The sequence below is a fragment of the Rhinoderma darwinii genome, chromosome 2, assembly GCF_050947455.1.
Source record: "Rhinoderma darwinii isolate aRhiDar2 chromosome 2, aRhiDar2.hap1, whole genome shotgun sequence".
Lineage (NCBI taxonomy): Eukaryota > Metazoa > Chordata > Amphibia > Anura > Rhinodermatidae > Rhinoderma > Rhinoderma darwinii.
This window is the reverse complement of record NC_134688.1, coordinates 267534616-267678794: the sequence shown is the minus strand read 5'-3', so window position 1 is coordinate 267678794 and position 144179 is coordinate 267534616. Positions and strand designations below refer to the sequence as shown.

The 144179-nt window shown below is 41.6% G+C and overlaps 1 long non-coding RNA gene across 1 annotated transcript; it reads left to right on the top strand.

The window, feature by feature from the left end:
• The first annotated feature begins 25304 nt into the window (after positions 1-25304).
• LOC142741140 (uncharacterized) lies at positions 25305-101887 on the top strand. The gene is made up of 4 exons (XR_012881012.1): positions 25305-25382; positions 59579-59708; positions 61320-61359; positions 100752-101887. It is a non-coding gene; the product is annotated as an uncharacterized LOC142741140 (long non-coding RNA).
• Positions 101888-144179: the final 42292 nt, after the last annotated feature.

Below are 144179 nucleotides of genomic sequence, written 5' to 3'. Positions count from 1 at the left end.
GTTGGTTTCCTGGCCCAGCTGCAGCTTCTTGTACTACTTGCACCTGCTTCGTATTGACCCTGGCTTACTGACTACTCTTCTGCTCTGCGTTTGGCACCTCGTACACTCCTGGTTTGACTCGGCTTGTTCACTACTCTCCTGCTCTGCGTTTGGAACCTCGTACTCTCCTGGTTTGACTCGGCTCGTTCACTACTCTTGTTGCTCACGGTGTTGCCGTGGGCAACTGCCTCGTTTCCCTTTGTTCTGTGTTTCCTTGTCTGGTTGTCTGTCGTGCACTTACTGAGTGTAGGGACCGTCGCCCAGTTGTACCCCGTCGCCTAGGGTGGGTCGTTGCAAGTAGGCATGGACTGAGTGGCGGGTAGATTAGGGCTCACTTGTCTGTTTCCCTATCCCTGTCATTACAGTAATGAGCGTGATCCCACTCGAGAGCGATTGTGCTTTCTTAACCCGTTAAATGCCACGGTCAATAGAGAAATGGCTAGAAACAGGGGAGCGTCCCTCTGGAACATAGCAATGCCCCCCCCCCTCGCGGGGTTCCGTTAGTTGGCATGGCAACCAGAGGCCTGATGCCTCCAGCAGGGCTTCATAGCAGAATGTCAGTATAACAATATACTGCAATACATTAGTATTGCACTATATCATGCAATCGATCCAATGATCGCTGGTTCAAGTCCCCTAGGGGGACAAGTAAAAAAGTTACATACAGTAAAATAAAATAAAAATAACAGCTCTTTAATATGTGGCTGCCTCTTTTTCAAGGGACCAAAAGGTAATTGGACAATTATCTCAAAAGCTATCTAATGTGCTGCATGGGCTATTCCCTCATTAATCCATCATCAATTTAGCAGGTAAAAGGTCTGGAGTTGATTCTAGGTGTGGCATTTGCATTTGGATACTGTTGATGTGACCCAATACATGTCGTCAAAGGAGCTCTCAATGCAAGTGAAGCAGACCATTGTTAGGCTGTAAAAAAGTAAGAAATCCATCAGAGAGATAGCACAAATGTTAAGACTGGCTAAATCAACAGTTTGGTAGATTCATGAAAAAAAAGAGCGCACTGGTGATCTAGTGAACTCCAAAAGGCCTTGGACGTCCATGGAAGACAACAGTGGTGGATGATCGCAGAATCATTCCATGGTGGAGAAAAACGCCTTCAAAACATATAACCAAGTAAAAAACATTCTCCTGGAAGTAGGTGTATCAATATCTAAGTCTAGCATAAAGAGAAGACTTCATGAGAGCAAATACAGAGGGTTCACCACAAGATGCAAACCACAAAACAGCCTCAAAAATAGAAAGGCCAGATTAGACTTTGCCAAACAACATGTAAAGAAGCCAGCCGAATTCTGGAACAGCATTCTTTGGACAGATGAAACTAACATCAACCTGTACCAAAATGATGTAAGGAAGAAAGTATGGAGAAGGCTTGGAACGGCTCATGATCCAAAGCACACTACATCCTCTGTAAAACATGGTGGAGGCAGTGTGATGGCCAGGACCGGCCTTAGGATAGATGATGCCACGTGCGAACAGATCCGTCAGCGCCCCACCCCCATCATTAAAAAAAATGCCCCATACAAAAATTATAATGCCCCTTTAGTGCCCCCATACAGTATAATAATAATATTTAATAATATAATATATTACAACTCCTTCAAGGACACAGTATTTTGTCCTCTAATTTTGCCAAGAGTATTATGCCACCAGTAGTACCCCTACACAGTATAATGTCCGCTTAGTGGCCCCCACATAGTATAGTGCCCCCTGTAGATTTTGCTATACAGCCTCCCTGTAGACAGTGCCATAATCCCCCACCTCCTCCTTGTAGGTTGTGCCATACAGCCCCCCCACCTCCCCTGTGTAGACAGTGCCCCCAAACAAAAACAAAAATTGTACTCACCTAGGCCTCGCATCACCATAATATATGTGTTTCACTTTTTGAATTGAATTACTGAATTACATTAACTTTTTCATATTCTAATTCATTGAGAAAGACTGGTATATCCTTATCAGATATATATCGCTCTAACCCTGATGCCGGCTATAACATTTGATAGAATCTAACAGACTACCTTGTGCACGACATAGCCTACATTTTCATCAATGTCTCCCAATACTTTTGATCCTTCTTGGCGTGAGGATGGTTAGGCATCAGCATTACATTACAGCCACGGACTGACACGCTGGAGAATGCCCAAAACAAACAGGGCTGCTCCGGAGTGTAGGCCATGATCCTCAGTGGAGAATAAGGAGCAGGTTGCTCTGTTGCTGATCATTCATTAGCGTTACATCCACGGCCACGGACCGTCGGGATTACTCACCCCTCGACGGCCACAGCCTGTATCCTATGCTGTATTTGTTCCTGTGCCATCTCTAGTGTGGAGTCGCGTTGTGCTGTCTATTATGCCTGCTGTGCTACACCACGTCTGGTGTCCTTTGCCACGTTTTTCATCATCTGCTGCCAAGGTCCCGTCTGTGCTTAGCCGTTTCTACTGTCTGGACTATCACAGGTACCCTTGTGCTTGGAGTATATATATATATATATTCCAAGCACAAGGGTACCTGTGATAGTCCAGACAGTAGTAACAGTATATATATTGAATTGGTACACTGTTGTTTGGCCAGCTGCTATCCCGCTATGGCCCACACACCCACATATCGTGGCAGTATGCTCAGGCCATGGACCCCGCTGACCAACCCAAGACCATGACGATGTCACAAGCCATGCAGGCAGACATACGTTACCTTCGGTCATGACAGGACCAACTCCTCCTGGTGGTGAATTCCATTGCACATGGGCTGGATGCGCAAGCTGCTACACCTCCTGTCAATGCCAGTGCCGACGTCCGATTCTCGCTGCCAATACCTCCTCGCTACGACGGAGACGCGACGGCCTGCAGGGGATTTCTGAACCAGTGCCAAATCCACTTCAGCCTACATGCCAGAGCATTTCCTTCTGATGGTGCTAAGATCACATTCAGAATCTCTCTCCTTACTCGCAAGGCCCTGGCATGGGCAAATCCCATCTGGGAACGTAAAGGACCAGAGATCCGTGACTTGTAGTATTTCCTTCAAACTTTCCGCACAATATTTGAGGAACCTGGACGGGTCTCTTCAGCAGCTGCATCCTTGCTGATCCTGCGCCAAGGTGACACCTCTGTGGGCTAGTACGCCATTCAGTTCCGTACCCTAGCGGCAGAGCTGACCTGGAACAACGACGCCTTAGTAGCCACATTGTGGCAGGGGCTATCCTCTAATATCAAGGACGAGCTTGCCGCTCGAGATCTGCTTTCTACCCTAGATGACCTCATTCTTCTAGCTACCCGGAATGACATGAGGATTCAGGAACGATCACAAGAGGTTCGCCGGGCCAGAAGTTTTCCTAGGCTGGCTCCTACATTCAAGCAACCCCTATTACCCTTATCAGCTGTCCCACCTGAAGAGCCTATTCAAGCAGACCGCCTCAAATTGTCTGTCCAAGAGAAACAACGCAGACACACTTCGGGACTCTGTCTGTATTGCGGCCTCTGAGGCCATTTTGTGCATCTGTGCCCCAAAAAACAAAAAATGCCAGTGCCTAGGTTTGGTTGGAGAGACAACCATGGGTGGAACGGCGCTAAATAAAAGACTCTCTTCCATATTGTCCATTCCCGTGACCGTAGTGTCACACACCCACAGATCATGACAATTAGTCAGCAATAGATGAGCCCTCAGCCAATGGGGCGGGAGACAAAATAAGCAGTATGCCATGTGATTGGCTCAGGACAACCATGACCTCATCAGTGGGAGAGCTTTCTGCCTTTATAGCATGGAGCTTTTTACCGCTAACCGTGGCTCGCATCTATACCCACGCCACATACAATTATATGTTTAGTGCATTGAATATATATTCCTCTGGACCGTTAGAGTACTAGTTACATTGGCTCTGCAAAGCCCCTGACGATTCACTGCAGAGTAATATGAAGTGTAGAAAAGCGTGGGGCTAATAGATTGTAGATGGACACAGGGTGTGCTAGTGAAATAGCCTGAAATTCCTCACTAATAAACAAATATAGCTCCATTAGTTGTCCTGTTCCAGCTTGATGGCCATCAAGCAACTGAGATAGACAGCTGATTAGAGCCCATAGGAAAGGGGAAATTGCACTACACCGCGTTCCAAATTATTATGCAAATGTTATTTTTCGCTGATTTTCGTAAATTAGTCGATGCAAATGACAGTCAGTATAATCTTCAAGCCATCAACCGTTGGAGTATAATGCTAATTTTATTGAACAAATCTGCTAATGATAACAGATTTTTTTTAGAAGTAAAAAACTCAAAGTTTCAAATTATTATGCAAAACAGAGATCAAAACATTTTAACCCCTTCCCTCTTTAGCCACTATTGACCTTCCTGACCGAGCCTCATTTTTCAAATCAGACATGTTTCACTTTATGTGGTAATAACTCTGGAATGCTTTTACCTATCCAAGCGATTCTGAGATAGTTTTCTCGTGACACATTGGACTTTATGTTACTGGCAAAATTTGCTCGATATGTTCAGTATTTAATTGTGAAAAACACCAAAATTAGCATTTTTCTCAACTTAAATGTATCTGCTTGTAAGACAGGCAGTTATAACACACAAAATTGTTGCTAATTAACATTCCCCATATGTCTACATTAGATTGCCATCGTTTTTTGAACATCATTTTATTTTTCTAGGACGTTACAAGGCTTTGAACTTTAGCAGCAATTTCTGACATTTTCAAGAAAATGTCAAAAGGCTATTTTTACAAGGGCCAGTTCAGTTGTGAAGTGGCTTTTAGGTTCTTATATATTAGAAACCCCCAAAAAGTCACACCATTTTAAAAACTTCACCCCTCAAAGTATTCAAAACAGCATTTAGAAAATGTCTTAACCCTTGACTTTTCACAGGAATTAAAGCAAAGTAGAGGTGAAATTTACAAATTTCATATTTTTTTGCAGGAAATTAATTTTGAATCCAATTTTCTTTATAACACAGAAAGATTTACCAGAGAAATGCAACTCAATATTTATTGCCCAGGTTCTGCAGTTTTAGGAAATATCCCACATGTGGCCCTAGCGTGCTACTGGACTGAAGCACCGGCCTCAGAAGCAAAGGAGCACCTAGTGGATTTTGGGGCCTTATTTTTATTACAATATATTTTAGGCACCATGTCAGGTTTGAAGGGCTCTTGCGGTGCCAAAACAGTGGAAATCCCCCAAAAGTGACACCATTTGGGAAACTACACACCTCAAGGAAGTTATCTCGAGGTGTAGTGAGCATTTTTACCACACAGGTTTTTTACAGAAATTATTGGAATTAGGCCGTGAAAATTAATATCTACATTTTTTCAAAGAAAATGTAGGTTTAGCATTTTTTTTTCTCATTTCCACAAGGACTAAAGGAGAAAAAGCACCACCAAATTTGTAAAGCAATTTCTCCCGAGTAAAACAATACCCCACATGTGGTAATAAACGGCTGTTTGGACACACGGCAGGGCTTAGAAGGCATGGAGCACCATTTGGTTTTTGGAGTTCACATTTAGCAGGAATGGCTTGCGAAGGCCATGTCACATTTACAAAGCCCCTGAGGGGACAAAACAGTGGAAACCCACCACAAGTGACCCCATTTTGGAAACTACACCAAATGAGGAAATTATCTAGGGGTATAGTGAGCATTTTGACACCACAGGTTTTTTACAGAAATTATTGGAAGTAGGCCGTGAAAATAAATATCTACATTTTTTCAAAGAAAATGTAGGTTTAGCATTTTTTTTCCTCATTTCCACAAGGACTAAATGAGAAAAAGCACTACCAAATTTGTAAAGCAATTTCTCCCGAGTAAAACAATACCCCACATGTGGTAATAAACGGCTGTTTGTACACACGGCAGGGCTTAGAAGGGATGGAGCACCATTTGGTTTTTGGAGTTCACATTTAACAGGAATGGTTTGCGGAGGCCATGTCACATTTAAAAAGCCCCTGAGGGGAGAAAACAGTGGAATCCCGCCACAAGTGACCCCATTTTGGAAACTACACCCACTGATGAAATAATCTAGGGGTATAGTGAGCATTTTGACCACACAGGTTTTTTACAGAAATTATTGGAACTAGGCCGTGAAAATAAATATCTACATTTTTTCAAAGAAAATGTAGGTTTAGCTAATTTTTTCTCATTTCCACAAGGACTGAAGGAGAAAAAGCACTACCAAATTTGTAAAGTAATTTCTCCCGAGTAAAACAATACCCCACATGTGGTAATAAACGGCTGTTTGTACACACGGCAGGGCTTAGAAGGGATGGAGCACCATTTGGTTTTTGGAGTTCACATTTAACAGGAATGGTTTGCGGAGGCCATGTCACATTTAAAAAGCCCCTGAGGGGACAAAACAGTGGAAACCCGCCACAAGTGACCCCATTTTGGAAACTACACCCATTAATGAAATTATCTAGGGGTATAGTGAGCGTTTTGACCCCACAGGTTTTTTGCAGAAATTATTGGAATTAGGCCCGGAAAACAAAAATCTACATTTTTTCAAAGAAAATGTAGGTTTAGCATTTTTTCTCATTTCCACAAGGACTGAAGGAGAAAAAGCACCGCAAAATTTGTAAAGCAATTTCTCCCGAGTAAAACAATACCCCACATGTGGTATTAAACGGCTTTTGGACACACGGTAGGGCTTAGAAGGGATGGAGCACCATTTGGCTTTTGGAGTTCACATTTAGCAAGAATGGTTTGTGGAGGCCATGTCACATTTACAAAGCCCCTGAGGGGACAAAACAATGAAAACCCCCCACAAGTGACCCCATTTTGGAAACTTACACCCATTGAGGAAATTATCTAGGGTATAGTGAGCGTTTGACCACGCAGGTTTTTTGCACAAATTATTGGAAGTAGGCCCTGAAAATAAAAATCAACATTTTTTTCAAAGAAAATGTAGGTTTAGCTAATTTTTTCTCATTTCCACAAGGACTGAAGGAGAAAAAGCACCCCAAAATTTATAAAGCAATTTCTCCTGAGTAAAACAATACCCCACATGTGGTCATAAACGGCTGTTTGGACACATGGCGGGGCTTAGAAGTGAAAGAGCGCTATTTGGCTTTTGGAGATCACATTTAGAAGGAATGGTTTGCGGAAGCCATGTCACATTTGCAAAGCCCCTGAGGGGACAAAACAATGAAAATTCCCAAAAGTGATTCCATTTAGGAAACTACATCCCTTGAGGAATTCATCTAGGGGTGTAGTAAGCATTTAGACCCCATAGATGTTTCATAGAATTCATTAGAATTGGGCAGTGAAAATAAAAACAATCCTTTTTCTTCAATAAAACGTAGCTTTAGCGAAAAATTTTTCATTTTCTCAACAAATAAAGGAAAAAAAAGAACCCAACATTTGTAAAGCAATTTCTCCCGAGTACGGAAATACCCCATATGTGGTCAGAAACTGCTATTTGGGCACACGGCAGGGCTCAGAAGGGAAGGAGCGCCATTTGGAGTGCAGACTTTGCTGGATTGGTTTCTGGGCGCCTGTGGGACCAAAACAGTGGAAACCCCCCAGAAGTGACCTCATTTTGGAAACTACACCCCTCAATGCATTTACCTAGTGGTGTAGTGAGCATGTTAACCCCGCAGGTGTTTTGTAGAAATTAGTGTGCACTCCATGTTGCAGAGTGAAAATGGGATTTTTTTCCATAGATATACCAATATGTGTTGCCCGGCTTGTGCCACCATAACAAGACAGCCCTCTAATTATTATGCAATGTTTCCCAGTTTTAGAAACACCCTACATGTGGCCCTAATCTTTTGCCTGGACATACGACAGGGCTCAGGAGTGAGAGAGTACCATGCGAAATTGAGGCCTAATTTGGCGATTTACAAAGTATTGGTTCACAATTGCACAGGCTCTGATGTGAAATAATTAAAAAAAAACCTGAGAAGTGACCCCATTTGGAAACTGCAGCCCTCAAGGCATTTATTAAGGGGTGTAGTGAGAATTTCACCCCACAGGTCTTTTCCATAAATGAATGCGCTGCGGATGGTGCAAATTAAAAATGTATATTTTTCCCTAAATATGCCATTTCAGTGGCAAATATGTCATGCCCAGCTTATGCCACTGGAGACACACACACGCCAAAAATTGTTAAAAGCATTCTCCCGGGTATGACGGTGCCATATATGTGGAAGGAAACTGCTGTTTGGGCACACTGTAGGGTTCAGAGCGGAGGGAGCGCCATTTGGCTTTTGGAGAGCGGATTTTGCTTGGTAGTAGTTTTGTTTGAGTATTGCTGGTATTTTTGTTTATAATGTGGGGGTACATATAAGCTGGGCAGAGTACATCAAGGGCATAGTCAGGTGGTATAATAATGGGGTAAAAAAGCAATAAAATGATCCATAGATGTGTGTTACGATGTGAAGCAATCCTTTCTGCACAGGCCGAGGTCGCACTGATATATGGCGTCCTTTCTTATGCCCCTTTTGGTCCACACTCCGCACCTTTGCAGTTTGGGGAATTTTGCTGGGAAAGTGTTGTCCTGGTATAATACGGGCACCGGCGCTTCCAGCGGACATGTTTGGGCCCTCCCTTTCCTGGTTCCATAATTTTTGGTCCTTGATAAATCGCCTCTTCAAACAACTGCATATTTTATATTTCCTGACTTATTGGAGCCATAATTCATTTTATTTTTTCATAGACGTAGTGGTATGAGGGCTTTTTTTTGCAGGACGAGCTGTAGTTATTATTGGTACCATTTTGGGGTACATGCGACTTTTTGATCACCTTTTACCTTATTTTTGGGAGGCCAGGTAAACAAAAAAACGCAATTCTGGCATAGTTTTATTTAGTTTTTTTTATACCGCGTTCACCAAGTGTTATAAATTACATGTTAACTTTATTCTGCGGGCCAGTACGATTCTGGCGATACCTATTTTATAGGACTTTTTTATGTTTTGCAACTTTTTGCACAATAAAACTACTTTTGTAAAAATAATGTATTTTTTCTGTCGCCCGGTTGTGAGAACCATAACTTTTTAATTTTTTTGTCGACGCAGCTGTATGAGGGCTTGTTTTGTTGCGAGACGAGCTATAGTTTTTATAGGTACCATTTTTGGAATACGTGCGACTTTTTGATCATTTTTTTATTCCAATATTTATAGGTCAAAGTGACCAAAAAACAGAAACTCTGATATAGTTTTTTACGGGTTTTTTATGTGGTTCACCGCATGCAATAAATAATATAATATTTTGATACCTCAGGTCGTTACGGTCGTGGCGATACCAAATACGTATGTTTTTTGTTTTTTTTTCAATAATAAAAGGACTTGATAAAACGCAATCCCCCTTTTACTCTTATTTTATTACTTGCAACTTTTATTGTTTTCAAACTTTTATTTTTTTCACTTTTTTTTTACACTTTTTTTATACTTTTTTTTACACTTTTTCTCAAGTCTTACTAGGGGATTTGAAGGTCCAGCTGTCAGATTTATTTTTTTCTAATACATTGCACTACCTACGTAGTGCAATGTATTAGATCTGTCAGTTATTCACTGACAGCAAGCCGATTAGGCTTCGCCTCCCGGCCGGGCCTAATCGGCTTCCGTAATGGCAGAGCAGGAGACCATTGTGTCTCCTGTTGCCATAGCCGCAGTCGCCAGTCCCGACTGCTGTCAGGGCTGGCGATCTGCTAGTAACCGCTACGATGCAGCAATCACTTTCGATTGCTGCATCGAAGGAGTTAATGGCAGGGATCGGAGCTAGCTCCGGTTCCTGCCATTACAGGTGGATGTCAGCTGTAACATACAGCTGACTTCCACCGCTGATGACTCCGGATCAGCTCCTGACCCGGCGCCATCTTGCCGGTGGCTACGGAAGCCGATCAGGCTCCGCCGCCGGGCAGATCATGACCGGTTTCCGTGCTAGGCAGACAGCGAGGCCAGTATTAGGCCTCCGGTTGCCATTGCAGGCACCGGAACCCCGGCAATTTCATTGCTGGGGTTCCGATGAGCTGCAAACACCTTAAGTGCAGCGATCGTGTTTGAGCGCTGCACTTAAGGGGTTAATGGCGGGGATCGTAGCTAATTTCGGTCCCCGCCGTTACAGTCGGATGTCAGCTGTAAGATACAGCTGAGATCCGACGATGATGGAACCGGCTCAGCTTCTGAGCTGGTGCCAAACATTTGGCGTATGGGTATGGCAAAATGCAGGAAGTCAATGCTTTCCATGGCGTACCCATACAGCAAATGTCGGGAAGGGGTTAAAGGTTGTAAAGAGAACTAAAATGGTAATTTGTTGAATTTGCAGCATCAGGAGGTTTTTTATTTACAGAAATCAAAAGCTCTTTCAATAAAAAAAAAACTTAACAGACCAAGTTACATGTTAACATCGGACCCCTTCTTTGATATCACCTTTACAATTCTTGCATCCATTGAATTTGTGAGTATTTGGACAGTTTCTGCTTGAATATCTTTGCAGGATGTCAGAATAGCCTCCCAGAGCTTCTGTTTTGATGTGAACTGCCTCCCACCCTCATAGATATTTTGCTTGAGGATGCTCCAAAGGTTCTCAATAGGGTTGAGCTCAGGGGAACATGGAGGCCACATCATGAGTTTCTCTCCTTTTATGCCCATAGCAGCCAATGACACAGAGGTATTCTTTGCAGCATGAGATGGTGCATTGTCATGCATGAAGATAATTTTGCTACGGAAGGCACGGTTCTTCTTTTTGTACCACGGAAGAAAGTGGTCAGTCATAAACTCTACGTACTTTGCAGAGGTCATATTCACACCGTCGGGGACCCTAAAGTGGCCTACCAGCTCTCTCCCCATGATTCCAGCCCAAGACATGACTCCGCCACCTCCTTGCTGACGTCGCAGCCTTGTTGAGACATGGTGGCCATTCACCAACCATCCACTACTCCATCCATCTGAACCATCCAGGGTTGCACGGCACTCATCAGTAAACAACACGGTTTGAAAATTAGTCTTCATGTATTTATGAGCCCACTGCAACCGTTTCTGCTTGTGAGCATTGTTTAGGGGTGGCCGAATAATAGCTTTATGCACACTTGCAAACCTCTGGAGGATCCTACACCTTGAGGTTCGCGGGACTCCAGAGGCACCAGAGGCTTCAAATACCTGTTTGCTGCTTTGCAATGGCATTTTAGCAACTTCTCTCCTAATCCTATTAATTTGTCTGGCAGAAACCTTCCTCATTATGCCTTTATCTGAACGAACCCGTCTGTGCTCTGAATCAGCCACAAATCTTTTCACAGTACGATGATCACGCCTAAGTTTTCTTGAAACATCCAATGTTTTCATACCTTGTCCAAGGTATTGCACTATTTCACGCTTTTCGGCAGCAAAGAAATCTTTTTTCTTTCCCATATTGCTTGAAACCTGTGGCCTGCTTAATAACGTGGAACGTCCTTCTTAAGTAGTTTTCCTTTGATTGGGCACACCTGGCAAACTAATTATCACAGGTGTCTGAGATTGATTACAATGATCCAAAGAGCCCTGAGACACAATACCATCCATGAGTTTAATTGAAAAACTAATAATTAAATGTTTATGACACTTAAAACCAATGTGCATAATAATTTCGAACACGGTGTAGTAGGCATATAGGTGAGTGGAGTTACCGGTCTCCACTTTATATAATTACTAAAAATAATAATAAAAATAGAAACAATACAAAAAAAATATAAAAATAAAAATTATACAATTACAAACATCTGGTCTGTCCAAAACATTTTGGAAGATTGTGTCAATGCAATGTGCGAAAGTACAAGACTCACACATATATATTATTATATTTGTGTCACAATTGTTTAAGCTCTTTATTTTTAAATAGTTAAGGCTATCTTTTTGCAGTGTCAAATAAGCTTGTAACTACCAGAAAAGTAGGACAAAAGAGGAGACATGCACATCCAGATAATATCAAAAATAGCAAAAATATATTAACACCAAAAAGACAAACAAGTTAAAAATATTGTATACAAGGATACATACAGTGATGCTCAATAGGATACACCGTGAAGTATGTAAAGACCCCAAACCAAATCTGACCTGCCAGATTGTATCTGAAGCACTAGTAATAATTTACTTAATAGGATAAGAACATATCACAATGTGACACAGTACAATAAGGCACATACCCAAAGCAGCATATAAATCTAAGGCCAGTTTGTATGGCGCTTGCATAGAGTTGTGGTTGCCTCTCTGGACTCTGCGTGTGTGCCGTGGTCCAGCGGTGGTGTAGTGCAGAGGTGCCTTGACTTTCTGTGAAGGCTCTGACTTGCCTTCTTGCTCGGCGCCTGCACGGTGTAGTTGACAGCCTCTCTGTGCTCTGTGCTCGGTGCGTGCTGATCTATGCATTGGAATTCCCATTGCGTTCAATGGGAGCTGTTTCTAGGTGTATTACAAGCGTATTAAGTGCCAAAATATGTCTGCAATTTGACCCTGTGAACATACTCTAACTCTACAAACTACTGCTACTTATCTATGTACTGAATTTGGATTGTTTCCTGACCACGTCTCTACCTTATGAAACAAACTGATGCCACTTATCTGTGTATTGGATATGGACTGCTACAGTACTTGAAAACTCTTGCTATTATCACTCACCTTCCAGAATGTTTCAGCCTGGAGATGGGTCGTCATTCTGATTGCCATATTTGGAGTATGGATGGATTTTTTTTCTCCCTAATATTAGGCAATTCTTTAATGTAACATAGGTGTTTTTTTTTTGCTATTCTTTGGATCAACAGTGCAGGATTATAGCTTAAACTTAATGGACCTGTGTTTTTATGTCAGCCCTAACAACTACTGTATGTTACTATGTTGCATTTGACAGAGCACTCAGTGAGGAGTAGTTGACTTTTGCTGTGGTGCCCGATGACTTCTGTGTATATCCCTGATTGAAAATGTGCATATTTCTTCATTATTTCCTAATGTTGATTAAGCAAAATCTATCTTTAGCCACACATGTAAATTTTTATACCGTCAGGTTGCGTTCAATTCTGTTCTGCTTGAGGAAAAATTGTTTCCTAACCACTATAAATGTATAAACCACTTGTGCGAATAAAAATAAAAAGTTGGCAACTACAGAAATAACAGTGTGTGGGAGCTGAAACGAATGACCATCAGTTTGGTAACCTACACAACTATGGGTCATAAATAATTAACTAGGTGCACCTGAAGCTTTGTTTTTTTTCTTAATAAGAAATAAATCTTAAGAGGACTGTCAATGAAATGCATGATTTACATTCTTTGGGTGTAATGTTCCATTTGTTCAGTCAGGAAAGCCAGTAAGAGCACATTTTCACATGTCTAATTTAATTGGATTTTTTTTTCCACCAGAAGTTAGACCATTGCCCTAGATGAGATAAGGCTTCGACTTCTACCTTGACTCTAAATCAGGCATGTAACTCATGCATCCTGCCTAAGCATCAGACCATTCTCCCTTTTTATATATACATTAAATCACGATAACTATGTAGTCTGTTTTTCGTTATCTCTCCAAAACAAGGGTGGAGAAAATGGGACATGTAATGTCCGTAATTGCTAATTTCATACCGCTGCTTTGCTGGTACTCATCAACGTTATTGGCCAATAAACTAATATATTTCTTACTTAAACATGCTGTAATGATTTAGAAAACTCTAATCTAGAACAGACCATCATAAATCAAGAATAAAATGGTTTTTTTTAAGATCTCAGATGAAATATTTGTGCAAGGTGAAAAGGTACAACAGGCAATTTTGATCATTATTATTTTCAATCACTTTTGATTCTAACTTATGTGGTGTTATATCAGACATATTGTTATACAGTAAGTCAAGAGTTTTTAGACCCAGCAGCCTTAAAACAGCATAGATCTCTATTCTCCCCAAAGGCCGCTTTTACAAAGCTTGGCCCCATCTGAAGGAGGATATGTGTTTCTGGCATTGTCAGATTACATGTTCAAACAGGCATTGGGACTATCGTAAACCTCAGATGTTTGGTAAATCTTTGGCCCTCTGGAGGAGAGATTAGGGATGCGTGAACCAACAAAGACAAAATACAATTCCCCTTGCTCTGAGGATATTTACTCTGCTATGATTTCTACAATGTCCTTGTCCATTTGAAGGTTCATTGCGGAGAAATGTCAAGATAAGACACATTACTTCATTGACCACTAAAACAAATAGCTATTCATTCTACTACGAATAACAGTAGATGCTTATTCAGTTTTTAAGTCCACTTTAGTTGCTACAATTTACTATTGTGGCATTTTTAAAAGACATTACATATTTTGTGAAATTTCTAAATTTTATTTTAAATAAATGTCCCTCTAAAAGTTCATTTAAATATATTTTTTGTTTAATACTTTTAGTTTTAATACTAGCAATAGCTAGAGCAGTTATAGTTGAATGTTCCTTGGTACTATAATGTTAAATAAAAAGATCAAGCTAGAGAATGTGTATTGGCCGCTTGTTTTGACTACGTGTTTTGCCCCCTGCCTGCCCTGTACTCTGCCCGCATATTGGCTATGACTGTATGCTGCCTGTCCTAAACTCTGACTTGGTTACCGTTTACAATTAATCTTTGTCTGCCCTCACATTCGTTTATTTGACTATGTACCTTGCCCACGGTCTTGGTTCAGAGTTCCAGCATTTCCTGTCCTGCCTTGTCAGCTGATGCTAGCAGCGACTACTCCAGGGGTAATGACCTGGGAATCCTTTGCAGCGAAAATCAGAATCATGCCAAGGGGTTAAAGGGTGAATACTGTCGATTTACTTAGACTCCGACTTCTGTGTTTAGACCGAGCCAAGTGATTTCAACTCGGTGAGTCCACACCAGCTACGATGGTTAAATGACCATTTGCTCAGGCCATGGACCGCTAACATTCCCCTGCCTCATTTTTATGACCTGTGTCAGTAACTATCCAGACAACATGCCCGCATGGACCAATTATTTCAGTTGTTGCAAAAAGTTTCTTCTCATTTAAATGCTTTGTTACCTATAGACTGGGTCTGCATCTGCCGACTTTGTTCCATTATGATGGCAACACCAAGTCTTGCAGAGGGTTTTTGAACCAGGTCACTGACCATTTTGAGGTAATGGTACCTTTATTTGCTTTCCATAGGACCAAGATGGTCTACATCTGTCTACTTTTAGAAGAAGCTTTGGCCTGGGTATCACCGATGTAGGAATGTAACGACCCCATTATGTCAAATATACAGGCAATCCTTTCTACTTTTTAAAAAGTATTTGAAGAACCAGATTTGGTTTCATCTGAAAATCTTTCCTTGATATTCGGTTTCAGCAAAGGCAACGTGAAACCGACCATACCAGTCTAGTGCGTCAACCTTTCAGAAACCCCTGTTGGCTTCTGCTCCAGCTCACTCAGACAAACAAATGCAGGTGGAAAAACTTGAACTTTCTATGGAAGAACACCAAAGAAGTCATACAAATAATTTGTGTTCAGTCTGTGAAGGTAAGAACCATTATCTAAATGATTGTCCTGTGAAGCCGGGAAACTTCAGCGCCTAGGGCAAAAAGCAGAGGCTACCCTGGACAAATATTCTAGTCTCAAAAAATCACTGTGCCAGTCTTCTTGTCAACCACTGGAACCTACTTCCCTATCCAAGCATTTTAATTTCCAAATTTCTTGTTGTCAGTCTCACGTCACCCGATGTTGGATAATTGCGTTCCAGCTGGACAAACCAATTACTATTGCTTTCGTTGCTGGCAAATTACTGCCTGAATTAATCCGTTTCTAATGGCTAAGATGCCGCGGTCGCTATTGACTGTGGCATCTATGTGGTTAAATGGCAAGGATCAGAGCTATCTTCAACCCCCGCACCAGGACATACTGGAAAGTCCTGGTGCGTCATGGGGTTAAGGAAAATTTGGAATGGGGTTTGGCAAGAAGGTAAAACCCGTTCTTGTGTTTTTTTTCACTAAGGACTTCTCCCCAGCCAAGAAAAATTACAGCATCAGGGATCATGAAATTCTGGCTATCCAGTTAACCCTCAAAGAATAGAGACATTTGTTGTTCATCCCATTACCATCTTTACTGGCCATAAAAATGTACTCTACCTTCAGACAGCACAACACTTTAATTCTCGCTAGGCCGTGTTTGGCATTGTATTTCTCTCAATTTAATTTATTTCTCCATTACAGACCTGCAGACAAGAATGTAAAGGCTGACACCTTATCTCGTTCTTTTAAATTAGAAGAGGAGATTCCGGAACCACAATACATTATTAACCCGTGGTGCTTGTTGAAGATTGTAATATTCCTCTTGGAAGACTTTTGTACCTTCAAACCTTGGAGAACAAATTTTCCATTTGGGTCATTCCTCTAAAACTCTAGATCTGGGTCAAACTCTAGATCCCATTTTTCACCACTATTGGTGGCCCTCATTGTCCCTAGTTGTTAAAGATTTTCTGTCTTTCTGTGCACAAAACAAAAGTTCACATTTGAAAACTGCAGGCTTGCTTCTCCTGTGCCAATGCCTGACTCTCCTTGGACTCACATTTCCATAGATTTTAATATACTGACTTAACTACTTCCTCACGTTGTACGGTGATCTGGTTCCTTGTTGACAGGTTTTCGAAGATTGCACATTTTAAACCACTGCCTGGCCTACTTTTGTTACCCGTCTGGCTACTCTCTTTATTGAATATTTGACCTTTCTGGACTCCCCAAGCATATTGTGTACGACAGAGGTGTACAATTCACCTCTTAATTCCATGTAGAAATCTGCAAGCTGTTAGAAGTTTAGTTAGATTTTTCATCTGCCTACCATCCTCAAACGAATGGTCAAGTGGAATGCGTCAACCAAGTTTAGGAAAACTTTCTCAGGAATTTTGCGTCCCCTCTTCAGGACAATTAGACCAACATTCTTTCTTGGGCAGAGTTTGATTATGATAATAATACAGGTTAATCCACTCAGTCTTTTCCATTTTTTTGGTATATGGACAGCATCTCAGAATACCTCTTCCACTTCCTCTGAAGTGCCAGCAGCCAACATTTCTCATGCAGACCTCTTGGTCAATTGGCAGGAAGCCAACAATGTAATGGAATCACTAGTTGAGCAATTCCCCAGAGTGCATGTTATGGAATTGCTTTGTAAGGCAGCTGGAAACTGTCAGGAATAATATTGCAAATAATCCGCTGCCTCAAGTCCGTCACTACTCTGATCAGCAGAGTCTAAGGGTACTCTATGGTCTCACCAGAGCCCACTGCAAGGCATTGGATTTGGCTGCATAGAACCCAGGATGCATTAACAGAATACGGTGTTGGACAGGAGATGCAATGCAGGCAATACCAGAATGGAAAACCAGACAGCCAGAGGGTTAACAGCAAACAGAGTTCACAACCAGGAGAGAATGTAAGTCCAAATCAGAAAACAGAAGAATACCAAGAGCTGCAGAGGTCAAAACCAGCCGAGATCAGAATGTCCAAATCAGTGAGCAAAATAGTTATTCTAAAGACAGAGCCAAGGTCCACTTCCAAGAATCCAAATAATCAGATGATACGGGGTGTAACCAGGAGCTTGATCAGAAACTGCATACACAAAGTAATTCACAAGCAACAATGAAAGAACTGATCAGACTTAAATATGCCACCCTAGAATCTAATAGGATGAAAACAGGGAAATGAGATTGGCTATCAAGGAGATTCTTCCTGGAAACAAAGTTTGGCTATCATCTAAACACATTCGTCTGAAGACAACATATTTCAAGTTGGCGCCACAATTTTGGATCCCTATGTTGTTCAGAAACAGATTGACCCAGTTTCTTTCAATATTCGCCTTCCACAGTCATTGTGGATTCCCAATTTCCTTTTATATCTTGGTCCTCAATCATCTGGTTCTTAATCGTTTCTCCAAGTCTCCTTGTCCATTCATCTACTCTTCTGGTCCTGATGTGAAATTTGAGAATAATAGAATTCTAGATGTCAAGTAGTCCAGAAGAATACTTTTTTTTCTTATTGATTAAAATAATCCTGAGGAGAGAGTTTTGGGAACCATAGAAACATATCCAAGGTCCTTCTCTAAGAAATGTTATCAGTGATTTTCTCACAAACCTAAGAAGAGGGTGCTGTAATGGACACGTCCACAGCTGCTTTCTCCTGCCCTCGTCAGATGCTTACTCTCTGGTATCTTGCCCTCCTCCATCCTACTGTTCCTCTGCCCAGTCTTGGCTGACCACCCTCTTCTCTGCCAACCGCTCTGCTCCTCTACGCTGCCGTCTCCCTCCTCCTGGGACCTTTGGTGCTCCTAGTGCATGCTGACTTTTGGATCTTAAAGGGTAACTAAACGTTCAACAAACTTCTTAACCGCTTTGTTTCTGTTCGGCTTTTTCCCAGAAAGCCGATGTAGCGGAGTACGGGTTCAAAGACTTTGTGTTGAGTCTGTACACGGCTACACCAATTTCCTGAAAAAGCCGAACAGAAATGAAGCAGGTGAGCGCTCATACGACCGCTTCGTTTAAGCGACAGGTGGGGGTCTCAGACCCCCACCAATCAAAACATCTGACATGTCACTATGACATGTCAGAAGTTTTTTGAATATTTAGTTACCCTTTCAAGGGCCAGAGATCCTGTTCAATCACGCAGCTTCCTTGGATATTTAAGGTACCGTCCTTCATCGCTCTGGGCCTGAGTAATTAGGCTCTATAATATTTGTTTCTCATTTGATTCTGTCTAATAATTTATGCTAAGTGTGTATTTTGCCCGTTGTCTGCCCTGACATCTGCCTGTCTATTCTTTCCCTAGACTCTGCTTCTGGGTTTAAACCAAGTCAAGTCCGTTGCAACTCAGTGGGTCCCCACCAGCTACAACAAGTATGTGACAGCATGCCAGTGAGTGTTAACTGTCATGAAAATAATAAAGGACATTGACTTAAAGGGGAGGTCCACTTTCAAAACAAATTTTGTATTATTCCAATGCATCTTAAATGAAAAATGAAGCTAATTTTTTAATTAGAAATCTGACGTTTTGTGTACACAGCTTCTATGCAGATCTATATGTTTCCATTTTTACAGACTACAAACAAACCCTGTACTGTCTGATCCTGCAGTCATATTGGTATCAATCTGTCTAGTTCTTTCTGCTAACCTACCAAATGTATTAACAAATGTGTTATTATTTGAGCTTAATTCAAATTATCCTTCCACCATGTGTTGGAATATAAGTCAACAATTATACAGTATATAGTCGCTTTGGCACATTAACTATGTTAGTAGCTTGGCACATTAACTAGCATCAGGAGTTAGTCTCTATATGGTCATGCCTGCCACAGGCCTTAAATAATGCCTACTGTGGGTGATCTTGGAATCGGTGGTAAGTTAAGGGAAGTTCTGCATGGTAAAGAGTGACCAGATTTAAGACAAAATGCACATTTCCATATTTTCCTGGAGTTTCTCTTTATGTGAAATTAAATACAATGGTAATGACTGTACTACTGTATAAGGAGTGTGATTCTCATGCACTTCTGATCAAAAATGTGAATATGTATTTAAGTCAAGAAAATACAACATGACTGATTTAAGTCTGTTGTGCATTTAGGTAAGGTTGGGTTTAAATTTTAGACTAGGGTCATTGCACTATTGAATCTTGTAAAGACTCCATCCTTCTGCCCCTTTGCTGGTGCTCATTTGCAGTAATATGTTCTTATGGTCATGAATTCCAATACTTACTATTTGAACTCTTGAATTGTATTTGCATTTACTGATGTTATGCTTGATACTGTAATTGTGAAGTCATTAGTGTTTTTAAATGTCACACTTACCTTATTCTTTATTAAAAGGGTTATCCCATTAATCATTTTCATTTACCAAAAGTCATGAAATGCTGTTAATAGATGTTTTAACCCCTTAAGGACGCAGCCACTTTTGGACCATATGACAGCCTCATTTTTTAAATCTGACATGTGTCACTTTATGTGGTAATGCTTTTACCTATCCAAGCGATTCTGAGATTGTTTTCTCGTGACATATTGTACTTTATGTTAGTGAAAAAATTTGGTCGATAAATTCAATATTTATTTGTGAAAAACACCACAATTTAGAGAAAATTTGCAAAAATTAGCATTTTTCTAAATTCAAATGTATCTGAGTGTAAGACAGATAGTTATTCCACACAAAATAGTGACTACCGTATATATCGGCGTACAAGACGACTTTTTACACCCTTAAAAAAATGTCAAAAGTGTGGGGTCGTCTTATATGCCGGATATTGTCTACATATTGTCTACACACAGGTTGTGTGTTACCTTGTGAGCCTGCAGTCCGGTACACAGGCTCCCGGGATGCACGGAATCCGCCACGGATCTGAGGGAAGCCGGTATTAGCCGCCAGGGAACATCTCTGTAAGATCCTCTGGCCCGCCCTTTCCTCTCATTCCCTGCCTCTCAGATCTCGCGCGATGAAGCAGCCTATCTGCGCATGCGCGAGTTCAAAGAGACAGAGAGTCCTGGGTCCTGCCGCCGATGTCCATAGTGAAGCGCTCCTGCACGAAATGGTGAGTATATCTTAAATTCTATATTTTAAGGGTAAAAGTTGGGGGTCGTCTTATACGCCCAGTCGTCTTATACGCCGCCATATACGGTAGTTAACATTTCCCATATGTCTACTTTATGTTTGCATCATTTTTTGAACATCCTTTTATTTTTATAGGACGTTACAAGGCTTATAAGTTTAGCAGCAATTTCTAATATTTTCAAGAAAATTTGAAAAGGCTATTTTTTTAGGGAACAGTTCAGATCTGAAGTAGCTTTGAGGGCCTTATATATTAGGAACCCCCACAAACCACCCCATTTTAAAAACGGTACCCCTTAGAGTATTCAAAACAGCATTTAGAAAGTTTCTTAACCCTTTATGCGTGTCACAGGAATTAAAGCAAAGTGGAAGGGAAATTTGCAAATTTCATATTTTTTTTTAGAAATTCCAATTTAATCAATTTTTCCTGAATACCAAAGGATTTTACAAGAGAAACACAACTGAATATTTATTGCCATGATTCTGCAGTTTTTAGAAATATCCCACATGTGGCCCTTGTGCGCTACTGGACTGAAACAAAGGCCCCAGAAGCAAAGGAGCACCTAGTGCATTTTTCGGCCTTCCTTTTTTTAAATTATATTTCAGTCACCATGTCAGGTTAGAAGAGGTGACCCCATTTGGGAAACTACACCCCTAGAGGAATTCATCTAGGGGTGTAGTGAGCATTTTGACCACATAGGTATTTCATAGATTTCATTAGAATTGGGCAGTGAAAATGAAAAATTACATTATTTTTCAATAAGATGTAGCTTTACCTCAGAATTTTTATTTTTTTCAACAAATAAATGAGGAAAAGCACCCCAACATTTGTAAAGCAACTTCTCTAGAGTACGGAAATACCCTATATGTGGTAATAAACCACTGTATTAATACACATCAGGGCTCAGAAGGGAAGGCACGCCATTTAGCTTTTGGAGCGCTGATTTTGCTGGTTTGATTTCTCGGCACCATGTCGCATTTGTAAATCTCCTAAAGGTACCAGTACAGTGGAAACCCCCCAAAAGTGACTCCATTTGGGAAACTACACCCCTAGAGGAATTCAACTAGGGGTGTAGTGAGCATTTTGACCCCCCCAGGCAGGGGCGTAGCTAAAGGCTCATGGGCCCGGGTGCAAGAATTCAGCTTGGGCCCCCCTACCACTCCCCAACACCACTATCATCATCAGACCCCTGCGCGCGCCTATGCCCAGATGCCTTGCCCAACAGCCCCCATAGTATAATGCCCCCACACTGTATAATGCTCCCATAGCTGCCCCCACACAGTATAATGCCCCATAACGTATAATGCCCCCCCATAACAGCCCCATAACGTATAATGCTCCCCATATCAGCCCCCATACAGTATAATTCCCCCATATCAGCCCCCATGCAGTATAATGCCCCGCCTGCAATATCAGCCCCCATACAGTATAATGCCCCCATATGTGCATAATAGAAAAACAGCATAATTACTTACCTATCCCCGTTCCCACGTCGGGTGGAGGATCCTTCGCCTCCTCCGGTGTGTGCTATGAGTGACTCAGCGCAGGCAGGCGCGATGATGTTGCTCCCTCCCGCCAGCCTCCGTCGAGCCGCTCAGGGCACAGTGAATGCTGGATCAAGGCGATGTCAGCTCATTGCTCCAGGATTGAATGGAACCAGGACCTCGGTGAGTGACTCGCGACCCCCGGAGGTCTTCACACGAACCCCCAGGGGGACGCGACCCACAGTGTAGGGATGTCACGATACCAAAATTTGGACTTCGATACCGATACTTCGTTTACTTTGCCAACAGTAATAATATAAAAAAGTTCTTTCGTTTTCTAATGTGAGGCGCGAGGTGTGATGAATTTTGAATGTGCCTCACATTAATAGTAATTAACCCCATCATGTTTCTCAGTCATAATGGGTTAATATATAAGGTACATGATGGGGTTAATTACTATTAATGTGAGGCACAGGAAGGTTAAATTCATCATCGCACCTTGTGCCTCACAATTAGGCCCCATGCACACGACCGTAAATAACCCATTCACTTTCATTGAGTGCGGACACATTTCCGTAGCGCTACGAATAGGTGTCCGTGCCGTAGAAATGTTCCGAAAATGATGGAACATGCCCGTTCTTTTGCATTTTGCGGGCCTTGCTCCCATACTTTGTATGGGAGCACGGCCCGAAAATGCGGGTGGCAGTCGGCGGCCGGCCGTGCCCGCAATTGCGGGCCGTGATTGCGGGCACGGTCGTGTGCGTGGGGCCTAAGTGATAGAAAGCAGTTTTTTTATTTTATTTTATTTACAGCGTACACATCATAAATGATGCAAAAAAATTGTTGTGCAGGTTATTACGGCCGCGCCAATACCGATTATGTGTATATTTTATGTATTGAGACTTATTTTAATGTTGATTGTAAAAAAGGTGTATGTGTATTTTTTTTATTTAACATTATTTTGTTTTTACTTTATTTTTAAACTTTAATGTACTGGCCTATATCTATATGCCAGTACATTAGCATGTGTACGGATAGTACACAGGCAGTTGTTAGGACATACCTAAGTATGCCCTAACTACAGGAAATATGGTAGGACAGCCCTGGGGTCCTTCAATGGACCCTGGGCTGTCTGCCCATATATGGTATGTCCCTTAATCACGTCACAGGAATTCCCTGTGACACGATCCAAGGGTCATCCCCCCTTCCCATTTTCCCCTGAATGCTGCAGTCCGCTTTGATCTCAGCATTCAGGAGAATAGCGGCGGAGATGAGAGGCTACTCTGATCTCCGCCAGTGGGGCTGCGGCTGTGTAATACAGCCAATGCCCTGCTCCTGACACTAAGTGCGCGCGCGGTCAGCATGAGGTGATGCGGCCGGCGCTGCACTAATGAGCGGCGGTTCAGGCACTGAAGACAGAATATGGGGGTGTTTTGTAGCGCGCCCGCCATGTTCTGTCTTCAATGCCGCAGATCATTAGTGTAGCGCCGGCCGCATTGCATCATCCTGACGGCGCGCACATTTCAGGACTCAGGAGCGGGGCAGTGACTGTCTTACACAGCCGCAGTCCCGCTCTCAGGGTATGTTCACACGATGAGAGGCATTTACGTGTGAAAAGACAGACTGTTAACAGCTGCCTCGTTTCACACGTAAATGCTCCTCCTCGCATTTTGCGAGCCGTCTGAGACGCTCGTAAATCTTGAGCTGTGCTTCATTGAGTTCAATGAAGAACAGCTCAAATTACGTGGCAAAGAAGTGCCCTGCACTTCTTTGCCGAGGCAGTCCATTTACGCGTCGTCGTTTGACAGCTGTCAAACGACGACGCGTAAATTACAGGTCGTCTGCAGAATACGTCGGCAAACCCATTCAAATGAATGGGCAGATGTTTGCCGACGTATTGTAGCCCTATTTTCAGACCTAAAACGAGGCATAATACGCCTCGTTTACGTCTGAAAATAGGTCGTGTGAACCCAGCCTCATAGTCATGTGTTACTATACTGTATTGTGTTGTATTGTGCAGTTTGCGGTGGAGAGAGGAGGGGGGCTGTGATTTAACGGCCCCCCCTCTCCACCGCAAACAGCACAATACAACACAATACATTACAAGGCATCACAATACATTACAATACATTACATTACATTGCAACACAATACATTACATTACACTGCAGCTTACCTGGAGTCCTCCGCACCGACTCTTCCACTGCTCTGTCTGGAAGACATGTCACGTGACAACACGGTCACATGGTACACTAAGTGTACCATGTGACCGTAACCAGAAAGTGCCGGCTTCACGGCACAGAAGATTTATTTAGGAAACATGCTGTATGGCAACGGGGGCCCATGTTCCCCCCAGGCTTAGGGGCCCAGTCGCAACTGCGACCCCTATAGCTACGCCACTGCCCCCAGGTGTTTCATAGATTTCATTAGAATTGTGCAGTAAAAATAAAAATAAAAAATTTCCACTACGATGTAGCTTTAGGTCAAAATGTTTCATTTTCTCATCAAATAAAGGAGAAAAAGCACTGTAACATTTGCAAAGCAACTTCTCCAAAGTACGGCAATACCCCATATGTGGTAATAAACCACTGTATGAATACACATAAGGGCTCAGAAGGGAAGGAGCGCCATTTGGCGAGCAGATTTTGCTGGATTGGTTTTTCTGCACCATGTCGCATTTGCAAAGCCCCTTGGGTACCAGTACAGTGGAAACTACCCAAAAGTGACTCCATTTGGCAAACTACACCCATTGAGGAATTCATCTAGGGGGGTAGTGAGCATTTTGACCCCACAGGTGTCTCATAGATTTTATTACAAATGGGAAGTGAAAATGAAAAATTACATTATTTTCCAATAACACGTAGCATTAGTTCAAAATTTTTCATTTTCTCAAAAAATAAAAGAGAAAAAGCACCCCAACATTTGTAAAGCCACTTCTCCGGAGTACGGAAATACCCCACATGTGGTCATAAACTGCTATTTGGACACACAGCAAGGCTCTAAAGGGAAGGAGCGCCATTTAGTATTTGGAGTGCAGATTTTACAAGATTCGATTTTTGATACCATGGTGCATTGAGCTCAGTGGCGTAGCTGTAGGGGTCGCAGCGGTCGCAGTTGCGACCGGGCCCCTAAGCCTGAGGGGCCCACGGGCCCCCCTCGCCACACTTAGTGTCCGTATCATTGCTTCTTAGATAAAATCGATCTTTACACAGCGCAGGTGCAGCAGCGTGTGTACTCCCCCTCCCTTCTTGTGCTCTGAGGCACTGGATTGGAGGAGACAGGAGGAGGAGTCTAGATACACACACTGCCGCGCGCTGTGTAAGGAAAAAGCTCATGTCTCATCGCAGCTCGTTTCCCCCACATCCATGTGAGTTCTGGACAGGCGTTACTCATGCAGTTACATTGTCTTTAGTGTTTTTCCCTATACTGTTTGATCTTTGCTGTCTCTCTCTGTTCTTTCTATCCTGCAAATAGAGGACAGAACGGGAGGATTCAGCAGTGAGAGCAGCGCAGACAGAACACTGATAAGCGGTTACTGAGGGTCATAATTCATTACAGGACAGCTCAGCCTCCAGTTATCGGGAAGACACTGATAAGGGGGCTAGAGGTTACTATGGGTCATGAATGATTGCACATTACTGGAGGTCTGGAGCTGTGCTGTAATGTGAAGCACACAGCTCTGCTATGCCAGTGTCCATTGGAAACTATAAAAAATAAAGAGGCTGCTCCTAAAGGTTTATAAAGTTGTTTTTTTTGCCAGAATCATAAATTACCACCTATCCTTAGGATAAGTGATCATTTTGTTTTCGCTGGGACACCCACCAATCATGAGAACTGGGGTTCCAAACCCCCCCCCCCCATTCCTCCTCACTGTAAGCAGGACATTGAATGGAGCAGTGATCGTGCATGCACTCTACTTGCTCCATTCAAAGTCTATTTACGTCATTGTCATAGACCGTGAATGGTGCGGCGGGCGTATGCTCAACAGCCGCTCCATTCAAGCTCCTCTTTACTGCAGGGGTGCAGTGAGGAGGCTCAGAGGGTTTGGGACCCCTGGTCTCTCGATCGCCTCCAGCAATAAGAGAATGATCAAATATACTGTGGATAGGTAATAATTTATGATTCTGGGAAAACCATTTTAAATATGTTGCAATTAATAAAATTTATCAACTGCCCAGGTGGAATTTATCCTGTGTAGGAGGACATAGGGGGCAGCAATCCCTTTGGGGGGGGGGGGCAAAAAAGTTAAAAAGTTGGTATTGTGGCTGTATAAGGCACAAAGGAGGGTATTACTGTGGGGCACAAAAAAGGCATTATGATTTTGTGGTGGGGGCACTATTACTTTGTAGGGAACAAAAGGGGGCACTAGTACAGTTTGGGGCACAAATGGGGCCACTATTAAGGTGGAGGGGGCACTAAGAGGGCTATTGGGGCTAGCAGCATAATTTGTAGTTTGTGTGAAGAGACAAGTTGTGGCTGGAAGAAGTCATGCCGGTCTGGCCTGGATAGAGTAGAAAAGGGAAATCGGGATACAACTGTAGTGTATTAATTTTTCACTGTGTAGAGCTGGTATATGACCTTTATTTGGTGAATTCATTATTTAGGTATACTATCATACATAGAACTGCGCCGCTTTAAGCCTGCCGTGTTATAAAAGTTGTTTTATTCGTCTCTGATGTATATATTTTTGTTTTGAGGGGTTACTTTAGAGACCCAGTAATGCAGCTGAAAGTTAGAGAGAAGATGCGTAGGGGGGCCCAAACTGAAAGTTTGCACCTGGGCCCATGAGCCTTTAGCTACGCCCCTGATTGAGCTATAGTATCAGTACAGTGGTACTCCCGAAAAATTACCCCATTTTGGAAACTAGATTCCTCAAAGAATTGATCTAGGGGTGTAGTGAGCATTTTGACCGCACAAGTGTTTTGCAAAAGTGAGTAAACAATAGATGTTGCAGATTGAAAATTGCTGTTTTCCACAGATAGGCCATTTCAGTGCCCAATGTGTTGTGCCCAGCTTGTACCACCGTAGACACACATCCCATAAATTGTTAAGTGGGTTCTCCAGAATACAGTAATACCCCATATGTGGTCATAAATTGCCGTTTGGGTACACGGCCAGGCTCAGTTGGACCACCATTTGACTTTTGAAGCGCAGATTTTGCTTGGTGTTTTACCGGTATTTCATCTTATAATGTGGGAACATATGTAAGCTGGGCGGAGTACATCAGGGTATATGTAAGCTGGGCGGAGTACATCAGGGCATATGTAAGCTGGGCGGACTACATCAGGTCATAATAGGATCATTTATTAATGGGGTGAATGAATAATCCATGGATTGGTGTGGTACGCTTTGAACCAATCCTTTATACACAGGCCGGGTTTATTGGGTATTATACAAAATATCTGCGCTCCAGTATTGCCTTATATTTGACTTCTTCATTAGCCCTATAAGCCGCACAAGGCTCTAAAGTTTCCTCATCTCCGCTGCATCTACAGGGTCCACCTGTGGGGTCCAGCAAATGAAGATGTGGGGTATTTAGTGAAATTCTACTGGACCTAAAAATGAGTCTGGGCCGTCATTTTGCATCATTTTGCATCATTTTGCATCATTGTGTCTTGAGAGTCATAACGTGTTATTTTTCCGGTGACGGAGCTGTGTGAAGGCGCGTTTTTTGTGGAATGAGCTGTAATTTTTATTGGTTCCATTTTGGGGTACATGCAATTTTTTTATCACTATTTATTCAATTTTTTGGGAGATGAGGAAACCAAAAAACAGCCATTCTAGCATGTTTCTTTTTTTTTTTTTTTTTTTACAGTGTTCATCGTGCAGTATAAACAACATATTAACTTTATTCTGCGGGGCGATACGATTACAGCGACACCAAATTTATATAGTTTTTTTACGTTTCACTACGTTCCCACAATAAAAATACTCTTTTCTAAAAATCATGTTTTAGTGCCGCCATTTTCTGACAGCCATAACTTTTTTATTTTTTAGTTGATATCGCTGCGGGAGGGCTTGTTTTATGCGCGACGAACTGTAATTTCTACTGGTATCATGTTGCGTTACTTGCAACTTTTTGATCACTTTTTATTACATTTTTTTTGAGACAAGATGACCAAAAAATAAAATGCTGTCATTGTTTTTTATTAAAAAAATGTACGGTGTTCACCGTGCGGTAAAAATACTGTGATATTTTTATAGATCAGGCCGTTAGTTTTTTTTCATATTTTCATTTTTTTTCTAATAATAAAGGAGTTGATCAGGAAAACATGGCAAGTGTTGTTTTTATTAGTTAAAACTTAAATTTATTTATTTTTCTTTAACATTTTTTGTTTACTTTTTCCACATTTTTTATTACACTGACCTGGGGACTTGAAGATCTGGTCTTCTGATCCCGGTACGATACACTGCACTACTTATGTAGTGCAGTGTATCGTAACTGTTATTCTTCATTTGACAGTTAGCCTATTACGTCCTGCCTCGGGCAGGACCTAATAGGCTACCGTACCTTTGCAACCAGGAAGCCTAGTAACGGCTTCCGGGTTGCCATTACCATCGCCATCGCCTCCCTCTGTCAACCACTTCAATGCGGCGGACGTCATTGACAGCCGCATTGAAGGGGTTAAATGGCTGCGATCGGCGGCAACAGCCATCGCAGCCATTGCAGCGGGATGTCAGCTGTGTATAACAGCTGACAGCCGCTGAAGATAAAGCGCGCACAGCTCCTGTACACGCTTTATCTACAGGGTGTGACTGTATGCCCTATTGCGGGAACGCACTTTGAATTTGGACGAACAGTCACGCCCAAAAGCGGAAAGGGGTCAAAGTAATTAGCAGTGTTTCTAGCATAAAAAAATACCTTGTCTTCAAGTTTTGCTTCTATGTAACCACTTTGGTGCTGCTTCTAATCTGTGCTGCTGGGGAGGGCCTTTGAGCAGAATCAGTCTCCTCCCCTCTCGGAAAGATGTTCATATAGTCCTTTGTTTACTGCCCCTGCAGAAAGAGTCATCTATATTGCCATGCTACTGTAGAGGTTCTGCTCCTTCCCTGACAAGCAGGTAAGCTGTCGATAGGGCCCCCTTCAGCATCCCCTGTAGTGTTTCCTGTAGATAGTGCCCCCTGAGGCATTCCCTGTAAATTGTGCCCCCAGCGGCATTTCCTGTAGTGTACCCTGAGGCATGCACCCTATATTGTCCCCTGTAGTTAGTGTCCCCTATATAGTGCTCTATAGTTAGTGCCCTGTAGTTAGTGCCCTATATAGTCCCCTGTAGTTAGTGCCCCCTGTATAGTCCCTGTAGAAAGTGCCTACTATATAGTCCACTGAGTTAGTGCCCCTATAGAGTCCCCTGTAGTTTGTGCCACTATATAGTCTCCTGAGTTAGTGCCCCTATAGAGCTCCCTGTAGTTTGTGCCCCTATATATTCCCTGTAGTTAGTGTTAGTGGCCCCTATATAGTCCCCTGTAGTTAGTGCCCCCTATATAGTCCCCTGTAGTTAGTGCCTCTATATAGTTCCCTGTAGTTAGTGCCCCCTATATAATCCCTTGTAGTTAGTGCCCCCTATAGAGTTCCCTTAAGTTAGTGCTCCCTATATACTCCCCTGTAGTTAGTGTCCCCTATATAGTCCCCTATATAGTCCCCTGTAGTTAGTGTTAGTGCCCCTTATATAGTCCCCTGTAGTTAGTGTCAGTGCCCCCTATATAGTCCCCTGTATTTAGTGCCCCCTATATAATCCCCTGTAGATATTTCCCCTTATATAGTCCCCTGTAGTTAGTGTTAGTGCCCCTTATATAGTCCCCTGTAGTTAGTGTTAGTTCCCCCTTTATAGTCCCTTGTAGTTAGTGCCCCCTATATAGTCCCCTGTAGTTAGTACCCATATAGTCCCCTGTAGATAGTACCCCCTATATAGTCCCCTATAGTTAGTGCCCCTATAGAATTGTCTGGGGTTAGTGCCCCTATATAATCCCATGTAGCTAGTGTTAGTGCCCCCTATATGGTCCCCTGCAGTTAGTGTTCCCCCTATATAGCCACTGTAGATAGTACCCCTATATAGTCCCCTATAGTCAGTGCCCCTATAGAGTTGCCTGTAGTTAGTGTTAGTGCCCCTATATGGTCCCCTGTAGTTATTGCTCCCTATATAGTCCCCTGTAGTTAGTGTTAATGTCCTCTATATAGTCTCCTGTAATTAGTGCCCCCTATATAGTCCCCTGTACTTAGTGTTAGTGTCCCTTATAAAGTCCCCTGTAGTTAGTGTTAGTGCCTGCTATATAGTTCCCTTTAGTTAGTGCTCCTTATATAGTCCCTGTAGAAAATGACTACTATATAGTCCCCTGAGTTAGTGCCCCTATAGATTTCCCTGTAGTTTGTCCCCTATATAGTCACCTGTAGTTAGTGCCCCTACATAGTCCCCTGTAGTTAGTGCCCGCTATATAGTCCCCTGTAGTTAGTGCCCCTATATAGTCCCCTGTAGGTAATGCCCCTATATAATCCCCTATAGTTAGTGCCCTCTATAGAGTTGCCTGTAGTTAGTGCCCCTATATAATCCCCTGTACTTAGTGCCCCCTATATAGTCCCCTGTAGTTAGTGCCCCATATCCTCCCCTGTAGATAGTACCCCCTATATAGTCCACTATAGTTAGTGCCTCCTATAGAGTTGCCTTAGTTAGTCCCCCTATATAATCCCCTGTAGTTAGTGCCCCCTATATAGTCCCCTGTAGTTAGCATTAGTGCCCCCTATATGGTCCCCTGTAGTTAGTGCCCCCTATATTTTCCCCTGTAGTTAGTGCCCCTATATAGTCCCCTGTAGTTTGTTCCCCTATATAGCCCCCTGTAGATAGTGCCCCCTATATAGGCACCTATAGGTAGTGTCCCTATAGAGTTCCCTGTAGTTAGTGCCCCTATATAGTCCCCTGTAGTTAGTGTTAGTGCCACCTATATAGTCCCCTATAGTTAGTGCCCTATATAGTCCCCTGTAGTTAGTGTCCCCTATACGGTCCCCTGTAGTTAGTGTCAGCTATATAGTCCGCTGTAGTTAGTGCCCCAATATAGTGCCCTGTAGTTAGTGTCCCCTATAGATAAGGCCCCCAACACTGCACACAGTAAGAGAAAAAATAAATAAATTATATGCTTACCAGTCTCTTTCCTGTGCCGTCCTCCAGCGATGCCAGTCCTCCTCCAGTGGAACAACGCAGCGGTGCGATGACGAGCGGCGTGATGATGTCATCGCGCCGACTGCATCATCGTTAAAGCGCCGAACGGCAAGGCATCCTGTGCCTTGCCAGGGCAGCACTAGGCAACCAAATTGTATCCGTGTCCTAAGGACAAGGATACAGTTGCGGGCAGGGGACCAATTCCGGTTTCCCGCTTCACCGCGGTTCCGAGAACCGGCTGTAATTTTAACAACCCCTGCACATACTGATGCAAAATACTGACCAAAATATATATTAGTGAAAGTGGCCCAAGACTACTTTCACAAGGGCATATTTTGTCTGTTTGTAATAAGAGATAAAGATAAGTGCGATCCTTATAGCAAAGTGCCCCTTATCAGGGTTTTGTTGTTAGAAAAAGTGTGGTAAGATAGTTTCATATAATGTAACACACATCAAATAAAATTTTGGCTCGTTATTCAAGCAGAAAAAAAAAGTGTGCACACTGTTTTACAACTGGTTCACAGATTGTGAAAATAAATTTTTCACACACAATTGCTAAGGGCTTATCCACACGTAACGGATTTGCTGCAGAAAATGTCTGCAGCATTCCCGCTTGAACGAGCAGACTATACTCTGCGGAAAAACAAACCATTTCCGGTGTTTTTTACTGCAGAAAATAGTGCTGATTTTGCTGCGTTTTTTCAGGCCTGTGTATGGTGGTATATCCTCTGAAAAACGCAGGAATTCAGTCCACTTTCAACAGCAGCAATTGAAATGCTGCGGAACTAAAAATACGCACCGCAGGTGAATTTCTCGTCTGAAATTGTCTGCAGTGTGTGGATGACATTTGTTCATTCATACCCACTTTGATGCTACTGTATTCTGCTATGTATTTTCCGTCCGCAATTCCAGATGGAAAATACGCAGCAGATCCAAACCCTAAGGGCAAAGCCACACGTGGCGGAATTCCTCTTGAATTCCGCAGCGGACACTCCGCAGCGTTAATCCGCAGCGGAGCCGTTTCTCCATTGACTTCCACTTCTATTCAGCAGTGTTCGTTTAGACGATGCGTAAAATTCCGCTGCGGAGCATAGGCTGCGGAGCGGAATTTGGTGTCCGCAGCATGCTCTGTCTGTTGCGGACCAGTGGCGGACTGGTTGCGGACTCATGGCGGAATTTCTCCATTGACTTCAATGGAGATTCTAAATTCCGCAATGAAGTCCGCAGCTGTCATGCACATGTTATGTGTGCTGCGGATGCGTCTTACTTTTTTGACATGACATTTCTTCATTCTGGCTGGACCTATGTATTTCTAGGTCTACAGCCAGACTGAGGAAGTCAATGGGGCTTCCGTAATTATGGGAGCGTTGCTAGGAGACGTCAGTAAATAGTCACTGTCCAGGGTGCTGAAAGAGTTAAGCGATCGGCAGTAACTGTTTCTGCCCCCTGGACAGTGACTACCGATCCCAATATACAGCAACCTGTAAAAAAATAGAAGTTCATACTTACCGAGAACTCCCTGCTTCTGTCTCCAGTCCGGCTTCCCAGGATGACGTTTCAGTCTAAGTGACGACTGCAGCCAATCACAGGCTGCAGCGGTCACATGGACTGCCGCGTCATCCAGGGAGGTCGGGCTGGATGCCGAAAGAGGGACGCGTCACCAAGACAACGGCCGGTAAGTATGAAATTCGTTTACTTTCACTAGGGAAAGTGCTGTCCCTTCTCTCTATCCTGTACTGATAGAGAGAAGGGAAGCACTTTTCCCGCAGTCCGCAGCAGCTAGTCCGCATCAATTTACTGCACATTTTGGGCAGATCCGCCGCAGAATCTGCAACGCAGATTCTGTGCGGCATTGATGCGGACAGTTGCGGAGGAAAACCGCCACGTGGGGGCATGCCCTAAGGGATCATTCAGACGTGGCGGAATTGCTTTTGAATTCCGCTGCGAACAGTCCGCAGTGGAATTCTGCAGCAGCCATTTTTTACATGTCTTTCTATACATTTTTAGGAAAGTTAGTTCGGACGTTGCAGAAAATAACTGTGTGGAAATTAGGCTGCGGTGCAGAATTTTCCCTCCGCAGCATGCTCATGACGTTGCGGAGAAGCAGCGGAATTTCACTGCGTATTTCAGCCTTTGCAATGCAAAAACTGAAATCTGTGGCAAGTCCGCTGTGATATCTGCAACGTCTGAATTACCTGTCAAAAATGCAAATGTTGGTGCAGATTCGTTGCGTAATTGCCCCAAATCTGCACCAACATTTGCAGCGAAAAAATTCCGCCACGTCTGAACATGCCCTTAGTGTATATAGATAGTTTACTAAAGTGTAAAAGATATATATATATGTGTGTATAAATACAAAAAATGTCAGCCGCACAGCCAAAATAGTGATAGAAGGGAATTGTAAGCCCACCAGGGACACGACCAAGGTCACCCAAACGTATAAATCCAAAAAATCAGGCAGCAGTCCGGCAGTGTAGCAAAAAAAGTAGAAAGTGCTTCATTGATCCATCAATCAAGTGCAACGTTTCAGCTCTACAATAGAGCCTTTCTCAGGATATATCGCTGGAGTGCTGCCTGATTTTTGGGATTTATATATATATATATATATATATATATATATATATATATATATATATATATATATACATACAAATAAGTAAGTAAACAGATAAGACCTATAAAATTAGCTTATCTGGGAAGAGCCCGTTGTTTTAAAAAAAACAAAAAACACCCAGAAGTTTCAATGAGTAGCGCAGGGTTCCTGGACATGTCAGTTTAAGGGAAGCTCTGCTTTCTTTGTCTATCCAATGTTTCTTATTAGCCTGACGGTTTCTAGTTTCCCTATACACAACCCATGACAAATGCTTAGATTTTTTGAAGCTTAAAGCAACCTTACTTTAATCAGTATCCATTCTTGCGCATGCATGCTCTGAGCTCTTACTCTAATTCCCTCTGCACACGGCCGTGCCCGTAATCATGGTCCGTGATTACAGGCACGGCCGGCCTTGGACGGCCATGGACAGTCACCCGCAATTGCGGGTCGTGCTCCCTTTACAAAGTATGGGCACACAGTCCGTAAAATCAAAAAATGCTTACAACGATTATTTTACCATGGTACACTTTAGTTTAAAAAAGCAGCTTAATATATGAAAATAACTTGTGTGTTGATATTTACAAGATACCCCCAGTGATTCTACTTCTAACCAATTAGATGGATTTAAAACATAACAAGCATGGAGATGTCATGCTGATTAATCTTCCTAAAAATTGTGCCTTAGTAGTATTAATGAACCTATAACACATAAGTAAGAGACTTAACAGTGCTGATAATACATCAATTAATATACTGAATTGGCTGAATGTAGATATGGTCTATGCTAAGTTAAATTAAAAAAAATGTGCACAAGGCCCTGGAACCCGAAAGGTTACACCCTAGAGTTCTTAAAGAGCTTAGTTCAGTTATTTCTGTCCCCCTCTTCATAATATTCAGAGATTCTCTAGTGACTGGTATAGTGATAAGGGACTGGCGCAGTGAAAATGTGGTGCCTAGTTTCAAAAAGGGCTCTTAGTCTTCCCCGGGAAATTATAGACCAGTTTGCCTAACATCAATCGTGGAAAAAATGTTTGAGGGGTTATTGAGGGACTATATACAGGAGTATGTGACAAAAAAAATAGTATTATAAGTGACAGCCAGCACACTTTTACTAAGGGCAGAAGTTGTCAAACCAGCCTGATTTGTTTTTATCAAGAGCTGAGTAGAAGCCTAGACAGAGGGGCTTTGGATATAGTGTTTTTGGACTTTGCAAAGGACACTGTCCCTCATAGACATCAAATGGGTAAATTAAGGACTATAGGTTTAGAAAGTATAGCTTGTAATTGGATTGAGATTTGGCTCAAGGACCGTATCCAGAGAGTTGTGGTCAATGATTCCTACTCTGAATGGTCCCCGGTTATAAGTAGTGTACCCCAGGGTTCCGTGCTGGGACCACTATTATTCAACCTATTTATTAATGATATAGAGGAGCGGATTAATAGCACTATTTCTATTTTTGCAGATGACACCAAGCTATGTAGAATTGTTAGGTCTATAGAAGATGTTTGTAAATTGCAAGCTGATTTGGACGCACTTAGTATTTGGGCATCCACTTGGCAAATGAGGTTTAATGTAGATAAATGTAAAGTTATGCACCTGGGTACTGACAACCTGCATGCATCATATGCCCCAGGGGAAGCTACACTGGGGGAGTCACTTGTTGAGAAAGATCTGGGTGTACTTGTAGATCATAAACAAAATAACAGCATGCAATGTCAATCAGCTGCTTCTAAGGCCAGCAAGATATTGTCGTGTATTAAAAGAGGCATGGACTCACGGGACAGGGATATAATATTACCACTTTACAAAGCATTAGTGAGGCCTGATCTAGAATATGCAGTTCAGTTCTGGGCTCCAGTTCATAGAAAAGATTCCCTGGAGTGGGAAAAAATACAAAGAAGAGCAACAAAGCTAATAAGGGGCCTGCAGAATCTAAATTATGAGGAAAGAATAAAAGAATTAAACCTACTTAACCTTGAAAAGAGACAACTAAGGGGGGGGGGGGGCATGATTAACTTATTTTTTTGAATGCGCCATTCATATATTTATATATAGTGAAATCCTGTTCCTTGTAAAACCCCCTAAAAAAACAAGGGGGCACTCCCTCCTTCTGGAGAAAAAAAGGCCCAATCTGCAGAGAAGACAAGCCTTCTTTATAGTGAGAACAGTGAATTTATGGAATAGTCTACCGCAGGAGCTGGTCACAGCAGGGACAGTAGATGGCTTTAAAAAAGGCTTCGATAATTTCCTAGAATGAAAAAAATATCAGCTCCTATGTCAATGTGTAGAAATTTTGTTTCATTCCTTCCCTTTTTCGCATCACTTGGTTGAACTTGATGGACATGTGTCTTTCTTCAACTGTACTAACTATTTAACTATGCTTTTAAAATGTCCCTATATATTATGAATGACCTGGCTTAAATCTTATCTATAGATATGTTTCTTACAGAATTCTGCTTCTATACTGTTTCTCTTGTTTTCTTGTTGTCCCTAACAGAAAACATTGTTGCTCATAATTGGGCTTAACCCCTTAGTGACCATCCTATTTTAGGCCTTAATGTCCAAGCTATTTTTAAAGTTTTTCCATCGTCGCATTCCAAGAGCTATAACTGTTTTATTTTTGCGTCGACATAGCTTTGTAAGGTCTTGTTTTTTTGCGGGACAAGTTGTATTTTTTTAGTGTACATATAATTTATTGATTAACTTTTATGATTTTTTTTTTGGGGCATAATATAAAAATACCCAGCAATTTTGCCACTCTTTTTTTGCGTCTTTCATTTCCGTAGTTTAACGTGTGGCATAAATAAGATCATAACTTTATTCAGCGGGTCGTTACGATTGTGACGATACCAAATAGTTCTTATATAGTTTTCTTATGTTTTACTACTTTTACACAGTAAAAACACTTTTGCCATAGAAGACACTGGCACACTGCAATCTCATAGCAGGATGCCCGTGGGGTGAGAGAGGGAGCTCCCTCCCTCTCTCCAAAACCACTTAGATGCGGCGCTCGCTATTAAGAGCCACATCTAAGGGGTTAAACGGGTGAATTTTGATCCGCCCGCTCGAGCAGCGGTGCCCCAATTTCTCAGCTACCTCTGGTAGCTGAGAACAGGGAGTTTTAACTGCTCCCGGCGCCGCAGATTTATTCTGATGTAGTGCCATGAAAAGGCGTATGAATCATAATAAAGCCCGTTAGTGGCAGCCGTGAAAAGGTGTATTGGCGGTCACTAACAGGTTTAAATAAAAAGAAATATACAAAACGCAAAAAAACTATGTGCAAAGAAATACAAATGTTTCTTATTTTAGAGACCCTTTCTCTTTTAACCATTTCCCTACGCAGCAATTTTTTGATTTTTCACTCTTGTTTTTTCCTCCTCAACTTCCAAAAGCCATAACTTTTTTTGATTTTTCCATCAATATTGCCGTGTGAGGGCTTGTTTTTTTGTGGGACGAGTTGTAGATTTTTATGGCATAATTTAGGCTGGATTCACACGAGGATGTTCGGTCCGTAAAGGACGGAACGTATTTAAGCTGCAAGTCCCGGACCAAACACACCGCAGGGAGCCGGGCTCCTAGCATCATAATTATGTACGACGCTAGGAGTCCCTGCCTCTCCGTGGAACTACTGCGGCAGGGCTTCATAGGAGTACAAGCATGGCAAACCTGTGGGCCCCAGGCTGCCATGCCAATCAACGGCACCTCATGATCGCGTCACAGGGGGCCGTTGGAACGTTACAGGGAGCCGCCTCCTGTTTCTAGTCATTTTAATGCCGTTGTATTGTCTATGGCCGCGGACCGTCATCCCGCGGCCATGGACGAGCGAGTTCCCGGCGGCATCTCCCTCCTTGGAGACGCCGGCACTCATTTCTTGGTCCAGACACTGTCTCCCGCAGGGCGCATGCACGCACACATTTGCAGAATAGCCAAAATTAGCCCAGAATGCTTCTGGACTATAAAATGGGCTCTGCCCTCTCGATCCTTGCCTGAGCGTTGTTGTGTTATCTTAAGTTTGTCATTGCAAATGGTTTCCTAGTGTATTCCAGTTCCCAGTGTTACCCGTTCCTACTGCCTGTACCCTGTATCCCATGCTACCGTGCCTCTGTGCCTTCAAGAGTTGGAGTCGTGTTGTGCCCTCCGCTGCATCTATTGTGTCACACTCCACCGGGTGTCTGTCTTCTGTCAGAGACTCATCTTAGCCTGAATCCACCGCTACTGTCTACATTGCCTCAGGTACCCTTTTTGAACTATAGACATTGTATTATACCTGTTTGGCCAGCTGCTATCCGTCTACACGGTATGGCCCAGTGGGTCCAGACCCTGCGCCGTGACAGTATGCTGTTCAATCCAAGGGCATGTCACCTTCCTAAGCCATGCAAGCGGACCTGCAGGACCTGCGAACACGACAGGATCAACTCCTTGGGGCAGTAAACTCCATGGCACTACAGCGAGGGGCGCTAGCTGCTTCCTCCTCTGCTCCTGTTCCAGCTTCTCCGACTGATCCTCCTGCTACACCTCCTGTCAGCACCGGTTCTGATCCTCGGTTCTTGCTGCCACTACCAGCTCATTTCTACGGAGACGCAAGCGCGTGCAGGGGATTTCTCAACCAGTGTCATATCCACTTCACCTTGCACGCCAGAGCATTTCCCTCAGACGGCGCCAGGATCGCCTTCATTGTTTCTCTGCTTGCCGGCCCTGGCATGGGCAAACCCAATCTCGGAACGACAGCGACCTGAGACTTCCAGGGGTTCCTGCGGTTATTCCGCACTGTGTTTGAGGAGCCTGGACGTATTTAGTCGGTAGCTACTTCTCTACTGAACCTTCACCAGGGGGACACCTCCATGGGCGAGTACACCATCCTGTTCCGGACCCTGGCAGGAGAGCTGTCCTGGAACAACGAGGCGTTAGTAGCTTCCTTTTGGCATTGTCTGTCGTTCGAGATCAAGGACAAACTTGCTGCTTGTGATCTACCACCTACCTTGGACGATCTAATTTTACTTGCCACCCGGGTTGACATGAGGGTCAGAGAAAGATCCCAAGAGGTTCGTCGAGAGAGAAGGCTTCCTAGGTTGGCTCCCAACTTCTAGCTACCCCTCTTGTCCTCATCTGTTGCTCCACCTGTGGTCCCGATGCAAGTAGATCGGCTTAAACTATTTGTCCAAGAGAAACAGCACAGGCGCACTTCTGGACTCTGTCTATATTGTGGCCTCACTGGCCATGTCGTGCATCTGTGTCCCCAGAAGCCAAAAAACGCCAACGCCTAGGATTGGTTGGAGAGACAACCCTCGGCGACACAACATTTGACAGAGAATTCTCCTCCAAACTGTCCATCCATGTGACTATTGTCGCTGGCGAGAGGTCCCATCTGGTCTCTGCTTATCTGGACTCTGGCTCAGCAGCCAATTTTATATGCGGAGACCTTGTGGATCTTCTTCACTTGCCCACTACATGTCTGGAGAAGCCGTTGATCGTTGCTTCAGTAGATGGACTGCCGCTGCTCGACCCAATATTGTCTGTGACCAAACCGCTGAGGCTTCAAGTGGGGATCCTTCATTCTGAGCTCATCTCCCTGTTTTTCCTACCCAAGGCCGTCAACCCCGTGTTGCTGGGTTTGCCTTGGCTCCGTCTACATGCCCCAGTCCTGGATTGGAACTCCGGAGAGGTTCTCCAGTGGGGTCCCAAGTGCCTGAACCGCTATCTGGGGCATATCCATTCGCTTCAGCCTTCTCCGCATCAGTCATTGGCAGGGTTGCCCTCTAGCTACTCTTAGTTCTCGGATGTCTTCGACAAGAAGGAGGCGTTGCCACCACATCGAGCGTATGATTGTCCTATTGACTTGGTCCCTGATTCGTCTCCTCCTTGCGGTAGAGTATACCCTCTCTCCTTACCTGGAACCCAGTCGATGTCTATTAACCCCTTAAGGACATAGCCTGTTTTGGCCTTCAGGACACAGACGATTTTTTCAAATCTGGCAAGTGTTACTTTATGTGGTAATAACTTGGGAATGCTTTCACCTAGCCAAGCGTTTCTGAGAATGTTTTCTCATGACATATTGTACTTGATGTTAGTAAAAAAAAAATTGGTCGATAAATTCAGTATTTATTTGTGAAAAACACCAGAATTTAGAGAAAATTTGTAAAAATTTGCATTTTTCTTAATTTAAATGTTTTTGCTTGTAAGACAGATAGTAATACCACACAAAATAGTTACTATTTAACATCCCCCATATGTGTACTTTATGTTTGCATTGTTTTTTGAACGTCCTATTTTTCTAGGACGTTACAAGGCTTAGAACTTTAGCAGTAATTTCTCACATTTTCAAAAAAATTTCAAAAGGCGATTTTTACAGGGCCAGTTCAGTTTTGAAGTGGCTTTGAGGGCCTTATATATTAGAAAGTCCCCATAAATCACCCCATTTTAAAAAATGCACCCATCAAAGTATTCAAAACAGCATTCAAAAAGTTTTTTTTTAACCCTTTAGGCGTTTCACAGGAATTAAAGCAAAATAGATGTGAAATTTACTAATTTCATTTTTTTTTTTGCCACAATTAATTTGTAATAAAAACATTTAATACCACAGAAGGTTTTAGCCAAGAATTGCAACTCCATATTTATTACCCTGATTCTACAGTTTTTAGAAATATCCCACATATGGCCCTAGTGTCCTCTTGGACTGAAACACAGACCTCAGAAGCAAAGGAGCACCTAGTGGATTTTGGGGATTCCTTTTTTTAGAATATATTTTAGGCACCATGTCAGGTTTGAAGAGGTTTTGTGGTGTCAGAACAGTGGAAAGCCCCCAAAAGTGACCCCATTTTGGTAACTACACCCCTCAGGAAAATTATCGAAGGGTATAGTGAGCATTTTAACCCCACAGGTTTTTTGCTAAATTTATTGGAAATAGTCTGTAAAATTGAAAATCCACCTTTTTTCTGAAAAAACTTAGAATTTTTTAATTTTTACAAGGAATAAAGGAGAAAAAGAACCACAATGTTTGTAAAGCAATTTTTTTCCGATTACGACAATACTCCATATGTGGTAATAAACTGCTGTTTGGACCCACGGCAGGGCTCAGAAAGGAAACAGCACCATTTGGATTTTGGAGCACAGATTTTGCTGGAATGATTTTCAGTTCCATGTCGCGTTTGCAATGTCCTGGAGGGACCAAAACAGTGGAAACCCCTCCAAAAGTGACCCCATTTTGGAAACTACACCCCTCAATGAATTTTCCTAGGGGTATAGTTAGCATTTTGACCCCACAGGTTTTTTTGCAGACTTTTGTGGAATTCGACCATGAATGTGAAAATCCACCTTTTTTCTGAAAAAACTTAGAAATTTTTAATTTTTACTAGGAATAAAGGAGAAAAAGAACCACAATGTTTGTAAAGCAATTTTTTCCGATTACGACAATACTCCATATGTGGTAATAAACTGCTGTTTGGACCCACGGCAGGGCTCAGAAAGGAAACAGCACCATTTGGATTTTGGAGCACAGATTTTGCTGGAATGATTTTCAGTTCCATGTCGCGTTTGCAATGTCCTGGAGGGACCAAAACAGTGGAAACCCCTCCAAAAGTGACCCCATTTTGGAAACTACACCCCTCAATGAATTTTCCTAGGGGTATAGTTAGCATTTTGACCCCACAGGTTTTTTTGCAGACTTTTGTGGAATTCGACCATGAATATGAAAATCCACCTTTTTTCTGAAAAAACTTAGAAATTTTTAATTTTTACTAGGAATAAAGGAGAAAAAGAACCCCAAAATTTGTAAAGCAACTTCTCCCGATTACGGGAATACCTCATATGTGGCAATAAATTGCTGATTGGACCCACAACAGGGCTCAGAAGGGAAACAGTGCCATTTGGATTTTGGAGCACAGATTTTGCTGGAATAATTTTTGGTGCCATGTCGCGTTTGCAACGTCCTGGAGGTACCAAAACAGGTTTTCTTCTGACTTTAGTGGAATTAGGCCATGAAAATCTAAATTTTTCCCGATTACGGCAATACCCAATAAGTGGTCATAAACTGCTGCTTGGGACACAAGGCAGGGGTCAAAAGGGAAGGAGAACCATTTGGAGCTCAAATTTAGCTGGAATGGTTTTTGGGTGCCATGTCACATTTGCTAAGTGCCTGCGGGACCAAAACAGTAGGAACCCCCCAAAAGTGACCCCATTTTGGAAACTACACCCCTTAAGGAATCTATATAGGGGTATAGTAAGCATTTAGAACCCACTGGTCTTTTGCAAAATTTATTGGAATTAGGCCGTAAAAATGAATATCAGCGTTTTTTCCATTAAGAAGTTGAATTTTTTCATTTTCACAAGGGATAAAGAGGAAAAAGCAGGCAAACATTTATAAAGCAATTTCTCCCGAGTACGGCAATACCCCATATGTGGTAATAAACTGCTGTTTGGACACACGACAGGGCTTTTTACGTATCAATCCTCTCTTCCTCTGACGGAAGAGAGGTAAACGTATAGAAACGCTAGTGTGAAAGAAGCCTTACTTTAATAGTTTTTTAATACAGCTTCAGTTCTGCCCGTACTCTTCTTTTTAGTATCCCACTCGTGTGATCACTTATAAAAGGTGTTAGTTATGCTCTTTATTATCACTGAGGCCCCATGAACACGACCGTGCCCGTAATCACTGTCATCCGCATTTGCGGACCGTGCTCCCATTATAATGTATGGGAGCATGGCCCATAAAATAAAAAAATAGGACATCTCCTATTTTTTGTGGAAGGTTTCTACGGCCATAGAAATGAATGGGTCCGTAATTACAGACGAAATCTACGGTCATGTGCATGGGGCCTTACTCTTGATTTTGTAATGTGTCCGTAAAAATTTTGGTCTGTCCATGATTTTTAGCTCAGTTGTCCAGAAATTTCTGAAGTGGAGGTTGGCAACCCTGACTGCAAACCCGGCAACAGCGGCAAAGTCCACCTCCCAGCAACACCAGTGGGAACTGCAAAGCCCTTCTTGACGCACCCAGTCACATAGCGGCAGATCTGTGGCTTAAGCCTTGTTGGTGGGCAGTATGCCCAGATTAACTTTTGAGAAGCTTTTCCATAGCAAAGGCGTGTTTCTTTTAATTTTGCTATATGGGCCTTATCTAACTGTCCTCATTGCAGGATATGACTGGTGCACACCATACATACAGGGACACACATATATATATAGTCCAGGTCAAAAGTTTTGAGAATTGAAACAAATGTAGATTTTCACAAAGTTTGCTGCTTCAGTTTTTATAGTGACAATTTGCATTAACTCTAGATTATTATAAAGAGTGATCAGGTGAATTGCAATTAATTGCAAAGTCAGTCCTTGCCATAATAATTAATTTAATCACAAAAAAAAACATTTCCACTGCATTTCAGTCCTGTCACAAAGTGACCTGCTAACATAATTTCAGTGGTCTTCTCGTTAGCTCAAAAGAAAGTGTTAACGAGGATAAGGCAGCTGATATCACTCTGTCATGCTGATTGAATTATAAGAGTAGACTGGTTGTTTAAAAGGGGGATGGTGCTTGAAATCAGTCTTCTTCTGTTAACCATGGTTACCTCCAAGAAAACACGTGCAGTCATCATTGCTTTGCATTAAAAGTGCTTTACAGGCAAAGTCATTGCTGCTTGTAAGATTGCCCCTAAGTCAACCATTTATTGGATCATCAAGAACTTCAACAAGAGATGTTCAATTGTTGAGAAGAAGGCTTTAGGGTGCCCAAGTTAGTCCAGCAAGTGCCAGGACCGACTCCTAAAGAGGATTCAGCTACAGGATTGGTTCAACACCAGTGCAGAGCTTGCTCCGGAATGGCAGCAGGTAGGTGTCAGTGCATCTGCACACACAGTGAGGTGAGGGCTTTTGGATGCTGGCCTGGTGTCAAGAAGGGCAGCAAAGAAGCCACTTCTCTCCAAGACTGACATTCTGCAGGAAGTACAGGGATTGGACTGCAGAGGAATGGAGTAAAGCTATTCTCCCTGATGAGGCCCCCTTCAGACTGTTTGGGACATCTGGAAGAATGATTGTCCAGAGAAGAAAAGGTGAGCTCTAACATGAGTCCTGTGTCACGCAAACAGTAAAGCATCTTGAGACCATTCATATGTGGGGTTGCTTTTTATCCAAAAGAGTGGGCTCATTCTCAATTTTGCCTAAGAACACTTCCATGAATAAATAATGGTATCTAAACATCCTCCAAGAGCAACTTCTCCCAATGATCCAGGAGTTATCTGATGATAAACAATGCTTTTACAGCATGATGGAGCACCGTGTCTAAAGGAAAAAGTAATAACTAAGTGGCTTGGTGAACAAAACATTGACATTTTGTGTCCATGGCCAGGAAACTTCTCAGATCTCAATCCCATTGAGAACCTGTGGTCAATCCTCGAAAAGTGGGTGGGCAAACAAAAACACATAAATTGTGATAAAGATAAACTCCAAGCACTAATTAGACAAGAATGGGTTGCCATCAGTCAGGATTTGGCCTACAAGCTCATATCCATCATGCCAGGGCGAATTGGCAGTGCAGACAGATCACGCTGTGTCGTCACTCACTTCCTGCCCCAGGTCCTGCATCGTGTCGGACACATCGGCACCAGAGGCTACAGTTGATTCTGCAGCAGCATCAGCGTTTGCAGGTAAGTAGCTACATCGACTTACCTGCAAACGCCGATGCTGCTGCAGAATCAACTGTAGCCTCTGGTGCCGATGTGTCCTCGCTCGTCCGACATGATGCAGGACCTGGGGCAGGAAGTGAGTGACGACACAGCGTGATCTCTCGAGAACACGCTGTGTCTGCACTGCCAGAAGCTGGGCGTTCTGAAGAGAAGTGGATGATACTTCTCGTCAGAACGCCCAGCTAGTAAAAGTAGTAAACACGCCCCGATGTAACGAACACAATACACGACCAGTTGGACTTTTACTTTAAACACGCCCAGTTGGACTTTAGCAAGCCTCATTTGCATAAATACAAAAATGGTCATAACTTGGCCAAAAATGCTCGTTTTTTTAAAATAAAAACGTTACTCTTATCTACATTGCAGCGCCGATCTGCTGCAATAGCAGATAGGGGTTGCAAAATCTGGTGACAGAGCCTCTTTAACAAGTAACAATTAAAAAATGACACTATACATATATATATATATATATATATATATATATATATATATATATATATTATATATACATATTGTTCTGACCCTATAGGTGTATCAACACCTATAAATATTTACATATAAATTTGTTATATATTTATCATAAACCTTTGACCGATAATGTTTGTTTAAACACATATTTTCTCAACAAGACTACAAATATAGTGGTATTAAAACAATTTGACTGGAACCTAAAATACCATTATTATTATTACACCAATTTGACTCCATACGTCCTTGTGCTATAGTACTCCCCAGGTACATCTTTGCAACAACAATTATCTCCTTGCTTACATACACAAACTGCAGTCTAGACCACTGGACTCTGGAGCAGTTAAAATGTGTACCCTGAAGTGATGAAACACATTTCACTATCTGACAGTCTAACGGATGAATCTAGGTTATGCCAGGAGAATACTAGTTAACGGAATACATAGTGCCTACTGTAGAATTTGGGGGAGTATCAATAATGGTCTGTGGCTGCTTATCAGGGTTTGGGCTAGGCCCCTTATTTTCAATGAAGGGTAATGTTAATGCTACAGCATACAAATAAATTTTAGACAATTGTGTGGTTTCAACTTTGTGGCAAGAGTTTGAAGAAAGCCCTCTCCTGTTTCAGCATGACTCTACCCCTGGAAACAAAGCGAGGTTCATAAAGACATGGTTCAACAAAGTTTGGTGCGAAGGAACTCAAGTGGACTGCGCAGAGCTCTGACCTCCACCCCATCAAACACCTTTGGTATGAATTGGAATGCTTATTGCAAGCCAGGCTTTGTCGAACAACATCAGTACCTGACCTTACAAATGCTATTTTGGCTGAATAGGCACAAATTCCCACAAACACTATAAAATCTTGTGGAAAGCCTGCCCTGAAGAGTGGAAGCTGTATGGGCCCAACTCCATATTAAAGCCCTTGGTTTTGTAATGGGAGTCCAAAAAGCTCATATAGCTGTGATGTGCAGGTGTCCACATACCTTTTGGCAATATAGTGTATATCTGGCACAATGAAAAGAAAAATATGCTAAAAAAATTTGATTGTCTACTAGAAAAAAAGAAACACCTGAAAAATAACTTGTATTGCTCATATTTTACATCTCGTTTTGCATAATTTCTCACTTTTATATTTCATCCTGTAAGCTGTCATCTCTGCTTCCTTATGAATTTACAGAATGGAAATATTATATATATATAAAAAAAAAAAATATATATATATATATATATATATATATATATATATATATACAGTAGTACATTATATCATCATTAAACTTACTATTTTAATATTTTAGAATTCTATGCAGACGATTAGCATTTTTACAACATCCCTACGATACTCTATGTATATTTGTGTATAAAGCATGCATGCTTCAAGTAGAATTGAACTTAACTGGTTGCCGACACAGGACGAGTATGCTCGTCCTGAGCAGCGAGCACTTCGCGCATTAGGACGAGCATACTCGTCCTGTGTGACAGCCGTCTGTGCCGTCTCTGTGTGTGCGATCGAGAGCGGGGCAACGGCTGTAATACACAGCCACGGCCCCGCTCTGATAGCGGAGAGGAGAGAAACATCTTCTCTCCGCTGTTAACCCTTTGAACGCCGCGATGACAGCTGATCGCGGCGTTCAAAGAGGGGGGACTGCACATTGATCGCGTCACAGAAGATAACTGTGACGCGATCAAAGCCCACAACTCGTATGGCCAGACAGCCCAGGGTCCAGTGAAGGACCCCAGGGCTGTCTGAACATATTTACTGTTGTTAGGGCATACTGAGGTATGCCCTAACAACTGCCTGTGTACGATCAGTAACAGGCTAATGTACTGGCATATAGATCTATGCCAGTACATTACAGTTACAAAATAAAAATCAAAATGATAAATCCCTTTATGGGATTAAAAAAAAAAGTTAAATGAATGTAAAAAAAAAATAATGGTAAATAAATAAATAAAAAGTAAATAAAATACACAGAAACACACATTTTTTATAATAAATAAACTTTTTAAAATATAAGTCCCAAAACATGAAATAATATAGACATATTTGGTATCGCCACGACCGTAACAACCTGTACAACAAATGTATAACATTATTTATGATGATCGGTGTATGGTGTAAAAAAAAAAATATTAAAACTGCTGCGCAACTGCTTTTTTTCTGCATTTTAATCTAATTAAAAATTTATAGAAATTAAACGATAATGTATTTGTACCAAAAAATGGTACGTACATAAAGTACAACTCGTCCCGCAAAAAACAAAGTCTCATACAACTACGTCGTACAAAAAATAAAAGCGTTATGAGCGTCGGGATGCAAAGAGGGAAATTTAAAAAAAATTGCTCTGTCCTCAAGGCTAAAATTGGCCGTGTCCTTAAGGGGTTAAACTTATGTGACATGTCATATCGACATGTTGTAAGATGATAGAAGTTGATATTGCAGGGTCATATTGACTTGTCACACTCTGACAAGTCTATATGACATTTCAGAAGATGTGGAAATTATCTTTAAAACTATATAGATATGGTTTGATCAGTTTAAATTTAACCCCTTTCTGACATCCGCCGTATATATACGGCGGAGGTCGAGTGTGGCAGTATGGAGCAAGCTCACGGGCTAAGACTGCTTCCTAGGATGAGCGTGTCGGATGTGTGTAACAGCCAACACTTCAGTGTGACAAGCGGGATCCTGCCTGCTTAACCCCTCAGATGCCGCTGTCAAAAGCAACGACGACATCTAAGCGTTTAGAAACAGGGGGCGGCCCCTTGTGACATTGCATCGCCCCCCCTGCTATGCAATAGCATGGTGCCGATGGCTGGCATGGCAACCTGCGGGCCTGATGGAGGCCCCCAAGTCTGCCATCTTTATACTCCTCATACAATACATTATTATTGTAGTATGTAATGTAAGCTATCCAACGATCACTGGTTTAAGTCCCCTAGGGGGATTAGCAAAAAAAAAGGTAAATACAGTTAAATAAAGTATTTTTTAATATATATATATATATATATATATATATATATATATATATATATATATATATATATATATATATATATGTATATATATATAAATATTAGAAGTTAAAAAAAAACTTACAGACACTGTTTTATGGTATTTGTTTTATTCATTTAAAGCTATTCAATTAAATTTGTTCTGTTTAGTTTTTCCTCGGATCTTGTATATAAAAGCATTTTAAGTGTATGCCACATGTTTATTAAAACTCCCAAAAAGATTATGGAAAATAGAATACAACATCATGCTTAGGCTTTAAAGGTGTTTTCCCATGAAGGACATTTATGACATATCCACAGGATATGTCATAAATGTCAGATAGATGCGGGTCCCACCTCTAGGACCAGCACCTATCTCTAGAACGTGGCCTCTTAATCCCTGTTCTAGCTTTTTCTGCTCATGCTGACTCCCGGCCGCTTCCTGATTACATGGTCGGGAGTTACGGAAACAGCGTAACTCGCTGAGCTTTGCTGTTTCCGTAACTCCCATAGTAGAGAATGGCAGTTCAGGAAGCAACATAGCATGCGAGCTACGCTGTTTCCATAACTACTATTCAGTTCTATGGGAGTTACGGAAACAGCGTGGCTCAGCGAGTTACACTGTTTCCGTAACTCCCAACCATGTAATCAGTAAGTGGCCGGGAGGCAGCGTGAGCACAAAAAGCTAGAACGGGGTTTAGGGGACCCTGTACTAGAGATTGGTGTGGGTCCCTGAGGTGGGATCCGCATCTATCTGACATTAATGACATATCCTGTGGATATGTCATAAATGTCCTTCATGGGAAAACCTCTTTAAGGCTTCATACTATGTGTATTTGTGTAAAGGATATTAGCGAATTATGTTAGCACTAAATAAGTAGTGAGAATAAAAAAATAACATTGCCATAGGGAAACGGCAAAAAAATATGCGCAATGCAAACTTCTCCTTTTTAAAATAATACATGACTTAATATAGGATATTGTTTGGCCAGGACCTAATCTATACTGAAGTGTCCATCAGAAGTCATCAGAATGAAGAGAAAGTCATTCAAACCTGCTATGTCCTTCCATTTCAAAAGTATCCAGTGTTGGACTGGAGTGTCTTGAGCTTACTAGATGAAATTATTCTGAAGGCTCATTGTCTATCTATATAGAACATGTGCTTCCATATTTAATTTTATCGTAATGTTTATTACAGAGACAGACACAGGTCCATGTGAAAAAAAAATTGGTGGGCCGTCTTCTAACAACATATCCCCAACTTACATCTTCTCATATTTAAAAAAAATAATGATTGAAAACAAATGTAGCTATTATCCCTCCTGAAATTGGCCATATAGTTCTAATTTCCTATGCATCAATAGGTAACATCCCCGGTAGTCAAGAGTAGTGAAGATGTCAATAATTGCCATCACTTGTGGGCTAGGACAGTAAACGGTGTCACACCTGTGGGGTATGTGGACCCACTTGGCCACTCTGCTGGCCAGCTACAGTCAATAACAGCCTCTATGAGTACCTGCAAGGATGTTCAGGCGGATGCTCGGAGTAGGAGACACGTGGCACAGGTGATGCTTGGCATGGCGGATGATCCCAGATGTGGCAGGTGACACCAGACGTGGCAGATGACACCAGACATGGCGGATGACACCAGACGTGACAGATGGCACGGAACGTAGAAGATGACAACACGACTCCAACACTAGATTCTACTCAGGAACTAGCACGGTAGCGGGATACAGGATACAGGTAGTAGAATACAAGGATATGGGAACACTGGGAGCAGGATAAGAACTAAGGGACCATTTGCAAGACTAACATGGGAATCAACAACAATGCTCAGGCAAGAACTGGAAGGGCAGAGCCCTATAAATAGTCCAGGAAGTAAAGGGATTGGTGTAACGTCTATGGCCACAACCCGTCATTCTGACTTACCCCTCGATGGACGTGGCCATGGACATCTGAGTTCCTTGCAGCGTCATCCTCCTGTGAGGCACCGGTACTCACTTCCTGGTGTCGAGACTGTCTCCCGGAGGGGGCGCGCGCCTGCGCGTGCACGGCCTTAAAGGGCCAGTGCGCGCATATTGCAGGAAGTCTGTAATCTAGCCCAGAAGGCTATAAAAATGGCACTGCCCTCTTGTTCTTTGCCTGAGCGTTGTTCGTTTCCCAAAGTTTGACTTGCTAATGGTTCCCTAGTGTCTTCCAGTTTCCAAGTGTTCCCCGTTCCTGTATCCTGTATCCCGTGCTATCCAGATCCAGTACCGTGCTGAGTTGTTGTCGTGTTGTGCTGCATACCACGCCTGTTCTGCTGTGCCACACCTGATGTCTACCTGCCGCGTGGTCCCAGTCGAGCCTGCCTTACTGCTGTCCAAGTTGACACAGGTACCCTCTCTGGACTATAGACTCTGTACTTACCTGTTTGGTCAGCTGCCGTTCTGCTACATGGTACAGTCCAGTGGGTTCACACCCCGCATCGTGACAGTACGCTCAGGTCATGGACTCCGCTGGCCATTTCAAGGGTATGTCATCCTCCCAAGCCATGCAGGCCATTCTGCAGGATCTCCGAGCAAGATAGAATCAACTTCTTGTGGCAGTGTACTCCATGGCACAGTAGCTAAGGACACTAGCTGCTTCCATTCCTGCCTCTATGCAAGCTCCTCAGATCGACTCTCCTGCTACACCTCCTGACAGTTCCGGCTCGGATCCTCGGTTCTCGCTGCCATTACCTTCTCGTGACTATGGAGATGCAAGTACGTGCCGGGGGTTTCTGAACCAATGCTATATCCATTTTACCCTGCACGCCCCGAGCACTTCCGTCGGACGGAACCAAGATCGCCTTCATCGTGCCTCTACTTGCAGGCAAAGCACTGGCATGGGCAAATCCTATATCGGAACGCCAGGGACCTGAGACCCAAGACTTCCAGGGGTTCATGCGGTTTTTCTGGACTGTTTTCGAGGAGCCCGGAGGAGTCTCATCGGCAGCCACTGCTATCTTTAACCTTCGCCAGGAGGACACCTCCGTGGGTGAATACACCATCCAGTTCCGGACACTGGCAGGAGAACTATCCTGGAACAATGAGGCCTTGGTGGCATCCTTCTGGCATGGTCTATCGCCCCAAGATCAAGGACGAACTTGCCGCTCGAGATCTGCCACCTGCCTTGGACGACCAGATTCTGCTTGCCACTCGAGTGGACATAAGGCTAAGGGAGAGATCTCATGAGGTTCGTCAGGAGAGATGACTTCCTAGACTGGCGCCCAACTTCCAGCAACCCCTCTTGCCGCCTTCTGCTGCATTGCCCGAGGTTCAGATGCAAGTGGATTGGCTAAAAGTGTTCGTCCAGGAGAAACAGTGCAGGCGCACCTCTGGATTCTGTTTATATTCCGGCCTCGCTGGCCATGTCTTGCATCTGTGTCCTCAGTAGCCAAACAACCCCAGTGCCTAGGTTTGATTGGAGAGACAACTCTGGGCGCTACTGCATTTAACCGAGAACTATCCTCCAAACTGTTCATTCCCGTAACCATCATTGCTGGCGAGAGGTCCCATCCGGTCTCTGCCTACCTGGACTCTGGCTCTGCAGCCAATTTCATCTGCCAAGACCTTGTGGATTGTCTTCAGTTGCCCACTGTCCTGCTGGAAAGGCCGTTGATCGTTGCCTCAGTAGATGGACTGCCATTTGCCTGACCCAGTCATGTCTGTGACCAAGCCATTAAGACTTCAAGTGGGCGCTCTTCCTTCTGAGCTCATCTCCCTGTTTGTCCTGTCCAAAGCTGTCAACCCCGTGCTGCTGGGTTTGCCTTGTCTCCGTTTGCATGCCCCCTTCCTGGATTGGGACTCTGGAGAGGTTCTCCAGTGGGGTCCCAATTTTCTCGACCGCTGTCTGGGTCATATCCATCCACCGCAGCCTCCTCTGCTTCAGTCATTGGCAGGCTTGAATTCCTGTTACTCTATGTTCTCTGATGTCTTCGATAAGAAGGAAGCTGAGACCTTGCCACCACATTGAGCATATGATTGTCCGATCGACTTGGTCCTGAGTCGTCTCCTCCTCGCGGTAGAGTGTACCCTCTCTCCCTGCCGGAGACCCAGTCTATGTCGTCCTACATTAAAGAGAATCTGGAGAGGGGCTTCATTCATAAATCCTCATCCCTGGCCAGAACTAGGTTCTTCTTTGTCAAGAAGAAAGATGGATCCCTACGACCCTGCATTGACTACCGAGGCCTCCACCAGATCACGGTGAAGAACAGGTACCCACTGCCTTTGATTTCCTAACTGTTTGATCGCATATGGGGGCAAACATTTTTCTAAACTGGACTTGCGGGGGCCTACAATCTGATCTGGATTCTGCTTTTAATACTCGTGATGGGCACTATGAATACCTAGTTATGCCCTTCGGCCTGTGTAACGCCCTCATGGTGTTTCAAGAATTTCTCAATGACATTTTTCGTGATGTCCTTTATGTTTGTGTTGTGGTATATCTCGATGACATTTTGATTATTTCCCTAGATCCAGTAACTCGTCAGAGTCATGTCCGCCAGGTGTTGCTTCGTTTAAGAGAGTATCATCTTTATGCCAAGTTAGAGAAGTGTGTGTTTGAGAAAAAGTCTCTTCCCTTCCTGGGCTACATTATCTTCTATTAGGGCTAATGATGGACCCTGAGAAGGTAAAGGCTGTCCTAGAGTGGCCACGCCCCAAGGCTTAAGGGCCATACAACGCTTCCTAGGATTCGCCAACTTCTACCGGCTGTTCATTCCCAACTTCTCATCTTTGACTGCTCCTATCTCCGCCCTCACTAAGAAGGGTATGAATGCCAAAATGTGGACTCTGGAGGCTGAGCCGCATTTCAATTCCTTAAAAAAAGTCTTCGCATCTGCCCCTTTTCTGTACCATCCAGATGTATCACTACAGTTTTCGTTAGAGGTGGACGCCTCCTCTGTTGGTGCGGGTGCACTGTTGTTCCAGAAAGGTCGAAGGGCAAGGCTACTATTCCAAGCTGTTTTCTTCCGCAGAGCGCAACTACTCGATTGGGGATTGGGAGTTACTGGCCATCAAGCTGGCTCTGCAGGAGTGGAGACACCTACTGGAGTGCACAGTCCTTCCTATCCTGGTCTTCACGGATCACATGAACTTGACCTACCTACAAACGGCCCAGCCGTTGAATCCTCGTCAAGCCAGGTGGTCGTTGTTCTTTGCTCGGTTCCGGTTCGAACTCCACTACAGACCTGCCGACAAGAATGTGAGGACTGATGCCTTGTCTAGGTCATTTGAGACAGAGGAGACTGTGGAGTCCCCACAGAATATTATTGACCCTTCCTGCATCTTCTCTGTGAACCCCCTGCAAGTTAGAGACATTCCTCCGGGAAGGACTTTTGTGCATCTGGCTGACAGAGGAAGAATCCTTCGCTGGGGTCACAGTTCCAAGCTGGCAGGTCACGCGGGTGCTCGTAAGACCCAAGATCTAATCGCCCGCCAGTTCTGGTGGCCCACGCTGCCCAAAGACGTCATGGACTTTGTCTCTATGTATGGTATGCACAGCAAATAAAGTTGCTCACTCCAGACCTGCTGGCCGGCTCCAACCACTGCTTGTGCCCTTTGCTCCCTGGCAGCATGTCGCAATGGACTTTTTCACGGATCTCCCTTCTTCTGTGGGTTGCAGTGTAATCTAGGTGGTGGTGGATCGATTTTCTAAGATGGCTCATTTTGTTCCCTTGACCGGTCTACCTTCTGCTGCATGATTGGCTGTCCTCTTCATTCAACACATCTTCCGTTTGCACGGCTTGCCCCTGCATATTGTCTCGGACCCAGGGGTCTAGTTCACCTTGAAGTTTTGGAGAGCACTCTGCGGTCTCCTCGGTATAAAGTTGGACTTCTCTTTGGCCTAACATCCCCAATCCACTGGGCAAGTCGAGAGGGTTAACCAGATTTTGGAGAACTATTTGTGTCACTTTATTTCCAGGCGGCATGATGACTGGGTACAGCTGCTCCCGTGGGCAGAGTTCTCCTATAATAACCACATTAGTGAGTCCACCACTTTCAGTGTGTTCTTCATCGTCTACGGCCAACATCCTCGTATACCTCTTCCTGTTTCTACTATGTCCGAGGTGCCTGCAGCTGACGCTACCTTCAGGGACTTTCTGCAAATATCGCAACAGACCCGATCTTCTATCCTGCTGGCGGTGGACCGCATGAAGAGAAAGGCAGATACAAGAAGAAGGGCTCCTCCTCAGTTTCTTCCAGGTACAAAGGTCTGGTTGTCTTCAACGAATATCTGGCTGAGGGTGCCGTCCTGCAAATTTGCTCCTAGGTTCCTCGGACCCTTTGAAATCCTGCTACAGATCAACCCGGTGTCTTACAAGCTACGGCTGCCTCCTACCCTCAAGATTCTTAACTCCTTCCATGTCTCCTTGCTGAAACCCGTGGTCCAGAAGAGAGGTCTTGGGAGCTAGAGTAGAACATCGATGCCTCTGTCCTCATGAGGAAGTTTCTCTCCCGCTCTGGTCCCAAGAAGAGTGAGCGTAAGAGGGTGGCTACAGTAACGTCTATGGCCACGGCCCATCGTTCTGACTTACCCTCGACGGCAGTGGCCATGGACATCTGAGTTCCTTGCAGCGTCGTCCTCGTGTGAGGCGCCGGCACTTACTTCCTGGAACTTGCAGGAACTCTGCAATCTAGCCCAGTAGGCTACTGGGCTATAAAAGGGGGCCCTGCCCTCTTGTTCTTTGCTTGAGCGTTGTTAGTTTCCCTAAGTTTGTCTTGCTAATGGTCCCCTAGTGTCTTCCAGTTTCCAAGTGCTTCCTGTTCCTGTATCATGTATCCTGTTTCCCGTGCTATCCAGATCCAGTACCGTGCTGAGCTGTTGTCGTGTTCTGCTGCATACCCCGCCTGTTCTGCTACGCCACGCCAGAAGTCTACCTGCCGCCTGGTCCCAGCCGAGCCTGCCTTACTGCTGTCCAAGTTGCCACAGGTACCCTCTCTGGACTATAGACTCTGTACTTACCTGTTTGGGCAGCTGCCGTTCCGCTACGCAGTACGGTCCAGTGGGTCCACACCCCGCATCGTGACAATTGTTTAAGGAACATTTTGGTTGGTGCGCGCTGGCCCTTTAAGGATGGGGATGAGCGCGCGCACCTTAGAACCAGGAGAAAGCAGCCGTGAGAATCAGCGTCTCCGGCAGGCCAGCGGTCAGCATCCGCGGACACAACAAACGGGTTAATTAAAACATCCCTGGTTGTCTAGCAAAGGGAATGAGTTAACTCCATGTGGAGTTGTTCACTTCTTGTACTGTAGGCTACAATGCTCTTTTCTCTTTTTCTTTCAGATTGCTCAGACACAGGCACTGTATCATCAGCTATCAGCCAATTACAGTCTTGCTCAGAAAGTTATAGAGGGTTCTATGATGAGATGACTGGGATGATGCAGTGTCTGAGAGACCTTAGGAGAGTGTGAGAAGTGGTGTGTCAAAAGAAGAATAATACTTGTTTTAAAACCCTTTGTGGACAGAGTGGGCCCCCTCCCGTGCCCTTGTGCAGTTGAATAGGCTACACAGGCTATATGGCTGTTCCTGGCTTCTAGTTATTTTTATTGAACACATGAATAAACACTAATAGGCTATTTGTGAATCAATTCATAAGAAATATATCCTAGTGGCAAGTGATTGACTTAAAAGTTAGCTCCAAATAGGGTTGTCTTCTTCTGGACCATGTTGTATTAGAGGCCCATTATGTTATCAGAACCTGGGCTCACTGGATTATTCTCTGGTACTCTGGTGGGCCGGTGCGTCAGTTATGCCGTGGTGGTTACAGTTCTGCTTGCAACCCTTAAAGTTCATAAATATGTTGAAGCCCCCCAAAATAAGCTACAGAAATGAACTATTGAGATAACTTCTTTGTCTGCCAATAGTTAAGATATATCACCAATATAACGTACTTTATATGAAGCATGCTCAAGCGCAAAGTTGCTTAGTGTTGTCCTCATACATTGGAACAGTTTGAGATAGTTCTGGTACAGGAATAGAGTAGAATATCTATTCAATCTTTAGAAGCACTTATGGTTTCAGTGCCTAAACATTAATTAATTTATGTTGAATCCTTCCATATGGTAACAGGTCTAAACCATTATATCTAGTCAAAGTTCTAGTCAAAGTGAGTTTCATAAAACATACCTCATTTCCTTTTGTAAGACATTTATTACATTCATACCAAGTGTGTTAAATAACAAATATATTATGCAATTGGATATAAGTTTATGAACCCACCAAATTCAAAGATAATACTCTGCAACTCTAGATGCCTTGGAAGCATGTCCTTCAAGCGTAAGCACTTTAGAAAACAACTAAAAACTTACATGACACATCAGCTGTCATTCCACCTAGATTCTGTCCATCCATATTATTTTCCCTGGAGCCTTCATACCAAATATCTTGCTCTTATCCCCTTCTGAGCCAGTGGCATCTATGATTTACCTGCATGACATCTTATTAGCGGCAGCTTCGACTAAGGCTTTGACCTCTCCTGTCAGTTTCTCTTAATTTACTTTCTGCTTAGAAGTGCCGAAGCAACATGGTGAAATCAATTTCACTTCTTTGTATTGTCTCAAGCCACTAGCGTCTATCGTGGGCATGAGGCATAGGCCATAATCCAGTTTTTTTCTTCAGAAAGAACCGTTAATCATCTCTGTTAAATATGTAGTTACTATAAATCAGATTTGCATATATTTGGTGCATTCATTCCGTGCTATTCCGTCTCCCTAGTGTTTTTATATACAGTAAGATGTTGCCTCCCACAGGCAGCCCAGCTATACTGAAATGTACAAACTGAAATGATACAATTCATACATATCCTTCCATCTCCATTAGTGCTTCATACAGGTGTCTAGGCCGTAAAAACATACAATATGCAGTTGTAGCAGAGCTGACTTTGGTATTTAACTTTTTGCAGCTGTATTATTTTATCATTGAAATAACTCCACATTCCACTGTCAATGATATTGTCAATTTGTATGGATTACATTATTGTTTGTATTTTTTATTAAATACTCTGTTCATTATCATGTTCTGTGTAACTAAATACATTTTACTATTTTTTTACTTTTTTCGCATGCATTCAGAAAATTTTTAGCACTGAAAGTTGAATTTTATATTAATGTTGGAAAATAGAACTTAATTTGACAGTTTTTTTTCAGTGCATTATATTGATAGCATATGTATAGAAAGTTTACAAATAAGGCATGAAGTTAGTATGCAAAGTAAGCGTATATAATATTCCATCTTCTGTCTAAAGTATATGGATAATGAATGTTACTTTATAATAGTTTTTATATTATTCAGCAAAGAATAAAAATGATTTCATGCAGTGATAGAGATTTTTCTTTTATATTGTAAAGCATTATCCTATGACGTATTGTGAAACCAACCCCTTTATTAAAATAAAATTATAGAGATACATGTTTGCTGTGATGTTTAACAATAATCATCATCATCATCATCACCTTTTTAACCTACATATACAGTTAGGTCCAGAATTATTTGGACAGTGACACAAGTTTTGCCATTTTAGCTGTTTACAAAAACATATTGAATATACAGTTATATAGTCAATATGGGCTTAAAGTGCAGACTCTCAGGTTTAATTTGACGGTATTCACATCCTAATTTGAGGAAGGTTTTAGTAATTACAGCTCTTTAATATGTAGCTGCCTCTTTTTCAAGGGACCAAAGGTAATTGGACAATTATCTCAAAAGCTATGTAATGGCTGCATGGGCTATTCCCTCGTTAATCCGTCATCAATTAAGCAGGCAAAAGGTCTGGAGTTGATTCTGGGTGTGGCACTTGCATTTGGAAGCTGTTGCTGTGAACCCACAACATGAGGTCAAAGGAGCTCCCAATGCAAGTGAAACAGACCATTAATAGTCTTAAAAAAATGAAAACATCCATCAGAGAGATAGCACAAATGTTAGGAGTGGCCAAATCAACAGTTTGGTACATTCTTGAAAAAAAAAAAGGAGCGCACTGGTAATCTCGTGAACAACAAAAGGACTGGACGTCCACGGAAGACAACAGTGGTGGATGATTGCAGAATTCTTTACATGGTGAAGAAAAACGCCTTCACAACATCTACCCAAGTGAAGAACACTCTCCTGGAAGTAGGTGTATCAGTATCTAAGTCTACCATTCAGAGAAGACTTCATGAGAGCAAATACAGGGGATTCACCACAAGGTGCAAACCACAAAATAGCCTCAAAAATAGAAATGCCAGATTATACTTTGTCAAACAACATCTAAAGAAGCCAGCCCAGTTCTGGAAAAGCATTCTTTGGACAAAGGAAACTAAGATCAATCTGTACCAGAATGATGGGAGGAAGAAAGTATGGAGAAGACTTGGAATGGCTCATGATCCAAAGCACACCACATTCTCTGTAAAACATGGTGGAGGCAGTGTAATGGCATGGGCATGCATGACATGCCAAAGGCACTGGGTCACTAGTGATTATTGATGATTTGACTGAAGACAGAAGTAGCCGGATGAATTCTGAAGTGTTCGGGGATATACTTTCTGCTCAGATTCAACCAAATGCAGCAACGTTAATTGAACGTCGCTTCACAGTACAGATGGACACTGACCCAAAACATACTGCAAAATAAACCCAGGAGTTTTTTAAGGTAAAGAAGTGGAATATTCTACAATGGCCAAGTCAATCACCAGATCTCAACCCGATCGAGCATGCATTTCACTTGCTTAAGACAAAACTTAAGGCAGAAAGACCCACAAACAAGCAACAACTGAAGACAGCTGCAGTAAAGGACTGGCAAAGCATCACAAAGGAGGAAATCCAGTGTTTGGTGATGTCCATGGGTTCCAGACTTCAGGCAGTCATTGCCTACAAAGTATTCTCTACAAAGTATTAAAACAAAACACCATTTTATTTATGGTAATGTTAATTTGTCCATTTACTTTTGAGCCCTTGAAATGATGAGGCTGTGTAGAAAAATGGTTGCAATTCCTAAACGTTTCACAGGATATTTTTGTTCAACCCCTTGAATTAAAGCTGAAAGTCTACACTTCAATTGCATCTCAGTTGTTTCATTTTAAATCCAATGTGGTGTCATGCAGAGTCCAAATCATGAAGATCGTTTCACTATCCAAATAATTCTGGACCTAACTGTACATGTCAGATAATCTATTACGGTATGCGGATAACATAAAGGGGGGTTCCCTACTATGTTATCCAAACAAAGCCAAACAGTGTCTCTCTCTTTTCCAAACTTACCATGTCCATTTAATACACGAATGGCCATTCATTTGAATGGTTGTTATGTAATACTACATTTCACCTGCAGTAGTCACTGCAGGGAAAAAAATGTATGGCCAGTCTAAGCTTCTCAAGGCAATTATGCTGATCTCCGGGGGTTTATCATGTTAGACCCATTGAACGTTGAGACCGCTTCAATACATCAAAAGGGTTGTTATATTTAGACAACTCTTTTAATGTTAACAACCGCAGTGAAGGAGATAAGGCTGATATCTCTGATTGATATGCTAGGGAAGGAGGTAATGATAACATCCCTGGTGGTCTAGGGTAGTGCAGGGATAAATAGTTACATCCCTAGTAGTCTATGGTAATGAAGGGGTTGCCTCCTAGCAAGCCTGTATTGTAGACTGCAACAAATAGCTGATGCTACGTTATTTTTCAGCAGAAAAGCAGCGATTCCACCGCAAAAAAACACCTCCTGCAGCCAAACACAGGCTACAGCAGTTACATGGGACAAAACGTCATCCCAGAAGGCCGGCCTGCAGGACGTCAGAGGGACGCATCGCCATGGCTATGTAAGTATGATACTTTATTTTTATGTGCAGTTTTCCGCAGCGGACATTTTAGCTGAAAAACTGCACAACACTTTAGTGCAGTTTTTCATACTTTTAGGGTATGTTCACACGAGGTCATTACGTCCGTAATTGACAGACGTATTTCGGCCGCAAGTACCGGACCGAACACAGTACAGGGAACCGGGCTCCTAGCATCATAGTTATGTACGACGCTAGGAGTCCCTGCCTCGCTGCCGGACAACTGTCTCGTACTGAAAACATGATTACAGTACGGGCAGTTGTCCGGCAGCGAGGCAGGGACTCCTAGCGTCGTACATAACTATGATGCTAGGAGCCCGGCTCCCTGCACTGTGTTCGGTCCGGTACTTGCGGCCAAAATACGTCCGTCAATTACGGACGTAATGACCTTGTGTGAACATACCCTTACACAGCGTATCCTCCATGCGTGCGCAAAAACCACTTACCAGCTCCGTGTGGCAGCAGCATATGATGCGCGGCTGCGTGGTTTTCACGCAGCCGCCATCATTATGACACTCCATTTGGATGTTTGTAAACAGAAAAGCACGTGGTGCTTTTCAGTTTACATTCATCCTTTTGACAGCTGTTGCGCGAATCACGCAGTTCGCTCGGAAGTGCTTCCGTGCGGCATGCATGGTTTTCATGCAACCATTTAACTTCAATGGGTGCGTGATTTGCGCAAAACGCCGAAAGAACGGATATGTCATGACTTTTTTTCAGCGGACTCACGCTGAGTAAAAATCACGCACATGTCCGCACTAATGTCCCATAGACTAATATAGGTCCGTGCGACGCGTGTGAAAATCACGCGCGTTGCACGGACGTAATTCCCGTTCGTCTGAATGAAGCCTTAGTGTGCAGGGCAATTAGGCCAGAGCTATAGACAGACTTTTCGTAGTGAGTTTTTCAAAATTTAACTATTGATTGGAAGCTGGCATCCACAGGATGCATTCAACAATTGCTCTGGACTACAATTGTAGTTAAAATTGGACAATGTCACTAAAAAACCTCTGTGTGTGGCCTTGGAGTTGATACGTCTATCTGATGTGTTTGGATCATATTAAGAATATAAAAAGTGAACTATCCAAAGAGCTTTTGCGTGACTTGAATGTACAGTTGCTTATTAGACTTATGTCTATTTATCTGTACAATGAGGAGTGACAGCTCACATTAGCCAGTAAATGATCCTCAAGTATAAAGAAATGTTCAGAAATATTAGTTTCTCCGTCATAAGCCAGGCTGCTATACCCTTGCGTACAAATCATAGGTTTCAAGAGTAAAGAGGTAAACCTAAATCATTAGCCAATCATTAAATCTCTTCTGCTAGAGCAAATTGCTAATAAATAAGGTGCTTGTGAATTATAGCAGCCATTAATGGATATCCCCAGATAATATGTTTATACTTTGGAAGAAAGATTGGATGCAGGTCATGATGAAAGCAATCTAAAGCTTTATTAGCCTGATCATGTAGACACAAGATGCAGCATACTTTACTCTTAAGATAGTTATAGCAATTATTGAGCATTTTCTGAAAATTGAAATAAAGGTCCTTGAGTTATCATTTTCTGTAAACTGTACTTTGTTGTTTCTCAGATTTATCTGTTTCCTGGAAAGCTGGGTAATAACCCGAATGGTAACTATTACAACTCTTTGCTTGACAATTAATTTTGCTAAAGTCCTAGAAATTTGCTATTCAAGTGTTTGCGAAAACTGGGTGACATTTGTAAAACATGCTGCATTTGATTTCAAGTATTTTTAACATCAAAACCAAGATTATTTTACAAACCCACCATTGTCCCACCAATAAATATCATATTCATTGTATAGATCATACAAAATGAACAATGTTTGCCATTTACATGCTGTTAATAAAATGACCCAGTGAAGAGCTTTGACATTTATCTACATAGTGTAACGTCCACAGTCGTGAACCGTCGTGCTTACCTGTCCCCAGACGGCCGCGGTCATGGAGAAGTGAGTGCCGCGCGGAATCTCCTTCCTGAGAGACGCCGGCACTCACTTCCGCATTATTACACTAGTTCCCGTAGGGTGCGTGCTCCCGCCTGGCCTTAAAGGGCCAGTGCACACACACATGAGGAAAATCTGTAATTAGCCCATGATCACCCTGGACTATAAAAAGGGCTCTGCCCTTTCATTAATTGCCTGAGCCTTAAGATGGATCCTGAGAAAGTAAAGGCCGTCCTGGAATGGCCACGTCCTCAAGGCCTGAGGTCCACACAGTGTTTTCTGGGATTCGCCAACTTCTACCGGCAGTTTATCCCAAACTTCTCATCACTGACAGCTCCCATCTCTACTCTCACAAAGAAAGGTATGAACACCAAGGTGTTGACCCCAGAGGCAGAATCTACATTCAATAGCCCTAAGAGGGCCTTCACGTCATCCTCAACCCTCCATCATCCAGACGGTCTCGACAGTTTTCTTTGGAGATGGATGCTTCCTCTGTTGGGGCATGTGCACTTCTGTTCCAGAGAGGTTCCAAAGGGAGGGTAGTGGTCTGTGGCTATTACTCGAGACTTTTTCTCCCACAGAGCGCAATTACTCTATTGGGGATCGGGAGTTACTGGCCATCAAATTGGCCCTGGAGGACTGGAGACATCTACTAGAAGGTGCAGCTCATTCCATCCTGATATATATCGACCACAAGAACCTCCCCTATCTCCAGTCCGCCCAGTGGCTGACCCCCATCAAGCCGGGTTGTCGCTGTTCTTCGCCCGGTTCCAGTTTGTGCTCCACTACCGGCCCGCGGACAAAAATGTGGGGGCCGATGCACTGTCCAGGCTATTTGAAACAGAGGATATAGTGGAGCCTCCGCAGAGTATCATTGACCCTACTTGTATTATTCCTGCTAATCCTCTGCAAGTTAGTGACATCCCTCCAGGGAGGACTTTTGTGCGGTTGGCAGACAGGAGGAGAATCCTTCGCTGGGGGCACAGCTCCAAACTGGCTGGGCACGCGGGTGCTAGTAAAACCCGAGATCTGATTGCCCGTTATTTCTGGTGGCCCACTTTGCCCAAAGATATTGTGGACTTTGTCTCGTCCTGTACTGTGTGTGCTTCCAACAAAGTTGCTCTCTCCAAGCCTGCCGGTCTGCTCCAACCTCTGCCTGTGCCCAATGCTCCCTGGCAGCATATAGCAATGAACTTTGTCACTGACCTTCCTTCCTCGGCAGGATGCGATACGGTCTGGGTGGTGGTGGACCGGTTCTCGAGGATGGCTCATTTTATCCCGCTGACCGGCCTACCTTCTGCTCCTCGACTGGTGAATCTCTTCATCCAGCATATCTTCCGTTTGAATGGCTTGCCTCTTCATATCGTGTCTGATCGGGGGGTTCAGTTCACCTCGAAATTCTGGAGAGCGCTCTGTAAACTCCTAGACGTGAAGTTGGACTTTTCTTCAGCCTATCATCCCCAGTCTGATGGCCAAGTCGAGAGGATTAACCAAATCATGGAGAATTTTCTTCGCCACATCTCCATGCAGCATGATGACTGGGTACAGCTTCTTCCATGGGCCGAGTTCTCATACAACAACCACCACACAAGTGAGTCCACTGCTTCTACACCATTCTTCATTGTCTACGGCCAACATCCACAAATTCCTCTTCCTGTTCTGGCTACATCCCAGGTACTGACTGACTCTGACCCGGTCCTCTATTCTGCAGGCAGTCGATCGCATGAAGCGAAAAGCAGATGCTAATAGAGGAGAGGCTCTGGGAGCCAAAAGAGAACCTCAATGCTCCTGCCCACATTAAAAAGTTCTTCTCTTGATCTGGTCCCAAGAAGAGGGGGCATAAGAAGGGGGATACTGTAACGTCCACAGCCACAGACCATCTTGCTTACCTGCCCCCCGACGGTCACGGCCATGGACAAGTGAGTGCCGGGGCATTTCCTTCCTGATTGACATCGGCACTCACTTCCGTATCGCTCCACTAGTTCCCATGGGGTGCGCGCACTCGCGCCCGGCCTTAAAGTGCCAGTGTACACACGTGAGGAAACTCTGTAATTAGCCCATAATCACCCTGGATTATAAAAAAAGGTCCTGCCCTTTCATTCACTGCCTGAGCGTTGTTGTGTTTACCTATGTTAGTCTTAGCAAATGGTCCCTTAGTGTTATCCTGTTCCCGTTGTTCCCATGCCCTGCTTCCTGTATCCTATATCCCGTGCTATATCTTTTCCTGTGCCTTAACCTGTTGGAGTCATGTTGTGCCATCGGTCACACCTGCTGATATACACCACATCTGGTGTCTAAAAGTTCATCTGTACCGAGCCTCCATTACTGTCTGGACTATTAAAGGTACTCTTGTACTAGGACTGTTGTTTGGCCAGCTGCTACTCCGCTACGGCGGTGCAGCCTAGTGGGTCCACATACCCACGGATCGTGACACATAGTATGGGGCCACTTGGTGTTTAAAGTGTATAACAATGTGCACTTCCACATAATGAGCTCAGTGCTGCTCCACACGCATGCTCAGCTACTCTCCCCACAGCCAGTTCTCTGCATAATGATCCTCTGTTTACTGCAGAAAAGCCAATAGAAATAGCTTTCTGTCGTACTTGTCAGGAAACGACCAGAGCCTTTGCAGTAGCATGGCAGTAGAGCTAAGAAGACTCCTCCTGAAGAAAAAGCAAGTAGGGACTATATTGTCAGCTGCCAGAGGAGGAAGGAGACTGATTCTACTCAAAACCCCTCCCCTCCAGCAGCACAGATTAGCAGCAGCACAAAGGGGGATACATGGAAGCAGAAAATGGTGAAAAGGGTATTTTATACCCCAGCAATATGATAATTGTTTTAAAACAGCTATTAACAGCATTTCAGACATTTTAGTATTAAAATGATTCATGGGATAGCCTTTTTAACTGTCTGCGCTCCAGTGTCATCACTTCTTTCTCCCAGTCCTGCAGTGGTTCCAATAGGGATGCTAAGTGGTGATTGCGTAGAGACCAAAGCCCTCCAGCCAATCAGAATGAGAGGTGAGCTGTTTAAATCAGCACTCTACTGGACTCAGTACCAGTTATAGGTATTTATACACAACTTTGTTTTTGTGCTTCGATACTAACTAGAACTATAGTGGCCAGGCTTCCCTGAATACTCTTTTGCATTCTCCACTGTACCATATCCTGATCCTGCTTGATCTACGTTACCGGCCCGACTTTTTTTGATCATGTTTACGCGCTACCGTGTTTACATTCTGTCTGATCTACGTTATCAAATCCTTGGCTTCTCTGACTATACACATGCCTACTCAACAGTACCACATATCATATTCTTTCTGGCCTCTCTTACCAACCACTGACCTGGTTAACTACACTCAGGAATATCTGTCTCACTGTCCTACCCTCCCCAGTAATTTTAAGTGACTTTTCCTGTTGCTGTTGCCCATAACAACCTACCTCCAACCATTATCATTGTTTCTGGATCCCCTCCCACTAGAATTTATCCAGGAAAACATTTACCAAACCAGCTAAGGGCAGTGGGGGGGGGGGGGATGAGTACCTCTATCCTAACTAACTAAAGTAGTAGGAAACGGGGCACTATAGGTCCTGTGTGCAACTGCAACTATTGCACCCTCTATAGTTACTCTCTGTGTGGTACTTTCTCTAAAGGGTGAAGTGGGTTATTAAGTGACAACAATAATGATTAAATGCAAACAATAATAAAAGAAGTTGCAGAAGTTGTAATGAGACCTAGTGGTATGTGACAATGCAGAAGAGATAAATTCTCTGTATAAGTCATATTTGTATTTGTATAGCAAACTGTGACAAATAGGATAAGGCTTATATTTGTAAATCAGACCTTAAAGCTCTATTTTTTATAGTTAAAATAAAGGTCTTCATATTCTGCTGTAGTAACATTATTCAATATTAATGCATTTACATAACCCCGTGCTTCACATTATGCTAAATAAAGGCTCGTAAATACTGAACTTGTAAATATTAGAAGTCAAGTCTTCTTTTGTGTCATTTGCCATTTACACAATTTAACCTGAATTCTCAAGTGAAGGCATTTTATGAAATTTTTTTGTTTCCTAAAGACTGGGTGCTTTCACAAGACTTAATAATTTCCCTTGTGGCTTTGTGTACAGCAGTCATTAGATTAATCTATTTATGTTAAAAATATGGTCAAGTTGCCATTTTTTTCTTATATGCTCATAAATATTTAAATTATAGCGCTAGAAGTGGTTTCACAGATAATTTGCATATCTCTAGCCAGTAGTTTGCTGCAATGAAAAGCGGCATTTAAAATTCTTATGAAATTCATGAGAGTTTTGTCAGTGTTATTATGTACTAATAGCAATGAGAATTTCTATTTCTCATAATGCACAAGTGCTCATGACCACTCTGGGTTTTTGCATCTTATTTATCTGTGCTAAAACTATATGAAACCGTTAGTTAAAAGTATAACTTTTTTTAAACTAATCATTGCCTGTGGTTACACAGATAAGGTCTAAAGGATGGAAATAATATACTTGTGTGTGGTGTTTTTTTTATAATACAGGTCAAATAATATTATATTAGACTGATTGGGCATATACCTATATACAGGTACAATTTACTAGCATACATTGTAAATGGTAAACAAAACTTTTCTTTGTTGACGAATATAGGTGGACAGTAAACCCTTTAGGACACAGCCTGTTTTGGCCTTGTGGACACAGATGATTTTTTCAAATCTGACATGTGTCACTTTATATGGTAATAACTCCGGAATGCTTTTACCTATCCAAGCGATTCTGAGATTGTTTTCTCGTGACATATTGTACTTTAGGTTAGTGAAAAAATTTGATCGATAAATTCAATAATTATTTGTGAAAAACTTCAAATTGTAGCAAAAATTTGCATTTTCCTAAATTTAAATGTATTTGCTTGTGAAACAGATAGTAATACCACACAAAATAGTTACTAGTTAACATCCCCCATATGTCTACTTTATGTTTGCATAATTTTTTTTCACGTACTTTTATTTTTCTAGGACGTTATGAGGCTTAGAACTTTAGCAGCAATTTCTCATATTTTCAATAAAATTTCAATAGGCCATTTTTTCAGGGATCAGTTAAGTTCTGAAGTGGCTTTGAGGGCCTTATATATATTAGAAAGTCCCCATAAATCACCCCATTTTGAAAACTGTACCCCTCAAGGTATTCAAAACCACATTCAGAAAATATTTTAACCCTTTAGGCGTTTCACAGGAATTAAGGCAAAGTAGAGGTGAAATGTACAAATTTCATTTTTTTTGTAATAAAAAAAAATCTGTAACACAGAAGGTTTTCAAAGAGAAACGCAACTCAATATTTATTGCCCAGATTCTGCAGATTTTAGAAATATCCAACATGTGGCCCTAGTGTCCTAATGGACTGAAACACAGGCCTCAGAAGCAAAGGAGCACATTATAGTTTCATAGATTGGGTCGTTACGAACGCGGCAATACCAAATATGTGTACTTTTTTTTAACGTTTTTATTTTTCCCTATAATAAATGACTTATTATAGGAAAACAAAACCTTTTATTTTTACACTTTTATAAAACATTTTTATTAACTTTTTTTAACTTTTTACACTTTATATTTTTGTTTATTAACTTTTTTTTTACTTTTTACACTTTCTTTTTTTGACCTGCAGCTCTGATCGCTGCTAGAATACATTACACTACCTAGGTAGTGTAATGTATTCCAACTGTCAGTGTGACGTCACAGTCACTCTGACAGTTGGTCTACGAGGATCAGCAGAGGCTGATCCTCATAGGCTGACATACATGGCAGACTTGGGGGCCTTTGTCTGGCCCCCAGTGTGCCATCACAAGCATCAGAAGCCCCCACGATTGCATGGGGGCTGCTGATGCGCTACAAACCCGCTACATGCGGAGAGCGCAATCGAGCCCCGCATGTAACGGGTTAATTGCCGAAATCAGCGGCGATGAGCCGCTGATCGGCAACACTGGAGAGTGTCAGCTGTCGGGGACAGCTGATCTCCAATTTCCCGATGCACACTGTCGCCGACAGTGTGCATCGGGAACGACACAGTGACTTCCTGTCACTCTGACAGGAAGCCTATCAGGACCAGCCGAAGGTTGGTCCTAATGGGCTTTCGTCCATGGCAGACCCGGAAGCCATTGTTTGGCTTCCGTATGCCATACTAACTATCGGCAGACCCTGCAATTTCGGACGGGGGTCTGCCGATATGTTAGAAACCCCTAAAATTCGGCGATTGCACCCGATCGCCGAATTTAAGGGGTTAATGCGCCGAAATCAGCGGCAAAGGACCGCTGGCCGGCAAGAGGGGAGTGTCAGCTGTCGACGACAGCTGACCTCCCGGTTCCCGGTGCACACTGTCGCCGACAGTGTGCACTGGGATTAACTCAGTAACTGTACGTCCTCGTGCGGGAAGTAACCTCCCGCGAGGACGGACACTTACGTCCTGGTGCTGATAGGGGTTAAGTATAAGTTCAAACAATTTTTTTGTGACGCATACATGTAACATCAGTACCATAAAATCAAATTAATTAGATACATGAGTTGAAGAATAAACAATAATTACATCTCTGGTATCGTTTTGTTTTTAAATGTGCACAATTTGTTTTAAAGAAAACTGTACAAATCCTCAAATTTTTTAATTTGGGACCAATTATCCAAAATCTAACAGTATTTCTAAAATGTATGTTCAATCGACCATCTCTCTTTTTTATAAGTAGATATAAAAATAAATATACATGGAAACAAGAACTGAAATTTACATATAAACAAAAAATATTCTGAAGGATTTACACTTTTGATGAAAACACTCGTTTTCATCCAGACTACAAGAGTTCAATTATAAAATAATCTCAAAATGGTATAAAATAACTGACGTTACATAAAATAGATGGGAAAAAACAACATACTAACAATGTGAGAAAGATATCGGTAACATATCACAAATTTTGATATCTTGCCCACATATTCAGCCATTCTGCAGCGAAATACAATGTATTAGGCTGGATTCACACGAGCATGTTCGGCCCGTAAGGGACGGAACGTATTTCGGCCACAAATCCCGGACCGAACACACTGCATGGAGCCGGGCTCCTAGCATCATAGTTATGTACGACACTAGGAGTCCCTGCCTCTCCGTGGAACTACTGTCCTGTACTGAAAACATGATTACAGTACGGTACAGTTGTCCCGCAGAAACTATGATGCTAGGAGCCCGGCTCCCTGCAGTGTGTTCGGTCCGGGATTTGCGGCCGAAATACGTTCCGTCCTTCATGGACCGAACATGGTCGTGTGAATCCAGCCTTATAAAAAAAATTCTAGGAAAGGATCTAACATTCAATTCTGAATTTATTCTACTAAACCTTGAGGAAGCACATACTACGTGAAACCCTTCGACAGCTCATTATTCAACATCTTTTGGATGGTGTTAAAGCACTCATTGCAAGACACTGGGAAGACTTAGACCCTCCTACTATTCCAAGATGACTAGGCAAGATTAACACTATAAGTAGATACAAAACACATTTTTTTTTAAATAAATATATATTATTTGATAGAACTGAACCTATATTAAATATCGTAACCCCACATATTTGGTTTTACCATATCCATAGCTACTTTACAGAAATTGGAAAAGACCCTAGTAGTTGGCGGGTAAAAAACGTAAATATATAGAAAAATTTTCAAGGCAATAGGAGCCCGTTTTTTTCCCAACTACTTACTAACTAATAGAATAGGATAGTAGAATAAATTAAATACCTTTATTAAATTAGGGACAAAAAACATGAAAATTTAAGACATAAATCTGTCTATAGAACATGAGAGATATAACCCAATGCAAAGTTGACGCTGAGTATAACTACTAGCTATAGTCAATTATATGAAGAATCAGCTCCAGTTAACATTGCGCTAAAAGACTAGTATAGCCCCCCCGACATGTTTTGCCACAGATGCAGCATCCTCAGGGGTTTTTTCTATATAAGATGTGATATATTTCGCAGCAAGTAAATAGTCAGTTCTTGAAGCTATGTTATAGTAGGCAGGGAAAATGGGCAAGCGTAAGGATCACAACTACTTTGGGAAGGGTGAAATTTCGAGCTTGAACAGCACATCTTGAAACTCCAGTCGGCTTTGCAATGCTTTGATTCAGTATAACTACCTTGTGTCTTGTTGCTGTGCTCAGTCTTGCCATAGTGTATTTGTGACATGAAACTGTCTTCTGAAACCTCACCTTTGTAGCAGAGTTTGGCTGTTCCTCACCCACTTTTAAGCCTCCTACACAACTGTTTCTGTTACAGTTAGTGAATATGTTTTTAAAAGTTTGATCATTAGCACCTGTTTGATCTAATTAGTTAATTATGCACTTGACTATAATCCTCCAAAGTCCATGACTTTGTGCAAGTGTACCTAGAAGAATTGATGTTGTTTTGAAGGCAAAGTGTGGTCACACCAAATATTGATTTGATTTGTCTTCTGTTTATTTACTTTGTATTTTGTTAATTGATAAAAAAAAACTAATAAAGCGGTAGGCCAGGAAAAAAAGTGTCCCCCTATCCTTCGCTTGCCTTCCCTAAAACGCCCTACAGACTTTCTAACCAGTTTCTGTTTGATCTCCATCTTCACTGATGCTCTTTCTGTTTGTTTACATCCCTTGCTTCTGTTCCTGTCTGTTTCCTGTCTTGTAACCCACCATACCCATGATCCCTTGCTGAATCTGAGGAGACAGCTTACATCCCCTTCCTCCCTCCACAGAATCTCTGCTATTTGCATACTGCTGCACCCCTTTATGTTCACAGGGTAATTCCCTGCTCTAATTGCAGGCACGCAGCTCCCTCCCTGCACACTGTCACACACAGTGATGATGGAGGTTATTTACAGGAATGTGGGGGTAACACACAGGAATGTTGGGGGTAATACACAGGAATGTTGGGGGTAATACACAGTGATGATAAATTGATACACAGGGATCACAGGGTATATGCTACGATGATGGGGTAATACACAGGGATGATATGACTCCGTCATCCCTGTATATAACCCCCATCATTCCTGTATATAACCCTCATCATCCCTGCATATAACAAGCCATCATCCCTATGTATTACCCCCTACGTGCCTGTATATAACCGCCATCATCCATTTCAATTAGAGATGAGCGAACCGGGACAACCGAACCCGGTTTCGGTCCGAACTTCCGGAAAAGTTCGGTTCGCAGCGAATCCGAACTTCACCGGGTTCGGCCGAACCCGTTTTGACCGAACCCGGTCAAAAATATTATACAAATCGGCAGCCACTTGTCTCTATCAATCACTGATAGAGAAAAGAGGCTGCTGATTAAAAATAAAATAAAAAGCATTTCATACGTACCTGGTCGTTGTCTTGCGGACGAGTCCCTCTTCTTCCTCCAGTCCGACCTTCTTTTCTGACGCGGCAGCCTGTGATTGGCTGCAGCGGCCTCTGCAGCCTGTGATTGGCTGCAGAGGTCTCTGCAGCCCGTGATTGGCTGCAGAGGCCTCTGCAGCCCGTGATTGGCTGCAGCGCTCACATGGGCTGCATCGTCATCAAGGAATGTCGGGCCGGATGTCGCGAGGGACGCGTCACCAAGGCAACGGCCAGGAGACCGGACTGGAGGAAGCAGGGAGTTCCCGGTAAGTATGAACGTCTTTTTTTTTTTACAGGTACTCTATATTGTGATCGGTAGTCACTGTCCAGGGTGCTGAAACAGTTACTGCCGATCAGTTAACTCTTTCAGCACCCTGAAGAGTGACTATTTACTGACGTCGCCTAGCAACGGTGCCGTAATGACGGGTGCACACATGTAGCCACCCGTCATTACGGGGCCTCATGCACACGACCGTAAAAACACCCGTTATTAAGGGTCGTAATTACGACCCGAAATAGCGGGCCCATAGACTTCTGTTAGCCACGGGTACCTTCCCGTTTTCTCACGGGAAGGTCCCCGTGCCGTTAAAAAGATAGAACATGTTCTATTTTTTTATTTTACGGGTCGTGCTCGTAATTACGACTCGTAATTACGAGCACGGCCGGCCACGGGCAGCCGGCCGCTTTTACGAGCCGTGCTGTCATTATAAGGGTATGTTCACACGACAGCGTCCGTTACGGCTGAAATTACGGGGATGTTTCCGCCTGAAAACATCCCCGTAATTTCAGCCGTTACGGCATATGCAGGCGCTTGAACGCCGCGTCCATTACGGACGTAATTGGCGCTGCTATTCATTGGAGTCAATGAATAACGGCTCCAATTACGGCCAAAGAAGTGACAGGTCACTTCTTTGACGCGGGCGTCTATTTACGCGCCATCATTTGACAGCGGCGCGTAAATTACGCCTCGTGTGAACAGACAAACGTCTGCCCATTGCTTTCAATGGGCAGATGTTTGTCAGCGCTATCGAGGCGCTATTTTTGGCCGTAATTCGGGGCAAAAACACACGAATTACGTCCGTAATTAGTGAGTGTGAACATACCCTGTGTTCACACGCACTAATTACGGATGTAATTCGGGATTTTTTGCCCCGAATTACGCCCGAAAATAGCGCTGACAAACATCTGCCCATTGAAAGCAATGGGCAGACGTTTGTCTGTTCACACGAGGCGTATATTTACGCGCCGCTGTCAAATGACGGCGCGTAAATAGACGCCCGCGTCAAAGAAGTGACCTGTCACTTCTTTGGCCGTAATTGGAGCCGTTATTCATTGACTCCAATGAATAGCAGCGCCAATTATGTCCGTAATGGACGCCGCGTTCAAGCGCCTGCACGTGCCGTTACGGCTGAAATTACGGGGATGTTTTCAGGCGGAAACATCCCCGTAATTTCAGCCGTTACGGACGCTGTCGTGTGAACATACCCTAAATTTTATAGCAGCACGGCCCGTAAAATAGAAAAATAGAACATGTTCTATTTTTTTAACGGCACGTGCACCTTCCCGTGAGAAAACGGGAAGGTACCCGTGGGTAACAGAAGTCTATGAGCCCGTTATTGCGGGTCGTAATTACGACCCGCAATAACGGGTGTTTTTACGGTCGTGTGCATAATGGGAGCACGGCTTGGAAAAACGACCGGCTGCCTGTGGCCGGCCGTGCTCCTCTCCTGAAATACTCTGTGCTGCCTTAAACTCTGTGGACAGGTCAGGATCCTGTTTCTTTTAAATGCTGCTAGGGAACCCGCTCGATCCACTATATAAGGCTGCGCTACAGTGCAGCATTTAAAAGAAACAGGATCCTGACCTGTCCACAGAGTTTAAGGCAGCACAGAGTATTTCAGGAGATGAGCGTGCAGATTCAGTGCTGCTGTGAACTCTGCTCTTACCATTACGTAGCTCTCAGTCTGTTACCTCTCCTCCACTCCTGTCCTCAATAACACCTTCACATGATTGGCAAGTCACCACCCCGCACAAGATCCGCACGCTCATCTCCTGAAATACTCTGTGCTGCTGTGAACTCTGCTCTTACCATTACGTGGTGACTTGCCAATCATGTGAAGGTGTTCTTGAGGACAGGAGTGGTAACAGACTGAGAGCTACGTAATGGTAAGAGCAGAGTTCACAGCAGCACTGAATCTGCACGCTCATCTCCTGAAATACTCTGTGCTGCCTTAAACTCTATGGACAGGTCAGGATCCTGTTTCTTTTAAATGCTGCACTATAGCGCAGCCTTATATAGTGGATCGAGCGGGTTCCCCAGCAGCATTTAAAAGAAACAGTGTGTGTGTTTGGGTATGTGTCTTTGTCTGTTTTTGCTTTTATATGTGTGTTTGTGTTTATGTGTGTTTGTGTATATATGGGTGTGTTTGTGTATATATATGTGTGTGTATATATGGGTGTATGTGTATATGTTTGTGTGTAATGTTTGTGTGTGTTTTTGTATATGTGTGTGTTTGTGTATATGGGTGTGTTTATGTGTGTGTTTGTGTATATATGGGTGTGTTTGTGTATATATATGGGTGTATTTGTATATATGTTTGTGTGTAGATGTTTGTGTGTGTGTTTATATATGTGTGTGTTTGTGTATATGGGTGTGTGTTTATGTGTGTGTGTTTGTGTATATATGGGTGTGTTTGTTTATATGTGTGTGTTTGTGTATATGTGTGTGTTTGTGTATGGTTGTTTGTGTGTGTGTGTGTGTGTGTGTGTGTGTGTGTGTGTGTGTGTATATATATGTGTGTAGGTGAGTAGAAGTATTGTTATTGTTCACATTGATAACTGTTTTTTTATGTTGTTGCAGATTTTGATGTACCGATTGGACTACATCTTCGATTCGTTGGACTACTGCGTAGATCTAAGTTTTTTTCAAATTTTAATAAAATGGTTACCGAGGGTTTTGTTGGGGATTTCTTATTTCAATAAAAAAGAATTGTCTTTGTGTTTTTTTTTTAAACTTTATTAGTGCTTAGATAATGGCAGTTGGCTGATTGACAGCGTCCATTATTAAGGCGGTACTTAGTGTTAGCCGGTGCAGAGGCTAGCACTAACCACCCATTATTACCCCGGTACCCACCACCACCAGGGGTGCCGGGAAGAGCTTGGTACGATCCAGTACCCGACCATCTGTTGTGATGGTCGGGTACTGGGGCGGCCGTAGGCTGGTATTATGAGGCTGGGAAGGGCCAAAAACAGTGGACCTTCCCACCCTTGTAATGCTAGGCTGCTGCTGCTGTGTTGTATCGGGCTGGTTATAAAAATGGGGGGGACCCCACGTCGTTTTTTTTTGGAATTTAACAAATTTAACAATAGACGTTGGGTCCCCCACATTTTTAATAACCAGCCATATACAAGGCCGCAGCAGTCTGGCATTACATGGGTGGGAAGGGCCACTGGTTTTGTCCATTCCCAGGCTAATAACACTGTGTTGTATGTGGCTGGTTATGATAAATTGGGTGGAACCCCATGTCTTTTTAAAAAAAAAAAAAAAAAAAAATAATAAAAAAATGACGTGGGGTCCCCCCCACTTTTATAACCAGCCAGATACAACACAGCAGCAGCAGCCTAGCATTACAAGGGTGGGAAGGTCCACTGTTTTTGGCCCCTCCCAGCCTCATAATACCAGCCTGCGGCCGCCCCAGAGCCCGACCATCACAACAGATGGTCGGGTACTGGATCGTACCTGGCTCTTCCCGGCACCCCTGGTGGTGGTGGGTACCGGGGTAATAATGGTGGTTAGTGTTAGCCTCTGCACCGGCTAACACTAAGCCTCCCCTTAGTAATGGATGTTGTCACTCAGACAGCGGCCATTACTAAAGTGGTAGTAATAAAATTTGAAAAGAAAAAGACAAAGATATAGATAAAATATTTTATTGAAATAAAGCACCCCCAACACAACCCTCATTAACCATTTTATTGTAGAAAAAAAAAACTGTCATCGAAGTAGTCCTCAAAACCGACGTAGTCCAAACACCAAACCTGTAAAAAAATAAAATAAATGAAATAAAACATGTCGTAGGCTTAGATTCAGTTTAATGTGTGATACTGACTGTTATACCATGTATAGAAGCCTGCCACGAAGTTGACTTAGATACAGGGCGCCAGCAGACAGTATCATACATGGCCATACAGACATATATACAAACAAACATACATACATACATACATACACACATACATACATGCAAACTATCATACATACATACATGCATACACACACACACATGAAACCATACATACAAACATGCAAAGATACATACATATATACAAGCATGCACAAATATACATGCAAACATAATTACATGCATGCACATATATATATATATATATATATAAACATACATGCAAAAATAAAAACATGCAAACATACATGACAACATACATACATACATGCAAACATGCATACATACAAACATGTATACATACATGACAACATACATACATGACAACATACATACATGCACATATACATTCATGCAAACATACATAAATGCAAACATACATGCAAATATATACATGCAAATATACATACAAACATGCACATATATACATACATGACAACATACATGACGACATACATACATACATGCAAACATACATACATACATACATGCAAACATACATAAAATGCAAACATACATACATACATTCATGCAAACATACATGCAAATATATACATGCAAATATACATGCACATATATACATACATGCAAACATACACACATGCAAACATACATACATGCAAATATATACATGCAAATATACATACAAACATACATGCTCATATATACATACATACATGACAACATACATGCATACATACATACATGACAACATACATGACAACATACATGCATACATACATACATACATACATACATACATACATGACAACATACATACATGACAACATACATACATGACAACATACATGCATACATACATGACAACATACATACATGACAACATACATACATGACAACATACATGCAAACATACATTCATGCAAACATACATTCATGCAAACATACATGCAAATATATACATGCAAATATACATACACACATGCACATATATACATACATACATGACAACATACATACATACATACATGCCAAAAAAAAATAATAATACGTTCATACTTTCTTTCCTCCTGTCCGGCCTCCAGCGATGACGTTTCATCCATGTCGCCGCTGCAGCCTGTGATTGGCTGCAGAGGCGGTCACGTGGGATGAAGCGTCATCCTGACGTGCGTGACCGACACTACAGCCTGTGATTGGCTGCAGCGGCGAAAGGGATGAAACGTCATCGCTGGAGGCCGGACAGGAGGAAAGTAAGTACGAACGTATAATTTTTATTTTTTTATTACATTTAAATTGTATTTTCCGCGCGCCGAGCATGTACTGTGAAGGTTGCTGAAAGAGTTAGTGCAGCCCATTAACTCTATCAGCACCCGAGACAGTAGCATGCTCGGCGCACGTAAGTGACAGGTTCGGTCCGAACTAGTTCGGTCCGAATCGAACTTTTTTGTGAAATTCGGCGAACTAGCCGAACCGAACTTTTGAAAAGTTCGCTCATCTCTAATTTCAATTACCCCCAACATCCCTGTGTATAACCCCAAACATCCCTGTTTATAACCCCCAACATCCCTGTTTATAACCCCCCCAACATCACTGTGTATTACCCCCATCATCCTATATCGGGATGATGGTAGTTCTATACAGGCATTATGGGGGTAATAGACAAGGATGTTGGGGGTAATAGACTAGGATGTTGAGGGTAATAGACAGGGATGTTGAGGATAATAGGCAGGGATGTTGAGGGTAATAGACAGGGATGTTGAGGGTCATGTAAAACCATCAGCCCTGTATTTATGTAACAATCGGGGCACGTGGAGATTGAGGAATAACAACGGCGTCCCCTCCTCCTTCTACATCAGAGAGTAGAAGGAGCAGGTGGCGTGTACTAGGAGAGGCGACGCTCTGTGTCTTTGATCAGCCAGCACTTCCGGCTGAGCAGAGGCACGGCTCGTCATCAACTACCTTTCTATTCACACAACATGTTCTGAGTGTTGGCTGTTTTGGTCCGTTTTTCTCTGCCGTTTTGAATCCAATTTGCATCCGTTCTGTTCCCGTTCCGGGCCGTGTTTTCGTTTTTAATGGTCGATTTTCCCCCGTTTTGCATCCGTTTTTTTCCCTGTCTGTTTTTAAAATGGATGAATTTCATTTGTCAATTTTTTGCCACACACTTCCCTCTGTATTTAATGCCACACAGCCCCTTTAGATACTGCCACACACTTCCCTCTGCAGATAATGTCACACACTTCCCTCTGAGATAATGCCACACAGCTCCCTCTAGATAATGACACACTGCCCTCTGTAGATCTTGCCACAGATCCCCTGTAGATAATGCCACAGCTCCCCTGTAGATAATGCCACACAGCCCCCTGTAGATATTGCCATAGCCCCCTTCAGATAATGCCACACACTGCCCTCTGAAATAATGCCACACAGCCCCCTCTAGATAATGACACACTGCCCTCTGTAGATATTGCACACAGATCCCCTGTAGATAATGCCACAGCTCCCCTGTAGATAATGCCACACAGCCCCCTGTAGATACTGCCACAGCCCCCCTGTAGAAAATGGCACACATTGCCCTCTATATATTATGCCACACAACCCCCTCGAGATAATGATACACACTGCCCTCTGTAGATAATGCCACAGATCCCCTGTAGATAACGCCACAGCTCCCCTGTAGATATTTCAACACACTACCCTCTGTAGATAATGCCATACACGTGCTGCGCAGCCCTCCTGTAGGCAGTGCCACACAGCCCCCCTGTAGGTAGTGCCGCATAGCCCCCTTGTACATAGCAGCCCCGTAGATGGCATCCACCCCATAGATGGCACCCACTTATAGATTGCTCCCTCCCCAATCCTGTAGATAGTGCCACTGTAGGAGACCGCTACAGAAGTAGTCCCTGACGTCACAGTCCATTTATGGACAGTGATGTCAGGGACTTCTCCTGGTGCAGAATCCCCAGCCACAGCTGTGTCAGGGACGGCTGTTGCCGGGGATTCCGCTTCAGGAAAAGTTTTTGACGTCACTATCCAAATATTGACAATGACGTCAGTGACTTCTCCTGGAGCTGAATCCCCAGCCACAGCTTTGGCAACGAATCCTGCTAATATCGTTCCCAAACATGACTATGGAAACAGAAAAAGGGGTTTAAACATTGAACTCTGAAGATCAGAGGTGTAATTATTGATCATGGGGCCATAGCTAAATTATCAATGGGCCCCCTTCCTTTTTAACAGATCCACACATATACACACCTATTGTATAATATACAGGGTATTACTTACACCCCATGCCCTAATGAATTCCTCTGTCAGTTCTGTAATACAGTATAATTCTATTCACTGGTTGATGAAGTTGCAGCTCACAGCCTGCACAGTATTAGTCAGTGTTGTGCTCGGCTCCTCCCCTTCCCTCTGCACAAGCCGATCATCAGTTCAGTGTACTGTGCGGCAACAGACCAATCAGAACCTGTTGTTTAGGAAAAGTGCTGATTGGTTTTAGTGAACTAGGTGCACAGCACAGTATACAGGAACAAGGTACACTGGGAAACTGGCAGACACTGGGAGACCATTAGCACGACAAACTATGGGTAACGAACAACGCTCTGGCAAAGAGCAAGAGGGCAGAGCCCTTTTTATAGCCCAGAGAATCCTGGGGTTGATTGCACACTTCATGCAAAATGCGCGCATTGGCCCTTTAAGAGCGTGCACGTGCGGGCGCGCGTGCCTTCCGGAGATAGACTCGATGTCCAAAAGTGAGTGCCGGCGCCTCACAGGAGGACGACGCTGCACACAGGTGAGATGTCCATGTCCACGGCCATCGAGGTTAGAGTCATAACGACTAGTCGTGACCATAGACGTTACAGTATCCCCCCTCTTACACCCCCTCTTCTTGGGACCAGAGCGGGAGAGAAACTTCCTCGCGAGGGCAGGAGCATTGATGTTCTCCTGTGGCTCCCAAGACCTCTCTTCTGGGCCGAACCCCCTCCAATAAAATGTCCTTCCTCCCACCTGCTTGGTAGCCAGAATCTCCTTTACTTCGAAAGTCCCCGATGAGCCGCCAGGGACCACTGCGGAACTAGGAGTCCTGGAGTAGCGGTTCAGGACCACGGGTTTCAGCAGAGAGACGTGGAAGGAGTTAGGAATCCTGAGGGTAGGGGGGAGCCGCATCTTGTAGGATACCGGGTTGATCTGTAGCAGGATTTCGAAGAGTCCGAGGAACCTAGGAACAAATTTGCACGACGGCACCTTCAGCCGGATATTCCTAGAAGACAACCAGACTTTAGTCCCTTGAAGGAACTGCGGAGGTGCCCGTCTTCTTGTATCTGCCTTTCTCTTCATTCGGTCCACCACCAGCAGGATTGAAGATCGGGTCTGTTGCCAAATCTGTAGGAAGTCCCTGAAGGTCGAGTCGGCTGCAGGAACCTGGGACATACTAGAAACAGGAAGAGGTATACGAGGATGCTGACCGTAGACGATGAAGAATGGACTGGAAGTGGTCGACTCACTGGTGTGGTTGTTATAAGAGAACTCTGCCCACGGGAGCAACTGCACCCAATCATCATGGCGCCTGGAAACAAAGTGACGTAGATAGTTCTCCATAATCTGGTTAACTCTCTCGACTTGCCCATTGGACTGGGGATGATAGGCCGAAGAGAAGTCCAATTTTACACCGAGAAGGCCGCAGAGTGCTCTCCAAAACTATTAGGTGAACTGGACCCCTCAGTTCGAGACAATATGCAGGGGCAAGCCGTGCAGACGGAAGATGTGTTGTATGAAGAAGTTAGCCAATCGCGTAGCAGACGGCAGGCCGGTCAAGGGAATGAAATGAGCCATCTTGGGAAATCGATCCACCACCACCCAGATCACACTGAAACTCGCAGAAGAAGGAAGATCCGTGACAAAGTCCATAGCGACATGTTGCCAGGGGGCAACTGGCACAGGCAGTGGTTGGAGCAGGCCAGCAGGTCTGGAGTGAGCAACTTTATTTGCTGCACATACCGTGCATGAGGAGACAAAGTCCATAACGTCTTTAGGTAGCGTGGGCCACCAGAACTGACGGGTGATTAGATCTTGGTTCTTACGAGCACCTATGTGACCTGCCAGCTTAGAAATGTGACCCCAGCGAAGAATTCTTTCTCGGTCAGCCAGACGCACAAAAGTCCTTCCCGGAGGAATGTCTCTAACTTGCAGGGGATTCACAGATGAGATGCAGGATGGGTCAATAATATTCTGTGGAGATTCCATGGCGTCCTCAGTTTCAAAAGATCTAGACAAGGCGTCAGCCCTGACATTTTTGTCGGCAGGTCGGTAGTAGAGTTCGAACCGGAACCGAGCATAGAACAACGACCACCTGGCTTGACGAGGATTCAACCGCTGGGCCGTCTGTAGGTAGGTCAAATTCTTGTGATCCGTTAAGATCCGGAAAGGATGAACCACGCCCTCCAGTAGATGTCTCCACTCCTGCAGAGCCAGCTTGATGGCCAGTAACTCCCGATACCCAATCGAGTAGTTGCGCTCTGCGGAAAAAAACAGCTTAGAATAGTAGCCACATACCACAGCTTTGCCTTTTGATCCTCTCTGGAACAACAGTGCACCAGCACCAACCGAGGAAGCATTCACCTCTAATGAAAACTGTAGGGATACATCAGGATGGTACAGAAAGGAGGCAGACGTGAAGGCTTTTTTTTAAGGAATTGAAATTCGGCTTCACCCTTCGGAGTCCACATTTTGGCATTCATACCCTTCTTAGTGAGGGTGGAGATAGGAGCAGTCAAAGATGAGAAGTTGGGGATGAACAGCCGGTAGAAGTTGGTGACTCCTAGGAAGCATTGTATGGCCCTTAAGACTTGGGGGCGTGGCCACTCCAGGATAGCCTTTACCTTCTGGGGGTCCATCTTGAGGTCCTGATCGGAGATGATATAGCCCAGGAAGGATAGAGAGTTCTTCTCAAATACACTCTTCTCCAGCTTGGCATAAAGGCAATTCTCTCTTAGACGGAGCAACACCTGGCGGACATGACTTTGATGAGTTACTGGTTCTGGGGGAAAAATCAAAATGTCATCGAGATACACCACAACACAAACATAAAGGAGATCACGAAAAATGTCATTGACAAATTCTTGAAATACTGCGGGGGCGTTACACAGGCCGAAGGGCATAACTAAATATTCGTAGTGCCCATCAAGAGTATTAAAGGCAGTCTTCCATTCGTCACCCCGACAAATCCGGATCAGATTGTAGGCCCCATGCAGGTCCAGTTTAGAAAAATGTTTCGCCCCCCCGTATGCGATCAAACAGTTCAGAAATCCAAGGCAGAGGGTACCTGTACTTCACTGTGATCTGGTTTAGGCCTCGGTAGTCAATGCAAGGTCGTAGCGATCCATCTTTTTTCTTAACAAAGAAGAACAACGCTCCGGCCGGGGATGAGGATTTACGAATAAAACCCCTCTCCAGGTGTTCCTTAATGTAGGCCAACATGGAATGGGTCTCTGGCAAGGAGAGAGGGTACACTCTACCACGATGAGGAGACGATTCAGGAACCAGGTCGATCGGACAATCATATGCCCGGTGTGGCAGCAAGGTCTCAGACTCCTTTTTGTTGAAGAAATCGGAGAACATGGAGAAACAAGAAGGCAACGCTGTCAAAGGCTGTAGAGGAGCAGGCTGTGGCGAATGGATATGGCCCAGACAGCGGACGTGATATAGAGGCTAGTCTGATATGGCTGTTAAAAGTATCTTAACAGCCATACTTTAAACAGCCATGTCAGACTAGCCTCTATATCACGATCTATTGGAATATCTACGTATGTTCAGCAGTCTGCAGCTGCTGTTCTAAGCATTTATACTTATGTATTCATTACACTCTATTCTGCCACAGTGAAGGCATAATCTATATAGAGCGTGTGCCAGCTGACTTTGGCTATAAATTTTAATCCATTGCGTCTGTCGTTTGTCTCTTCATGGACATCTTAATAGCATAATATTAAAAGTTATATTTTATTGTTGTTCAGTTAGTAGTTGGGAAATTGGGTCTCAGTGTGCCTTAGGCACATCAGTTTTTTTGATTTATTCATATACCTGCCAACTACTAGGGTCTCTCTAAGCATTCTAGTGATAGTTTTCACTGACCCATTCACTTTAGCAGGTAAATCGGGTCTGTGAAAATTGGCCCTGATTCTGCAATCCGTGGAAAGATATGATTTGTCCTATGTTTTCACGGATCACTGACGGGACCCAGGCTGCGCATTCTATCGTGTGCATGAGGATTTAGTCTGTGTGTTGTATGCTGTAGCATATGAAAGAAAGAGACCCCAGCAGCTGGTAGGAGTCAAGGACAATATATTTACAAGAAACTGCTACCAGCAGAATAATCCTTTTGATCCAACTGCCAATAGCTAAATAAATGGACAGATAAATAAATAAATTTTATTGTGCTTCTATAAAGCAAATAGACTGACTACACTGATTGATTAAAATAAGTAATATCACCTCCGTTTAAGTTTGAACAGACTGTGCACAATATGCTAGATGTTTGACTCGTTGGTCTGCAGCCACGAGCAACACTGAACACAATACATATACACGTGGTCTAATGTGCACAGTCTGTTCAAACTTAAACGGAGGTGATATTACTTATTTTAATCAAGCAGTGTAGTCAGTCTAAAGTGAAAAAGATTATACCTCAAGTTTTGCTCACCTCATAAACAAGTTGCGTTTTTCCAATGCGTTTTGTGTAAAGCTTGATGATACCTGAATAGGCATAAAAATCCAAGAAGCTGTGGGTGCTCGTAGATCCTCCTGAGCTTAATCCTGTGTCGACAGCAGGTTGTAGTAACAAAAATAGTGTGTAGGAAAGGCAGATCCAGCACTCAAATGATAAAAAATTCAATTTTATTAGGTCATGTTAAAAGGGATAAAACAACAATCCCGGGACCACGCTTACGCGTTTCAGACCGCTAGGGTCCTTAATCATAGCTTGCTCTAAGCAGATAAAATTCACAAATATATAGTCAAGAAAATCTATCATGTGATTAGTTTGGGCTGGGTTTGAACATTTTAACCCTGTCTAGTCAGTACCAAAACTTGTGTCGTAGTTTTCTCTTGGTGTTTGAAATCACAGAATTATACTATAGGAGTGGTGTAAATTCTCACAGATAGCGCATGAATAAATGACTGTCACAAAAGAAGGAAAAAAATATACATACATCAAGCGAGTGTATATGCATCTCTTAATTACATTTCCTTGACAAAAGCCTGGTATATAGGTGGACTAATTAATTAGATATCAGGTGTGTATTGACGTCAAACATGATTGTAGGATGTTTTACTTATAAGCGGTTACAAAAATGTAGATATATGTTCGTGGATAACAAACTGTTACCATACTATTTTGCTGTTAAGAATGAAAAAACATCAAACATCAAGAATAATTAACAATCATTATTGGTATGGAGTTAACTTTATAAAAAATGTTGTTCTGAAATGAATAAACCTCCTAGTTTTGCAGAAGAAATGAAGCAAAATTAACGCACCTCCGTTTTGTCTCGATCATTGTTTACAGTAAAAGATGCATGATATCTGCTGAATAAATGAGTATAGTACAAATAGAAGAAATGTTAGTAAAAAATTTTTTAAATAACTACCGCAAACAGTGGAATTAACCAAGGTGTCGTATATGTGTGTATATGTCCTATTTGTGTGAACTCCGTGGTGCTGAATGAACAGCTCTATTTTTTTCCTTCTTTTGTGACAGTCATTTATTCATGCGCTATCTGTGAGAATTTACACCACTCCTATAGTATAATTCTGTGATTTCAAACACCAAGAGAAAACTACGACACAAGTTTTGGTACTGACTAGACAGGGTTAAAATGTTCAAACCCAGCCCAAACTAATCACATGATAGATTTTCTTGACTATATATTTGTGAATTTTATCTGCTTAGAGCAAGCTATGATTAAGGACCCTAGCGGTCTGAAACGCGTAAGCGTGGTCCCGGGATTGTTGTTTTATCCCTTTTAACATGACCTAATAAAATTGAATTTTTTATCATTTGAGTGCTGGATCTGCCTTTCCTACACACTATTTTAGTGTAGTCAGTCTATTTGCTTTATAGAAGCACAATAAAATGTATTTATTTATCTGTCCATTTATTTAGCTATTGGCAGTTGGATCAAAAGGAATTATTCTGCTGGTAGCAGTTTCTTGTAAATATATTGTATGCTGTAGCAAAACACAATTACAAGTACAGAAATTATTCCCAACTCTACTCTTTTCTTTTTAATTTCTAGAGGACGCTTACTGTAGTTTATATTTTACATTTAGTGCGTGCATTCTAAAACGCAGTTAAAATTAGATTGCCACCTCTTACTAATGATGACTTTTCATACTATCATATAAATGTCCCAAAATGCAATTTCATATAGGTTATTCACATACTCGCACACAGCAGTATCCACACCAACTTTAGATAAGATTTCAGAAGAGACATCAAAGGAACTATCTAGAGAGCCTCCAACCAAAACTAATGTACTAAGAAGAAAGAAATGTAAGATCTGTTTCAAAAGTGCTCTACGAACTATACCTTTAAGACTTGATATAGCAATAAACATAGGAAAACCTTTACGATCAGGAATCAGTAAAGTCAAGTCAATTTATTGATGAACATTGATCTATTAAACAAATCAATTACTTGAATATTCAGCAACACTTGAGTTGCAGGCAAGCTCAACAAAGTGCTGCGGATCAATAATATCTCACTGATAGCAAGGATAAAACATGCTGTCAGGAAATTAGCACTGGGAACGTATTTGGGTACTTTAACCCCTTAATGACGCGGCTATTTTGGGCCTCAAGAGCGCAGCACTTTTTTTTAAAAATGTCATCACTGCTTTCCGAGAGAGCAATAGCTTTTACATTTTTCCATCAACATAGCCGCATAAGGACTTGTTTTTTTGCAGAACGAGTGGTATTTTTAATGCCACCATTCCGGGGTACATATATTGTATTTAAATATTTTTTGGGGGAAGATGTAAAAAAAAAACATCTATTCCGCCATTTCTTTCAGGGTACTGTTTTTACGGTGTTTACTGTGCGGTATAAATATAAAAAAAAAATTTACTCTATGGGTCGTTACGCTTATCGCAATACCAAATTAATATAGTATTTAGGTTTTACTACTTTTGCACAATTGAAAAACTTGTTCTTAAGAATCATTTGTGTTTGTGTCTCAACATTGTGAAAGTCAAAACTTTTTTTTTTGCCGTCAATGGAGCTGTATTAGGGCTTGTTTTTTACGGGATGACTTGTCCAGTGGTTTTCATTGGCACCATTTTGAGGTACATAATAGGACTTATTGATTAACTTTTACTTATTTTTTTGAGAAGGAAATGCTACCATTTTTTATTTTTTTTACGGCTTTCTCCATGCCGAAAAAAATAATCTCCATGCAAGATAAATAATATGTTGTGGCGCGTTGCATTTGCACAACAATTTTGTGTACATTTTTTTTAAATATTTTTTTCATAATAAAGCTTTTTGTAATGGAAAAATATATATTTTTTCTGAACACTTTATTTAAAGAGGATCTGTCACTAGTTTATTAATGCGATATCTCCTAACTTATCTAATAGGCGCTATGATGCTGATAACTACAGTGTAATTTATTTTTAAAAAATGTTTATTATTTGCAAAGCTATGAGCATTTTTCTAAATATCCTAATTTAGCTATACTTGCCAGATGGGAGGTGACTCTTTCTTTTCACTTTGGCCGATGTAATGTTTTCTGTATGACGCTGTCCAATCCCAGCTAAGCAACACAGCGTGATCATATAGTATACAGCTTCCATTCCTGACTGTATTTTCAACTGGTGATACCTCCAGTTATTTTACAGCTAGATTAGAATCTCATCTTTCATATACCACCAGAACCACTGTTCTAGGTGGTCGACAGCCAGAGATATGGCTATTTAAAGTGATCCTCCTTCCCTCCAGCCTCAGTCTCCCATACTGTGTGAAGCAGCCTCATGCTCTGATAGGACAGCATCAGAGGCTGTGAGGTAGCTCCACCTCAGGAGAATCGCTGGTGGTTACACCCACTTGTCTAGTATAGCCTAATTTGCATATTTAGAAAAAAGCTCATAACTTTTAAAACAAGAAATGTTTGGGGCACAATTTTCACTATCATTATCAGTGTGACAGCGCCTATTAGATTAGCTAGGAGATTGGGCATCACTAAATTAGTGACAGATCCTCTTCAATTGTTTTAAAATAAAAAATTGTTGTCCCACTAGGGGACTTGGACATGAGCTCACAAAATACACTGCAATACTTCTACTCATTGCAGCATCTCAGGGGTTAAAACAAAGGTGACACCCACTGTGAATGGTGTGCCCACTCCATCCCCATGCTGTACACTTGCGGCGCTTTGCACTAACTACATAGTGCTAGCATTGTAAATGTACAGCATTTTGCACCAAGGGTGTTACGTTGGGTACGTGGACCCACTGGACCATGCCACCTTGACGGTATGGCAGCTAGCCAACAGGACACAGGTCACAGTCTATAGTCCGTATAGTGTAACTGTGGTAGCTCAGACAGTAGCAAGACAGGCTCGCCTGGGACTAGGCGGCAGGCAGGCAGCAGGCAGCCGCCAGGCGTGGTGCAGCAGGATAGGCGTGGTATACAGCACAGCATGACTTCAGCTCAACACAGCACTTGACCAGGATAGCACGGGATACATGTTACAGGTAGCAGGAGCGAGAGACACTGGGAACGGGAAAACACTTAGGAGACCATTTGCATAGACAGACTAGTGTAACAACAACAAGGCTCAGGCAAGGCAGAAAGGGGCTGGGCCCCTCTTATAGTCCAGGGGCTCATGGGCTAATTTTGACCTAATTACTACGGGACCCAGCCGGGAGAAGCGGAATTGAGCGCTGGTATCTCCTGAGGAGGAGATGGGGACCAGCGCTCACAGTTCCATGGCTGCGGTCGTCAGGAGGTGAGTGAGCCTGATGGCCCGCAGCCATGGGCATGACAAAGGGGTTATGTTAATAACACTTTTTTAATGAAATTTAAGTAAAATGCATCGTTTTAGCAAAAAAAAAACATTTATTTTACAACTGGTTAATAAGTAGAAATACAGACATTATTCTTTATCGTCAGTTAAAGAGGACCTGTCGGCTTTTTTGACATGTCTGATTTACAAAATACTTGTATTTCCAATACAACAATGCTGGAGCATTTTCTTAGAACTCCGTGCTGTGCTGTTCATTTGTTATTCCTCCTGGAAATGTACAGTATGAATAAACTCTGTGACTTGCCACATCTCTCACCCTAACTACCCGAGAGGCAATATGTGATCAATGGCACCAACAATAGTTTTGAAGACATCCAAAATGTAGGTTTAGGGCAGTTTTCAAAAGCTTCTTCTCCTTTTTGCAACAAAGCTTTTACTGCTAAATGAGGGTCACAAGACCCCTATTCTCCTAAGAGGTTTGGGTCACAAAGGTCCCCATTCCCGCTTAAAATAAATTGTTGCAATTCCCTATGGATATGCCATAAATGTCTCCCATCAACATTTTTTCTTCATACCTAAATAGCATGCAGGTATTAGATATTTATATACGGGTAACATTTGCATATTTTTCATATAAAAAAAACCAGAAAAAACATGTCTCTAAAGCAGGCCATACACTTTAGACAGCTGTCGCTGAATACTCTTTGGGCTGTCTCTACTATCTTAAACTTTAAAATATATGAAAACAAGTTATAGAAGATATACAATATTACATAGATAATTGTTTTTACATTTGATGACTATGGCAGCATGATGACTCTGTATGTAGTGCTGTTGTCTTGCTGAACTGGGGTCCTGGTTCATATTTGGCCAGGGAAACACTTGCATGGAGTTTCCTGTGTTCTCCCCTTGCTTGTATGGGTTTGCCATTGGGTAATCTAATTTCCTGTAACTCTCCAAAAACATATTGCTAACCTATAGAACTAGTCCTAGTTTGTGTTTAATTTAGATGAATAAGATTCTGATTAATGTGAGTTATTACAATCTGTATACAGAACTGAGGATTATATTGCAATTTGTATGTAGTAAATTAAAAGTCATTATTAGAATAAAATGCATTATTGTGTGAATTTATGCTGAATCTTTTAGAACAACTTCCGGACAGGTCATGTTTTTGTGGTCTACAAAAGTTAGATTTATGCCTTATTTAAATGTACTTTTCCTATAATGCAAATTTTTATAGTTTACTGTATTTGTATCTATTGGTAAATACCCAGGCACTCTCTCTCCATAGATAGGGTTTATATCAAAACTTTATTTTTGCCCTCTAACAGGACTATGTTCTTTATAGTAGGTATTCTATAGTTTATATCATTATTAGAATTATGCAATCAAGTAATTAACAAGGGAAAAAACTGAGACAATTACTGTTTATTATTAAGCTGTTTGAATATGGAATATATTTTTGTGCACCTGTTGCCCTATAATTTATTATAAGTACAACTGACCAGGAGCTGATGACCCCGACTTCCACTGATTACTTCATATGTACCCTATTTGTAAACCCATTGGCGGCACCTTGACCAATGACACTACTTTGTAACTACATTCCTGTTAAAGGGCTGGTATAATGGTGGATTTTGCTTGCTTGTGTCACCCACCATTGTGACCCCCTTTATAATCAGGGTCACTAGGGTTATGCCTAGTTTCCCTACCTTTTCCTTATACTAACATTAATCTACTTGCTTTGCTGCTACGTAAGTGTATACGACTCAGTAAATACAATTGTGTAGTAAATAAAAGGTAATATTTATTACTAACAATAATCACACTTGCATATAAAATACACAGAACACAGTAACTGATCACAGTTTAGTATCAGTATACCCCAATACATATAACACGTTAATATATACTGAGTATACTCACACTATACGTAGTACAGTATAAACGCGGTATCACAATCCTAATTATACCACCACCCACTTATCTAAACATACATATGAATACAGTTACATTACAATACAATTCACATAAGTTACTTGTAATTCTCACACGCTCACTATCTCTGTCCCACTCCCTCCTAATATAACTGTCCCTGTACACTAAGGGTAATAGGGGGAGAAGATACTTAGCAGTTCATGTGGTGCAAAGCTGGTGTGGTCTCTCAGGAAGGGCCATGAGGCAAGAGCAGACCAGGAGGGAAGGGGCTTCCGTTGGGAAAAGAGAGAGGGCAGTGTGGGACCGTTTGTCCTTTTTAAACCCTCCCGTGCACATCTGTGTGACATCACATGCTCATGCACGTGCAAGGGGGTAGGGCATGGGCTTATGACTACCTCATGGAATCTCATTACCTGGTGAGGGGGATGGAAGCAGTTAGAACTTCCTGCTTCCTGGATAAGTTCACAGCTTATGGCTTCCACCCCCCAGGATGTACCTGATGAGGGGGGGAGTGCAGAATATTTTCTCCCCCCTCCCCCAGAGGGCAAAGATACACACTTAACTAATATATGACATAGAAAACACTTCCGTTTACAATCCCCCTATTGTCGGGAACACGACAATGAAATTTGTGGAAATGTTTGTCAGTATTACCCCCTCAACCTCACTCATTACTGGTAATGGTAGCAGATGGAATGAAGTATACATTTAGACTTAGTACACAACATCACTTATCTCCTCAAGGACAACTTCCTGCCAGTCCTCAAACTCAAAAGTCCATATAAACGCAAAGCCCATCGAACTAACCTCAATGTCCATAGACGGAACCTCAAAAAGGCCATAGAAACTCAAAGTCTATAACCAAACTCAAAGTCCTTGATCTTCTTCTTTCTTCGATCTAGATCTATCTTATGAATATTTTCCTCCTTAGCGGCGTCAGCTGGTCTTTTTAGCGGCCGATCCCATATTAGCATGCCGACCCATTTAAGGCTACTTGTGCCCTCACACGGTCAGCCTTGGAATGGCTTAGCCTGCCTTTCGACAACTTTTGTACGCAATCCGTTATCTTTCTAAATCTTTTCAGTATCTTGATTGAAGGCAAAACAATCTTTGTGGGCCGATATCCATGTCTCTATCACGGCAGGTTAACATCCCTGAGGAGGAGGTGATGTCTTTGTACCTAGATATCTAATTGTGGGGCGGAACATCCTTATGAAACATACCAGTTCTAAGGTTGAGGTGGCAATTACCTACAAGGGTGTGTGTGTACCTTACCTGTCCCTAAGGGTTCCTACACACTACACAATCATACACACAAAATGTAAAATAATCAAACATACAAAAATATTCCCCCCAAACCATAGGTATATGTACATATAGAGATTCATGCTCAAACAGCATCTCTCACTCCTCCATAAACACGTGAAAGGTACACATGCAAATGGGGTGACTACAGGCTGTAAATATATAATAACTAATAGTCTCCAAAAGCAAACAGATTTATTGGGCTAGGTATTGTTCCAAGGAACATCCTCCCATATGTATTGGTAGGGCAACTCTATAATACGTATATAGATATAGAAGAAACAGAGTCTGTAGCCAATATATTATCAGAGAATATCAAGACAAAGCTTTATTTAAATATGCACGATAACAAACGTTTAAAAAGGTATGTATAACAGGAGAAACTCAATAAAAAATTACATAGAGACAAATCAGGAGAGCCAGAGTTTATATATTGAGCCCTTATTGTATAGGTTTGCAGTAGGACTATCACTGGTATAGCATATGGTAGTTTGAACTCAGTGCATGTATTGATGCTATTGAGGGACATAAATGGTCCATAGAAAGAGCATCAAGTACTAAGAAAAGTGGATCTAAACCATACCCTGAAAATACAGGAATAGCCAGGATAATCTTACCCATAAACAGTCCTTGGCTGGGTCCCGATAGTCACTGTGTGCGCCCTGACGCGCGTTTCGCAGATGTCCGCTTTATCAAGGGGGTGTAGTGTGTCTATCCAGGAGGCATCCTCTATATACCCTATCTATGATGTGGCCCAGGTGTGATCTACATAGATTCTGCTCTGTTCAAGGTTGCATGGCGCGCATCCGACGGCGCAACAGGAAGTGTGGCAGGCCCCACTTCCGTCCTCCAGTGCTGCGGCACACATCCGGTCTCTGGATGCGTACCAAGAGATCCGGACATGCGCACCGCACTATCGGAGGTTCGGGCGTAGCCAAACCCAGTCCCGGCCGCGCACGTCAAGAGCGCGCACCCCATTGGACAGCACAGAGAGGTGTATGTAAGTAAATATATTGGGGCATCTAATAACCCGTTTAGTGCTTCAGATTCTTTACTTTTAACAAGTTAGTATCGCTATAGTGTCCAGAAAAAACTCAAGTAAAGGGTTGACGTTCTCACCCACTGCCCCTTTTGTTTTTTTTACAGTTTTAAAGGATTTGCACCTGTTTTCTAGGAAACTTGTCCTCCAATAATTGCATAATAGGGGATGCGGCACACTTGAAATTGACAGTGAGATGGAAAGGGAGGCCCTGTCAGCATTGGAAGAACTACTATGCGAACAGAGCACCGTAATAAGTAAGTTCCCTATGTCGGCCCTACCCAAATCGACGAGGTTTCCCCCCTTGTTACTGTGCCCTCAGGTGGAAATATTCACCAAACTGGTAGTAGATGATCTTAAACAAATACCCAAGTTTGGATATAGGGATAATCTCACAGTCCCTCAGAGACAAGCATTAAGAGAACTACAATCCTATGAGGATGTGGTTATCAAAGCCGCTGACAAGGGGGGTAACATTGTGGTATGGCCGACAGAAAAATACGAAAAAGAGGCATTTAGACAATTAAGAGACAAGCAGACTTATGCTAAACTTATGTTTAATCCTATATCTAAATTCTCTTTGGAACTGAAGGAGATCTTGAATAGGGCCTTGGACAAAGGGATTATTACTAAGAAGATTTTTGAGGGACTATTGACAGAGGACCCCAAAATACCTACAATCTATTTTCTGCCAAAAATCCACAAAAATCTGATGGAACCCCCAGGACGTCCTATTGTGTCAGGTATGGGAGGCTTATGCGAAGCCACATGTAAATTTATAGATCATTACTTAAAGCCGTTGGTAACAGAACTGCCATCACATGTAAAGGACACAAAGGATGTCCTGGGGAGAATTGACGGGATTCAGATTGAACCCGATATGTACCTTGTAACCGCGGATGTTGAAAGTCTATACACATGCATAAGACATGGGGATGGTCTGGAGGCGGTCCGCTTCTTCCTGGGGACCAGCAACTGGGATGACGAATTATGTGAACTCATTGTGGAACTACTACAGTATGTTTTGAGCCATAACATCTTTGTATTCAAGGATAACTTCTTTCTACAGACTCAAGGCACTGCCATGGGCGCGGCGTGTGCGCCATCCTATGCGAACCTGTTTCTCGGTTTTGGGAGAGGCAGGTTTTTCACGGGGATGGCGCTCGCGCCGCGGACTATGTGCAGTGCTTGCTCCGCTACATTGACGACATACTGTTTGTGTGGCAGGGTTCGGAGTGTGAGTTGAGGAATTTTATGCAGCAACTTAATATCAATCAGGTGAATGTCAAATTGACATACTCATTCCACCCTTCCAAGATTGAGTACTTGGATTTACTAATATTCACAGATGTAAGTGGCTTTCTTCAGACAGACGTCTACCGCAAGTCGACCTCCGTCAATTCATTGCTGCATGCATCCTCTTCTCACACTCCTTCCACCATCAAAGCCATTCCAGTTGGTCAATTCCTCAGGATGAGGCGGATCTGCTCTACTGACCATCTTTTCGAACATCAGTCTGAGGACCTCAGATATAGATTCGAAAATAGGGGGTACATCAAAAGGTCCATCAAGGCAGGATACCGGAGAGCAAAAAAGACCCCTCGTGCAAACCTGTTGAGGAGTAAAATCCCTGCAGTGAGAAAAACAGCTGTTAGGTTAATCTCCACCTACAATAGTAGATGGGACGAATTGAGGACTATCCTAGGGCGACACTGGCCAATTTTAAGGTCCGAACCCACTTTGGCTCTTTGTCTTAGCGACAAACCAACAATGACGGCCAGGCGGAGTAGGAATCTCCGTGATATCCTGGTCAAAAGCCACTATACCCCCAAAAAAAAAACAATTTTTTCGGATCTCAGGGGCAAAGAAAAGGGTGTTACCCATGTGGCAACTGTGTTGCGTGCCCCAACATCAGTAGAACAAACAAGTACGAATCAGTGGACGGTACTAAGTCGTTTGATATCAAAGACTACATATCGTGTAGTACCACACATGTAGTTTACTACGCTGTATGTGGGTGCCCAAAGATTTATATAGGCCTGACATCGAGGGAACTGCGTATACGCACCAAAGAACATGTGCGGGATATTATTGAGGCAGGGGTTATCGATGACCCTATAGAACTCAAAACCTTGCCCAGACATTTTAAAATGTATCACGGGTGCAACCCAAGATCCCTCAAAATTCGGGGGATTGAACGTATACGTTGTGGCATCAGGGGGGGCAATGTGAAGAAGGTCCTGGCACAAAAGGAATGTAGGTGGATTGTGCAACTAGGATCTATGGCACCGGCTGGACTTAACGAACAATTAAGTTTTGCACCTTTCCTATGAGGAAGCCGGAACCACCAGACTACCAGCATAATACTATTTAATGAATTTTAAACTGTGGATTGTTTGTGTGTTTAGTTTTTAACATATATATTCTTTTAGTAGGTATGTGATATATCGGCTATTATCCAGTGAAGCATCCGTGTACCCCTGAATAAAACCCCGTATAATTGGACGACTCTTTATGTTATGAATCGTGATGTGGATTATGCATACCCGGGACTCTACTTATGTAATTTGTTCACGACTTTGCTCTCATATATATGTTTGCACAGGCACTTTAATGTTGTCTGCTTTTTTACAGACAACCTTATATGACTGTCACCTAACAGTAACAGTCTCTTATATAATCTCTGTGCACTGCCTTATTATGTTTGTTATGTGTGTACGCTCTTATTTGGAGATCTATGTATCTCCGATGTTTAGGGTTTTATATCAATGTTTGTGACGTATTGGTATGTCCGTAAATGATACACTATATCAACACACAAATTTTATATATATATATATTTCTTATATTACCATTGCATTATAGCATATACAACTGAATATTTATCTAATCATATTTGGCTATTTTGTGGCATTGCCATCTTAATTATTAAATGTATTTTTTATTTTCTTTTGTCAAACACTGTGTAATGTGGGCAACGTCTTTTCCGAGATCTGTTATTATTTAGGCATAAAAATGAATTTCTTTTAAAACTGATCATATGCAATCACTTGAGTTTTTTCTGGACACTATAGCGATACTAACTTGTTAAAAGTAAAGAATCTGAAGCACTAAACGGGTTATTAGATGCCCCAATATATTTACTTACATACACCTCGCTTTGCTGTCCAATGGGGTGCCTGCACTTGACGTGCGCGGCCGGGACTGGGTTTGGCCACGCCCCAACCTCCGATAGTGCGGTGCGCATGTCCAGATCTCTTGGTACGCGTCCAGAGACCGGATGTGCGCCGCAGCAATGGAGGACGGAAGTGGGCCTGCCACACTTCCGGTTGCGCCGTCGGATGCGCGCCATGCAACCTTGAACAGAGCAGTATCTATGTAGATCACACCTGGGCCACATCATAGATAGGGTATATAGAGGATGCCTCCTGGATAGACACACTACACCCCCTTGAGGAAGCGGACATCTGCGAAACGCGCGTCGGGGCGCACACAGTGACTATCGGGACCCAGCCAAGGACTGTTTATGGGTAAGATTATCCTGGCTATTCCTGTATTTTCAGGGTATGGTTTAGATCCCCTTTTCTTAGTACTTGATGCTGTTTCTCTGGACCATTTATGTCCCTCAATAGCATCAATACATGCACTGAGTTCAAACTACCATATGCTATACCAGTGATAGTCCTACTGCAAACCTATACAATAAGGGCTCAATATATAAACTCTGGCTCTCCTGATTTGTCTCTATATCATTTTTTATTGAGTTTCTCCTGTTATACATACCTTTTTAAACGTTTGTTATCATGCATGTTTAAATAAAGCTTTGTCTTGATATTCTCTGATAATATATTGGCTACAGACTCTGTTTCTTCAAAGGCTGTAAATATATGCCCGCCTCCACGTACATACTCACTCGCTGTGGGACGGGCACATCCTCACTGACTATGCCTATGTTGCGGACACATATCTACACCTAGAATATCTATATGTACACCTTGAAAGTTTTTGTACGACACATTGATTCAAATTACATTACACAAACATATATATATACATAAACTTGACAATTACGGGTCGCAGGACAGTATTGATGTTATGTCCTTAGTCCAAGTTCATGCTTTTATGCCTGACCTAGTTTGCTTGGTCGGCAAGTCCTTTCACCCATCAGTACTATCACAGGGTGGATGAGCAGGTTGAAGAAGAAAATTGGTTGATTCAATGGTTGATTCTCCAGTTGTTTTCCTGGAGTGGTTTTCTAATTATGCATTATAAATACAGGCAACACCCATATAGTATAACTACATAGCTACTGATAACCAGGAATACCCACAATAGAATCTGTGAAGGAACCATAAAAAAAAATACAATGACAACAAAAGAACTGGGATCAAACAACAGACCATAAACACACAGTACTGACATCAAAAAGAGAACCCCCTAACTGTGAACATGTAATTTATGGCCTACTTAATATTCACAGCTGAATTCCAAACCAGTTGTGGTTCGTTATTGAGATCTTTGAACACATGGTTTAGCAAATGTGTGGTGGAGATTCTCATGTAGCCATTTAGTCCTTTCCTAAATCCACCATTTGATGTAATGTGGCCATTTTCTATTGCTTCATTACTAGGCTTTCCACGGTTGCTCATACCATGCAAGTTTCTATCAATAAGTCCCATCTGACCACATTTAAAACATTTAACAGGACCACATTGCTTAGTACCCAAAGACTTGCAGTACTTCGCAATATGGCCTGAGCTGGCACATGCAAAACATTTAACAGTACATGCTCTGCTGGACTTAAGGCAGTCAACAGTGCAAGAACTCTTAAAGTTCTGCATGGCTTGGGACGCACTTCTGATTATCGTACGCTTACATTTGCCTAACACTTTAGTAACCTTGTTACCTTCAGGTTTCTGGATGGGATCACGATTTGGGACATCTGATCCATCACTCTTTCTACTCCCCCCTTTTTGCCCTGTAAGGGCAAACTTACAGCAGAATCAGGCCTTGAAAAAGACAAGGCCGGTAACATTTTTGAGAAATCTTTTATGATGTTTTGCATACTGGCAACCAACTAGCAGCAAGCTCATCATTCAAGTTGGCAATGATGGCATCCGTAGATGCCGCCTTATCCTTAAATGCATTGATCACAGCATAAGACCCAGTCAGCTGTGCATCAATATCATCACCATGATTTTTCAAATCTATCACCTGCGCTTCCAGTATGCAAATATACTTATCTCTATCAATTTTACATTGGGCATTCTCTGCCAGTTGTGTCTGCAAAGCACAAACCTGCTTCACATTGTTGACACAACACTGGCAGTGAAGATTTGGGGAATCACTCTTCACTTCTGTGTTTTCAGGCTTCCACGTCTCCTCATAAACACAGATCATTTTATGAAGCATGTGTAGCCTTTTGGAGGTTTTGTTAAAAACACTCCCCTTGCTGATGCACATCTTATCATGCGCATAAGCCTCGTCCAGCATTCCTACTGACTTGTATGTAGTGGGGGGTACTGGATTAAATGTAGTGTTTTTAGTGAAGTGTTGCGAAATCCATACTCACTCTATCAGAAGTCATCTCAGTCTGTGTTGTCCTCCTTGTCCCCTGCTGCAAGAAAAAGGTCCTTTTCTCCGGAACGCATTTTCCCGACCAGCTGGACTTCACCTGAAGAACACCGACATCGATATTTATCTATCAGAAGTCATCTCTCAGTCTGTGTTGTCTTCCTTGTCCCTTGCTGCATGAAAAAGGGAACGCCTCTGGAACGCCTTTTCCCAACCAGCTGGACTTCACCTGAAGGGCACCGAAGTCGATACCTCTGAAACTCTTGTGTTGCTCGATCGCCCGATGATTCGTCGCCGTAGAACAGCACACCGCAAAGCAAAATAAGACACGTTAATACCTCAGAAAAAATTAAATAAATAACAATAGGTTGATATCAATTGTAACCTGGATCAGGCCTTAAATAAAATTGTGTTACTCGTCCAAACTTCAAGGTCTGGGCGCACAGTATAACACAACAATTCACTGTGTACGTACATTATCAGTCCACACCTCTTTGTCTATCTTCAGTTCACGTTTTAACACAATTTTATTGTACAAAAATACAGAAATAAATTGACAACAGTTCGGGCCTTGGCTCGACAATGAAAAAGAGCTTATATATATATACATATATATATATATATATATATATATATATATATATATTGCTCCTGGCTGGCCATATGTAAAATACTTCCCTTTACAATTCCTATCACTCTTTTCACCAAACAATACTGTCATAATGTTTGATCCAGCTTTGTGTCGCCTAGCTAGGCGGTAATGAACAGACCTAAACATATGTCTCTGCAACCTTAGCTAACTTACCTAAAAGAGGCAGAGCATGGAGTTACTCTAACCATATAAGGGGAAGTTTTTATGGGCAGCTTGGTCACACGAGACCTCATTGCTGCACATATGGCACTGACCTTTTCTACTTTGTCTAAGGTGTAGAGATGGTTTTAAAGACAGGACCTGCATGTTAGACTGCCCTTTTCAGAGTGGCTATTTCTGCATGTGATGTTTTCTTAGGACCATACTGGGGCAGCATACAAAAAGAACACTGCATGTCTACTTACCCAAAAATAAATACATGTTAAAGGGAACCTGTCACAAGCATTTCACCTATTGAACTTTACTTATTCTTCACTGGCCGCTGCTATCAAAAGTTAATTGCCGTTATCCCCTCTCCTAAACTCCTCCTCCAACTGTAAATAACGGTCTGCAAACATTTTGCGCCTTTTATCGTAATAATCCGGTGTCCCTTTGTGCGCACACACCAGAAGAGGACATCGATGCACAAGCGCTGGTGTGTACTGGGGGAAGGCAGGGAGCTGTCAATCAAAAGTAAGGAGGTGGGGTAAACTCGGAAAGACTTGAAGAATGAAGATATGACTCTTTTCAAACTAAGATTTTACTCTTTTCAAATGAAAATATGACACTTTTAAGGTCGTTAGCATATGGTGTGGGAACACAAAAAAATTGAATACTAAAGATATAGAGCTGACTATGAAGACAATCATAGGTTATATAGAAATTATTTTTCACCCACTACCACCAGGTATTGCTGGTTTAACCCCTTAGTGACCAGCCCATTTTAGGCCCTAATGACCAAGCTATTTTATTAGTTTTTCTATAGTCGCATTCAAAGAGTTATAACTTTTTTATTTTTTCGTCTACATAGCTGTATGAGGACTTGTTTTTTTGCGGAATTAGTTGTACTTTTTAATAGCACCATTTTGGGGTACATATAATTTTTTTATTAACATTTATTAACTTTTTTTGGGGGGATTATAAAAAAAAACTGAAATTCCACCATTGTTCCATGCGTTTTTAAATTGACGCTGTTCACTGTGTGGCATAAATAACATGTTACCTTTATTCTATGGGTCGGTACGATTACGGCCATACCACATATGTAGAGGTTTTTTATGTTTTACGACTTTTGCACAATAAAAATACTTTTGAACTAAAATTATTTGTTTTTGCATCGTTGCTTTCCAAGAGCCGTAACTTTTGTATTTTTCAATCAATGTAGTGATTTTTTTGGGCTTGTTTTCTGCGGGACGAGACATAGTTTTGATTGGTACTGTTTTGGTGTGCATGGGACTTATTGATTCATTTTTATTATGACTTTTTTGGGGGGCAATGGAAAAAAATTACAATTTCGCCATTGTTTTTTGTGTTTTTTTTTACGGTGTTCACCTTGCGGTTTAAATTACATATTAACTTTATTAATGGAGTCATTACGGTTGCGGCGATACCATATATGTGTACTTTTATTTATTTTTTACACTTTTACTAAATAAAACCACTTTTTATGGAAAAAAATGGTTATTTATTTTTTTACTGTAATTTTTATTAATAATCTTTATTTCACATTTATTATTTATTTTACTAGTCCCACTACGGGACTTTACTGTGCGATCTTCAGATCACTGCTATAATGCTTTGGTATACTTTGTCAGTGTAAATCTGACAGGCAATCTGTTAGGACATGCCTCCGGCGCGTCCTAATCGGCATATGTCCAGGGCAGACCTGGGGGCATTTATCAAGCCCCCGGCTGCCATGACACCCCATCGGAGACCCGCGATTGCATTTGCGGGCCGCCGATGGGTAACAGAGGTAGCTCACTCCCTCTGTAAACAAGTTAACTTTGATCGCGGGTGTTGGAGCAGGAGCTCAGCTGTCATCAGACAGCTGAGCCCCGGCTCCAGCCTGCACGGGAGACCCATGCAGGACTTAGTCTAGGCTAACGTGAAAAGGCGGCAGCCTAGACTAAGGCCCCTTAGTGACGAACGGGAAAAGGCGTATTGTTGGTCACTAAGGGGTTAATAGGTGAAATGCTGGTGACAGGTTCCCTTTAAGCCTATTTTCGTCATCATAGCACAGTTGACTGCTATTTTAAAAACATTTTAATACATAATATTAAAAGTTATTCTTTAGTGCAGTGACTATATACTATTTGAGGGTTTTTTTTTAGTCTTGGAGGAGGCTTTTAACTATTTTTTGTCAGTGAATTTATGGCACACTTATGTCAGGTTAAAGTGGGTGTCTGAGATTTAGAAAAACAAACAAAACTCAGACAACCCCTTTAAGTTAGAATACATTATTGTACTAAGAGAGTACTAAAGGATATGAATAATGTAGTGGGAAAAGTAACAATAAATATATTTCAACATGACAGGAACGTGCAGAAATCTTGTTTATTCTAGAATGCAGCTTTTCACATGCATAATTGTCAGACTAGATGAAGCACAAGATCTTTTATTTCCTGTCAACAGCCATTGTTTCTAATTGCAAATTTTTAATTCTAGAACTTATATAAATACTAGCATGAATAACAATGAGCCTCCATGCAGATACATCATAAAAGCACAACTTTTCTAAATGTGGTGTTCATGTAAAGAATCTGTCTTCTACTTTTCCCACTGTTACTACTTCCTACTCAAGGTTCCCGTTGAGTGTACTGACAAAGGACTCTGTAATTGACATTTTAGCTTTTATTTCCTCATGACGTCCTACAGACATTGCCTACTTTAAGTCAATTGTTCTTTGTGCCTTTTTGTGTTTACCTTTCTCTCAAAGCCGTCAGACTACAGTGATTACTTTTTCGAATGACGCTTACGATTAACCAAAGCTCTTTTTTGTTTAACTTAGATCAAAAATATCCTCTGGAGGAAAAATAAGAAACAGTCCAGCCAGCTACTTTAAAAACAGTCTATCTGTTCTTTTTTTACCAACTGGATAGAGGGTCAGAGTAAGCCAACACTTTGCTTGTTGTACACACGTCTGAAATTTACTGAAACTGGTGGGATTTGAAATAAAAATGAAAGCTTTCGTTCGACTGACCTGGGAAATCCGCCAACAAAATTGAGGTCAGAAATGGATGTCGCTAACATTTTCCATTTTTAGCAAAAATGGAAGCGAGTAATGACCTTAAAGTAAAAAAGAATATACTGTTTTTCAGCTACACAATCACTACTGTTTGTATAATTGGACTGTAGCAGCTAGAGCAGGTTTTGATGCTACATATGAATTCAATATTTATGCTATTATTAGGCATATGCAAAGCCAAATTACAGACGTATTAATAGTAAACAGACGTTTAATGAAATTTAGTTGTACACTTAACAGTAAAGTGTTCTCCTCTACTGTAACTAGCATCTTTAATGAGCTGGTATATTAGCATAAACGAGTGCCATCTCTGCAGTGTACATCTCTGGCTTTCATATCGGTAGTTGCACTCCTAAAAAAGTAATTCTCTTAGTATGCAGTCACACACGGCATACTTTCCTTACATTTTCACAGCATCAAAATAAAGCTCTGCACGCCACATGTGACTGCACCCTTATTCTCCAACCAATCACTTACTTGCCAAATAATTCAACCTAGTTATCTTCAGTTGTTTCCTCTAGTAGTGCAGATGATGCACCAAGACCCTGGTGTCTGAGAGGCCCTTATGGCACCTAAGAGGCAGCAGAATAAAAAAAAATGACACATCAAGAAGATCCAAAAGCTTCAGCCTATGGCCCATATTAATCAATGAATTTGCACCTTCTTTTGGTTCATATTAGTCCAAAATTGTGTCTTATCTGTTATGCAATATATTTCTGTTTAAACAAGTTTATGGCTTTTTTCTACATTAGAAAACAGAACTAAACCGGTTACGCAGAACTCACAAAGAAACTACAGTAGATAATTTAGGGGCATGACAATCCTCTCCCTTCATAGGTGAACCTATGCATATTACGTAAGGAAGCATCGGTTAGCGGTTAGCAAGTAATTACATTTTGCAATCAGTAAGGATATCGTTTACACATAATATATTATAATCTCTTGATTAGGTTGTATGCTTTTTGATGGTCTGGGGAGATTAGGAACCCATGTGATATACTTATTAACCATTTTCGCCGGAATTTGATGCCATTTTCTACATGCAAGTAAATAGTTTGCAAAAGTGGAGCGCAAAGGGGATGTTGCTTGCTGCTTTGCCAGAATTTAGACACATTATGAAAAAAGTCGCATCTCTACTCCACACAGCGTAGAAAAAGTAACAAATTTATCAAAGAAGGCACATTCGGTCATACGTTTGTCATAACATATTAGTGTAGCCTTAGCTTAGATATTGGCTAAAATTGCCCAACTTTTGAACTATGGCTCTGGTCCTCTTCCTTTTCAAGTTTAAGAGTAATAATGTTTGTTTAAATAAAGGATATCAATTTAGTCACTAAACTTTTGTTATTGAGTTTCTTATAAACTGAAAAGACAATGTACAACATGTAGTATGAATGAAACATTAAGTCAGTTCTGTATAGAAGAAAATACAAGTAGATTTTGTATGTTCTCCCTATTTTTGTGGCTTTCCTTCAGCATTCTAAAAACATACTTACTTACTAGCAAGGTGAATGTTAATGTTAGCTTTACTTGGCCACTGACCGAAGTAAGTGACTACATGATATATATGAATTATACATTATTTACAGTATGCACCACAGTGGTTGGTATTGATTCCTAGTACTATCTATGATGTAACATCTCTCTATTTCTGAGACGGCACTGATATGCAGTTATTTACTGAGTGTATATTTTTTTCTTCGATGTAGTATCTACAGTTATTATATGTGACATTCTGTATTCTCTGATCAATGTTGATTGTGACACGCTGCTCTGTATATTGTGGTCCCCTCACCACCACCATGTTGTTTTAATTTGTCTGTCATTTTAGGTCTTGATGGCCATTGTCTTTTATTTTTTGGTTAAATATAATAAAAATCTTTTGTACGGTACCAATAGTGTCCTATTATGTTATTTTAGTATTTACATGATAGTATCTACATATATAAAAAACACCGAAAAAGGCCATACTTACAAATGGACACAGCCAGGTCAGAAACGCTGATGAAAGGGTGAGCAGGTGCTTTAAATAATAATAGCCACTCCCACTAGTCTTGAGGGGAGTGGTGTGTGGTGCATGGGATGTGTAGTAAGAAATAATAAATGAATAGTGTGTGTGCAAGTGTAATACTATAAGTGAAATATAGGGGGCAGTAATGAGTGAAGTGCCTCAATAGAAATAAATGGATAATGGGGTGCAAGTGAGTGAAACATGGAGGGATAGTGTGTACGTCATGAGGCACAACGTGTATAGCCAGGTAGAAGCCTATTTGTGACGCCTTGATAATTCATAGAGCGGGCTACCCTGCTTGCTATGCCAAACAACAACACACCATGCTCTCCCAGCATCAAAGACCCGGCTGTGTCCAAGAGAAGTGAATATACATAATAATGAAAAATACCTGGGGTATTGGTAATCATTTTGGCCAAAAGGACGCAAGCTCACAATCCATGTCTACATATATGTTTATAGGTATATTGTGATGATATATATGAAGCCCACATTAAAAACCCTTGACAAAACAGGTCACCTCAAAATTACCTTAATATGATCACCTGGTTAAAGAAAAAAGAGAAAAAGAGAGGGACCATCACTCCTCTAAGGTAATATCGTCAGGGCACAAAGACTGACCTATATTTCGCTAAGGCTTGCATTTTGTTGCATATCGAGCCTCAGACTCACAGTTTGCAGGCTCAAGGAGTAGGCATCGAGTAAGGACCTTGTGTTTCTATCCCATAGTTGAGTTAAGAAAAAAACTTCTTAAGTGGCGCTACTGTGATGGAGTAACTTCTTTAGGGATATTTGGTATATTTTATTGTTTTAGAGCTGCAATGTGTTTCAACCTTGCAGCAATGTCGTCATCAGGCATATAACATTAATAACAAACAGTGAGCATATATACACAGAGTGTAATGATGACATACAGCTCATCTGAAGAGGATATAGGTTAAGTAGGGCTGAGACATGCAGAAAACAAATACAGACAATAATCCTAAAATATCTAATAAAAGAAAAGAAAACATAGTACATATATACAATTAATACCTTTAGAAATACTTGCTAAAAAGTTTATTTTTAAGACGTTATTGGGATCGTTTACGTATGAGCAAATAGAGTATCGATGTCTCAGTGTACATAGAACCATTTTGAGGTGGATCAAAAAGTAGTCACCATGTAGATCATTAGCTGCGGCATTACTGCCTTCCTATTCAAAGTGCTCCACTTCAAATCCAGTCCTCAGAAACCTAGTTTCTCAATTAGTGTCTCATATTACTAGGTTACCTCTATTTTTGCTTATTTTTCTATGGTTGCTGAGGGGTGTTAAGAAGGAGTTTTCTACGGTGACTGAGCATGTCAAAAAAGAGTTTTTCCAGTTGTTCCATACTGGATACGTACCAATTAGAAGAAAGGAGGACTACAGGCATCAGGTTTTTTGTTCTTGTTATTCATTAAATTTTTCTAAACTCTCTGATCAAATTATTTTCTGTGGACAACTTAAACAGTTTCTATATTCTCATTTAACCCATCTGGAGTTAGACTTTGAAAATCCAGTATGACTCCCGTTTGATTAAGATGGAAATGCGATTTCGCTGGTGAGGTGCAATCTGTTCTATTGGGGCCACTTTGATGTTTTTAGAAGAGGAGTTGTGGTGTTGCAGTAGATATGTAGATATGTGGATAAATTATGTCTAGTCTGCTGTGCATTGTTTGTCTGGTCCTACTGATATACCGGATTGAATGTGAGTATGGCACCCAGTATATAACACAGTAAGAGCTGCAGTTTAGGAAGGTTTTGATGGTAAATTCTTCTTTGGTTACTTTTCATTTTACAGATTTTTTTCCGGATGCAATACTTGCATAGCACTTACAGTTCCTTTTTCCACATCTATAGATCCCATGATAGTTTGGAAAGAGATTTATTGGTTTTGACGGTTGCCTTGGTCTGAGTTTGCTTAGGGCAATTATATTTCTACTCTTTCTGCCACATCTGAATATGATGTCCGGTTAATCTGAAATTATTTTATTTAAAATTGGATCATTCAAGAGAACTCCCCAATGTTTCTTTAAAGTTTTTCTCACATACACATTTCCAGGATTAAAAGTAGTGATAGAATTGCTTGAATATTGATTAGTCTTTCTATTTTTTCAATTTTTAGGCAATGTATTTAGCAAGTATTTTTAACCCCTTGGTGACATGTCACGTACTAATACGTCGCTGTCGCCAAGGTCTTAAGGCAAAACAACGTAATTGTACATTGTGTTTCTGGTGCGGGCTCAGAAGCTGAGCCCGCACCATCGCCAGCGAGCGTAAGCTGTATATTACTAGCCTCCAATCCGCCCGATTAACCCTTTAAATGCAGCGCTCAAAATCGAGCGCTGCATCAATGGGGTTTACCAGCAGATTGGAACCCAGCGATGTAATGGGAAATAGGAAGCCTAACAATGGACTCCTGTCTGCCAAGTACAGAAGATGGTTAGCTCCCTCTCAGAGGCGAGGCCTAAAAGGCTTCTGACCCAGAAACAAGATGGATCAGGCACAGATGCTATGCCTGCGATATCAGCCGCGGGTGTCAGCTGTATGTTACATCTGATACCCTGCTGTAACGTCAGGGAACGGAGCTAGCTCTGATCCCTGCTTTTTGATGAACAATAAAAAAATATGTCTCTCATAATATCGTGACACAAGAAAGAATTATTTTTTTTTTAAAAGTGATTTTATTGTGCAAACGCTGCAAAACATGGTATCACCGTAATCGTATCGACCCGTAGAATAAATTAAAATGTCATTTATAGCCCACGGTGAACAGTGTAAAAAAATAAAAATGAAAAACATTGTTAGGGCATGTTCAGACATGGCGGAATTCTACAGACACTGTCCGCATCAATGCCGCACATAATCTGCATTGCAGATTCCGTTGCGCCTTTGCCTAAAATGTGAAGTAAATTGCTGCGGATTAGTCGTTGCGGATTCTGGTGAAGAGTACATCCTGCTCTCTTTTAAAACATTCTATCTCAGTCTGGCTATAGACCTCGAAACACATAGGTCCAGCCAGAATGATGAAATATCCTGTTCGTGAAAGCAATCTGCAACGCAACACACATAACATCTGCGGATTTAATTGTGTAATTTTGCAACTCCATTGAAGTCAATGGAGAAATTCCGCCACAAGTACGCATCAAGTCCGCAACAGCCAGTGTATGATGCGGACACCAAATTCCGCACCGCAGCCTATGATCCGCAGTGAAGTTGTTCGCAACGTCTGCACGAAGATAACTAAAAAGGTGTGCAAACCAATGGACAGACTGTCTGCTGCGGTTTTCCAGTGCGGACTGTCCGCAGCGGAATTCCACAGCAATTCCGCCACGTGTGAACGTGCCCTTAATATTGATGTTTTTTGGTCAGCTTGCTTGCCAAAAATTGAAATAAAAAGTGATCAAAAAATCGCATGTACCCCAAAATGGTACCAATAAAAACTACAGATTGCCTCGCAACAAATAAGCCCTCGCACTGCTCTGGTGGAGAAAAAATCAAGAAGTTCTGGCTCTCAAAATATGGCAATGCAAAATTTGCAGAATTTTCAAAAAGCGGATAAGATTGGGCACCATTTATCAATGCGACACTGGCCACATATCTATGAATTATTATTTATTTACCGCATTATTATACCCTCTTATTATGCCCTGATGTACTGCCCAGCTTACATATGTCCCACATTATAAACTGAAATACCAGCAAAACCATAAACAGAACTACTACCAAAGCTAAATCTGCACTCCAAAATCCAAATGGCGCTCCCTCACTTCTGAGCCCTAAAGTGTGCCCAAACAGCAGTTTACGTCCACATATATGGCATCACAATATCCGGGAGAACCCGCTTAAGATTTTATGAGGTATTTGTCTTCAGTGGCACAGACTGGGCACAACACATTGTGCACTAAAATGGCAGATCAGTGGAAAATTTTATTTTTTACTTATCCGCTAGGCATTCATTTCTAATGAAAAAAAACATGTGGGGGTCAAAATACTCACTACTCAGTTTCCAAAATAGGGGTCACTACTTGGGGGCTTGTTTTACTATTTGAATACCAAAAATATACCTGATATACAAATAACGTCGATAGACAACGAAATAACAAATATAAATATCTTTATTATCCCATAAGGGAGAAATTACCCCCAAAAACTACATACATTTAAAACACAGAAAATTAAAAACACCCCGGATTGGAATGTCCGACATATCCCATAATAATAGCCATGAAATGTTTCAATGTGTGAAGCTATAAAGTATTGCCTGAAGATCAGAAGTCTTGAATGATCAACTACCTATGGCATGAATATTTCACATTTGTCGATATATAGAGCCACGTCAATATCTGAGTTGGCTATTTATTTACCTGGAGTGGACATGATGAAAACTACCCGATCCGAGGACCACCTCGACGCGCGTTTCGCTTCCTTCGTCAGGAGGTGAACATGCTAGTTGTTTCCCCTCTATAAGTACAAGCTCAAATGAGCTGATGTTAATCGGCGCATGACAGATCACGCCCATCTCCATGCGTCAGACCATCCGCGTCATGGCCGGAAGTTGTACCTGGAAACTAGGACTCGTTCTCAGACCTATTGACAACTTCCGGTCCGGCGCATAAGAGATCACGCGACCCGCACGCGCTCCCATCAAGTACCCAGTGAGTAGAACAAGAAGCATATTATAAATAGAGGGAAAATGTCAACTGTGATATCAATTTGTAAAACACCAAAAACCCATATACATGGATACAGAAATACTCGATATATATCATCATACCTATCTCTACCCACAGTATAGGGATGCTAAAAAGGGCTCTAGAAAAATACATAAATAAAGGAGTATATACGTATCCAATTCATAACTGTATAATTACTTCAATAAGCAAATAATATATCCAATTTTTTATATACATGACTAAAACCATCATTAAACACTACATCACCTATTGTTCCATAAAATATGAATAACTACCGTAAATATACCAACATTAAACATAACAACGTGTATATATAAAAAAAGTTGACATTTTCCCTCTATTTATAATATGCTTCTTGTTCTACTCACTGGGTACTTGATGGGAGCGCGTGCGGGTCGCGTGATCTCTTATGCGCCGGACCGGAAGTTGTCAATAGGTATGAGAACGAGTCCTGGTTTCCAGGTACAACTTCCGGCCATGACGCGGATGGTCTGACGCATGGAGATGGGCATGATCTGTCATGCACCGATTAACATCAGCTCATTTGAGCTTGTACTTATAGAGGGGAAACAACTAGCATATTCACCTCCTGACGAAGGACGCGAAACGCGCGTCGAGGTGGTCCTCGGATCGGGTAGTTTTCATCATGTCCACCGCAGGTAAATAAATAGCCAACTCAGATATTGACGTGGCTCTATATATCCACAAATGTGAAATATTCATGCCATAGGTAGTTGATCATTCTAGACTTCTGATCTTCAGGCAATACCTTATAGCTTCACACATTGTAACATTTCATGGTTATTATTATGGGATATGTCGGACATTCAGATCCGGGGTGTTTTTAAATTTCTGTGTTTTAAATGTATGTAATTTTTGGGGGTAATTTTTCCCTTATGGGATAATAAAGATATTTATATTTGTTATTTTGTTGTCTATCGACGTTATTTGTATATCAGGTATATTTTTGGTATTCTGATTAATTGATAGTTATACCTGATGGTATAATGCATGCTTAAGATACATTTGTTGTTGAATTGTTTTACTATTTGACCTCAGAGCCCTGCAATTGTGCGCCAATGCTGTGAAAATTACCAAAATAAGCCTCAAATGTGCATGGTGCTCTTCAATTCTGAGCCCTGTCATTTGTCCAGGCAAATGATAAATTCCTTTAGGGGTGTAGTTTCTAAAATGGGGTCACTTCTTGGGGGCTTCCACTATACTCTGGTACCTCAGGGTTTTGCAAATCCGACATGGCGCCCAGAAATCAAATCTGCAAGATCTACATGTCAAATTGCGCTCCTACCTTTCTCAGCCCTGTCGTGTGTCCAAACAGCAGTTTATGACCACATATGGGGTATTGCTCTATTTGGGAGGAATTGCTTTACAAATCTTAGAGTGTTTTTTCTCCTTTATCCCTTGTGGAAATTAAAAAATGCAACATTTTACAGTAAAAAAAATTTGATATTAATTTTCACGGCCCAACATCCATTAAATTCAGCAAAACACCTGTGGGGTCTAAATGCTCACTATACCCCTTAATAAATTCCTTCAGGGGTGTAGTTTCCCAAATGGGTTCACTTTTGGGGGGTTTCCATTGCTTTGATACCTCTGGGGCTCTGCAAATTCGACATGGCACCCGAAAACCAATCCAGCTAATCTGGACTCCAACAAACACATAGCGCTCCTTTCCTTCTGAGCCCTCCCATGGGCCCAAACGGCAGTTTATCACCACAAATGGGGTATTGCCGCACTAAAGACAAACTGGGCAACAAAATGGGGTATTTTGTTCCCTGTGAAAATAAGAAATTTTGATCACAAATGTCATTTTATTGGAAAAATGGGGTCACTATTGGGGGATTCCTACTGTTTTGGCACCTCAACACCTTTTCAAACCTGGCATGCTGCCTAAAATATATTCTAATAATAAAGAGGCCTCAAAATGCACTAGGTGCTTCCTTGCTTCTAGGGCTTGAGTTTTATTCCACGAGCGCAGTAGAGCCACATGTGGGACATTTCTAAAAACTGCACAATACATATTTAGTAGTGTTTCTCTGGTAAAACCTTCCGTGTTGCAGATTTTTTTTTAATGAAATTGAACTTCAGCAAGAAAAATGAAATTTGCAAATTTCACCTCCACTTACCGCAGGGGCTTTGCAAATGTGTCATGGAGCCGCAAACCATTCCAGCAAAATTTGAGCTCCAAAAGCCAAATAACACTCCTTCCCTTCTAAGCCCTGCCGTGGGTATGAAAAGCAATTTATGTCCACATATGGGGTATTGCCGTGCTCAGGAGAAATTGCTTTACAAATATTGTGGTGCTTTTTCTCCTTTAGCCCTTGTGAAAATGAAAAAAATCTAAGCAAAAACTACATTTTATGGGAAAAAATTTAGATTTTCATATTCACGGTCTAATTCCAATTAATTCTGAAAAGAATCTGTGGGGTCAAAATGCTCACTATACACCTAGATAAATTCCATAAGGGGTTTAGTTTCCAAAATGGGGTCACTTCTATGGGGTTTCCACTGTATTTTCCCCTCAGGGGCTTTGTAAATGTGACATGGCACCGAAAACCATTCCAGCAAAATTTGAGCTCCAAAAGCCAAATGGCGCTCCATCCCTTCTGAGGACTGCCGTGTGTTCAAACATAAGTTTATGACCACACATGGGGTATTTCCATAATTGGGAGAAATAGCTTTACAAATGTTGGCGTGTTTTTTCTCCTTTATTTCGTGTAAATATGAAAATATTGTATGTTTTATTTGAAAAAATTAATATTTACATTTTTATGGCTTAATTCAAAGAAATTTAGCACAAAAAAAAAAAACATTGGACCAAAATTGTGTAGTTTCCAAAATGGTGTCTTTTTGAAGGTTTTTTCTTATGTTTTGGCACCACGAGACCTTTTGAAACCTGACATGGTGCCTAAAATATTTTCTAATAGAAAGGAGGCCTGAAAATCCACTAGGTGCTCCTTTGCTTCTGAAGCCTGTGTTTCAGTCCATTAGCTAACTAGGGGCACATGTGGGATATTTCTAAAACTGCAGAACCTGGGCAATAAATATTGAGTTGCGTTTTTCCGGTAAAACCTTCTGTGTTGTAGGAAAAAATGTATTAGTAATGAATGTCGGCAAAAAAAAAATCATTTGTAAATTACACCTCCACATTGCTTTAATTCCTGTGAAACACCTAAATGTCAACACACTTTCTGAATGCTGTTTTGAATACTTTGAGGGGTGCAGTTTTTAAAATGGGGTGATTTATGGGGACTTTATAATAAATAAGGCCCTCAAAGACAGATCTGAACTGGTCCCTGAAAAAATATTCTTTTGAAATTTTCTTGAAAATGTGGGAAATTGCTGCTAAAGTTCTAAGCCTTTCAACGTCCTAGAAAAAGAAAAGGACGTTCAAAAAATGATGCAAACTAAAGTAGACATATGGAAAATGTAAACTAGTAACTATTTTGTGTGGTATTGCTATCTGTTTGAGAAGCAGAAAAAATTAAAATTTAGAAAAATGCTAATTTTTCCACATTTTCTCTAAATTTTGGTGTTTTTCACAAATAGATATTGGATTTATCGATCAAAATGTTTTCACTAACATAAAGTACAATATGTCACGAAAAAAACATTCTTAAAATTGCTTGGATTAGTAAAAACATTCCAAAGTTATTACCACATAAAGTAACAAATGCCAGATTTGAAAAAATAGGCTGTTTCCACAAGGCCAAAACTAGCTGTCTCCCCAATGGGTTAAAAATATTTATTTATTTATTTAATGTAATGTCTTTTATTTTATTTTATTCAATATTTTATGGTTATTGTCTGTATTTTTTTTTATACATGTCTCCGCCCTCCTTAGCCTATACCCTCTTTAGATGACCTGTACGTCATTATTACACTCTGTGTACATATATATGCACACTGTCTGTTATTAATGTTATATGCCTGATGAAGACCTTTATGCAAGGTTGAAACGTGTTGCAGTTCTAAAACAATAACAAATATGAAATACCCCAGGAGAAGTGATGCTTATGGGAAAAATACTGTACGCCTACACAGTAGCGCCACTTAAGATTTTTTTTTCTTGACTCAACCTTTTTTTCTTGATCTCACTTTTATGACTTGATCTACTGTATGTCAAAATCCTGAATGGACAGAAAAAAACTAATTATCAAAGCAATTTTTGCACAGTAATGGGTAATGTGCGTTAGCAAAACCAGATATCAACTGTGGTTTTTTTTCTTCATATTATCAATTATGTTTTTTTTTCCTAAAAAAACAAAACATCACTTCGGGCAACTGGGCCTGTCAGAATTGCTAATTCTTTCTGTAGCTCACTTGTAAGTGTTGCTGTATAAACTGTGAATGATTAGGCAGAATCATCTCATGATCATCTGAGTGTAAGGGATTTAAAGACAGCTCTGTTGTACCGCTGGAGGCCTTAATATGTCAGATTGATAACATTATACACCCTTGTCTCTGGAGGAGGGGCTGTTCTCCATCACTTCCTGGAGACTGTAATAATCTATGATATTTCCCTGTCAATTGATATCCCTTCATTTTAGCTGCCGTTTAGCACATGAACCCTGCTCTACTGTCTATACAGACAATAGGAAGTGTGTGTCTCTATTATAGGCGCCACCAAGAAAGTTTCAAAAATAAAAAAAGAAATAGCTATAACATTTAAAAAGTAGAATAAATACATTCTTTCTCTTCTACAGTGCCTTGCAAAAGTATTCCATCACACACACCCCAAAACTCCCTTGGTATTTTTCCTGTTTTCTTGCGTTACAACCTTAAATGAAAATAGTTTTTTTTTGGTTGTTTGTATTATTTGATTTGCACAACATAACTACCACTTTAATGGCGTAAAATATTTGTGTTTAGGACTCAAATAATAATTAAGACAAAAAACAGAGAACTTTAATGTGCACAAGTATTCACCCCCTGAAAATCAATTCTTTGTGGAGCCAACTTTTGCTGTAATTACCAATGCAAGTTTATTGACGTATATCTCTATGAGCTCAGCATATCTAGACACTGGGATTTTTTTCCCATTCTTTCAGGCAAAACTGATCCAACTCTTTTAAAGAGGCTCTGTCACCAGATTTTGCAACCCCTATCTGCTATTGCAGCAGATAGGCGCTGCAATGTAGATTACAGTAACGTTTTTATTTTTAAAAAACGAGCATTTTTGGCCAAGTTATGACCATTTTTGTATTTATGCAAATGAGGCTTGCAAAAGTCCAAGTGGGCGTGTTTAAAGTAAAAGTCCAACTAGGCGTGTATTATGTGCGTACATCGGGACGTTTTTACTACTTTTACTAGCTGGGCGTTCTGACGAGAAGTATCATCCACTTCTCTTCAGAACGCCCAGCTTCTGGCAGTGCAGACACAGAGCGTGTTCTCGAGAGATCACGCTGTGTCGTCACTCACAGGTCCTGCATCGTGTCGGACGAGCGAGGACACATCGGCACCAGAGGCTACAGTTGATTCTGCAGCAGCATTGGCGTTTGCAGGTAAGTCGATGTAGCTACTTACCTGCAAACGCTGATGCTGCTGCAGAATCAACTGTAGCCTCTGGTGCCGACACGATGCAGGACCTGTGAGTGACGACACAGCGTGATCTCTCGAGAACACGGCTGTGTCTGCACTGCCAGAAGCTGGGCGTTCTGAAGAGAAGTGGATGATACTTCTCGGCAGAAAGCCCAGCTAGTAAAAGTAGTAAAAACGCCCCGATGTAACACACATAATACACGCCCAGTTGGACTTTTACTTTAAACACGCCCACTTGGACTTTTGCAAGCCTCATTTGCATAAATACAAAAATGGTCATAACTTGGCCAAAAATGCTCGTTTTTAAAAAATAAAAACGTTACTGTAATCTACATTGCAGCGCCTATCTGCTGCAATAGCAGATAGGGGTTGCAAAATCTGGTGACAGAGCCTCTTTAAGTTAGATGGATTGCATAGGTGTACAGCAGTCTTCAAGTCATGCTACAGATTCTGAATTGAAGTTTTGGCTTTGACTAGGACATTCCAAGACATTTAAATATTTCCCCTCAAACCACTTAATTGTAGCTTACGAAGTATATTTAGGGTCATTGTCAGGCTGGAAGGTGCACCTTTGTCCCAATCCTATATCTCTGCCAGACGGAAACAGGTTTGCCTTCAAGAACTGCCCTGTATTTACTCCCATCAATCTTTCCATTTATCAAAAAGCATGCACCACTATGATAAATTTGCCTCTATCTAAATCTTAGATAGCATTAATACATTTTGTAGACACTCCTCCTAATTATTGAGCTTAGTCGTTTCAGCCACTCCTATTTCAAACAGGTGCATAAAAATAAGCTACAGCCATGCAATCTCCATAGACAAATATTGCTAGTATTATAGGTTGTACTGAAAAGCTGAGTGAGTTTTATCGTGGCACTATTATAGGATGCCACCTTTCTGATCTGCTAAGTGCTATTGTTGTGAATTGGAAGAGTCTAGGAGTAAGGGTACGTTCACACGATGAGAGGCATTTACGTGTGAAAAGACAGACTGTTAACAGCTGCCTCGTTTCACACGTAAATGCTCCTCCTCGCATTTTGCGAGCCGTCTGAGACGCTCGTAAATCTTGAGCTGTGCTTCATTGAGTTCAATGAAGAACAGCTCAAATTACGTGGCAAAGAAGTGCCCTGCACTTCTTTGCCGAGGCAGTCCATTTACGCGTCGTCGTTTGACAGCTGTCAAACGACGATGCGTAAATTACAGGTTGTCTGCACAGTACGTCGGCAAACCCATTCAAATGAATGGGCAGATGTTTGCCGACGTATTGTAGCCCTATTTTAAGACGTAAAACGAGGCATAATATGCCTCGTTTACGTCTGAAAATAGGTTGTGTGAACCCAGCCTAACAGTTAAGGTGAGGTGACCAAAAAAACTGCGATTTTGGTGTTTTACATTTTTGTTTTTTACTGCGTTCACCGTGCGAGTTAAATAACGCTATATTGTAATAGTTCAGACTTTTACAGACACAGCGATACGAATTTTTATTTTTTTTATTTTTTACATTACTTTAAAGGAAAAATGGGAAAAGTTTTGTTTTTTTTAACTTAAAATAATATATTTATATATATATGATATTAATATATATATTTTTTCACTACTGATAACTTTATTAAGCTATTTTTTTACACCATTTATTAGTCACCCTAGGGGACTTAAACCAGCGATCGTACAATAGAACTACAATCACAATGTATTGTAGTATACCGTCATTTTCACAGGCTTCTGTTAAGTCGTGCCAGAGTCCCGGCCCCTGGGCAATTGACCACAGAATTTGAAGCGTTAAACGGCCAGGAACAGTGCGATTTCTTTTCCCGGCTGTTAGTCTGGGCTGTCAGCTGTAAAACACAGCTGACACCCGCAGGGTATGGTGGGCGCTCAGCCCGTGAGCACCCTCTATACTTCCATATGACCCTTATCACGTACATGTGCGTGATAATGCGTCAAGGAGTTAAAGTGACAACTAAGTGGGGACAAAATTAACTTGTACAAGTATGATGGCAATTGCCAACTATCCAAAACAAATATTACCTTTGGCGAAATAGGGTTATTTCAATATTAGCCAAAATGACAGAACCATGTAAAAACAGACATACTATCCTCCGAGTCCGTAATCCTTCTACCAATGATTTTGTATCCTCACCAGATGACATTTCAAATGCATTTTGAGGATTTATCTTCATCTGATTTAGAGAAAATAAAAACTTTCCTGAGTTCGTTGTCATTCATTTCCCTCATGGATGACCATCGTACCATTCTGGAGGCAGAGGTGACCGACATTGAGAATAATAAAACACGGCAGGTCTCCCTACTAATTTATATTGTCAAAGTAATAATTTCCATATCTTACTAGACTATATAATTATATTTACAAACTGAATGTATGCCCGGTACGCTTCACTGAAACTCACACAATTTAGATCCCTAATCCCCAAAAAGTCACTACCCTCAGTGGCGTAACTACCGCCGTAGCAGCAGTCCCCCACCATGGCCGGAGGCTCCGCTAGCAGCCGCTATGGCTGCTACAGCGGGACGCCACTGAACACTACGGCAGAGCAGGGAGGTATCTCCCCGCTCTGCCATTAACTGGTTCCCGACCGCTGGCTGTATTTTTACGGCCAGCGGTCAGGGTCCTTAAAATTCGAGCCATAGACTTTCTACGGCTCGGGTTTTAACTTGCTGCCCGCGCGATCGGGCAGCTGAATGTCGGGTCTCCGGCTGTCAGTGACTGCCGGGGACCCTGAGGAGAGGATAGAAGCAGCTTTCGCTGCTTCTGTCTTCTCTGATCACTTGTACACAGCGGTCAATGCGCGCTGTGTACAGGAATAGAGGCAGCAGCGGCGCTGTCTCTATTCCTCCCGGTGATCATGTGACTGGTCACATGATCGCCGGGTGCCGTTAGTGGCAGACTGCTGCTGGGTCTTACTAGACCCAGCACAGCCCTATTAGTGACAATAGTCACTATCAGAGGGCTGATTTCCCCTGTAACTGGGGCTGCTGTGCAGCTCCAGTTACAGTGGAAAAACATGGTGTAAAAGAAAGAAAAAAAATATATAAAGTTCCCCAAAGGTCTTCTTTGACCTTTGGGGGACAGACCATAGTAATAAAAAAATAATAAAGTAAAGTGCAAAAAAAATGTAAATAATAAATACACATAAAATACCCACCGCAAAAAAAAAAACGTTCCCCCCCGCCAAACATTGTTGTAACGCTAGCGCTGACCCAATTACCCTAATATAGACATGTAATATATAAAAATTTACGGTAGACAATGGCGATCACAAATAAAAGGTCTATTTTAGTGTAAAACTATGTTATTACCAAAAACAAATAGCTCAAACGTAAAAAAAGCTTATTTTTTTACTATTATTTTCAAACTTTATGAATAAAAATTCTAAAATAGCAAAAAAGGTGTGTATAAAAACGATAAAAAATGAAACCTGCATTGTCTACGGAAAAAAACGTCGCAAAAATCACGTCGTTAGCCTAACAAATAAAAAAGTTATAGCCATTTAACTAACACGTGCTAAAAATGGCTAAACGGTGTCTGGTCCTGAAGGCGCAAAATAGAGCAAAAGACATGTATCCCCTCTCCACAGGACATGTATCCCCTCTCCACAGGATCTCCACAGGACAGGGGATACATGTGTGATCGCTGGCATTGATAGGGAGAACGGGGGACTGAAAGTCCCCTGAAGTTCTCCATCACAAACCTCGGACTTCTGGGGTCTGTGTCGGCAGCTCCGGAGAAATGAATGGAGCGCCGGTCGTGCTTGTGCGCATGCGTGACCAGCGCTCCTTTCATTTTTATTGAGCTGCGCAGACGCCGGAAGTCAGAGGTTAGTCATGGAGAAGTTCAGGGGACTTTCAGTCCCCCGTTCTCCCTATCGCTGCCTGTGGAGAGGGGATACATGTATTTTGTAGGACACACTGTAGGTCGCATTTTTGTTGGGAGGGGGGACGCTGTATGGCGTTCCCTACAGGGGGGGACGCTGTATGGCGTTTCCTACAGGGGGGGGTGGCTATATGGAGTTCCCTACAGGGGGGAGCTGTATGGCGTTCCCTACAGGGGGGGAGCTGTATGGCGTTCCCTACAGGGGGGGAGCTGTATGGCGTTCTCTACAGCGGGGGCTGTATGGCGTTCTCTACAGGGGGGGCTGTATGGCGTTATCTACAGGGGGGCTGTATGGCGTTATCTACAGGGGGGCTATATGGCGTACTCTACAGGGGGATGTATGGCGCTATCTACAGAGGGGGGGCTGTATGGCGTTATCTACAGGGGGGGCTGTAAAAAAGGCACTATCTACAAGGGGGGGGGGGTTGTGTGACACCCAGCGGAGGGGGGGCCCCAGTCAAAAGTTTGCTATGGGGCCCAGTCTTTCCTAGTTACGCCCCTGACTACCCTCCTACAATCTTATAAACCCATTGCACTACTAAACCAGCACTATAAACTTCTGACTAAAATCCTGGTCTCTCAATTGCTGTATATATTACCACATGTTCTGTTGTATGAACAAAGAGGTTTTCTCCAAAATAGACATTCAGACTGTGTACTCAGTCTTTGGTAGCCCAATCAGATATATTGTATTTATGTAATTTTCTCACTTGCTACTATGTATATTTCCTTTATTTTTGAAACTTCAATAAAAATTTAAACTGAAAGAAAAAAAAATAGACATTCAGTTAGAAATATAAGACTGGCAGTGGCAAGTGGCTGCTATGGGGAAAGCTTTAGACAAATCGTACTCACCTTCTATGTTATTAAGTCTGTATGGTGGAAAAGCGTTTGACAAGATGTCATGGGCCTTTTTGTATGAAGTTCTCACTTCTCGTGGCTTTGGTTCCATTCTTTTTCCATTTTATTCAGCTCACCCACGCTCAAGTAACCACTTCCCTCACATCAAATGGCAAAAACAGATATTTTCTTGATATTTTCCAGGGTGCGAGGCAAGGTTGCCCGCTTTTGCCTTTAATATTTAATATCTCTATAAATCCCCTACTTCGACACTTGCTGGCAACCCCTATATTAATGGGTATAAATATAGACACTGATACATTGAAAGTCATGGCCTTTGTTGATGATGTCCTCATAGCAATTAGAAACCCCAGAACTTCTTGACACCCATTGTTACACAACATATCTAAATTAGGGAAGCTCATAGTTTTCACGATCAACCCTGATAAATCTGGAGCACTTATATTAAAAGGGCCCTATAAACCTACCTAGTGATATGATATTTTCATAAATGGCAACCACATGCCCTCAAATACTTGGGTGTACTCATAGCAAAACCTCCCTCAAAATTATACTCTATGAATATAAATCCTTGCATAAAAGCCTTGGAAGACTCCTTACTCCTTTGGCAGAATTTACTGCTTTCCTTTGTTGGTAGTGCAAATCTACTCAAAATGATTGAAATTCCTAAATTACTTTACCTCTTCCAAACCCTCTCCATTTATTTAATCTTTAAAGAATAACGCTAACTCTAGATTTTTTTTTTTGTTTTGTACCATTATTTGGGGTGGGAAAAAAATCTAAAATTAAACTACATATTTTATACCAGCCTCGTTCACATGGTGGCCTGAACTTTCTAAATATTTCTAAATATTACAGCTCTAAATCTGGCAGCATCGACTCGTATATTATCAGACTGGTTGAAAAAAAAAAAACATCTCTTTATGCAATCTATATAATTGAACAGAATTTTTCTACTACAGTTAATTTATCTACTTTGTTGCATCCTCCTTATGATGACTTACCTCCTGATAATAAAACAAATCCATTACTAATTTCTACCTGGAAGACTTACAGATGTAGCCAATTTTATTTTTGACTCTGAACTTGCTGCAGCCTGATATCACACAACAAAAGCCATTGAAAAGCCATTGAAAAAGTCAATTTAAAGTTTCTTGACACCCTCATAAATAATCCTGCTCATAGCATCGTTCATACTTGGCAGACAGGAGGTATTCACTCTATTATGTATATTGTACACCGGACCATCAAAAAAAACTTTTAGTTGAAGAGCTTAAAGAACGTTACCCAGCTCTACACATACTGCAATTTGTATACTATCAAGCTAGGAGTTGCACTAATCCTTTTTTTGCTTAAAATTTTCTCAGAAGAATGGAACCCGGTTTTACTTAAACTAATTCTTAACTTTTCATCTTCTCGGGGATATGTCTCACAATTATATAAACTCTACCTCCCTGACCTAGACTACCGTCAACAAACATCTGGTATGATACATTAGTTGACATCTATCCCGTCTCTAGATATTAAAACTATTTTACAGACTTTAGAATACTCTAATAAGACCTTACCATCGGCTAGATATATAGAAATATATGATTACTATTGCTCCCTATTTTCCCCGTCCCTGTATGTGGTGTATTGTTTCTCTTTATTGTCATGATACTTTATTTTAACAAACATAAGTGAAGTCCCTAACTTATCAATGAATCTTCTTTCTTTTATTTAATGTACAAATGCAATTGGCACCATATGTTACATAGTTACATAGTTACATAGTTCATACGGTTGAAAAAAAGACACATGTCCATCAAGTTCAACCAAGGGATGGGAAAAGGGAAGGAAAAATTTCTACACATAAGAGCTTATATTTTTTTGTTCTAGGAAATTATCTAAGCCTTTATTTTAAAGCCATCTATTGTCCCTGCTGTGACCAGCTCCTGCGGTAGACTATTCCATAGATTCACAGTTCTCACAGTAAAGAAGGCTTGTCGCCTCTGCAGGTTGAACCTTTTTTTCTCCAGACAGAGGGAGTGCCCCCTTGTTTTTTGAGGGGGTTTTACATGGAACAGGATTTCACCATATTTTTTGTATGCCATTCATGCATTTATATAAGTTAATCATGTCCCCCCTTAGTCGTCTTTTTTCAAGGCTAAATAGGTTTAGTTATTTTAATCTTTCCTCATAACTTAGATTCTCCATGCCCCTTATTACCTTTGTTGTTCTGCTTTGTATTTTTTCCAACTCCAGGGCATCCTTTCTATGAACTGGAGCCCAGAATTGAACTACATATTCTAGATGAGGCCTTACTAATGCTTTGTAAAGTGGCAATATTATATCCCTGTCCCGCGAGTCCATGCCTCTTAATACACGACAATATCTTGCTGGCCCTTGAAGCAGCTGATTGACATTGCATGTTGTTATTTAGTTTATGATTTACAAGTACTCCCAGATCCTTCTTAACAAGTGACTCCCCCAGTGTAGCTCCCCCTAGGACATATGATGCATGCAGGTTGTTCGTACCCAGGTGCATAACTTTACATTTATCTACATTAAACCTCATTTGCCGAGTGGACGCTCAAACACTTAATTTGTTTAAATCCGCTTGCAATTCACGAACATCTTCCACAGTCTGAACTATGTTACATAGCTTGGTGTCATATGCAAAAATAGAAATAGTGCTATTAATCCCATCTTCTATATCATTAATAAATAAGTTGAATAAGAGTAGACCCAGCATGGAACCCTGGGGTACACCACTTATAACCGGGGACCATTCAGAGTAGAAATCATTGACCACAACTCTCTGGATACGGTCCTTGAGCCAATTCTCAATCCAATTACAAACTATACTTTCTAAACCTATAGTCCTTAATTTACCCATTAAACATATATGAGGGACAGTGTCAAATGCCTTTGCAAAGTCCAAAAACACTATATCCACAGCAACCCCTCCTTCTAGGCTTCTGCACACCTCTTCATAAAAACAAATCAAGTTGGTTTGACAGCTTCTGTCCTTAGTAAAACCGTGCTGGCTGTCACTTATAATACTATTTGTTGTCACATAATCCTGTATATAGTCCCTCAATATCTCCTCAAACATTTTCCTCACAACGGATGTTAAGCTTACTGGTCTATAATTACCCGGGGAAGACCTAGAGCCCTTTTTGAAAATAGGCACCACATTTGCCCTGCGCCAGTACCTTGGCACTATACGAGTCACTAGAGAATCTCTAAATATTATGAAAAGGGGGACAGAAATAACTGAACTAAGCTCTTTATGAACTCTAGGGTGTAACCCATCTGGTCCCGGGGCCTTGTGTACATTTTATTTTGTTCAATTTAGCTTGGACCATCTCTACATTCATCCAATTCAGTATATCAACTAAAATATTAACAGCACTAGCACCAGCTACATCAGCTGCTCTTTCTTCTGTTGTATATACAGAGCTAAAGTACCCATTTAGTAACTCTGCCTTCTCTTGATCCTTTGTGACCAACTCCCCATTACCACTGTCTAGGGGTCCTACATGTTCAGACCTTGGCTTTTTTGCATTTATATACTTGAAGAATTTTTTGGGATTTGTTTTACTATCCTTGGCCACCTGCCTTTCATTTTGTATTTTTGCTGATTTTATTACGTTTTTACAAATTTTATTAAGCTCTTTAGAATTTACAAAGGCTACAGCTGTACGCTCAGATTTGTATTTTTCAATTGCCCTTTTTTTTGTCATGTATTGTTCTTTTTACAGACGGTGTAAGCCATGTTGATTGGTTAATTGTTTGTTTTTCCAATTTAAAAACCTTAATAAACATATTTTTGAAAAAAAACAAAAAAACTTGTGTAAGTATATAAATGGCCATACAAAAAGGTATGGGGAAAACCCGTTCCATGTAAAATCCCCTAAAAGACAAGAGGGCACTTCTTTTGTCTGAAAGTAAAAAGGTTTAATCTCCAGAGGGGACAGGCTTTCTTTATCTTATTGCTGTGATCAACTCCTGAGGTAGGCTATTCTACAGATTTATAGTTCTTTACTGTAGATGGCTTAAAAAAAGAAGGCTTAGATAATTTCTTAGAAAAAAAAAATTGCAGCGCCTATGTCAATGTACAGAATTCTTATTTAAATATTGATCTAGTCTGATTGCCACTTGGAATCAGAAGAAAAACTTTTTAGGGCAGATTAGTTCATGGCTTATGAGTTATGGGTATTGGTTCATGGCATGGGATCCTCTGGATCAATAAGAGTAAAACAAAGTTCTACAGTTTACTCATATGCCTTCCCTTTTCTCCCATCCCTTGATTATATTTGTGGACATATGTCTTTTTTCAACCCATCACTATGTAACTGTGTAGTACCCACTGCAGTTTTTCTGTTATTGCTTATTTTAAGTTTTTCTTGTCATGCTTCTTCTCTTGTAGTTTTGTCCACTCTACCCTCTGTGCCGTAAAAGTTTGGAATGACCCTCACCTTGTTACCGACTGGGTGACCCAGGTGCTGCTCTCCTCATGAAGGATCTCAAGGTTACCTTTTTAAAAAAAAAAAGAGGATCGCTCACCTCTCCTGACATGTCTTTTTTAGTATATGCCTGTATTCCCCATGAATAAGAAATTTCAACCATATTTTCATAGAACTTTGCGTAGTGCCATTCCTCTGCTATTCCTCCTATAAATTGTATGAATAAATTGACAACAGCGCCAAGATTTTCAGAAAGCTGGATCTACATGGGGCTTATAACTTGATCCATAACTGCAAAGGTGATGAGTGGAATACCGCATTCAACACCCGAGATGGTCACTGCGAATACCTCGTGTTGCCCTTTGGACTGTGTAATGCTCCAGCTGTGTTCCAGGAATTCTTAAACGACATCTTCCAGAATCTGCTGTATGTCTGTGTGGTGGTGTATCTGGATGACATCCTGATCTACACACCAAATCTGATGATGCATTGGAAGCATGTTCGCCTAGTGCTGTTGCAGCTAAGGGTGAATCGCCTATATGCTAAACTCGAAAATGTGTGTTCGAGAGAATCTCTCTGCCCTTCCTTGGCTACATTATCTCAGATCGTGGACTCAAGATGGATCCAGAGAAGGTGAAGTCAGTCTTAGAGTGGCGACGTCCACAGAGCCTTCGGGCTATACAGCGATTTCTGTGATTCGCAAATTTCTATCGGCAATTCATCCAGAACTGCTCCAATCTCTGCTCTCACTAAAAGGGGAGTGAATGCCAAGTTTTTGCCTCTGGAGGCAGAGTCAGCATTTACCAGACTCAAGAGTGCCTTTAATTTAGCCTCAGTTCTTCATCATTCTCGATAGTTCGCTCTAGAGGTTGATGCATCTTCCGTTGGTACTGGAGCACTTCTGTTTCAAAGAAACTCCAAGTGTAAGACAGTTGCTGGTGGCTTCTTCTCCAAACTATTCTCTCCTGCAGAGCACAACTACTCCATCGGGGATTGGGAGTTACTGGCCGTCAAGTTGGCCTTGGAGGAGTGGAGACACTTGCTGGAGTGTGCTATTCATCCTATCATTATTTATACGGATCACAAGAACCTCACGTACCTACAGTCTGCACAACGACAATTCCTCACCAAGCCAGATGGTCGCTGTTTTTCGCCCGATTCCAATTCCTGCTTCACTTCTGTCCTGCAGACAAAAATGTGAGGGCTGATGCCCTGTCTCGAGCATTTGAAACTGATAACTCTGAGGAAATTCCTCAATATATAATAGATCCTTCCTGGATTATTGCCGCTAACTTCCTGCAATAAGAGACATCCCCCCCGGAAAGGCTTTTGTTCGTCCTGCAGACAGAAAGAAAATTCCCCTCTGGGGACACAATTCAAAACTGGCTGTGCACTCTGATATCCGTAAAACACGGGACTTGATATCTTGTCACTACTGGTGGCCCACGCTGCCTAGAGATGTTGTTGACTATGTTTCTTCCTGTACAAACAGTGCCCATTCCAAACCTGCAAGGCTTCTAAAGGGCGGAGAAATTTAGGACCAAATTTGTGATAAGGCATCTTGAAAGTAATGTTCCTTGAGGATTGCCAGAGCTGGACTCTGGGAGAAAATTGAGGGGGAACTTTTATTTTTCTATCGCCATATACCTTTTCATACGATCATCTGCCTGAAGGATCACAGACTTGGTTTGCTGCCAGATGTGAAGGAAAGTCCCAAATTAAGAATTAGCTTCCGGTACTTGAGTCATGGCTGGCACAGGAAGAGGAGCTAATCAAATATTAGACAATTACCTTTGTCATTTTGTTTCTGCCAAACATGACAATTGAGTACAACTTCTGCCTTGGGAAGAATTCCCTTACCATAACCATACAAGTGAGTCTACTGCCTCACCTCCTTTCTACATTGTATACAGTCAGCATCCATGAGTTCCTCTTCCTGTGCCTCCTGGCAGCAAACCAAATCTGCGATCCTCCAAGCAGTTGATCGCATGAAAAGGCATGCCGATAGAAAAAAAGTTCCTCCTCAATTTTCTCCCAGAGTCAAGGTCTGGCTATCCTCAAGAAACATTAGTCTCAAGATGCCTTCTCACAAATAAGCTTCAGCTGCCTCCTTCTCTCAGGATTCCCAACTCATTCCATGCATGTGTCCCTCCTAATGCCTGTGGTTCTGAACCGCTACAGTAAAGCTTCTAGTTCTGCAGTTGCTCCCAGTGGTTCTTCTGACGGCTTTTTAGGTGGAGGACATTCTGGACTACAAGAGAGTAGGAGGAAAGACTTTCTATCTGGTGTACTGGAAAGGGTTTACTCCTGAGGAGAGGTCTTGGGAGCCAGAAAAGGACCTTAATTTTTCTATCCTCATTTAAATTCCTCTGACGCTCTGGATCAAAGAAGAGGGGGCATGGGGGTATGTACTGCCCTGCAGCCTCTCCTAGGAAACTTTTTACCGATGCCCATTGGTTAAACGTTCCCTGACCAATCCCCAGATCATCCTGGACTATAAAAAAGGGCTCTACCCTTCCACCCAATGCCTGAGCGTTGTTGTTGTCTACCCATGTTCATATAGCAAATGGTCCCTTAGTTGTATCCAGTTTCCAGTGTTCCCGTATCCTGCTTACAGTATTCCATATCCAGTAACTGTGTTTGTTCCTGAGCTAAGTCTAGATTTGGAGTCAAGTGCATCCTCTGGGCTACGTATTATCTGTTCCAAGTGTCATCTGCCACACCACGTGTCATTTGTGCCAATTTGCTATGCCACGTGTCTGCTATGTCTACTGTCTGCAAAGCTGAGTGTTTGCAAGATCACCTATCCAGGTACTCTTGTCCTAGAGACTGTTATTGACTTTTGCTTGGCCAGCTGCTACTCCGCTATGGCAGTGCGGCCTAGTGGGTCCATATCCCACAACCGTGACAAGTTCCCCCAGTACACCCTGTCAGTTTTAATGCACCCAGCTCCATCACTTCTAATTTACATTCCACCCACGTGCTAACCTCCACCTCAACCGTCCTCTCACTCCATTTGAAAAAATGTGACTCTTCTCCTCCCCTTCTCCACATGTCATATCAGCCATATATAAACTGTTAGTTTCTCACCGACTCCAACAACTCCCCTTATTCTGCAGAGCTTGCGAGTTTGATAGGCAGAGATTTCACGACTGCCCTATATGCTAAGGGTGAATTCAAAGGATACTAACTGATTAACTGCGACAAATTGCGGTTTTGCAGTGTCTGTTTTTTTGACCGTGGAGCAAACAACGTGGCAAAGCCACACCAAGCAAATACACCCTAGATGCTTATTTTTATCTGACAAAGCAGTAATAGCCACTACAGCAGAGGAAACAAGCTTTAAGATTCTGTTGCGAAGGTACCATGTCCTGACAGTCTTTTACTGGTGATATCCATTAGTTGCGCTGAATCAGTTGCTACAATGTCCTACATCCAGTGGAGCTATCCCACCTTGCAGCAGTTCTAGTTTACTGTCCTCTGGCACCTGTGCTATCTGAGACATAGAGGTGTTACCTCCACTCTGGTTGGTCTCCCTCACTTCCCTCGAGAAATACCATTCTTTTCTCTCTCTGCTATCATTTTCTTGTCACTTACAGGTGTTATCTTTTGATGGTCTATGTTAGCAGTCCCTGGAGGTTGTACACCTGTCCAGCTGAATTGACCTGGTCTGCCCTGCTGCCGTTCTAGGTCTACTTCTCCACTGGCCTTGCAACTGATACACTGGAATTTTATTAAGCAACAATCTTGACTGGACAATTTCCCAAGATTAACCTGGTGTAAAGCACTTCCAGGATGACCTTATATCTGATGTTGTATGTTTTTCTATATATTTTTATTTACTTTCCAGTTTTACATTCAGTATGTATGGTTTTATGTGTGATCTGTCATTTAAAAAAAAATAAAAAATGGCCATCCTCGGTTGCATCACTCACTACAGAGTTCCAAACTCTGAAAGTCACATAAGCACACTGTGCATTGAAAGCTTCATGAAATGGGTTTCCATAGTTGAGCATCTGCATACGAGCCAAAGATCACCATGCACAATGGCAATTGTCCGTTGGCGAGGTGTACAGTCTGTCGATAAAGCCTGGAGCATTTGAAATATTTTCACTGATGAATCACTCTTCTTTATCTGGCAGTCTGATGGATGAATTTGGATATCTACAGGACTGCATAGTGTCTATTGTAAAATTTGGTGGAGAATAGACATGGGCTGTTTTTCAGGGTTTGATCTAGGCCTCTTATTTCCAACAAAGGCTAATGTTAATGCTACATCATACAAAGACATTTAAAACACTTGTATGCTTCAAACTTTGTGACTATATTTTGGGGAAGGCTCTTTCCTGTTTCAGCATGACCCTGTGCACAAAGCGAAGTTTATAAAGACATGATTTGATGAGGTTTTGTCTGGAGGAACTCAAGTTGCCTACACAGAGCCCAGACCTCATCTCTTTGGGATGAATTGAAATGCTGATTGTGAACCAGATCTTCTCATCCAACATCTGTGCCTCACCTCAAAATGCTCAGTGGGAACAAATTCACAACATTTTGTGGAAAGCCATTCCAGAAGAGTAGCTGCTGTTATAACCGTAAAACTCCATATTGACACCCATGGTTTTGGAATGGGATAATGATAATCTTTATTTATATAGTGCCAACATATTCCGCAGCACTTTACAATTCAGGGGGCACATTGTACAGACAATATCAGGAATTAGAGGAGTGAGGACCCTGCAGGCAAGAGCTTACAATTTATGAGTTAATAAGGGAGACACAAAATGTATAAAATGCTTATTAAGTATAATGGTCCAGCCGTCTTTTGTACATATGGGATAGTACACATAAATCTGTATGAGCTGGTCACCAACCAGTGTGTGTATGACAGACATGAAGTGTATTGGGGTGCAAGGAGTGTGGGGGATACACATGACTAATGTAAAAAGGGGAACAAGGGAAAGTAATCAGATTAGGGAATGTTACAGGCCTGTCTAAAAAATTGTGTTTTCAGGGTATATTTAAATCTTTGGACGTTGGGAATTGATCCGATTGTTTGGGTAATGTATTCCAGAGAACTGGTGCAGCACGAGAAAAATCTTGGAGATGGGAGTGGGAGGTTCTGATTATGGTAGATGTTAATCTAAGGTTGTTGGCAGAACGTAGAGCACTAGTAGGGTGGTAGACAGAGATGAGGGAAGAGATGTAAGGAGGTGCAGCACTGTGGAGAACTTTGTGGGTGAGAGTAATAAGTTTGAATTTTAATCTGAAAGGAATGGGCAACCAGTACAGTGACTGGCAGAGGGTAGAGGCGTGGGTGTAGCGGTTGGTCAGAAAAATTAGCCTGGCTGAGTAAATGAGTGAATGAGTTTAGTGAGTGGAAGACCGAATAGTAATGCGTTACAGTAATCAAGACAAGAGTGAATCAGAGCAACAATGAGAGTTTTGACTGTTTCCACAGTAAGAAAAGGGCGGATTCTAGAGATGTTTTTGAGGTGAAAGTGGCAGGAGTGATTGGATGGGTGAAAGTGATTGGATGTGTGAAGTAAAGGAAAGCTTTGAGTCAAAAATAACCCCAAGGCCGCGGGCGTGCTGCCTTGGAGTTATGGTAGTGCCAGACACTGAGAAGGAGACATCAGGTTTAGGTAGGTTAGTAGATGGTGGGAACACAAGGTGCTCAGTTTTAGAAAGATTCAGTTTCAGATAGAGAGAGGACATGATGTTAGAGACAGCGGACAGGCAATCACTGGTATTTTGTATTAGAGCAGAGGTGATGTAATTGGAAGAGGCATATAATTTGGTGTCATCAGCGTAGAGATGGTACTGGAAGCCAAATCTGCTGATAGTTTGTCCAGTAGAGGCTGTGTAGAGAGAAAAAAGGAGCGGACCTAGGACTGATCCCTGAGGAACCCTGATAGCAAGGGGAAGAGGAGAAGAAGTACAACCAGCAAATTACAGACTGAATGAGCGGTCAGAGAGGTAGGAAGAAAACCAAGAGAGAGCAGTGTCTTTAAGACCAATACGGTGGAGCATGTTAAGTAGGAGTTGGTGGTCTACAGTGTCAAAGGCTGCAGAGAGATACAGAAGAATCAGTAGAGAGTATTTGGCTTTTTTTTTTAGCCGCCAAGTGATCGTTTGAGACTTTAGTAAAGGCAGTTTCTGTGGAGTGTAGAGTGCGTAAACCAGATTGTAAGGGGTCAAGAATGGAGTTAGCAGAGAGATAGCGGATGGGATGGCCAACAAGCTCATAAACATTAGGTGTAATGCTCAGGTGTACACATACTTTTGGCAACATGGTGTACGTTGCCATGATAGAAATTTTTTGTCAAATAACATAACTGTGTAACCAGACAAACATGTGTCATGGGTCCAGCACAAGGTACAGGATTATAAGAAGTCAGGAGAACAAATATAAAAGCTGTGGAAATAATCCAGAAATTATTCATGCATAAATACAATATAGACATTTTAGTTGCATCAAACTTAATTAATTGGAAAACATTAGTATCTGGGACCTGGCAGCAAAATATTATTGATTGGTGTATAAGGAATAGGTGTGATTGAGTTACAAGTGATACTGTCAATTAGATCATATGCAATTACTTTCCTTAAAACTCAGTCAGGTGGAAACTAACCCCAAAGAAATTATGCAGTGAAAAAAGTGTTTTACTATCTTGGGAAGATGAGTCATTTACAGCCGATTAATATCAGTCAGGGGAAGCCCAATGAAAGTGGAGCTAACCATTATAGCAATATGGGTATATTCGAAAGAAACTGCAGTCTGTAAACAACATACCGTTGATGCAAAGGCTATTTTCAGCCTCCTGTGTGTAGTTGTATGCATTTAAATATATTGGCTTGTATTTACTGCTGCATAAAGGGCGGTTTATTTGGGCTCCAGGGATGTAGCACCTGCTGTAGAAATTGGGGGGGAATAGAAAAATTTTTGCCACACTTTTTTGTGTCCTAAATTTACGCCGTTTACCGTGTGGTATAAATAACACAATAACTTTATTCAGTGCGTTATTGCAATTGCAACGATACCAAATTTGTATAGTTTTTTTTATGTTTTTCTACTTTTACACAGTGAAAACACTTTTTTTTCCAAATTATTTGTTTTTGTGTCTCCATATTTGAAGAGCCGTAACATTTTTATTTTTTCGTCAATGCAATTGTAGGAGGGCTTTTTATTTGCGGGACGACTTGTAGAATTTATCGGTACCATTTTGGAGTAGATGTGACTTTTTGATTTTTTACGACGATCACCATCCGGGTTAAATGATGTAATAAGTTTATAGTTGGGGTCGTTACGGACACGGCAATATCATATATGTGTAACTTTTTTACTTTATTTTGTTTGTTAATAATAAAGCAGTTTGTAAGGGGAAAAAGTGGGTTTTTCATTTTTATATTTTTTCACTTTTTATTAAACTTTTTTTTTACTTTTTTACTAGTTCCACTAGGGGACTTCACTATGCGATTATCCGATCACATTTATAATACACTGCAATACTTCTGTATTGCAGTGTATTACTGCCTGTCCGTGTAAAACGGACAGGCATCTGCTAGGTCATGCCAGAGGCATGATCTAGCAGGCATTCACTTCAGGCAGACCTGGGGGCCTTTATTAGGCCCCCAGCTGCCATCGGAGACACAGACACTCGGTGATCTTATCACCGGGTATCGGTGGGATGAGAGGGAGCTCCCTCCCTCTCTCCATAACTTAGATGAGGTGCACGCTATTGAGCGCCGCATCTGAGGGGTTAAACGGGTGAGATCGATACTAATATCGATCTCACCCGGTCGAGCAGGGATGCCCCCAGCCCTCAGCTACCTCTGGTAGCCGAGAGCAGGGAGATTTAACGGCTCCCTGCTCTGTATATTTATTCCGATGCAGTGATGTAAAAAGACTATTGCATCAGAATAAAGCCCATTAGTGACCGATGTAAAAACACTATGGGGCGGTCACTAACGGGTTAAAATATAGCATTCATACAAATAACAGCGTTATAGAAGATTGAGTGATATTGTTCTCTCTTTATTTGCCCCTGTTTCCAATGCACTAAATCTTTTAAGCGAGTCAGAGGCAAGTCGGAATTTATAATCATATAGATTCCTGTCATTTAATGTGTAGTCAGTTATTAAAATGTCTTAAAATGTTCCTAGTATTTGTAAATAGTTTTGATGGCAGAAAATAATGCTGACATTATTTTCTTATCAATTAGTAAATCCTTCACAGTGATCTCACATATTACAGTTATCGTGAATGTCTACCATTTGGTGCTCTAATGCAAAGCTGTCTGCTTGTGATATAATACTCAGTTTCTTCAAACTGAAAAAAATATTTCCAATTTAGTGATGGTAAACCTTTCATCATTCATTTTTGATGGAAATTAGGCTCTAGTTAACTATTTCTTAGGAAACTCTAAATGCGTATATACCATAAAGGCAGCTCATGTGACTGCTTTGGGACCCTTGGTGAGAGGGGGTTTAGTTCTAGCCTGTTTCATCTCCTTTGCTATTAGGTATTGAGAACCTTCTCTAAAGGAACTGCAATGCCAGCAAACATGGGGGTTGGGAATTGGCCCAAGGGTCATGGAAAAAGGGTAGAAACAAACACCAGTCCCTTCTGTTCTAGGTAGCAAAACACAGCACCATAATGGGGGCCCAGTTTGCTATGGGTGCTCTTCTCTCCTATTTTTGTAAACAAAATATGGGTATGAATCCAAAAAAGATGAGAAGTATAAATCTTTTAACTTTACTTCTCCTCCCTTTAGGCTCCAATCTAGATTTTAGCTAAAGAAAGTTAAATATTGAACCAGCTCATACTGTATATTTATCTTGTCGTTCTACTTCATGGGAATACATAATACTTTTAACAAACACCAGTTATTAAAAATCAGACAATCTTTTCACTTAAAAGGAGCTTTTCCATAATTTACATTAATGGCCTGTCAATCAGACACGACAAGAGTCACATTTTTGGATATCTGAAAACTGGGTGGCCTTCTTTCCATTAAATGTAATGGGAATTATGGTGGTCATCTCTCCATAATAATCAGCACCTTCCCCTGTCCATTCTCAGTGGAAACCTGTGCAATATTTTTGTAGGATTTAGACTTGCATATGAAGTCCAGTGACCATTTCGAATGGACCAATATTGATTAAGGATCTTACATTTAGCACCCAAAATAAAGGATTTATCAAACATCAGGACATATAAGTTCTTTTATTTAATTGATTGAATTTGTTACTGCAACATATCTACATACTTCTGAATCATGTAAACAGCCATGTGCAAGTACCTGTATGGCAGTGCATGGAGTTTACTACAGGTCCTCTCTGAGATAATCTATGTAAAAGGGCTTGTCATGAAACATGCCACGGTTTTGTACATTTTATATAATTTTACAAGAAAGTATGCACTGATTTAAAAATTCAGAAGAAATACCACAAGGTGTCTCTGTGTAAAATCAGTGGTATCACGGAGGTACAGCGTGGGCTCATTGAATTTATTGCCTGTCGTATTGGGGATCTGTGTAAGATCTAATAAGGCCATGTACATGATACTGTCAGCCTTCTGTTAAGACTGTACCTCCATCACAAGATTGCAAACACGCTCTCATTTACTGTTACGCCATACTTTATTTCTGTCATTTTTAAGAATCTTTAGTATTTAAACTATTTTTAATATTACATGTCACATTCAAGAACTGGCTTTCATAGGGTATGAAGGTTTATATAAACTATACTAACCCTTTCCTTACAGTAGAGTAGGACACAGATTGGAGTCATCTTATGATGGTCCTTAGAACACAACACAGCTCCTTTTATGACAAGAAAGACTGCTTCCAACTACTATTTTAAATGTCTGGAACTGGACTAAAATCAACAACTCAGGAGTTTATTTTTTATCTCAGGCACACTGTCACTAAAATACAGAACTTAGTGTTTTTCTCAATAGAGACGTAAAACTTTAGATTTTTATGGTAGTTATGTAACGGGAAGAAATTATTTTTGCATCAGTATCACATGCTGTCTCATATCAGATGAGGTCCTTCTGTCATATAGTTTTCAAGTTAACAAAACTATAGTCATAAAATATATAAAAAATAAATGTACCTTCCTCAACAGAATTACAAACACTCATACTCAATGATAGTATTCTGTCTCAGAAAAAAAACTCCTAACAAATTGTGTCCCAATTTTTTACACCATAAAGAATTTGCATGAATATGTTAAACCCACAACATAGGTTACAACAACAACAACAACAACAACAACAACAACAACAACATAAAAGTGGGGGGAAACCCACAAATTAAAAATTATTATTATAACTGGTAGAAGGTAAAATTTACTCAGTACATGACATGCACCATATTAAAAGGGGTTTTCCCATCAGGGACTTTTATGAGATATCCACAGGATATAATCAAAAAAATACAATATTTGAAGCAGCACAAATCCCGTTATCAAGAGCGGTGTCACGCTGTAAAATCAGACAAACCCAGTCTGACGTAATGTAATCTTCAGAAAAAGTGTGGTGAACAGCAGCACACGTCTCCCAAGTTTCAATCAATAAGTTATTTAATTGGTCAAACATCCAGTAAAAAAATGGCAACGTTTCGAAGTGGGGGGTCTTTCTCAAGTCTAACAATGCCTAGCAAGAGGACATCTCCCCATGAAGTTGAGACCTCCAATGAGGAGAAATCCCCCATGGGTGAAAACCTAGTGGTAATTATATCCTCTGTAGCCCTTACCGATGATCATGTACGGGTTTTACAGAAGGGATTGTCATTTTGTCCTGATATTGACATTGACTGGTTTCAGTTAGATCTGGATCTGAGGAATTTCTTTAGATGTCTGAATTTAAAAGTGCTATATTCTAATAGGCCAAGTGTATTAAAGGATGATGTTGAGTCTGTTTGTACTTTTCAAGCTAACAAGTTGGGTCTTAGAGCGGTTAGTACATATATCCCCCCATCCAGTCCTGTTATAGACACATTTTCTAAAATTTTATTGAATGAGATTAAGTCTTTGAGGGAACAAACCAGGGAGAATACTAGAATTAATCCAAACCTTTCTAAAAGAGAGAGAAAAGCCCTGAAGGAACTGATGAGCAATAAATTAATCACAATAAAACAAGCCGACAAATGCGGGGCCACAGTGATTAAGGATTCTACTAGTTATGAGGCAGATATATATACACAGTTGGCAGATACTGAGGTTTATGGTTTATTAGTCAAAGATCCTAAATTTGATCTCTTAAATTAGATCAATGACATTGTTGAGAAAGCGGTGGAACAAAATATTATAGATCGGAAGTTGGGAGAATTTCTAAGAGTGGATAATGCAATTACACCACTACTATATACACTCCCTAAAATCCACAAGAATTTATTTAGCCCCCCCCCCCAGGTAGACCAATTGTATCGGGGAAGGGTTCAGTTTTCAATAATGTTTCGATCTTTTTAGACAAAGTCATGAGAGAATTTGCAGTAAAAGCTCCCTCGTATATTAAAGATACTGCGGACTTCTTGAAGAGGTTAAAAGGTGTTGATTCTAGTGGTACTCTGCTCCTAGTCTCGTTTGACATAGTGGCGTTATACACTAGCATCGAACATGACAGAGGCTAAAAGGCTATGCAGAGTTGTCTCGCCAGCGCCGGGTGCGACCCAGGGTGTGAACGATTCGTCCTCGCATTTTTGGACCTGGTACTGAGAAGGAACTACTTCCTCTTCGGTGACCAGTTGTACCAACAACGTAGGGGGGCAGCGATGGGGTCCAATGTGGCCCCCACGTATGCTAATATCTTCATGTCCTCCTTCGAGGACGAATATGTCTACACCTCTACTTCTATGGGTCGCATCCGTTGCTGGTGGAGATATATTGATGATATCTATGTCATCTGGGATGGTGACAATGACTCCTTGGATAATTTTCTTCTTGAACTCAACACTTGTGTCCCAGCTCTGCAGTTCACCATGGTTTATTCAAGGAGTGAGCTGCAGTTCCTGGACACACTGGTACAATTGAAAGATGGTAAATTAACAACTGATTTGTTTATTAAACCAACGGATCGTAACAATTTGCTTTTATTCAATAGCAATCATCCAAGACACATGGTTGACCCTCTCCCACGGAGCCAACTCCTGAGGGTTGACCGTATAGTATCTGACAACACACAGAAACAGATCAGATTGATGGAAATGTGTGGGAAATTCAGACAAAGGGGGTACCCCAAACATCTTATACAAAAACATAAGGATAGACCCCTTACTGAAACACCAAACCAAAAAAACAGCATGAATCAATAAAACCCAATAAAGAGTAAATGGAGTATATATAAGATTATATGGATTGATTCTAGGGTGTTAAACCCAAAGAGCATCACAACTGAGTAAATTAGACCGAAAGAAAGATGGATGCTGAGAAGCAGAAGAGTAATAGAAAATACAAAAATACTTTATTAACATGAAAGATACAGTACAATGATGATAAAAAAATCCATAGACCAACAGTTAAAAAACGGAAACTCAACTAGGTATTTCCCAAACATGCACAGATAGCTAATTGAATAAATATTAGCCCTACAATGAGAATAATACGTTTAGCTGGTAAAGTGACCATCAATGACTATGGCCTAAATTTGTGAAATAGTAACATGAAATGTGTACAAATAGTCAACAAGGATGAGTTGTTTAGCCAGGTACAAATATGGTCCATCAGCACAATATAATCGTAGGGTAGAGACCACAAGTGAACATATTCCCCTTAGGTAATGTGGACACAGTAAATGCATACACAAAGTACTAAGGAAGCATATATGCCCATATATATGGTGTACATACAAATGATTAAACATGCATTGAAGGGGTAAGAGAGATGTTAGAGGAGTTGATGAAGCATATCGTGGGGATTAAACATACCCATGGTAAAGTGCGGGAAGAACCACAGCTGAGAACCACTATATTTTTTTTCTTTTAGTGAGTAGAGAAAAGGAACACAAAATTGCCATGCCGTGAGCATAAAAATGTCAAAATAAAGCATACTGCATGAATCTAGTCCGAGTTTTGTTTTTCTGATACCATGCTCAAAATTCCAAACATAGACTTAAAATTAAATTAAAAACTCTTTGTAACCAACACTAGAGGGAGCCTAAAGGTTCTGGGCCGAGTAAACGAGCGCCGATCAACGCGTCAGCTCGTTGATTGGCGCTCGTTTGCTTTTTTCACAAGGAGCTTTGTATGGGGACGAGCGATCGTTACTACTATCGCTCATCCCCATACATTATTTTCATGTCGACAGCACGTCGCCCAGTTTACAGAGGGAGATGTGATGCCTTCAACAATAATATTTGACTTTTTTAAAACGATACGATCAGCAGATGAACGAGTGTTTGCTCGTTCATCTGCTGATCGCTGCCCTGTATGCACAGGGCAAGTATCGGCAACGAGCGTTATATGAACGATCATTTGCCTGATAATTGGCCTGTCTATGGGCCCGTAATTACGGGCCGTAGTTTCGAACCGTGATTACGGGCATTTTTACGATCGTGTGCATGGGGCCTAAATGGGCCTTTAGAGCTTCCTGCCTACTCTTTTATTAATGAGTTCAATGTATAACAGTATGCAATAAATTCCCATGCTCAATGTCTCTGCTTTACAAGGAAAAAAAAATAACAAAAATCTCCAACTGCTATAAAGATATATTAAGACACTGATCGGCAAAATAATCTTAACTTATATATTTCCTTTGTTTACAGGAGAAAACTATTAGACTCTTCCCAATTATGTATATACTGTGCTACACTATATGTTTTACCTAACCTAATAATGTTTACTTCAATAAAGTAATACAATTTAATAACGTGACCCCAGAAAAATGTACAATTCAATATTAACACCCTAAAAAAACCTGTAAACTAGTTCTCAAGCGTGAAAGATAAAGCCCTGTTTAATGACAACTTCTGTCATTCCCTAAGGGAGCTATTGCTCAGTTATAGTTCTAATAGCCGTGCGTTAATTAGCATAATCTAAACTCCTTTTCTTCTACAAAGCATTTTACAGCCCAGTTTTAAATTATAGCTTGGAAACGTTAAGGATAATGCAGTCAGCCGAGCACCATTTGGATTATGTGGCTTGCAAATAAGGTAGTTATTTACAGAATATCAGATCTTGGAGGAGCCGCTGAACGAGACAGCATATTACCCCAAGATCATTTTCTCTCCTGTCACCTTTAACTTGCTTATAATTTACACTCAATTTTACCAACTGAAGTTCTGATATGGTACATTTTCAGCATCTCAGGGAAAGCTATTTGGGAAAAGAATACCCACTGTATATGAAGACGTAAAGCCTTATGCCCTGCATTTGATTCTGAGAAATATCTTGCAGGCCACATTTATAACACTCGCCTGACAAAATAGAATTGCTCTATAATGCTTGCTTACTCACAATAAGCCATTCGTAGGTAGCACAGAAATATGCACTTTTTTTAGGCATTAATACATCAAATGTTATCAGGAACATTCACACCGTTTGTAAATGGATTTGTAAGGACACATTGAAAAAAGACTGAGAGCTCTTTATTAATTTCCCATAGGCATGAATAGATCAGAAAAGTTTTAAGGCAAAAGATAGAGGAGTAAATTTACATTGTAAGTGACATAGCAGCTGTACGAATGTATAATTTAATTATATAGCGACAATGATTCTACAAGGTTAAAATAAGCTCCAGACGAGAAAAGACATAATATAAAATATGTAAAATATGTTATAAAGAATGGAACCAGCATTTGTTCAGTGTCCTCAAACTGAATGTAGACAGTGCTAGGGGTCGAATAATGTTCTGGGAGGCCATTTTGCATGATGAGGACATTTTGAGATACTTTGAAACATGAAAAGATTGGTGCACGTGTTGTTCTTCGTAGTTATTTCAAGATCTTGTTTTCCACTGTTTCAATAAAAGACACATTTTATTTTAATAAGATCAATAGGTTCACATTGAAAAAAAAAAAAAGCCATCCTTCTTTTCATACCTTTTACACAACCTTTTGAACAACTGATACATTATAAGCATTTTAAGTAATGAGTATTATTGCGGATGAAAGGTTCATGCCTGCCAGGATTAGAATTAGCAAATTACTGGTTATCAAGGTTTAGTCTCTTTGAAGGTTTGGTGTACTATGTTCTTCAGAGTATTCATACACATTTATTCCCCCCCCCCCCATTTTTATCCCTTCTTTCCTATCTCTAACTACATTTTGAATAGTCATAGATGAGTATAAGACCCTACAGTATAAGTCTAGGATCTATATCAACTTTGCCTTAGGCTACATTCACACAAGCTAGTCTGATTTGTGTATGCAAAAAACGGACTGTACTTCCTGCATTTCATGTCCATGTGCCATCAGTGTGTGATGCATATGGCATCAGTGTGCTTTGCATGCGGCATCCGTTTTTCACGTTCGTGGTTACCCTCTGCAAGCATTTCCCTTTTTTTCATTTTAATTCTCTGCATTTCTTTACTAACTGATACGTGAAACACGGACAGCACACGAATGTTGTCCGTGTGCTGTCCGTGTTTTTCACGCACCCATAGACTTCAATGGACGCTCACTGCGTGAAAACTCACACATGTCTGAATAGCCCCATTGAAATGCATGGGTGCGTGTGCTGCCCATTAATTCAACGGACAGCACGCGGTCGAGGAACACGCTTATCTGATTGAACCCTTAACCTGTGCACGCACCATGACGTACTATTGAGTCGTGGTGCAGGGGGTAATGTTTGGAGCGGGCTTAACCGCTGAGCCCGCAACTTACGCAGTGGGTGTCAGATGTATTATAATGCTGAAAGCCGGGACTAACAACCAGGAACAGCGATCGCGCTGTTCCTGGCCATTTAACCCCTTAGATTCTGCGATCAAGCATGATCGCTGCATCTAAGACACTAGAAAGAGGCCCCCCCTCTGAAAGCTCATCGCACCCCCCCCCGCGCGATTCGATCGGGGGTGCCGATGGTTGTCATGGCAGCACAGGGGCCTAAAGAAGGCCCCCAAGGCTGCCTTTCTTAATCTCCTGTTATCTCCAAAGCTTAACAGAGGCCCGTAAAAATGACAATATACTGCAATACATTAGTATTGCAGTGTATTGTACCAGCGATGCAACGAACGCTGGTTCAAGTCCCCTAGGGGCACTAATGAAATGTGTAAAAAAAAGTTAACGTTAATGTAAAAAATAAACAAATTGAAAGTTAAAAAAAAAATAACTTTTGCCATTTTCGCCTCAGAAGTAATGTAAAAAAAAAATTTCTACAAAATACAATATTGATATCACTGTGTCTGTAAAAGTCTGAACTATTACAATATAGCCTTATTTAACGCGTACGGTGGACGATGTAAAAAGAAAAAGAATAAAACACTGGAATCGCCATTTTTTGGTCACTTCATATCCCACAAATTTTTTTATAAAAACTGATAAAAAAGTCTCATGTAGCCCAAAATGGTACCAGTAGAAACTACAGCTTGCCCTGCAAAAAATAAACCCCATACTGCTCAATCGACGGAAAAATAAAAAGTTATGACTATCAGAATTTGGGGACCAAACAAAAATTTAATTTTTAACAATTAGTTTCTTCCTTGTAAAAGTAGTAAAACATAGAAAAAAACTATATCAATTTGGTATCACCGTAATCATATTGACTGCTGGAATAAAGTTAGCATGCCATTTTTACAGTATGGTGAAAACAGTAAAAACTAAACCCCTCAAAAGATTGAGGAATCACAGTTTTTTTCCTATTTCACCCCACAAAGAATTTTTTTCCAGATTCCCAATACATTATATGGTACAATAAATGGTCCTGTGAAAAACGACAACTTGTCTTGCAAAAAACAAGCCCTCATATGGCTACGTCGACGGAAAAATAAAAAAATTATGGCTTTAGGAACGTGGGGAGGAAAAAATAAAAACGAAAATCCCAAAAATTACTACGTCCGCAAAGGTTTAATGACAACGACATTGGAGATTTATAAATATATTTGCATAGCGTAAATACAATTAAAAAAATATCTTGTTCTGGCTGAATTACATATTTATGAAGTCCCTGTTCCACTTTTTTTGACCCATACAAATGAGTAAACAAAAGTGAGTGGGGCTTCTCAGCTGTACAGAGCACAACTCATTTATTAACTTTTTTTCTGTCACTACTTGGAAATGTCCAACATTGTGTAGTTTTTAGTCTATGTTGGACTTGTCAACATCCACATAGTCCTCTCTGTCCCTGTCTGGAGCTGATCTGTACAATTACTGTCCGACAGAAAGGGAAGATGTATGTGATATGCAGTGGCGGATTAAGTAGACCATGGCCAGGCCTGGGCTGTTACCCAAACTTGGGCCCCCCTTCCACACCGCCGCCGTGCCGCGCCATAACTATTCTTAAGACTACCTTTTTGGGCAAGCATTAACAAATGAGTGTTACGATTCCCCTTGTCACAAGGCTGTGTCCCTACATACTGACAGTATCACACTGTGCAGGGACACGTCCTCCTGACAAGGGAAATTGTCTATCAGTCCTGGACTGCAGAAAGACTTTGTGAAATACAAGGATTTCCTATAATAAACATGTCAGGAGAGGTGACAGATTCTCTGTAAATCTAGTGACTCACAGGTGACGACGTCTTAGATGCTAGTAGTTTTTTTTCCTCTTTTCTTCTCCATCCGATACAGAGCTCATGACGACTTCTCCCGGCCATGAATCATTTCTGCAGCCCCTAAATATAATATCACTATGCATTGCGCCCCTGAATATAATTGTGTCACACACTGTAAAATAAAGCACCACATGCACAGTGCCCCCTGTAGATAGCGCCAACTCCCCTGTACATAGCGCCACACACACACACACACACACAAAACACACGTGTAGATAGCGCCACACACACACACATCCCCCTGTAAATAGCGCCATACACACACACACACACACACACAAACATCCCCCTGTAGATAGCGCCCCACACACACACACACACTTCCCCCTGTAGATAGCGCCACACACACCCATACCCCTGTAGATAGCGCCACACACACACACTTCCACCTGTAGTTAGCGCCCCACACACACAAACACACACACACACACATCCCCCTGTAGATAGTGCCACACGCACACACATACATACACTGCATATATATATATATATATATATATATATATATACACACATACATACACTATATATACACACACACACACACACACTATATATACTATATATATATATATACACACACACACACATACATACACTATATATATATATATATATATATATATAGATATATATATACACAATATATATATATATACACACACCATATATATATATATATATATATATATATATATATATATATATATATATACATACATACAATACCGTTCAAAAGTTTGGGGTCACCCAGACAATTTTGTGTTTTCCATGAAAACTCACTTATATTTATCAAATGAGTTGCAAAATGACTAGAAAATACAGTCAAGACATTGACAAAGTTAGAAATAATGATTTTTATTTGAAATAATAATTTTCTCCTTCAAACTTTGCTTTTGTCAAAGAATGCTCCATTTGCAGTAATTACAGCATTGCAGACCTTTGGCATTCTAGCTGTTAATTTGCTGAGTTAATTGGGAGAAATTTCACCCCATGCTTCCAGAAGCCCCACCCACAAGTTGGATTGGCTTGATGGGTACTTCTTGCGTACCATACGGTCACAACAGCTCTATGGGGTTGAGATCTGGTGACTGCGCTGGTCACTCCATTACAGATAGAATACCAGCTGCCTGCTTCTTCCCTAAATAGTTCTTGCATAATTTGGAGGTGTGCTTTGTGTCATTGTCCTGTTGTAGGATGAAATTGGCTCCAATCAAGCGCTGTCCACAGGGTATGGCATGGCGTTGCAAAATAGAGTGATAGCCTTCCTTATTCAAAATCCCTTTTACATTGTACAAATTTCCCACTTTACCAGCACCAAAGCAACCCCAGACCATCACATTACCTCCACCATGCTTGACAGATGGTGTCAGGCAATCTTCCAGCATCTTTACAGTTGTTCTGCGTCTCACAAATGTTCTTCTGTGTGATCCAAAAACCTCAAACTTTGAATCGTCTGTCCATAACACTTTTATCCAATCTTCCTCTGTCCAATGTCTGTGTGCTTTTGCCCATATTAATCTTTTCCTTTTATTAGCCAGTCTCAGATATGGCTTTTTCTTTGCCACTCTGCCCTGAAGGCCAGCATCCCGGAGTCGCCTCTTCACTGTAGACGTTGACACTGGCGTTTTGTGGGTACTATTTAATGAAGCTGCCAGTTGAGGACCTATTTCTCAAACTAGAGGCTCTAATGTACTTGTCTTGTTGATCAGTTGTGCAGCGGGGCCTCCCACTTCTCTTTCTACTCGGGTTAGAGCCTGTTTGTGCTGTCCTCTGAAGGGAGTAGTACACACCGTTGTAGGAAATCTTCAGTTTCTTGGCAATTTCTCGCATGGAATAGCCTTCATTTCTAAGAACAAGAATAGACTGTCGAGTTTCACATGAAAGCTCTCTTTTTCTAGCCATTTTGAGAGTTTATTCGAACCCACAAATGTAATGCTCCAGATTCTCAACTAGCTCAAAGGAATGTCAGTTTTATAGCTCCTCTAAACAGCAAAACTGTTTACAGAGGTGCTAACATAATTGCACAAGGGTTTTCAAGTGTTTTCTAATCATCCATTAGCCTTCTAACACAGTTAGCAAACACAATGTACCATTAGAACACTGGAGTGATGGTTGCTGGAAATGGGCCTCTATACACCTATGTAGATATTGCATTAAAAACCATACGTTTGCAGCTAGAATAGTCATTTAGCACATTAACAATGTATAGAGTGTATTTCTGATTAATTGAATGTTATCTTCACTGAAAAAAAACTGTGCTTTTCTTTAAAAAATAAGGCAATTTCTAAGTGACCCTAAACTTTTGAATGGTAGTGTATGTGTATATATATATATATATATATATATATATATATATACACACTATATATACAAACACATACACACTATATATACATACACTATAGATACATAAACACATACACTATACACACATACACTATAGATACATAAACACATACACTATACACATACACTATATATATACACATACACACACACTATATGTACATACACTATATATACATACGCACATATACACACTATATATATATACACTATACATACATACACACATACACAGACTATATATACATACACACACACTATACATACATACATACATACACTATATATACATACATACACATGTACACATCACAGACACGCGAATATGCACATTATACACATATAAAGTACACAATGTAAACACACATGCACATTGTGTCTCCTTAATCTAACTTTTTGGTATTTCCTCATGGGAATTGGTCTGTGATATTACTTTTTCCCCTTTTTAAACTACTTAATTAATAAAATTATTTATTTTTACCACATACCCATGTGAGTGCTGATATATCCTAGAGGGTTTTTTTGTTTTTTCTTTTACACATGCACATACCTTTTATACAGGATATTTGTGAAGGGCGTTCAGCAGCTTGATGGCCCGACACAGTGCAGCAGACAGTTTCCCCTCCCCCCGGTCACATCTCGAATAGTAACTGCAGGAGCAGGAGGAGAGGTGTGTAGAGCAGAGAAGGGGGGCTGGAGGGGGAGCTTCTAAAGCAGCACAGGGAGAGATCACAGTACAGACCACGGCTGCTAATAGCTGGTAGTCGGACAGAAACTCACCTCACTTCATGACCCTGGCACCGGGGCCCCCTCCTGTGCTAGCGACGCCACCGGTCATGAGGGGGTCCGTGCGGTCATGTGCGGTTCGGGTGGCCATTGGCTCCCTGGGAGCCTTGGGCCCCGGGCGGCCGCCCGTACCTCCCTAATGATGATCCGCCACTGGTGATATGCACATCACATTCAGCTTCCCATCAGGGACGCATCACTGGAGTCTGTTAGGTGAGTAAACTACCAGACTGCTAAGTATTTACCCTCTCTTTTACCGTAGACCTCTAGGTAATAAAATATTAACCCCTCATACCCAGGACTACCAGGTATTAACCCCAACTTTTACCCTGGACCAGCAGGTAAAAAAATATTAACCCCTCTTCTACACTAGACTGGATGGGGTAAGAACTCTATCTCCAACCCTAAACCAGGGAATAAAATAGGAACGTATTTGTCTATCCTAGACTAGGGCTTCTCAAACTTTTTTTTACCGGGGCCTCACCAACCAAAACATGATAATTCCTCGGCCTCACCAGGGGTAAAAAATTATGCCAAGGACTAATAAAGTAAAAAAAGGAACACTGTAATGTCCGTGGCTGCGGGCTGTCAGCTCCAACCTCCCCCTGACAGCTGCAGCCACGAGTCGGCAAGCGCTGGCCTCAGCCTCCTCCTCAGGAGATGCCAGCGATCACGTCCACTCACCTCAGCCAGATCCCGTAGGGGATCTTAAAGGGGCAGCGCGCGCACCGGACCTCGTGGATGAACTTTGACCCGTGAGTACCCTGGACTATAAGAGGGGTCCAGCCCCCTAGTTCTATGCCTGAGCGTTGTTGTGTTCCCTAGTTTGTTTATGTGATGGCCTC